This window comes from Atractosteus spatula, chromosome 3 (assembly GCF_055471065.1).
Source record: "Atractosteus spatula isolate fAtrSpa1 chromosome 3, fAtrSpa1.hap1, whole genome shotgun sequence".
NCBI lineage: Eukaryota > Metazoa > Chordata > Actinopteri > Semionotiformes > Lepisosteidae > Atractosteus > Atractosteus spatula.
The window spans coordinates 1,395,106-1,511,837 of record NC_142708.1 but is presented as its reverse complement, the minus strand read 5'-3'; the positions used below and the strand labels follow the sequence as shown (position 1 = coordinate 1,511,837).

Below are 116,732 nucleotides of genomic sequence, written 5' to 3'. Positions count from 1 at the left end.
TCGGCCGATGCGGGCATATCTGCCAGGCCTCCTCCCCCGCCAGCCCTGCTTGACCGAGCGATTCCCTGATTCCCCGTCTCGGCCGGCGCTCCAGCGGCTGATCTCTCAGTTAAGGACCGTACCGCTGATTTGAAACGACGAGCCCGTCTGATCCCGTTTATTGATTTGATCGCCTCGGACCGGTTGCTCTTCGTGTGCGGCTCGCTCAGAGGCCTGCCCGTTCAGAGGGCCGGCCTGCCGGCAGGCGGCTGCTTTCTTTCCGCCAGTCCTGCGACAGAACTTGGCAGCAAGCTGTCCTCCCCCGTCAGAGCAATGAAGGTTGTGGGGGTTTTTTTTTCCAACCTAAAAAGCATTTTGCGCAGAATGTCTAGTTTTTGTTGCTTTTAAAAACGTGCCGCCGTCTTGTTTTATAATCAAACCGCCCCTGATTTATGGCGACCTGTTGCTCGACAGGAGGCGATCTGTGCGCGATGGAGAGCCGCCGCTGCCGCAATAACATCACATTAGTGGAAATGTGCGGTTGATCATTTCCTCCTGCCGTGTCGCTCGCTGCTGTCCTATCCGAGCTGCCCCGCTGTAGGCGTAGTGGCAGATTTTCCGTTGCGCTGTCAGGCTCCTTCAGGTGAGCGGGTTGTGTAATAGTCTTGCATCAGCGAGGGCCGTTTTCGTCCTTTCACGGCAGAAATGTCGTAACTTCACCTTTTGGAAAAAAAGACCCGACAACATGCAGACAGAAATAACGTGGCCAAAGACGGTCTCGTCGTCATTTCCTCATGGCCGGTGACACAGGGGTGTTTATATTTCACAACCGCGCCTTCCTTCGCGAGAGAGGCGACGGTGTGACGGCGCCCTGCCAGCCCTGGTTTTTCCGCGGAGAGCCGACTGCTGCTTCTCCAGCAGACAGGTATTTGACACGTGGGAAGCGGAACGTGAGATTTACAGCGTGCGTAACTCAGAAGGCCTGAAGACCCGGGGGCCCCGGCAGCCCTCCTGGATCAGGAGTAATAATCTCCGAGGCTCGCCGGCGCATTTCCTCTCCGCGTGTGCGAGGAAGGAGTCTGCTCGGAGATATTCTCCTTCTCATTATATACACAACATGTACACGAGGTTTTTCCTCCAGGCACATCATGCCTTTTACGACTAGAGGGGACCAGCGCTGCATGTTTGATCAATAAACATGTTGGGCCGTGAAATACAGTTCATATACAGGCCACATACAGTCCGTATGCAGTCTGCATACTATCCACATGACCTGTGATGACATGGTCAGCATCTTTGGTGTCAAACAGATGTATTAAAATACCTGAATACAGTCATCAAGGTCACCAGGAGCCCTACTGCACCCCAGGAGTCTCATTCCCACGGGTGTGTGGGCACGTCTAGCCTCCTTTCAGCCCTTGAAGGGTGCGGGTTTGGACTGGATCAGTGAACAGTGACCCCCTGTACAGCTGCACGTGGATCACCCTGCTTGGAGTCGGAGCTGTCCTCAGACAGGCTGCGGACGCTGGGAGTCGCTGAGAGACGCAGGGGAAGTGCTGTAGAAAAGGATTTATTTTAATAACGTGAAGCTTGAGCAGAACACAAACTGTTCAGCCGATGAGGCTGTGAGCTGCAGCTGCGCTGACAGAAATGAAAGAGTCAGAGTGACGAGACTCATGAGCAGCACAGCTGTGCAGCATCACTGCGCCCTCGGTGCCAAATCAGGTTCGTGTGAACAGCGGGAATATTTTTATTTTCTTCTAAAGTTTGATAGTTAAAAACACAAACTAAAGGTGGTTTTGTGCCCCTGTCTTCTGTGCGAGGAGAAGAGCTGGAGGTGTCAGCGTGTTTCCTGGCAGGGGGTGAGGACTGACGCACGACTGTGATCAGCAGCAGGTCTCGCAGCCCACGGGTACAGACCCCAAGAGAGCAGCCACAGAGCGACAGTGTTTCAGCAGCACAGACACCTGAGATTCAGCCCAGCGCTCTCCTGTAAGTCTGCACCACACCATAGCCCAGAGGAGCAGGTCAGACCACGAGAGCAGACGAGGGCGCCGTTCAGAACAGCTGGACTGTTGGATAGTTAGTAAATAATCTCAGTGTCTCATCTGGCTGTTCCCTGAAAGAACCCAGGGTCTCGGCTTCAACAACATGGCTGGACAGTTTGTTCCATACTCCCACCACCCTTTGTGGAAGGAAATACCTCCTGTCCTCAGTTTTCAATCAACTCCCACATAGTTTCCAGTGGGGGTCCTCTGGCTCATGACACACACAATCAAAACTAGAGTTGTGAAAACAGTTCAGCTTCTGAAAGCTCAGGCAGGGAAGACAGAGAAAGAGCTGTAGCAGCAAAAAAAAAAACATCATTCAATGAGTAACGATATCTGTGCAGTTACTAGCACCACCTACTGGTCCATCTATACCACTTACAGTAGTAACCTGGTTTCCCTTAGAAGGACAGTTCCTCTTTCCTTTCCTGCCTGTTTGAAGCAGGTGTTCATGTTATAGACTTGCCCCAGGCCCTCCTGCTGCAGTGCGGTTGTGCAAGTGTCGGTTCTTGGGGATCTGCCTGAGCACGTGTGGCAAGTGGCTCTGACCAGGAGCTGGCAGCTGTACCCCCAGTGCACCGCTGTACCCCCAGTGCACTGCTTGGCTGGGGCCTCTGGCTATGAATCAGCCTTTCTGGTTTCCCCTGACTTGTGAACATCTGCCAGGTGGCGTGAAGGTCTGAGTCACCCGTTCCCGAGCTGACTCGCGCTCACGCCCAGGCCTCTCTTTTTCAGTCAGAGAAACCTGCGCGCCTGGACCACCCGGGCTTTCCTGCCAGCTGGGGACTCCCGGCCCCCCGACAGAGCAGCTCGGAGGCCGACAGAGGCGAGCCCCGCCCCGTTCCTGCACGGGGGAGATCAGGCAGCAGCCGTCTGCACTCTACGGCCTTGCTGGAGTCGCACTGCTCCGGCACAGGGGGGATCCGGCCCACAGCCGCTCACTTGGGAATCTTCTCCGCAGCTTCACCGAGCACTTCAACCCCCCATCTACAACCCCCCTCGCCTCCTGCTCCAGTGCTGCTCTTTTCGCTCCGGCTGACTGGCTGAGTGCTGACGGCATTTCTTCAGGTTCCACTGTTCTCCAGCAGCTTCTTCACGAAATGAATCATTACAGGAAATGGTTTAAGATTGAATTTCTTTTAATGAATGTGTTGTTACTTAAATGCTACAGATACCTTCTAAAATGTTTTTGTCTTTGAATTGGTTTAATAATGTGATAGCTAAAGATCAGTTAAACATTGGTCTGTTTACCTTTAGGCTGTGAGGTAGGATGGTGTCTCTCGTTGCTGCCTTACAGATCTTAGGTCTTGGGTTCTGTTATGGACTGGGAGCACTGTCTGTGTGGAGTCTGTAGGTTATGTCTGTCCTTGCTCCGGTTTTCTTCCACCTCCAAGAGGTACTCCAGTGGGATGAAGTGGTGTCTCTGAATCGTCCCTGTCTGCTTGTGTGTGCGTCCTGTCCAGGTTATATCCAGGTTCCTGCTAATGGATAGATGCATAATATATCCACAATTTGCACTGAAGCTGCAACTGTGGGAGTCTGCCTGATACAGACTAAGAGATGATGATTTGAAACTGCTGAAGAGTTTCATTAGTAAGGTAGAGGTGGGTGTCTTCCAGTTCATTCTTTCCTGTAGAGAGGAGAGTGAATGAATGGTTGGAGAGGATTGTTTCTGGCACATCAGAGAGCAGAAGTGGTCAGTTTTAATAGTTATATTCTCTCCCTCCTTGCTGAAATTAGAGAACAAGAGCTGCTGTCTTCCACCTGCTACTGAAGACACCCGGAGCGGCGGCTGTGGTCCCACGACTCGGGAGAAGGCAGGGCCGCTGCACGTGATAGCCCTCGTCACGCCACCGCTGCCGCGGGACTGGCCTGCCAGGAGGTAAGGAAGAGACTGCTTGAGCTGAGCCCCGTCCCTGGAGGAGGCCCTCAGGGGTTGTAGTCAGGCAGTAGATGCTGATCAGGTTCAGAAGAAGATCCGCTTAGACGGTGAAACCAAGGGGAATGCCTCAATCGGACTCTGCTGTGATCGTGTGAAGCTCACAGACGCCGACCTAAGGTCAATAAAAAGCAATCACTTCCAGAGCTGACATTCACATTTTAACATCCTCCTGTTAGGTTCTTATCCTTTCCTCACCCGTCGCCAGAGCCTCTCCGCTGCACGTGCTCTCCAGACGTGCTGCTCTTGTAGGGCAGGCCGCTCGTTCCAGATGTGCGAGCTCCCAGCCGGAGAGCCCGCAGCTGATGTACAGTGGTTCAACACCGGGTGTGATCAAGGTCGCTGTAGAGGTGAGGCTGAACATTGGGTATATAATTCTGATAGGTCTTATGTTATTATATTGAATGTTATTACAGATTATATTGTGAATTTGATGAAATGAGATATTATGCTGTGAAAACAACACATCTGAAAGAGAACATTTTTAATTAAATTTAATTAAATCTTAATGTAAGTTCTTAGATGTTTCTCCATTTTTATGGCAGATACTATTTAGTTATTATTCAATAAATTAACCTCATCTAAAGGCAATTTTAATCAGACAGATATCATGGCATTTGTTTGGCACAAAATTCCACAAACACATCAGTGAAGTGACATTTTATAACAGATAAAATGTAGTTGTTTTTTTTTAATAAATTAAAGTTTCTAAATGTCTCATTTTAAATCAGTCCCCAGGCTGTTTGTGAAAGACTAAGATAACAACAGTTCCGTCATTTCAGTTTAAGAAAAGCAGGCAGATCATTATGAAAAAGACTGAGCAGAACTCTAAACCCTGCTTTCCTTTGTAAAGGAAATGACACCTGTGACACAGTAGACTTTACACGCCTGTGGCACAAGTCTTTAAAAGGAATCATGGCCTCAGTATCTGAGTTACCGACAGTGGCAGTAAGACACTGCTCATCTCAGCCCCACTGCTGGAAACTGTCCAGACCTGAGCCTTCAGAGTCACAGCAAAGCTCTAGGACTTCGTACATTCAATCAAAAATAGTTCTCAGACGTGGGAAACTATTACTTTTGGTATTTTATTTAACTTTTATTTTTGGACACCTCAGCAAAAAAGAATAAATCAATAGTAAAATCATTAATTGAATCAAGTGCAACTATATATATATATCAGCAGGGTAGAAAAGTCAGCTGAGAGATTTGACTAATATTGTCTGGACTCAGAAATGAACCTCACTGGCAAGGTCTGACCTGCGTGCACGACACAGCAAGGAGGACTCACTGTGGAGCTGAGCTGCCTAGAAATGTGTTACCATTTGACTAATTCCATAATTATTGACATATAATATATTCTATATATTATTAATATATTCCACTCCAATTATTATTATTATTATTATTATTATTATTTTAATCATCATACAGGTAGTCATTTAAAAATCACATTTATGGCACAGTAATTTAATTAGTCACATGTAATATTTCGACATTCTTATTTCCATACTGTAATTGTAAGCTAAGCTTTTTAATTATAAGTCGTTTCTTGAATGCGTGGATCAGTGGCTCAAAACACCAAGTCCTCTCAGAATTGATTTGAGCTGATTTTCAAAAACAATTATAATGAGTTTATTAACACTGGTGCTCAAAATCTGCTGTTTATTGATCAGCTAGTTAGTGTTAATCTTCACATAAGTCTTTGACTTGGAATTTGGATTTTTTTATCTGGAACTCGTTTAAAATGTTTTGTTAATATTCCTGCAGCTACTACAAGTCATCACAATGTTTTATATAAACGGAAAATAGTGGTCCATATTATTACACTTTTTTCCTACATAATTCTTGACTGGAGATTTCTAAAAACACGACGATGAAGCTTGATGGTCACGACGGCGGCGTGTCCGGATGCTGAAGGTGCTGGCGATATGCCAGGGGGTCTTATTTATAACACGACGCGACACAAACGGCTCCGACAGTCCTGGAGGTTCATTTTGGTGAAACTGCGGCGAGTGTCTGTTTCACAGCGGCGATGTCGCTGTGTTTAATTTAATAATGTATTTAATAGTTTAATCATTATTATTAAATAATTAATTATTTTATAGTTTAATTCTGCTATCATGGAATTCAATTTTTTTAAACCGTCTGTTTTTAAACGATAACAAACTTAATTGAAAAAAAAAACAACCTTTAATTTTAGAAGATGAAATGTTTAAGAAAAATCTACCACAGTATCTGTGTGATTCCAAACCGTCTGCCGGTTCTGACTCGTGCAGTAGCTCTTGTAACTCGAACGGGAGAACGGGGGTCTTACAGCTCTGCCATGCCAGCGCTCTGCTCGGGGCTGGAAGACGTGTTGAAGTCTCTTCTCTAACAGCCCTCCCGGTTCTCTGCACCCGGAGCGCACAGACGAGCACAGCGCAGGCGAGAAGCCCTTCCATGCGCCTCTCAGTGCTCAGTGCAACAGCAGGCAAGCCGTCTGTCGGCTACAGAGCGGCTCTCCAGCCTGGTACAGCCCCGCACCGGGCCACACTGCCCCAGACACCAGCTCCAAGCTGGAACATACTGATACTGATACAAAATCACACCCGAAGAAGGCTCCACTGCCGAAACTGCCTTTCTTCTCTTTTCAGCCTGGAATAAACCTTTACTTGTTCCTTTGCATACCGATACTGTGTGGGGCTAGTATATGGCTAATAAGGTGATCTTATAGATCTTATCTTAGTGGAATGGGTGCAAATAGACTGTTACGCGATGGGTTTATAAACAGTGCTAAGTGTACAAAACGATGTGCTGTATGAATGCAGGTGCTATAGACAGCTTTACATCTGTCGGAAAGGTTACTGTACACTACATGTTAAACATGGTTAAACCCTGACAGTGTAAGAACTGTGGACCCAACTCTTCTGAATAAAGTTAAGATAAGATATTTATCTCAGGAGAGGAACCGCAGTGTTGCTGACAGAACAAGACCCGAGGCCACGCTGCTGCACCCGGACTGAAGGGCCGCTCGGAGCCGGGCTGGTGACTGGCGAGCGCACAGCTTAGCGGCAGGGCTCCTAACGCCGCGACCGGCACCCGGAATGGAACCCCAGTGGTCAAAACAGGGTTTAAAATGGTCATTTGTGGTGGCAGAACGAACTTAGAAATAATAGAAATAAATTCATTGAAAACGAAAGAGCGTGTTTTTTTTCTCCTCTATATTTCCGTTTGTTTCTCATGTGTTGTATGAACGTTGCCTCTTTAAAGCGATGTGCGGTGCAAAGCAGGTCAGGGACTGAGCTCAGGGGCTCAGGCCGGACACACCCAGAGCTGCCGGGCGAAATGACTTGGCCATCTAGACTCTTTCCAGCACACCGAGGCCGACTGTCTGCACTGCGGCTCGGGGAGAGAAGTCTCTAATGAGCCACACTCCACACTCCGGATCCGCGGGAGGTCTTGTTTTCGTGCGTGTGCGGGGGGGGTCTTTTCTGAGAAGCGCGCAGGGGGCGACGGCTCCATGTCTGCCCTACATACGGCTCACCGCAGTGGAGCCGAGAGGCGCAGGTGCGCCGTACAGCTCGCAGGTAGAGACTCCCACCGCACAGCGCGCCGGGGGGCTCACAGCTCCCTCCCCGGCGCTGCCCCCGGAGCCGACCGCCGGCCAGGGCGAGGCGCCGGGCCCCCCTCCCCCAGCGCAGCTGACCCGCCTGTGCGGGCTCACTGAGGGCTTGAGTCCTGCTGCTGACCCTCTCCTGCCCGCCCGTGCGGTAGGGCTGCGGGCGCCCTGCGGTCTCTTTGAGACAGCGCCGCGCTGCGAGGGAGGGAGGCGGGGAGGGGAGAGCCGATAGGAAGGCTGGGTCGGGGGCGCAGATGAAGAGATAGCAGCTCTCACAGGAAGATGCGGCACCCCCCCCCCCGGCTGCGCCTTTAATTTGTTTTGAGAAGAGAGAAACAAAAGGCGCCGATTCCGAGAAGGCTCGCAGTGAACCTGATGAATTCAGACTACAGCCGAGCCCAGCATCGCCCCCCTTACCGCAGGGCTGCTGGCGCTGTTTCTCGAGTAGAGTCTTGTCCCGTTAAGTTGAGAAAAAGATCCCTGTATTTTATACGACTAATAGAACATACTGTTCTGAATGCCAGTGAGTTATTGGCTTGTAGGAGAGAATTCTTCAGACATTGCCAGCGCCGGAGCAGTGGGACAGGGCGCACTAGTTGGGAATGAACACCGGAAGTCCACAGTCAAAGTGTTTCCGTTAATAAAATGGATGCGTTAATACAGCAGGCTTTTCAAGGTGCACGATCACATACTTGGGGTCCTTTCAGAAACTGGTAATGGGGTGTTGTCACAGCCCTGATGATCATCCTGGGTCGCTGCTCACCGCTGCACACAGCTCACAAGAAGATGAAACTAGAGGTGTGGAAACGCTTGAAGCCGCCTCCACTAAGCAAACAGAAATAAATGAGACAAGCAGGTTCCCATCCATACTGCAGAGAGAAGGGGCTCTGCTCTGATTGCCCCACTGCAGAGCTCTGCCACGCCGGGCGCTGGCCCCAGGGACGAGGCGCAGTCGCAGGCCGTCGCCCCTCGTCACTCGTCACTCGTGTCACCTGCCTGCGCGCCAGGCGGCTCTCTCTCTCTGGAGACACCCCTGTCCCACTCAGAGTGTCCACGGGACAGGCAGTGAGGTGAGTCGGACTGTGGGATCGGCGGGACCAGCGAGAGGTGGTTCCCTCAGTGGATTACCACCGATCCCAACACATGAGCTGGCACTGCAACAGAGCGCAGAGCGCAGAGAGCAGAGCACAGAGAGCAGAGCGCAGCCACTGCTGGAAGGAAGACCAGGCGCTGGCTTGTAGAGCAGAGTGCACTGAACTCTGAACTGGGGCGATTGGCCACACGAGAGAACAATATCCCTGTCTTTCTGACACAGGGCTGGAAACTGTCAAAGATTCAGCTAAATAATCCTATTGCAGAGAAACACATGCAAGTCCACTGCTCCAGAAAGAAAGAAAGAAACTCTCAAGTTCATGAGGGAACGGATTCTTCCACCATGTTTTTATATTCGGGTTTTCTGTCGTTTCATGCTGTGAGCAATAAATACACTTCCCACAGAAACAGACTGTCAGACCAGAGCCGATGTTTAATTCTGTCAAGAAGCCAGGAGAAAGCTTCAGACATCGTACAGCACCACGGTACCAAGCTGCAGAATGTGCTGATTCAGAATCGCAATGCTCTGGCACAAAGATAAGTCTGCTGAAGTCTGTTGTACACCAGAGTGATGACTTTTAAAAGCACAAGCTTTTGTGAGTCTGGTATTAATGATCAGATTGGAACCCTAATTGTTTTTGGGACTCCTGGGACTGACAGAAGGGGAGTTCCTGTTCCTGTTATTGTCATGAAACACGAAAACCCCCTCAGGTCTGCCAGCTGAATCCGAGACCTAATCTTGAAGAGCGAAAAGGTCATATATCTGAGATCTGAGAACCAGCAGCTCTTGACAGCACAGAAGTACAGAGCCAGAACTGCTGACAGAGTGCAGCAGATCCACAGTGGGTCAGAACCCACACCACTCTGCTCCTGAGAGCACACAGAACTGCAGCAGATCCACAGTGGGTCAGAACCCACCCCACTCGGGATCCTGACAGCACACAGAGTGCAGCAGATACACAGTGGGTCAGAACCCACCCCACTCTGCTCCTGAGAGCACACTGAACTGCAGCAGATTCACAGTGGGTCAGAACCCACCCCACTCAGCTCCTGACAGCACACAGAACTGCAGCAGATCCACAGTGGGTCAGAACCCACCCCACTCAGGATCCTGACAGCACACAGAACTGCAGCAGATCCACAGTGGGTCAGAACCCACCCCACTCAGCTCCTGACAGCACACAGAGTGCTGCAGATCCACAGTGGGTCAGAACCCATTGGCCCAGGATTCTACAGAAGTGATGGTCTTTTTCACAGCAGGAGCCCATATTATTAGTGCAGCTCGCACTCGCCCAGCAGTGCTGATTACAGATAGCAGAGAGCTGATCCTTACCCTCTCCTCAGCTGTCCATTCTGAACTTTGCTTTGCTGTTTCTCTACATTTCACTTTCCACTTACTTTGTCCAGGTTTCACTTGAATTCCTCTGTGACTGCGGGGGGACGGCACTGGGCAGGACGGCCCCTCCTGCTGTCCTCAGTGACACTGCCAAGCTCTGTTTCAATTGCTGATGGTAAAAAATACTCCTTTTCTTGATCAGCACTTCCTGTAAACCACCAGCTTTCTAGGGGTGACGAACCCACAGGAACGGGGGGCACGTTCTGAGAAGAGACACGATCAGCAACGCTGGGGGCTCTGTCTCAAGTGACAGACAGACAGAGACTTGCCTGATGATCAGAGCATAAGACCTACCAGTAACAATAATAAAACAACAATAATAATAGTAATCTCAAATACGAATAAAAATCTCAAAATACTTTCAAAATTAAAATTTTATTGATGCCATAACAATTATAACATGATGTGAAAATCTGTAATTTTTCAATTCTCTCACAAATGAAGAAAACTATATTCTCGCAGCACATAAAAATTCAAAATAAGAAATAATTGAATGTAATGACAATACCGTGGACACAGTAAATCTGGATACACTTTTACCTTATTTACATTTGTACAATAAAGCTGATGACACAGTCAGCACAGTGGCCATACGTTTGAAAAACAGAAGGTTGTGTTTTGCAGAGCAGTAATTGCAAAGCTAGCGCCTCAGACAGTGGGACTGCAGCCATCAAGGAGCCTGTGAGTGTTCAGTCTTGTGTTCAGTTTGTGTTCTGTATTCATGTTCTATGTTGTATTCAGTTTGCGTTGTGTTCTGTATTGTGTTCAGTTTGTGTTGTGTGTTCAGTGTTGTGTTCAGTTTGGGTTGTGTGCTGTCTTCAGGCTCTATTCACACAGTGATTGAAACAGATTCTTATCTACACAGACAGTGCAGCTCTCTTTACAGAATAATTCAGGGATTGACTCTGGTTTGACTCTGGTTTGACTCTGGCTTCTGGTTTGCGTGTAAATGCCTGGACAAACTGCTCAAGCCTGTGCTGCACAGCAGAAAACATCCTGGTGAGCCGAACGCCTTGGACAGTCTGCTCTAGAGAAGACCTCGTGACAGAGGAGACCTGAAGAAGAAAAGATGCACAAGAGACAATCATCATGTGAAAAGACCACCTCACTGTCAACGTCTAGCTATCCTTCTCTCTGACTATCCAGGTGAACAGCGTCAGAATTAGTTCTTAGGTCCATCAATGAATTGTGAGCCCGTGCTCCGAGGACACTGTGGGAGACTGCAGGACACCGCAGGACACTGCGGAACACTGCGGGACACTGCTGGACATGGCAGGCAGACATGCCCATCTCTCTAACTCAGGAGAGAGCCCCACTTGCCTTCTGCGCGCCTCATGCTGCAGCAGTCTCAGTTCATCTCAGCTCCCGTGTCCTGATGGAAGACACAGTGAAAGGCTCAGCAGTCAGGACTGGTCGCCGTATTTGCAAAACAGCACCAAAATCTGTCAAGTGCGGACATCCCAAAAGCAACACCAATAGTCTGTCTTTAAGTGCACATATACTATATTTTCAGGTACAGAACTTTGAAATTCCAGAACAGTGCCATTTTAGACACAAATCAGCACAGCTTTTCCTAAAGAAACCACATCCCGTCAGAGGGACTGGCTTTTGATGGACAGAATCAAGCAACATTTCCATCACAGGAGTGAAAATTAAAGCTACGAATCACCTAACGCACAGGGGATCTGCTGGAATGTCATAGCAACATCGATCACTCCTTAAAAATGCCAGTTTCAAGTTCAAAAGATCTCAAGACACAGCAAAACTGCCTAAGAGGATGCATGAACTGTCACAGGTTGGTGGTACAGTATATCTTCACCAGATATAAACAAGTTCTCATTGACAACAATCACCTGGAGATCTGTTGGCACAGTGGTGTATTTTGCTGTGAGTGAAGGTTATTGTGCAGGAGGGCAAGAGCTGTGTCCCACCCAGGACTGGAACCCTGAACCCCCCCCTCCTGCTTTCAGAGCCCTGACCACTCCTCCATGCTGCTGCCACAGCATTGTCAAACCTGTGCCACTGCCCTCACATACAACACCTGTGTTTCGCACAGTCAGCCCATGCAGGTCCTGGTGCAGGGAAGACGAGCTCCAGTCACTGAGTTCTGCTGGCGCTGGGCTTGGCAGGTGTGAATTTAGGGCACGATCACAGGTTGCAGGTAGACTGATCTGCATTTACTGTATATCTGGTGCAGCATCTTTGCAAGAAACTCAAGTCCTCCTGTAACTGTAACTGTCTTACGCCTTCAGGCAGAGGGTGAACAGTCTCCTGAGCATGTCTGAAAGGGCACTGCATGTGGACAGATGGGCTCAGAGCCACACAGCCTTGTCGAGGACAGAGGGACCAGAGTCTGTAGGGAGTCCACTTGCAGTTCTTGAGGATGGCCATTACCTGGTCAGTGGTCAGTGTGGTCCATATCAACACTGTGCAAGTCGGAGTGGTCAGGAGTCATGTAAATGGACCTCTTCCATTAGGACACCTGGCCAGGCTGCACAACAGCAGATCCCCTGACATCCACTCAGTGCAACAACCCACACGCAGCTCGACACATAATTGCCACTTGAAATTCATCTGGTCGAGCATAATTATTGCCATTGCTCTCACCCAAAGGAACACGTTACCTCTTCGTGAATCTGTGACGACACTTCTTGGGCAGTCCTGCAACAGAGGAGCGGTCACTGTAGCACGCAGCGGCGGTAGGTGAAGCTCTCGGTGCACACGGCGCTGCTGCACTCTTTCAGCACGCACACATGGAGAGGAAGTGGCAAACACACACGTGTGCACAACACACCGCGGCGTGAGCCGTACAAGGCAGGAGGTACAATATCGATCCCTCACAAGCTTTCAATACAATTGAGCATCCTTCTGTGCTCAGAGCTTCTTACACTGAAATGACCCGAACGGCGGTTTAAATACACACGAAACAGCGACATGAGCGAGCATTCCTAAGCAACAACCAAAAAATATATAAAATACCTGAATTTACTTGTTTTAAAAACTTGTATTCCACATCGAAGTGACCTGCTAATATCTAACAGTCACGTTTCAAGAGTAAAACACACGGCTGGAACCGGAACCAGACTATTACCAGAACTTTCGAGTCCAATTGAAAGCCCCTGCAGGTGCATTTCGCCTGGGGCTCGGGGTGATTTCGCTCCGAAGGACGTCAGGGGACAGGGCAGCGCCGGCACTGACACCAGGAACAGCGCTGTCCCGCTGAAGACCGGCTCTGGTTCCGACAGCCCGCTCGGTCTGAGCTGCCGCTGTACTTTATTTCGGATCGACACCGTTGAGTTTTACAAGGAGTTGAATTAGGAGACGCGATGATACGTCTTCGGAAATCGTCTAGTTATTAATTTATCATAAGCACACTCCTTCGAAGGTAACCCGTTTGATGGTGCCCAGTATTGATTTAGAACGATCCACTAGTCGCATTTTAATAATGAAACCGGGCCGCTCCCGGATCCGCAGCGTCTCGAGCGGTGGGTGCGGGCCTCGCGGACGGACACGCGCAAGTGGGAGACCGGCGCGCGCGGTACTCACGGCTGAAGTAGTAGAGCGTGCAGACCCACGCCACGGCCAGCGCCGAGAGCCCTCCGGCCAGGGGCCACAGCACCAGGGGCCCGCAGCCCCAGCCTGCGGAGAGACGGGCGGTCAGAGTGCGCTACCCGGCTTCATGACGACAACATCAACAATAATGATCCCTTACTAGTATCGACACGGAGCAGCAAGTATCACAAATACTCACCATTTACAACCATGTACTAAAAACTACTATGATCCATAGATAATATTTAATGACAGTATTAGTAAATATATCTATTAATATGAGCACATATTTACTTGGTTTTGAATAATGACATTACTTAATAATAATAATATTGCTTTATTAGCCCAATACAATTTCTTGCATTAGGAATTTGTCTTTTCACATACCCCAGCTTGCTCTCCATGAGACACAGAGACAGGGAGAGAAGCTGGGGGTCAGACATTGTACAGCACCCCTGGAGCAGTTGGGGTTAAGGGCCTTGCTCAGGGGCCCAACAGAGTAGGATTCCTCTGCAGGCCACAGGATTTGAACCAGCAACCTTCCAGCCACAGGCGCAGAGCCACCGCTCTGCCCACTTGACTAGTGTTTGAGCTAGTTTGGTTCTGCTGAACACAGAACACAGGAACACCAGGAGCAGGAACATCGGAATGAAGCTGGAAAACGGATATTGCAGCCCGTCTGGTGGAAGGGCACCAACATGGAAAGTAATGCTAGTCCAGTATTAGCAAGCAGCGCCTAGGAGTCCAGTCCAGAGACAGAAACAGCTCAGGAGCCGGAGCGCAGAGCAGGAGCAAGCACAGGTCCATCAGCTTGGAACAGAAGGGTAGAAAGAAACACAGAACTTTTTGACTTTAGACAATATAATTGAACATTAAAGCCTTTTCCTGGTGTGAACGTGGTGATCAATTTACATGAATATACTAAAAAAAATTCTGATTTTCAGAAATTCTAGTGAAATCCGCAATGACCTTTTCCATTCAGTGAAGTGACTTAAAAATATAGCTTTCAAAATGAAGAAAAACTTTCTAAAGTTACGGAAACCTACAGGATGAAATTCTCGGTACGGAGGCATTTTACCATGTCCCCGTGACATGCAAATTCTTAATTATTATGAATTAAATATTAATATAATATATAATATTATATATCTGAGAAATGTCTGGTGCATTTCCTGAGGTCTTTGTGGCTGCAGGCAATGTGGATCAGGTACTGAGCGCTAGCTGTCCAAACTCAGTAACGATTACTGACCAGACTCTCCTTTATTCTCAAGGGTTTCTCACGTCTCAGACTGGAGGTGGGAATTAAAAAGTCATCTCTATCTTAACGAGCCCTGGTGATTCATGGCCGTTACACAGTTAGCTGAAGTATTTTCCTCCAGTAGCTGTTATTAACTGGGCTGTTTTCTGCTTCAGAGCCTGTAACTGTGGTGCTGAGTGTGGGCACCCTGTGCCTTCCTTCCAGAGAGGAGCAGCGGGCGTCTCGGGGCAGGAAGGGAGAGAGGAGACAGGAGACGGGAGAGATGAAAACCCCGCCAGCGGAGGGCGGCTGTGTACCGGGCTGAGGCTTGGGTCTCCTCCTGCTGGGGCAGCGGAAAGGCGTGGGCTTCCGGGGGGTCGTGGTGGGGGGCGGGAGTGTGGGCGGCTTCTCTGGAAAACACAGAGAGGGAGCAGGAGCCAGTTAGGACACAATCAGACACCCGGACACCATCTCGCCACACACCTGCAGCAGCAGCAACTTCCCAGCCAGTCCTCGGAGCTGACAGTGTCTCAGCAGTGTCCGCAGTCTCCCAGCCAGTCCTCGGAGCTGACAGTGTCTCAGCAGTGTTAGAGTCTCCCCGCCAGTCCTCGGAGCTGACAGTGTCTCAGCAGTGTTAGAGTCTCCCAGCCAGTCCTCGGAGCTGACAGTGTCTCAGCAGTGTCCGCAATCTCCCAGCCAGTCATAGGAGCTGACAGTGTCTCAGCAGTGTTAGAGTCTCCCAGGCAGTCCTTGGAGCTGACAGTGTCTCAGCAGTGTCCGCAGTCTCCCAGCCAGTCCTCAGAGCTGACAGTGTCTCAGCAGTGTTAGAGTCTCCCCGCCAGTCCTCGGAGCTGACAGTGTCTCAGCAGTGTTAGAGTCTCCCAGCCAGTCCTTCGAGTTGACAGTGTCTCGGCAGTGTCCCAGCCAGTCCTCGGAGAAGACAGGAGACCCCTGTACTGACTGGACTGGGGCTCTCTGAGACCAGGACTGGACACCCCTGAATTGACTGGACTGGGGGTCTCTGAGACCAGGACTGGACACCCCTGCCTTACTCTCTCTCTTCCTTTGCATGGTCCCTGCAGGCCTGGGAGTGCTGTGGGTGGGTTGCAGATTAAACGGATATTTCAGACTGCAGAGGCAGGTGAATCAAAGCACCAAGATGCTAGAACAAGATCTGAGAAAGCGCTTTCATGACCCTACTGCTTGCTAAAACCTTGTAGATAAGGGCCTGTCTGAGTTTCTGATTCCAGCTCTTCTCTGCGGAAGTCTTCAGCTCAAGAGACCACAACAGACCTCCGCAGTTTCCTCTTATTGAAAAGAGACAAAAAACACTGTAGGCTGCTTTCAAACAAGCCCTGTTTACCATTTCATCCCCACCAACGGGCCAAAACTCTCCACCAGCCCAGGGGAGACCACCCACTGTCAGCTCTTCCAGCGGTTCAAATGGTACATTGGAGAAGAGTAGTGAAAACATACACATACGTACTTCTACATACATATGTATCTGATTCATCAAAAGTCAAATATTCTAATTATACCTGGAAAACAACATAGTTGAGATACATTTTAATAGTGTATTTAAATAATAGTGTTCCCAGGTCTGTTTACAGAACCCACTAAAACAGACCTTTGATTGAAAAATTACATCCTCATTTTCCAGTGAAATGTCACTCTTTCTCTACACACAGCTGATTAAAATCTTCTTTTTCTTAGACTGAATGCTCATTCTAAGTGTGCTGACTGACATCTTTCTGCACCTTCTAATTCATCTGCCACGAATTAAACTCTCAAACACAGTTCAGTCGATTCAAACAGTGAGACTGAGAAATTCTCTGTGCAGGCCGATGTAGTGCTAGTGCTGGTGGTTTCAGGCCTCTGACCCTGAGTGTTGGGCTGAGCTGAGTCTCTCCTGTCTGCCGGGGAAGGGGAGTGAGACAGATCAGTGAGCAGTGGTGAGGGTCTGTGTGGGCTCTGTACAGTCCTCTGTGAGCTGGAGAAGATGGCGGAGAGCAGCAGTACTGCGCCCGGAGCCCCTGCGAGTTCGGCGCTCGACTCTGGGCTGCAGGAGAAGGATGACGTCCCCTCCAGCTGGGCACTCCGCGAGACAGCAGAGTATGGAGCTCTACGAGGCCACACTGCGAATTCCTGCTCACAGCAATCACAGGGTCACAGCAACCCAGAGCTCATGCCAGAGGCACTGGGAACAAGGCCTCACTCTCACACGGACAGCTTAGAGACACCAGTTAACCCAGGAGCTCCTGGAGAAACCCTCCCACAGCCACCCTCACCACCACCCCGCTCTCCAGCCCCTCGGCAAATTTAAACAAAACCTTCAAATCTACTGCAAAAATGCAGAAAATGAGAGGTTCGGAAGCTGATGGCTTTAACCACACATTTGCAGTTATGCTGCCCACAATCCTCCTACCTACACGTGGTACAGTGTTTGCGTTTGTCTGCAATGAGCTGCACTGTAGACACAGGCCCGTATTAAAAAAGATCACCTCCCTGTCAAAGATCACTAACTCTGCACCCGAGTTTGGATTTCTGTAGGCTAGAAGGCAGAACCATCCCTTTCCTCCTGACAAACTCCTCTTCAGCCTGGGAGCTGTAGTAATCTGTAGCCAGTGGGTCAGAAATTAAACTCAACTGAGCCACTGTCAACAAGCTCAGAGACTGGCATGTTGACCAAAACATTAGAAAGAAACATTGTTATTTTTAATGCACACCGTGTGGTGTTTGCCTCCTCTTTCACCGGAGCAATATTTTCTGGGCGCCTGCCAGAGACAATCCTGCAAATACGGGTTAATCCGCGCTGAAAAGCACGTCGAGCTGTTTCAGGCGCGCTCTCTGCAGGGGGCTCAGCACATGAACTGTTTGAGTTTCTTCCCAGCCTTCCCAGCGCGAAAGAACTTGACACAGCTCCGCGCTCGGGCGTCTCACCACGTGCACCGGCGTTTCTGTCTGCACTGCGGGATTATTTCACGGCTCATTTTCAGCAATAAACGGGTTTCGCAGTGGACGCAGTCGGGTGCCTGTCCGCTAATCCCGCGCTTCGCGAAGGGGCTCAGAATTGAGGGGGGCGTGCCTACAGGAGCCTGCTGTGACGCCCCCCCGCGGCCGGACCGGGCCGCCTCGGTACCGTACCCACCTCCCGGCCGGAGCTCGGCGCCGTCGCTCAGCGTGAGCTCGGTTCTGTTGAGGACGCCGCAGTAGTAAATCCCGGCGTCCTTCCCCTGCACACGGAGGATCTTCAGGATGAAGATGGTCTTGATACTGTCCCTCTTGCTGCCTTTAAACCGCTCCTGCTCACTGGGGGCCATTTCGTAGATGTATTTATCCGTCACGCTGTAGTGAAACAGGAACTGGAATCCCGCTTCTGTCTGCCGGTACCAGAACACGCCCGAGGGACTTTTCTCCCCCCACTCACAGGTTATAGACGCGGTGGCGTCCAGGTCCACATAGTAAATGTCAGACGCCTTGATCATCTTGCCTGCCGCTGTGGAGAGAAAGACAAGGAACAGTATGAGCTGTGGAGGTACAAGGCGACAGTGCATTACTTCTTTACACAAAGGGTTGTTGGAGTGTGGAACTATCTACCCAGCCACAGTGGTTACTTTCACGAAACAGCTGGATGAGATCCTAGGATCAATTAACTACTTTGAGAGCGCAGCCCTGTTGGAACTACATTCCCCAGAATCCTGTGGGGGGGGGCAACAACCCGCTGCTCTCAGTCACATGACCATTAGGCCGGAAGACAATCAGTCAGGTGACTGTGTGACGAGCAGGAAGCAGAGGAGGTCTGGCTCAGTCAGGGATGTCTGTTGTCTGTGAAAAGGGCAGAATCTTGCCGTGTGCTGTCCACAAAAGGGACAACTGACAAGGGATTGAAGGAACTAGTGAGTTTTGAGAGTTTTGTGAGTTTTGTGTGTGAATTACTTAAAGAAAAACTGAACTGTCCTGGTCTAAACGAGACAAGCGACAACCTTAACCTCATCTTCAGGTCTATCCGTTCATCCATTCTGTAATCCACCACTCAGTACAGGATCACAGAGGGAGCCAAGGCCTAACCCAGCAAGTAACGGGATGCCCGTCCATCACAGGGCACACACAAACACAGACTCACACGCACTCACACCAGGGTGAAATATCCTAGGAGCCAAGTAACACGCCAGCTTGTGTTTGGACTGTGGGAGGAACCCGGAGCTCCTGGAAGAAACCCACACACACACGGGAAGAACATACAAACTCCACACAGACAGCACCCCAGGAATAGAACTCCGTGCCCAGAGCAGCAAAGAACCAATGCTGACCACTGCCCAACCATGTTCACCCAACAGTCTTATACCTTCGAAGCTGGCTTATAACACTCACAAGCTACAAACTGTCATTTTGAACAGGTGAGGTGTTTCAAGGTGTTATAATATAACAAGAGAATTATTTCAATAAACCTCAAGACAGGATGTGAACATGAATTTGCCTGGTATTGTCTAGCAGCTCAGTATCCATTATTAGAAAGTTGTTTAGCCTGGAGATGGTTGTAGCAGAGCTGGAGCTTATAAAACTGTTCAAGCCCGGACAGGACATCGGTCACAAATCACACTAATTAAGTGTGTGCAGACTCCTAATTACAAATGAATGTGAAAAGTCACTGGGTTCCACACTTAAAATATAAAACCCTGGAGAGAAGGTTCGGTGCCTGCTGCTGCCTGGAGAATAGAAGATATTCCCTTTCTCCTCATCTCCGGTCACCCACAGACAGACACGCTGCACGGGATCAAGCTGGGGGTACGCTTCAGTATTCACCTAAAAAGTGCTGTGAAGATATATTCGCATCGTTCACATTGCCCAGTGAAAATGTAAGGGTACTGACACCACTGCTCAGCTAGGTGTTAGAGCACTGATCACATCCCTCAGCAATATGAAAGGCACTGATCACGCTGCCCAGAGATACGCAAGAGCAGTGATCAGACTGGCATTAAGATCCGTATAGCTGCATAAGATGGAGAAGTTGATCCTCCTAACAAACAGAAGCAACAGGAAACACTGGAGGCCCAAACACAAAAGGCATCGATTCACAAAACAAAACACCCGCGTGTTGTAACACATGGGCCACTACACGAGTTACAGATACATCCCAGAAAGATCACACAGGACACATAGAGGCGGCACGCGGGGTTTGGAAGGAAAACAGGCAGGACAGAGAGTTTCCCAGTCCGAAAAGAGCGATTCCAGTCACGGACGATGATAAAAAACTCACAAGGGCTCAGAGGGAAGAGGCTAAGATCGTCTCACCTCACAGACTATTTTTTCCCAACTCGGCACATTTTAGACATAAAACAGAATTTCACCCCCCTGTCGCTCGCCTGCAGCCAGCAGGGAGATTCTGAAGTGTGATTCTGCGGACGGGTCGGAGAAAATACAGCTCCAGCAGCTGAGCAGAGACTCGTCTCCTCTCGTCCGTAAACGCTCTGTGTCCCTGTGACACCTGCTGCCCTGAAAATCATTCCAGAGCTCTGTGAAAGACTGGCCGAGAACATCAGAGCATCCTGCCCATCAGGCCTGTAGTTTGTAGCTAATTGATCCCAGGATCTCACCCAGCCGTTTCTCGAAATAAACCAGGGTATCAGCTTCAGCAGCGTGGTTGGGCAGCCTGTTCCACACTCCCACAACTCTTTGTGTAAGGGATTGACTCCTGTTCTCAGTTTTAAATTCGTTCCCATGGCCTCAGCCGAAGCCTGGACTGGAGGGCTGGGAAGAGGACAGCGCAGAGTTCTTGGGGCTACTGCGGACGTCCTTCTGTCTTGAAACCTGCTCATCAGGCCTGAGTGGTAGCTCGTAGCTGATTGATCTGAGGCTCTCCCCCAGCAGGTTCTCGACGGAAACCAGGGTATCGGCTGGGCAGCCCGTTCACACTCCTGCCTCCTGCTCTCAGTTCCCCCTGCTGTTTGCCCCTGTGCTGTTTGCCCCTGTGCCAGCTCATGATTAACTGGGCTGCCTGTCAGAGCCCTGAGGGCCTGAACACCCGGATCAGGCAGGACTGAGAGGAGTGTGTTCAGAGGAGAAGCTTCTGGGCTCACCCACACACGAGAGGTCGCGAATAATAGGAGCAGATTCGTTTTGTGTAAAGATGCTTTTAAAAGCACAACAAATGACCACTTGAAATGATGGTCCTATCAAAAAGTAGGAAACAAAAAATATAACTCAGACACTATATATTATTTTGTCTTGATTTATTCAGAGAAGTCTTTCCTTTAGATCTTGGTTCCTTGACAATGAAATATACATATAATGAGGTAACTGTATGTAAAAATATTATACATTATCAGGACGTTATTACACCTATAGATGCACTCATTCGTCATCTAATAGGTCAGTAGATCTTTTTAGAAATCCTCCTCCTGAGCAAAAGATTAATATTAATATTAATAATTGTATTAAGAATAATATTAATAATCTTTATTATTGTTATTGTTATTAATATTATACTTATTATAATCAGTGGTGGCTTTAGTATAGTTTGAAGATTGGAACGAATCAGAAAGCCGTGTCGCACTATATCAAACTGAAAGATGCTCACTACAGAGAGGACGCTGTATGATATTACAGGATAATGTCCGTCATCCCGCCTGTGGCTCTCCGATAAGCGGGCGGTCACATCTGGCCAGCTAGACCATCTGTCACATCTGTCCAGCGCTGGGCAGTGATCTGCAGTTCTTTTTGAATCCTAATTATTTATTTTAAATAACAGTCATGGTATTACAGTTACCGTTTCAATTATTTATTTCAGTTCACGAGTTGTTTCAGTTATAATATTGTTTCTATTATTTATTTGAAACATTAATATTAAATATTACTGTTATTGTCATCACCATTTAGTAGATATTTTAAATAACGTAGACGGAATGATTCAACTTGATTATTAACACACTGATGTTATTATTTAGAGACTTTTGTTGACATCGTGAATTTTACTGTGACATTTCTTTACAGGTAATTTCAGACTTCTACGAGTACTTACGTATTGCGAGAAACGCCTTTTAAATAAATATTTATAGATACCTAATTTTAATATACAGTACTCTATATTAATAACATCCAGTGACACATGCACTTTTGAACACATAATCTAGTTTAAAGTTCACCGACTCTAGCAATCAGGAAACGGCAGCCTGGAGTTCAGATTTTCTTTATTAATCCCGTCAGAATCGAGCGACGCCAGTAACGCTTGCATGTAAACATGACAAACAAGCAACAGCATAGCTAACGATCCCAGCAGATACCGAGACAGCAGAACGTCACATGAAGACGACACGAGGTTCGGGGTGTCTCAGTGGCGCTGCCGCGCCTGTCTTACTGTGTGTAAGCAGTGTGTAAGTAGCGAGTAAGAAGTGAGGACTGGGTGGACCTGCCTACAGTCTCTGTGCGCGCCCACGAACATGGGGGGCGGCACGTGGGGTCAGCCCAGAGCTTGCGACAGCAGCAGGAACGGGTTTATCTTCAAGCGAACTGTCCGGTTCGGGTCTGTCCGGTCCAGGTACTGCCTGCCACGGAACGGCACCGAAAACCGACAGTTAGTCGATGGCAAGAATGATGTCGCCTGCTCACATTCGCCCCGATTCCGAGCAGACAAACCTACCGGATGCCTGGGTTGATGACCGCCCCGTCAGTCAGCGGGGACGAGAACACCTGCGCACAACTCTTTCCTTTTTAACAGAAAATAGTTTCTATGAAGTTAAAGTTGTTATCGATGTTATCACTGAAATTGTTTTTTTTACAATCTAAACTTTTGCTTATTGGCTGCCTTGGGAAACTCGCGAACGGGCAGCGCTGAGCAGACTCGCCCGGTTTCAGGGGACACACTTCAAGAGAGAAGGGGGGGCCACAGGAGCCCCAAGAACTCTGCGCTGTCCTCTTCCCAGCCCTCCAGTCCAGGCTTCGGCTGAGGCCATGGGAACAAATTTAAAACTGAGAACAGGAGTCACTCCCTTACACAAAGAGTTGTGGGAGTGTGGAACAGGCTGCCCAACCACGCTGCTGAAGCTGATACCCTGGTTTATTTCGAGAAACGGCTGGGTGAGATCCTGGGATCAATTAGCTACAAACTACAGGCCTGATGGGCAGGACGCTCTGATGTTCTCGGCCAGTCTTTCACAGAGCTCTGGAATGATTTTCAGGGCAGCAGGTGTCACAGGGACACAGAGCGTTTACGGACGAGAGGAGATGAGTCTCTGCTCAGCTGCTGGAGCTGTATTTTCTCCGACCCGTCCGCAGAATCACACTTCAGAATCTCCCTGCTGGCTGCAGGCGAGCGACAGGGGGGTGAAATTCTGTTTTATGTCTAAAATGTGCAGAGTTGGGAAAAAATAGTCTGTGAGGTGAGACGATCTTAGCCTCTTCCCTCTGAGCCCTTGTGAGTTTTTTATCATCGTCCGTGACTGGAATCGCTCTTTTCGGACTGGGAGTCTGACTGCAGGCGGATGGCAGGGCTCAGCAGCTCAGGTATATATATCACACAGCCCTGGAGGTCACCTTCCTCAAGCTCAGAGCAGGTGAGAGAAGGAAACTAGAGCTTTAAAGAACCTCAAAAACACAGTTTGTACTTTAACTGTAACTGTGTCCTAACACTTGTGAGTCCGGAACAGGGCAGAAAATAAGTGTTTTTTTTCACACAGACTATGACTTTTATATCTCTCAGTTCATATGGGCCCACAGTGGGTCCCAGTCCATGATTGATAATGATTGATGATAATTAAGCTATGAAAGCCCAGGTTTGAGATACTAACTACTACGAGCAGGCTACAGGGCCCACTGCCCTCCCTGAGGCCGAGTAGCGCTCGGATTGGCCTCTGGTCGGAGAGGAGTCGATACACACGAGTGCAGGACTGGGCTTCAACAGTATTAGATTCATTGCTTTAATTTGCTGTGACAGTACCTTCTTAAAGTAAATAATACACGGCAAAATGTATATTTAAACTTTACAAACATACCATTTTTAAATACGTCACGACTGTGACAAGGATTACATTTCAGAAAGAGATTTTCTTCATCCTCCTTTTTACTTCTTCAGACTGAAACTCATCTATTAAACTGAAGTCATTAGAAGGGACTGAAAACGACGAGATTGCATTCGATGTGTGTTTCTTAAAGTTAAAAATGTGTTGTTTTTCTTGTACTTTCCGGGTTCGACACTTAAATGCAATGTTTCTTTATAGCAATCAGGCTTTGATGATCACTGACATTAAGCGGTAATGATTATGAAAAGTTTCAAAAACGACAGCAGCATTAGCACTAACGAGCTTGGCTTTTTTAAATGTAATATTCGTAATATGTACGTTTACAGTACGTTATACAGTACATCATTAAACAGTACGAACGCCTGAATTGTTGAATTAGTTCCACAACAGCCTCTGAAACTTTCCGAAACGTCTGACAGTCTCAGGCCTTCGGCTGTTGTCTGTCGCTCCTCCGCAGCTTTCCGACCGGAGAGCAAACAGTGTTCGCAACTGACTGCACAGCAAAACAACACCGAACAAATGTACCTGAATTATTACATTTCTAAAAAGTTTTTTTTTCCCCAGCCTAAATTAATAATATCCTCATGGTTCGTATTTTAGACTCAGGAGTGAATGCTGTGGTCACTCCCGAAACACGCCGGTCCAGACCCGAGACTCAGTGACACCTAGAGACGAGCGGACAGCAGTGTCCCCCTACCTGCTGTCCAAAAGCACGCGAGACACAGGACGCCCAGGTACTCCATCTCGTCTCCGCCTGTGCGCGCTGCGCTCGGCTCGGCTGGGGGCTCTCGGCTCGGCTCGGCGCGGTGCAAATACCGGCGCTGCGCTCGGCTCGCCTCTATACCCCCGTGTGACATCACGGGCAGCCAATCAGAAGCCAGAGCCGGGCCGCTCTGCTCGCCCAGCGCAGCTCGGGGCGTCTCCCCCTTGGCACGACAGTGTGATCGAGCCCACAAGCGCCCAGAGGAGTTAGGGAAAAGAGGGAAACGCTTATCGAAACCTCTGCGTTGCCCCTTTGGGTAAGTGGGTGATTTCCTTTTTAGCTAATTGTTCAAGGGACCAGGGACCTCCGTCTGATTTTACATTGTGATCATCCTTCTCCTGTCATCCTAATCCGAGCTCTCTCCATTCCCGATGGGTAAACATTACCTGATTGTTTTCTCTGTGCAACAGAATCAGCATAGGCGGAATGAGGACTAAGCGAGAAGTGGTTTTTGTCAGCAGCGGCGCCGAGTTGCGTGAAGCAGTGAGCGTCGCTCCGGTTCTGTGTTGCGCAAGTTTGCACTGTGTTGCTCTGACAGCCCGTGTGCCCCCCCCTCAGCCCCCAGGCGCGCAGGTGAGCTCCACAGCTGGGCTGCCAGACCTGCAGGTCCCACAGCAGCTGCAGGGAGTGTCGCCCGAGGCAGTGTGGCAGCAGCAGCACGCTGTCTGTAGAACATCCCCGCTCCTGAGGCCCGCAGGCAACACACGCACATCGCTCTACAAACCACCGGCACGCATCTAAAACAGACTTAGCGATGTTCATTGTAATGCAGCACAGAGACCTGAGCCGTGATGTTGTGCATTGTCCTCATACTTAACAGTTGTGTTATTTATAATTACAACACTAATTACAGAGCAGCTCTTGCAGTATGCCCCTGAAATGAGATTGAAGGAATTAATTTTCTCAGTATGAGGCACTACAATAGAACTCGCTTCTTTATGTCCTATTACTAGGACTTGGAATAACGTTATTTGATACTATTTTAGACTTATAGGTACAGTAGCAACGCACAAGTCGCGAAACCTCAGAGCTAAATTCCACAAATTTGAAAAAGTGGCGCTGTAGAAAATCTTTCGAAAGCCCGACTATTTGAAAACAAAACACAGAGAATCTGCAGCTGTTACTGAACTAACAGAAACGTAAAAAAGCCAGCTCTTGAGATATTACTGGTCTTTTACACATTTTCGTGAATTGGATTATAAAGTTGCTGTGCGCCATTCTTTAAGAAAGTTAAATCCGTTATTTATGTGACAGACACTAAAACGACCACACCATGCTACAGAACAAAAGAGAAAAACTATGATGTAAAAAATTACATAAAATGACCTAAGTTAGGACTATAAATGACCGTTATTTACGGACACCAATCAACTGCATATCGGTATAAAAATAAACAAGTAGACTGGAAAACCATACAACCGATTTTTTTTTGTGAAGAATAACGACTAACATTCACGCCGAAATAACACCATGAGCCCAACTTTAAAATGTTTTATTTTTCTTCAGAGCCCGCCGTTTCGTTTCTGAGCTGCGATGCAGCTGTAACAAAGGTTTTCATTTAAACACTGGAACCCAATCGCAATATTAGCCTGCCTCACCGTGGGACGGAATATTTAATATACAAAAATAAAACTGATTTAAAACACAAAGTTCTCTTTCCCTTTCCTAAATAAGAAATATTTTAATCAGCCACAACCAAATGATCAAATGGTGCTCGTTTGGGTCAGGATGGTCTAATGTAGGAGATGAGGCAGATCGTTTGGGTCGGGATGTTACTGTAGGAGGTGAAGGAGCTCGTTCCGGTCCGGACGGGTTCTACATGTTTAGCTCTGGCTGTTGATCTGACCGAGTCCGTCAGTTCTGTCAGCGAACGAGGCGAGCTACAGTCTCAGGGGTTTCATGTGCAGGTACAGTATACAGTTATATTAATATAGGAAAAAAATGAGGTTAATCGTTTAGTTGGTGACAGACACTGCCAGAGAGAGAGACTGGCAGAGAACGGGACCAGTTCCAAAGTAAGACTGCAGCCTGCCTGTCCCGTGGCTATACAGTAGTTCCCTGGCGGTATCAGTCCGCTCATGGACTGTCTCCTGTGCGGCGCTGTTCTTTGGAAATTCAGTGAAGTACAGAAGGCTAGAAGCTGGAGGACATGTCCGCTCGGAAATGATATTTCTAATTCCCACAGCGCGCTGCCAAGCGCCCCTGAACTTCACGGAGACAAGACTTTGTCCTTTAATGCAACAATAATCTGAATCTGTGGACCAGGAGCCGCGTCTTTCAAATGTCTCAAGGACGCAAGATTTTATAGGCTTTAAGCAAGACTTTATCGGCCCCTTTGAAGATGAATCCAGCCGCTGTGCTGCAGATCACACGAAGGAAACCAGCGAGCCGCCAGTCTGCTGGTACAGTGTTGACAGACAGTCACTCAGCGCAAGGAAACGCCACACGGGTCTTTGAAAACAGGAGACCTTTGAGCTTCGTCGAGTTTTCACTCAACGTTTTACACGCTGGTGAATAGCTGGCTGCCTTTGTAGAATCACACTGAGACATGAAACAGCCAGATTCGCGGAGGACGGGGTATTCGGTGAGCCACCGTGTTCTCAAATGATTCTGCTCCTCTGAAACAAAATATTGGTCATCAGCGCTGCATTTACAAGAATTAAATAGCGAGGATCATACAAGTACTGACCTCTGTCTTAAAGGAATGAAGAAATCCCAAATGAACCATTGCCAGCGTTCTATTGTGAAGTTAAAAAAGAAAATAAACCACATTCCATTCCAAGCACCACACAGCAAAAACAATTTTAAAGACCAATGAAAGTCGCGATTCTGTAAAGAATGTTTTATGGAGCAATTTAATTTCAAATTAAAGAACAACAAATGTGAAATCCTCGCAAAAGAACGTTCCAATACCTGTGAAGATCACAGTTCTGGAAGCTTCTGAACAACAGTCGGATGTTAAAAACATCAGATCACGAATTTGCTCTCCGGCCGCTGCGTGTTTTTGTCACTGGTGTCTTTTTTACCGAAGAAAACCGTTTCTTTGCCGGGAGATAGGTTTCTCGGGCACGGCGTTTGTACTGGGATGCCACTGAATAAATAATATCGTCTTAACTACTTGAAGTTGAGGTTAGACAATGCCAGAGGGTTGTGGAATCGTTGTGCTGTCTATTTGATTTGGATTATCGATTGTTATATCGAGCTCAATGTATTCAGGATTTTACGAACCGTCTGTTGAGCACAGACACAAGCGAGCGGAGTCGCTCGGCCGTCCGGCTCCCCAGGTAGTGAGCAGCTGATGGATCCGAGAGTCTCATCCAGCTGTTGGCAGAAAGCAGCGCGACTGCGGCACGGCTGGGCAGCTTGTCCCCCACCCACACCCCCTCACGAACAGGCACAAGGGGTCAGGGCTTCTGTGCGGAGCCGACCTTGAACGGCAGTGGGGTTGGCGGTTCAGTCGTTGAAAGCTTTGCCGGACGTGTCGCACCGCACGCTGGCCCAGCTGCCCGGGAGCAGTGGAGACGGTGTCGAGCTCTTCCAGACAGACACCGGTGGAGCCGGGCCGCGATTGGACCTGGTGCACTCTGACGGGAGAGCATCGCCCTCTTCCAGGTGCAGATCTCTTTCACTCCACCGAACGCTTCACTCATTCCGCGTTCCCGGTCTACGGAAGCGCACTGCTGCCACGGAGGAAAAAAAACATCCTCGCCCTTATCTCGCAATTACGACAAAGCTACCACGTAATTACCAGCTACTGTTTGTTTGTCTGTTTGTATATTGTCTTGATGCACTGTCTGCACTTTGTGTCTTAACACTTGTTTTAACAATCGAGAGACTTTCTTTAAGTAAGAATTTTATTGTACCAGTACATGTACCGGTTACGTAAGGCAATAAAGTTCAAGTTCAAGTTCGAGATAGTAATTGTCGCGTACTTTGTGATCACGCGATAGCACAACTGTCATATAGTACCTCTATCGCCACGTGCGGACTAGTGGGACTGATTGCACCTGTAACCAACTGTTCATAACGGAACCATCACTGATTTCATCTCTAAATCCCACAAAACTGGTCCTCATGCTTATAATGATTATGTTCACATTTGCTAAAAATTACACGATTTTATTTTGACTAAACCCCACTGGAAAGCAAATCCGTACAAATTCTGCAGCGCTGGATACTGACACGATCATCACACCAACAGTGCCAGCGCCACGGAGGCTTCGAGATGCGTTCAGTGCACAACGTGGCACACTGGAGTGATCACTGCTGCCTCGTAATTACGAGCCAAGGGGGAGATGGTTTCCCTTGGTGGCAGCAATGCGCTTCCCTATCGGTCGCTGTGCTCCACAGCCCTGGGGAGTTTCTCAGTGCACCGGCAGTCCTGACACAATGGAGGGCAGAGCTGAGAAAGGAAGGGAACACAGGCTGATCTCCGCTCCGCACACAGCACTCTGGACCAGCTCTGCCCAAACTTCACCTTTGACCCTGGTCTCACCCCTCCCGTCTCCCAGCCGATCCATTCCCAGGGATTCTGGAGATTCCAGGGACTCCAGTCTGCACCCAGGACTCCAGACAGTGGAGTGAGTTCCTGAGTGGAGCGGGTTCCGGAGTGGAGTGGTTCCTGGGTGGAGTGGATTGGTTTCTGAGTGGAATGGAGTGGGTTCCTGAGTGGAGTGGATTGTGTTCCTCAGTGGAGTGGAGTGGTTTCTAAGCTGAGAAAGGTCACTAACCTTCAACAAACAAACCTGAGAATGATGGAGGAACCCTTTTCCTGTGGCTGAAGAAGACAGCAGTATGTCATGGCTGATTAGAAACAGCCTGTCTGTACAGCCCTCAGCAAACCCTTTTCTGCAGGAGAGACAGGTTGTGGATAGTGGCACCTGGGAAAATCTTAACGCTTTTCCACTTCCACAGCGCAGACAGTCTCGGTTAATGGAGTATATACAGTAAATGCTTGTGGTTGTGCACCTTGTCACATCACCGCAGATCAGCTGCTAGGGGGTGTGGTCAGTTTGAGGTTTGAGGATTCTCACCCAATCACAGAGACCAGGATCGCATTGGCCACGCCTTCTGACCTAATTTCCTCCTCCTGTTTTCCAACAGTGTTCTTCCTCTGGGTGGGGAGAGGGGGGTCACTGCCAGTCAGCCAGACTGGGTGCAGCTCAGGCTGGGGGATTTCCTGGTGCTGGGACAGTGTCCTTCAGTCTCGGATGCAGGCGCTAGCAGTGGGAACAGACCTGTGCCAGGAGCAGTGACCGTGCAGTAGCAGTGTCAGGCAGAGATGAACGCACCCCCCTGGTCTAATCAAATCAAACATCCAGAGAAGTAACCGACCATGTTAGTTTGCACCTCCCATCCACAATACTAGTGCCCTGCATTTCAGGTCCATTATTGTGTTCTGCTTTGTTCTGTACAGGAAGACGCAGGACAGTATTGAAGTTCTGCCTTGGTACTGGTTCCAGACTTTAACATGAAGACTCTTCCTCTCTCCTGAGACCACACTCCTCCTCTCGCAGTCCAGTGATCCTCTCTCCCGAGACCACACTCTTCCTCTCTCAGTCCAGTGATCCTCTCTCCCGAGACCACACTCTTCCTCTCTCAGTCCAGTGATCCTCTCTCCCGAGACCACACTCTTCCTCTCTCAGTCCAGTGATCCTCTCTCCTGAGACCACACTCTTCCTCTCTGAGCACAGTGTGATCCTCTCCAGTGTATTATGTCATCATGGGTACACAGCGAACAAGGTTTGAATAACTGACCAGACTTAGCTACCTGCAGCCCTTCCAGGATAACCAAACACCACAGATGAAAATTATGTCACACCTGCAGTCTCTTCTATTCTAGGTAAGCTTTTCTAGTCACGGTGTGTGCACTCACACGCACGGAGTGATTACAGCCAGCACTGCAGATTCCCACTGGTGTACTGACACGTGTGTACAGTGATGGTCCATCTGCTTCAGGAGCATAGAGGTGACAGAAACCTCAATAGGAACAGTAGGAGCACACCCCAACACCCAACTCACGATCACTGCGATACCCCAACACCCAACTCACAATCACTGCGATACCCCAACACTGGACTCATTATTACTGCGATACTCCAGCACCGGACACACAATCACTGCGATACCCCAACACCCAGCTCACAATCACTGTGATACCCCAACACCCAACTCACGATTACTGTGATACCCCAACACCCAACTCACAATCACTGCGATACCCCAACACCCAGCTCACAATCACTGCGATACCCCAACACCCAGCTCACAATCACTGTGATACCCCAACACCCAACTCACGATTACTGTGATACCCCAACACCCAACTCACAATCACTGCGATACCCCAACACCCAGCTCACAATCACTGCGATACCCCAACACCCAACTCACAATCACTGCGATACCCCAACACCCAACTCACGATTACTGTGATACCCCAACACCCAACTCACAATCACTGCGATACCCCAACACTGGACTCATTATTACTGCGATACTCCAGCACCGGACACACAATCACTGCGATACCCCAACACCCAGCTCACAATCACTGCGATACCCCAACACCCAACTCACAATTACTGTGATACCCCAACACCCAACTCACAATCACTGCGATACCCCAACACCCAACTCATGATTACTGTGATACCCCAACACACAATTCACAATCACTGTGATACCCCAACACCCAACTCACGATTACTGTGATACCCCAACACACAATTCACAATCACTGTGATACCCCAACACCCAACTCACGATTACTGTGATACCCCAACACACAATTCACAATCACTGTGATACCCCAACACCTAACTCACAATCACTGCGATACCCCAACACCCAACTCTGCTTTTGCTCGATATTTTTCTACCAGCTAACTTTTTTTCCAAGCTAGTTTAGCTTTAACTTTTAGCGTGTGTGAAGTCAAATCCACTTAGTCTCCTCAAATATTTCTGAGTAATTCAGTTCTGAAAAATCCTGCCAACTGAATTAATAAAAGCTGAAGCAGCAAGAAGGGTAACAAGTCAATATTGTAGCGAATTAACACTATTCAAGAACAGTGAATAATGATACAGACATCATCCTAATAAACTTTACTTTATATCGCCTCTAAAAGTGGCTTCTCATCAGATTCCACCTGGATGCCCAATATTCTTACATGCCACAATATGTATTTGCATAAAACTCTATTAATTTTTTAATATTTTAACTTGAACTAAATTACATTTCCACACAGATGTAAATAAAGCCTCAAATCCAGAGACTGCGTCAGCCTGGGCGATTGACTTATGCAGCTCGACAGCGCCTCCCAGTGGAGAGTTCTAGCAGGAGCTGGAATAGTACACAGGGCGGGAGTCACCTGAGAGAGGAGCAGAGGACACAGTCAGGAGTCGGGACGGGAGACACAGGCGCAGCGAAAACCAGCACCTTCACCACATGAAATTCCAAAACACATCTGGGGCAAAGAAACTGGAACAACAAGTGTAGAGCTGCAGAGGAACAAGCACAGGTCTGTTTCCTGCTGGAAAGAGAAGAAAAGAAACAACGTTTTGGCTGTGGAGCCTTCTTTGGGTGTGGGGGAGAGAGGAAAACTGGCAGCTGATACAGCACAGGAGAGGAGGCGGGAGCAGGAGAGAGGCAGAGTTCACACTTTAAATAAATCAAAGCCAGAAGAATTGGCCATCCGAAATAGAACAATCTGGCAAACATGCTATGAAAATCTGTACCAAATGCTCCCAAATACAAATCAATCAGACTTAAACATAATTTATGAAAAACTCGAAAATTTTGGAATTGGGTATTAAAGACAACCAAAACCCCTTAGAACACACTCAGGGGTGTGAAGTCAAAACCTGCAAATGAATAGAGAGGATTAGAAGGAAACAAGTCTGTCGTTGAGAGAAGGGGGGAGGCGTGATCCTAATTTCAGGATCATTTTGGTTTCGGATCTCTTTCTGCAGTAGGAGTTCCAACCAGCAGGCTGAGAGGCCTGTCGCAGCAATTCGTACCTTGGGAGCAGAAGAAGCTGAGGCGCTCTGCACAGCTCTGGGGTCCCCAGGTGAGGTCCTGCACAGACACAGCTGCGCAGGGGCTGGAGCCCAGGCGCAGCGGGGGCACCCCATTAGCCCAGTGCTGGTAGGTGAGGGGGTCCCCGTTCATCCAGAACCAGGTGTCCTCCAGCAGGTACTGCCGCAGGCCCACCCAGATGCGGGCGGACGCGCTGCCGGACGCCTGTGGCCCCAGGGCCGCCTGCTCCTCCACGGTGCAGACGCTGTCCAGGTCCGTGTGGACAGTCCTGCAGTAGAGCAGGGCCTCCTCCCAGCTCTTCGGCTGGTTAATGAAGTGCAGCGTTCGTCCTTCTGCAAGAGGCAGGACAGAACAGGGGCACTGCAGTCCTGCCTTTTCATTCCCACCCCCATCCACCCTGCCAGCTACCGTAGGGGGCGCTGTTCCCCAGTGTCCCAGCGTGGTGACTGGGGATGGTGTGCTGCAGGGGGCGCAGTCCTTCAGATCATACCTGATGTCCAGACTGCTCGCACATTAAAGGCCCTGTGACACCGTTGGTGAGAGTCAGGCTGTTACCTGTGGGCAGTGGGCTCTGGGCTGTGGGCTGGGGGTTGTGGACAGTGGGCAGTATTCTGTGGGCAGTGGACAGCAGTCTGTGGGCAGTGGGCAGTGGGCAGTGGGTGTAGGTTGTGGACAGTGGGTGTGGGTTGTAAGTTGTGGGTGTGGGTTGTGAGCAGTAGGCAGTGGACAATGGTCTGTGGGCATTTGGCAGTGGACAGTAGACAGTGGGCTGTGCTGTGGGCAGTATTCTGGGCTGTGGGCAGTAGTCTGGGCTGTGGGCAGTGGACAGTGGGCTGTGGGCAGTGGGCTGTGCTGTGGGCAGTAGTCTGGGCTGTGGGCAGTGGGCAGTGGGCAGTTGACAGTGGGCTGTGCTGTGGGCAGTGGACAGTGGGCTGTGCTGTGGGCAGTAGTCTGGGCTGTGGGCAGTGGACAGTAGTATGTAGGCTGTGGTAACACAGGTACCAGAGTGTCTAAGCATGATGCGCACAACTACAGCACATCACATTTTCACCACTGTCCAAAATGTGTTGTTAAGGTTTTGAAATACTTATACTCTGATGGACCTGTCTTTGAGTCTGTAGTATTTTAGAATCTGAAAAATCATCTGTTTCATTTTTTTTCACAAAACCATGATTCAAACATTTTGTATAACAGAAGGTACAGAGCATGTTTAATGCCAAACTGCGTCAGTGGGATTTCAGGAGCGCTGAGTCCTGTCCTCTCTCTGGAGTGTCCTCGGTGCACAGTGTCCAGTGTCTAGCATGCTGGCTTCAGCACCATGAAGATCAATGTGCTCACCAGCAGACATCACAGCTGTTAGTCCTGAGAATGAAATAGAATGGGATTAACTTTTCAAGTTCTTTGGAAAGTGACTGCACGAATTGTGAGGGGCACTGACGTGGATCAGGGAGGAGACTGTATCCGAAGAGCCGGCTGGGGAGTACTGCTGTCACGGGGAGGGCAGAGCATGTTGCTGTGTTCCTGCCTGCCCTGACCCAGCACAGTGTCCTGCAAACACAGAATCTACCTGCAAGCGCCAAGAGGGCCAGGCAGCTCTTCCCCATGGCACCGAGCAGTGGAGAGAAGGATAATCAATAATCAATCAGATTGTCTTTCATTCGTACAGCCCCTCTCCCAGGATCCCCAGGCCCTGCACACAGTCACCCACTCATCCAGTGCCAAAGTGCAGCCTACAGCCAGCAGGAGCCCGAAGTACACCAGTGAGCGCGATGGGGAAGAAGCAGGGACTCGGGTCAGTGTCCTCACTGTGTCCTCAGTGCCCGAGCAAAGACAGAAGAGAGGGCAGCAGCTGGAGCAGACCGGAGGGCACCAGCGACTGACGGGAGAGCAGGCTGGGTGTGCTGGGCGTGCTGGGCAAGAGGCAGGCTGGCTGAGCTCACCGACAGAGTCAGGTGCAGAGCTGGCAGGGTGCTTCCTGTTTGAGGCATGAGAGAGAAAGGCTGTGGTCTCCCGTGTGGTCTTTCGAGCACGAAAAGTTCCATGGGGGGATGTCAGGATAGTCCTCATGTTCACAGGGATTGGGACAGACATTTTCATCCAGAACAGTCTGACATGATGCGTTGATCGTATAGGACCAATCAGGACTAGAGAATTTAAGATCTGGCACCAACAATCCCTGTGTCTGCTTTACTCATGCAGCCCCTGTGCATACAATTAGTGTGTGACACAAACCACACATTTCCCTTTTTAACACACATGTGTGACACAAACCACACGCATCTGAGGTTGTAACACACAAGTGTGACACAAGCCACAAGCATCTGAAGTTGTAACACACAAGTATGACACAAGCCACAAGCGTCTGAGGTTGTAACACACAAGTGTGACACAAGCCACAAGCATCTGAGGTTGTAACACACAAGTGTGACACAAGCCACAAGCGTCTGAGGTTGTAACACACAAGTGTGACACAAACCACGTAGGTGTGACACAAACCACACGCATCTGAGGTTGTAACACACAAGTGTGACACAAGCCACAAGCATCTGATGTTGTAACGCACAGGTGTGACACAAACCACAAGCGTCTGATGGTGTAACACACAGGTGTGACACAAACCACACGCATCTGAGGTTGTAACACAGGTGTGTCACAAACCACAAGCGTCTGATGTTGTGACACAAGCCACAAGTGTCTGATGTTGTAACACACAGGTGTGACACAAGCCACAAGCGTCTGAGGTTGTAACACAGGTGTGACACAAACCACAAGCGTCTGATGTTGAAACACACAGGTGTGATACAAACCACACAGGTGTGACACAAGCCACAAGCGTCTGAGGTTGTAACACAGGTGTGACACAAACCACAAGCATCTGATGTTGTAACACACAGGTGTGACACAAACCACACACATCTGAGGTTGTAATAGGTGTGACACAAACCACAAACCACACAGGTGTGACACAAGCCACAAGCGTCTGATGTTTTAACACACAGGTGTGACACAAGCCACAAGCGTCTGAGGTTGTAACACACAGGTGCGACACAAACCACAAGCATCTGAGGTTGTAACACAGGTGTGACACAAATCACAAGCATTTGATGTTATAGCACACAGGTGTGACACAAGCCACAAGCGTCTGAGGTTGTAACACACAGGTGTGACACAAGCCACAAGCGTCTGAGGTTGTAACACACAGGTGCGACACAAACCACAAGCATCTGAGGTTGTAACACAGGTGTGACACAAATCACAAGCATTTGATGTTATAGCACACAGGTGTGACACAAGCCACAAGCGTCTGAGGTTGTAACACGCAGGTGTGACACAAACCACAAGCATCTGATGTTGAAACACACAGGTGTGATACAAACCACACAGGTGTGATACAAACCACATGCATCTGAGGTTGTGACACAAGCCACAAACCACACAGGTGTGACACAAACCACAAGCGTCTGGTTTGTAACACACAGGTGCAAGGCAGCCAGTGTCTGCTGTAAAACTCACTGTGAACAGAACTCTTCTTGCCTGCAAGGTCAGTGCGTATGGCTGAGCAGTGGAGCAGTCCGACACAGACCCTCACCGCGGTGCCTGTCCTAGCTTCAGAAGCAGTGCACAGCGTTCTGAAGTTTCTTATGCACTTTCCTGGATGTTATATAGGACAACCTTCACTCTGAAGAACAGAACGACTCATTTGCAATTCAGAAAATAAGCCAGATTGGCTTTCACAATGTCAATTGTCTTTGGCTGGACATGCAAATTTCTTCCAGACAAAAAAAAAAGCACCAGGGAACAATAGGAAATACTGTTTCAGAACCGCACGATGAGGGCATGGGTGACGGAACAAACACACTGGAACTTGTGTGTTTGCTCAGAGCGGATCTCGAAGGTAATTGGTCCAGGACGCCCACATGCAGACACAGAGACAGGATGGGCTCAGCAGTACCTGCTGCTACCCTGACCTGTTCTCGAGCACGAACTCCTCCCAGAGCTAGCAGCCTGTTCGGCCCGTGGCAATGCCCAGGAAACACTGCCTCCTCCTTTCTCTCAGCTCTCTGTGCTGGGCAGGAAATCACAGGCACCTCTAGCCCAGCTTCCGTGACACAGAACTCACCCGCGAGCCGGAGACACCCTTGTGATCAGAGGCCCACACAAGGCCCGAGCACTGAGCGCCAACACATCCGTTTCCAGTGGACAAGGTGATCTATTTAAGAGCGTAATTTGCCCCCCGTTCTGTGAAAGAAGTCAGTTAAGTTTAATGACACAGATTAAACGGGAGAGCGTGTTGATGTGGTAATGGGTCTGTTTTTGTTATGTTTGGGTTTTATTTGGAACAGAAGCTATCCAGATTCCCGCAGTGCACGCTGGGTACCCGGTGCCCATGAATGTGGCAGGGCGCCGGCGTGTAACCCTCATGTCCAAGTCCGCTCTCTCGCTGCTGTGCTCCATGGGCTGGCAGTGCCTCCTCACACACGTGCTGACCTTCTGCGGACAGGCTGGCGGTCCCTTGCTTTGCTTTCTCATTTGCAAAATCTTTGAAATCTACACAGAGGTTTAGTAACAGCTTTCCTATATCGTTCCCTAAAACGTTTTGCCATATGAGGTGTACGCTGACTTTCTCAGGTTTCCCTTAACAGATCAATTTAATCTGACGTGGGTGTAATTTTTGTGTAACTTTGCCCAAGGGACTGCGCTCATTTCACGCCAGTTAAATGCCAGATGTAAGGTAGTACAAGGTATCAGCCAAATTCTGTTAGCTGAAAAAGGTGTCTGGGCTTAGAAATGGAAAAATGCAATGCATATTACTTCCCATTTAGGTACCGCCCCTGATCTGATAAGTTTAATCTTATCTGATAACTTATCAGATCAGGGGCGGTGCGGTGGCTCTGTGGCTCAGGAACTGCGCCTGTGGCTGGAAGGTTGAGGCAGAGGAATCCTACTCCGTTGGGCCCCTGAGCAAGGCCCTTAACCCCAGCTGCTCCAGGGGCGCTGTACAATGTCTGACCCTGTGCTCTGACCCCAAGCTTCTCTCCCTGTCTGTGTGTCTCATGGAGAGCAAGCTGGGGTATGCGAAAAGACAAATTCCTGCTGGGACACTCCGGGAGCTACAAAGTTACAGATCCTAAGACTTTAACCAACAAGAAGAAGCTGTTCTGTCCCTCTAACTCATTATTAACTCAGTATTAGTAGCTGAAGTATCCCATCCAGTTGTTTAAACAACTCTCGGAGTAGAAAACTCCCATCAGTGACTTGATACTACCATATAAAATATACTTTTTTCCTCTATAGGTATAGTGCTGCATACATCAGATGAGACGTTTATAAATAAAGTCATGGACAGGATCCTAAATCGTTTCTGAAAATGTCTCCATTCAGCTGTCATATACAACAGTGAAACTGAATCATTCAAAATGGGTCGGTATTTTATTAAGTCTCTATAACGTATATAAAGATATGCAAATCCAGAAAAACAACCAAAATCAATATCATCTTACCCACAATTGTTGTTGTTAATTTAAATTAAAGATCCAAACAACAACTATAACACAGTTGTTACATTTTTTTTCACTCCACTGTATCAGAGCTGTGGTCACTCTGTGACTGACCACACGTATACAGGTCAGGTCTACCCTGATGCCCACAGGGGATTCCCAGGCCAGAGGCAGCTGTGGTCAGTCTGTGAGCTCCACACATGCACTGCTGTCTGGGTGGAGGCGATTATCAGAGCTTTGACAGCTGCTTCTTAAGTCTTAACCCTGTGCCTCCAGTTCACATACAGTGTATTCTAAAAACTAAAACTCATAAAAAAGAGAAAAAATACAGTTTGCATGAAAATATGTTTTCACATCAGACTAGCATGTTGAGAATTGAGCAGGTAACATGAAGAATTCAAACACGTTAAGGCGCTGTATATTATCCATACGGTCTAGACATATTTACAACGAAATTGAACAATAACTAATAACCCAAAATACAATCACAGCACAGCACAGGAAAGAAGGAGTCTTCTACTCCACAAACACCAAAAAATTAAATTATTCTCCATTACAGATATCCAGAAGTGAGGGTGGAGTTACGCCGACGAGTATATTATTACAAAAATACATTTCAAAATACGTAGTGTTCACAGTCATTCATACCCTGAACACACTGAACGTTGGCAAATTCAGGACATCCAGTCCCCTTGCAGTGATGGTTTGTAGCCGCCTGGTCGTTTCACAGGGCCAGGGGGAAGCTCCAGGAAGTCACCCTGATGGCCTCTGAGTATTGAAGGAGGCAGAACACACAAGCAGAACATTCAGTCCCACTTCCTAGACCTCAAGACTAGCAACAGCCGCACAATGTCCGCAGGACAGCGCAGTTTCCGCCATCAACACGCTGACAGCTAGTGGGATGGTTCCTATCCCCCCTGGAAGAGGACACCAGGATCACTCACACCAGGGGCAGCAGCTGGGAGTCTGGGAGAAACTGACCTCGTGTGTTTGGTGTCAGTGAGACCACTGAGACCCCTGGAAGAGCAAGGCAGTGGCTCCTCGGGGTCCCAGGAGCTGGTGGAGTGGCTGGATGAAGCACAGGCTGAGCTGCACGAGGGACACAGCAGGGCGAAGCTCCTCCTGTTGAGAAAGACTAGCTCCCTCCTGGAAGAACAGAGATGGACCAGCTCTGGTCCTGGTGTCCAAGCTCGAACCCAGGGCCGGAAAGATTCCAAAGTTTACTGGTGTATTTCAGCCAAACCCCTGCACCTTCTGTCAGAACACTCAAGCTTGGGCACCAGCGAACTTCACTCCAGGACAACAATGCGAAGCTCGGAGGCCATAGTGTTCACAGGGCTTTGAAACCGGTGTTGCTGACCGGCCACAGTCTACAGAGGAAAGAGGAGCACAATCTGGAGCACTGGAGAGGTGGCATGTGGAGAACCGGTTGGGTAGCTTAAGAACATAGTAAAAGCTAAGGTCTTCGCGGGGTCATCAAAGTTATGACCTTGATTTGTGTCCCCTTAGCCTTACTTTTTCTCACAACACCATGCTGGATTCTAGTTGAGTCTCGTCATGCTTCTTCCTGTGGACTGCAGCAGCGCTTGTTGATAGACAGCCCCCCATAGTCTCTGTAGTCACTTTGGATGAAAACAGCTGCTAAATTATTCCTCATTTCAGAGTGATAAAGAACAAGCAGACCTCTGACCAGCCCGGGCGCCTCTGTGCACCCCGTCAGGCTGTAGTGTACCGCAGTGGCATCGATCTGCGTGATTCTACAGACCGCTGCGGGTAGCCTGAGGCGGCCCTTCACATCAGCCCCAGGATGGACTCGTCCCAGAGCTTCTCCTCCTCCGTTCTGTTGTCCACCTCCTCCTTCTTCTTCCTCTTCTCCTTCCGGTGTTTCCATTTCTTCTGCCTGTGCTTCTCCTCCTTCGCCCCCTGGCTCGGCCTCTCCTCTCCCTCCTCCCGGCTCTTCTCCAGCCTCTGCCGATCTTGCTTCGCCGGCTCCTGTCTCTTCCTCCTCTTGTGCCTGGTCTCCTCCTCCTCCTCCCCCGGGTCCGAGCCCCCCCTCGCCCTCCTCTCCCTCTTCCTCCTCCTGCTGCTCTCTGCCCTGCTGGAGCTGCCGCTGGACTCCTCCTCGGACCCTGGGCTGGACAGCTCTTGGCTGCTCTCCCGGAGCTGAGCCCGTGCTCTGTGTGGGGGGTACCCCCGATCGCCCGCAAGGGCCGCGGGGAGGAGAGGATTCAGTCGCTCTTCAAACTGGGGGTCCCAGCTCTCAGGTGGGAACGCAGGGGCCCATGGAGGCCCCTCAGGACCCCTTGGCCCAAATTGGCTCTGTCCCAGGAGAGGAGGACGGCAGCGGGGACCCCAGGGTGGCCCACGGCGCTGTGACCCCGGGCCGGGCCGGAGCGGACGGTTCCTGGGAGCGCAGCCCCTGACACCGCCCCGCCGCAGGGGGGCGCCCCGGGTCGAGAGCCCCTGCGGGCCGGTGGGGCGCCAGCTCTCCGCGGGGGGGGGGGCGGGCTGGAGCAGAGCCCCTGCGCCCGGCGGGGGCCCGTCCCCAGCCGCCTGGCCCAGCCCCCGGGCCCTCTGCTCCTGGATGTAGTCCGCCAGCTCGTCCTGGAAGGACTCGTACACCTTCCTCCGCGTGCCCTGCACAGGCGTGGCCGTCCGCGTCTCCCTGCGGGAACAGGCAGGCCGTGAGGAAGACCCCCACTCTGCGCTCTCCAGCCATGCAGCCGGGAGAACGTCAACCTGTCTTTTATTTCATTTCTCACAGCGCATGCAGGACACCAAGTTTTGGAAGTCTTTTGATTGACACAGCTGTCCTAAAAAAGCTTTGTTGTGAAAGCTTTGTTGAAAAGCTTTCACAAAGCCGTTGTGTTCAGACTAACTAGCTCCGCTGAGCACGGTAAATGCAGACGACGCAGCAGCCCTGTTTATTTTAAGTAGTGTTGCCCACTCTCCTTTTCATTGTACTCACTCGTTTACCGTCCCTCACGTTAATGCAAGGAAAGCACAAGACAAACGTGGGCTCAGACAGGCCTTACAGCAGCTACAGTATGTCGTTTCTCCTTTTGTGGAATGCAGGTGGGTGGGCAAAGCAAGCAAGTAGATTTCTGAGGCGCCCCCTGGAGCTGGGGCGGAGCGACTCACTGATTCTGGTGCTTGTTTCCCCGCATGTGGGCCTGGTACATCTCCACCGAGCTGAGAGTCACGCTGCAGACAGGGCAGACGAAGGTACCCCCTCCCGCTGAGTGAGAGAAACAGGACGTTCAGGCACAGAAAACATGCAAGCAGAAAATGTAGAACTGTGTGTGTGTGCACTGCTGCTTGAACTATGTTCACTGCATTTTACATGATCATGTAGCTGGCTAGTTTGATCCACAGAGGCTTGGCTCGGCTCGGCTCCTCCCCAGCTTCTCAGAGGACACCCTGAGGCTCTCTCAGACCCTCATCATTCAGGGGTGCGCACCTGAACAGGAGGCTATAATTTAAAATATTTCTGTCACATTTTTCACTTAGATCTCCTATCTGACCGAAACACATGAACACTGAATGACACAGTTTGCTTTCCACCTGCAAAAAGCTAATGCAATCATTTCTCTTAGAAAAAGAGGTTTCAAAACTGTACCAGATAGAGGAATCGGACTGATAAAATACCCTGAAAATAAATTCCAAGGTCTATCCGCATTAAGCTAGCGCGTGGTCTCTGAAAGACCCCTAGTTTGAAAGACATATGTGAGAAGCAGTGTGCTAACGTCAATGTCAGTGTGGGCACTGGAGCCCAGATTTAAAGGGACGTGGGGCTCAGTGTGGCACACTGGGGCATATTGAGGCATACTGGGGCTCAGTGGGGCGCAGTGGGGCTCAGTGGGGATCAGAGGGGATCAGAGGGGAGCAGTGGGGTGCAGTGGGGTGCAGTGGGGTGCAGTGGGGATCAGAGGGTAGCAGTGGGGCTCAGTGGGGCTCAGTGATGAACAGTGGGGCTCAGTGGGGCTCAGTGGGGCTCAGTGATGAACAGTGGGGCTCAGTGGGGTGCAGTGGTGAGCAGTGGGGCTCAGTGGGGTGCAGTGGTGAGCAGTGGGGCTCAGTGGGGCTCAGTGATGAACAGTGGGGCTCAGTGGGGCTCAGTGGGGCTCAGTGATGAACAGTGGGGCTCAGTGGGGTGCAGTGGTGAGCAGTGGGGCTCAGTGGGGTGCAGTGGTGAGCAGTGGGGCGCAGCGCGAGAGCCTGTCCAGAAGTTCGTACTGCTGCAGGCAGCGGCGGCGCTGGCCTCCTCCCCCAGCTCCTGCAGCACTCTGCTCCGCGCCTCGCTGCGCTGGTGCTTCCTGCCGCTGTAGTGCTGCTGGGCCATCAGCGGGTTGTTGAAGGAGGCGGCGCACAGGCGGCAGTGCTTGTTGGCGTCGCTCAGATCCACACCCGGACCCTGGCTCTGCTCCTCCGGCGGGCTGGGCGGCGCCACAGGCTCCGGGACAGCAGGGGCGCTGGGGGCAGGCGGGGGGGCAGCCTCATCTGAAATCACAAGTTCGGCAGCTGAGCAGAGCGGGCTGGGACAGGGAGACGGGGAGGTCCAGGCGGAGCGGGCTGGGACAGGGAGACGGGGGTCTCTGAGCAGAGCGGGCTGGGACAGGGAGACGGGGGTCTCTGAGCAGAGCGGGCTGGGACAGGGAGACGGGAGGTCCAGGCGGAGCGGGCTGGGACAGGGAGACGGGGAGGTCCAGGCGGAACGGGCTGGGACAGGGAGACGGGGGTCTCTGAGCAGAGCGGGCTGGGACAGGGAGACGGGGGTCTCTGAGCAGAGCGGGTTGGGACAGGGAGACGGGAGGTCCAGGCGGAGCGGGCTGGGACAGGGAGACGGGGGTCTCTGAGCAGGGCGGGCTGGGACATGGAGACGGGGGTCTTTGAGCAGGGCGGGCTGGGACAGGGGGACGGGAGGTCCAGGCGGAGCGGGCTGGGACAGGGAGACGGGAGGTCCAGGCGGAGCAGACTGGGACAGGGAGACGGGGAGGTCCAGGCGGAGCGGGCTGGGACAGGGAGACTGGGGTTCTGAGGAGAGCGGGCTGGGACAGGGAGACGGGAGGTCCAGGCGGAGCAGACTGGGACAGGGAGACGGGGAGGTCCAGGCGGAGCGGGCTGGGACAGGGAGACTGGGGTTCTGAGGAGAGCGGGCTGGGACAGGGAGACGGGAGGTCCAGGCGGAGCGGGCTGGGACAGGGAGACTGGGGTTCTGAGGAGAGCGGGCTGGGACAGGGAGACGGGAGGTCCAGGCGGAGCGGGCTGGGACAGGGAGACGGGAGGTCCAGGCGGAGCGGGCTGGGACAGGGAGACGGGGAGGTCCAGGCGGAGCGGGCTGGGACAGGGAGACTGGGGTTCTGAGGAGAGCGGGCTGGGACAGGGAGACGGGAGGTCCAGGCGGAGCGGGCTGGGACAGGGAGACGGGGAGGTCCAGGCGGAGCGGGCTGGGACAGGGAGACTGGGGTTCTGAGGAGAGCGGGCTGGGACAGGGAGACGGGAGGTCCAGGCGGAGCGGGCTGGGACAGGGAGACGGGAGGTCCAGGCGGAGCGGGCTGGGACAGGGAGACTGGGGTCTCTGAGCAGAGCGGGCTGGGACAGGGAGACGGGAGGTCCAGGCGGAGCGGGCTGGGACAGGGAGACGGGGAGGTCCAGGCGAAACGGGCTGGGACAGGGAGACGGGGGTCTCTGAGCAGAGCGGGTTGGGACAGGGAGACGGGAGGTCCAGGCGGAGCGGGCTGGGACAGGGAGACGGGAGGTCCAGGCGGAGCGGGCTGGGACAGGGAGACGGGGAGGTCCAGGCGGAGCGGGCTGGGACAGGGAGACTGGGGTTCTGAGGAGAGCGGGCTGGGACAGGGAGACGGGAGGTCCAGGCGGAGCGGGCTGGGACAGGGAGACTGGGGTTCTGAGGAGAGCGGGCTGGGACAGGGAGACGGGAGGTCCAGGCGGAGCGGGCTGGGACAGGGAGACTGGGGTTCTGAGGAGAGCGGGCTGGGACAGGGAGACGGGAGGTCCAGGCGGAGCGGGCTGGGACAGGGAGACGGGAGGTCCAGGCGGAGCGGGCTGGGACAGGGAGACGGGGAGGTCCAGGCGGAGCGGGCTGGGACAGGGAGACTGGGGTTCTGAGGAGAGCGGGCTGGGACAGGGAGACGGGAGGTCCAGGCGGAGCGGGCTGGGACAGGGAGACGGGGAGGTCCAGGCGGAGCGGGCTGGGACAGGGAGACTGGGGTTCTGAGGAGAGCGGGCTGGGACAGGGAGACGGGAGGTCCAGGCGGAGCGGGCTGGGACAGGGAGACGGGAGGTCCAGGCGGAGCGGGCTGGGACAGGGAGACTGGGGTCTCTGAGCAGAGCGGGCTGGGACAGGGAGACGGGAGGTCCAGGCGGAGCGGGCTGGGACAGGGAGACGGGGAGGTCCAGGCGAAACGGGCTGGGACAGGGAGACGGGGGTCTCTGAGCAGAGCGGGTTGGGACAGGGAGACGGGAGGTCCAGGCGGAGCGGGCTGGGACAGGGAGACGGGAGGTCCAGGCGGAGCGGGCTGGGACAGGGAGACGGGGAGGTCCAGGCGGAGCGGGCTGGGACAGGGAGACTGGGGTTCTGAGGAGAGCGGGCTGGGACAGGGAGACGGGAGGTCCAGGCGGAGCGGGCTGGGACAGGGAGACTGGGGTCTCTGAGCAGAGCGGGCTGGGACAGGGAGACGGGAGGTCCAGGCGGAGCGGGCTGGGACAGGGAGACGGGGAGGTCCAGGCGGAACGGGCTGGGACAGGGAGACGGGGGTCTCTGAGCAGAGCGGGCTGGGACAGGGAGACGGGGGTCTCTGAGCAGAGCGGGTTGGGACAGGGAGACGGGAGGTCCAGGCGGAGCGGGCTGGGACAGGGAGACGGGAGGTCCAGGCGGAGCGGGCTGGGACAGGGAGACTGGGGTTCTGAGGAGAGCGGGCTGGGACAGGGAGACGGGGAGGTCCAGGCGGAGCGGGCTGGGACAGGGAGACGGGAGGTCCAGGCGGAGCGGGCTGGGACAGGGAGATGGGAGGTTCAGGCGGCAGTACCTGTCTGCTCCTGCAGGAAGGAGCCAGTGACGGGCGGCAGGCCGAGCTTCTTCAGCTTCTTGGTGTGGACTTTGCCGACGTAGTGCGACTGGGCCACCACTGGCGAGCTGAACACCATGTTGCACAGCTGACAGAACCGGCTCCTGTCCACCGTGCCATCGTACTGTGAACACACAGGCAGCCGCAGTCAGAGTCTCAGCCCACAGCTGCCAGGCACAGCTGCCATTCCTGGGGCAGAGACTATACTGAGCTATAAAACACTACTTAGCAAAAGCTCACCTGCAGACCAGGTGAGCTCAAAGCTCTCTTGCTCCGCAGAGCAGTGCAATTGTGGTTCTGTGCATCTCTGACTTTCTTCCTTCTGCAGCGCGAGTGTCTGTACCTGGAAGTTGCTCTCCCTGCTCCTCTTCACACCTGCCTCCTCCTGGGGCTTCCTTGCCTGCAGGTACAGCCGGACCTTCTGGGTGTGTTTCTTTCCCTGTGGTGCGACACAGTCCCACAGTCACACCCACTCAGGACCACTTATCACCCACAACTGGAGTCAGGCAGGGCAGAGTGACAGTGTTCAGCAGGCCTGTAGGGCTTAGTGTGAGTCAGGCAGGGAAGAGTGACAGTGTTCAGCATGCCTGTAGGGCTCAGGGTGAGTCAGGCAGGGCAGAGTGACAGTGTTCAGCAGGCCTGCAGGGCTCAGGGTGAGTCAGGCAGGGCAGAGCGTTCAGTCTTGCCGAGTGCAGTGCGTGGCACAGAAGTGACCTACCTCATAGTGTGAGATGCGCTGAGATTCGTACTGCAGAACTGCCCCACACACCTTACAAAACGTGTCTGTGCAGAGCTCACTCAAATCGACTGAAGAAGCACCGGCTGCAGAAAGAAGCAAAAATACATTTGAAATTTATTAAAGCATTTTGTAAGCATCCAGTTAATATATACTGTGCATCAAAACACACACAGGACTGTATTTATGCAAGAGTATGCTTGATTAAAAATAAATGCACACTGTAACTGTAACTGATTTAATGTTTTTGGCATCACTGCATTTTGATTAACTGCCAGCTGATGTTGTGATTTAACCTGTTGAAAGTCAAACTGAAAATCAAGAAGGCGAAACACATCATGTGAAAGAACCAATATGCTGCATCTGTAAAGACATGAAAACAACTCCTCTGTGCTGCCAGTTGGTCAGCACCCTGCAGGCTGGGCTGAGTCAGGACTGGCCAGAGCGGTGGCTCTGTGGCTCAGGATCTGTGCCTGTGGCTGGAAGGTTGCCGGTTTGTATCCCAAGGCCGGCAGAGGAATCCTACTCTGTTGGGCCCCTGAGCAAGGCCCTTAACCCCAACTGCTCCAGGGGCACCATATAAATAAAAAACAAATTCCTCATACAAGAAATTGTATCTTACCATCTACCCCTACCACCTAGGAAAAGATACCACAGTGTACGGGCCAGCTCCACCAGACTCTGTAACAGCTTCTTCCCGCAGGCTGTCAGGCTCCTCAACACCCTGGAATCTACTTGCACCCACCCCAATTCCAGAAACAGGGTTTAAATCCCCCCAGTGTGTTGTGTATATTGTATTATGTATTGCCTTGTTATTTGTACTATCTGCACTTTGCACTGTGTGTATCCTGTCTAAAATGTCTATGTCAGTGTCCTGTCTGTCCTGCATGTATTTGCACCGTGGACGAGGAGGAACGATATTTCGTTCCACTGTCTACTTGTAATGACAAATATCAACTTGAACTTCAACTTGTATATGGCCAATAAAGTGATCTCTGATCTCTAATCATGTTCCATTCACACACTGGCCGTCAGTGACAGGCCAGGACCCAGGACACCAGATCGCCTCATCACACAGGTCGATGTGCAGGACTGGCCAGGAGTCTCTCATCACTACGGAGAGCCGCTTGTAGCGATTGTCCGGGCTGCACTAGGGAAGCAGGACAGAGGCCATCAGGACAGCCTGCAGGAGTCACAGACGTGCAGCTCGGATCGTTCCCACACACATGGATGACCAACCCTGCTGACCACACTGGTTAACCTGTGGGATGAATCTACCTTGCTCGAATTGTTTCATTACGAAAGTGATTTGTTCTTCTCCCAGAAGCTGAGGAAAAGCGATCGCACTGGAGGCATTTATTTTAGTTTTCCCCTTGAGCCCGCATGTTCTGCGAGTTCCTCACACCTGGTCCTGAAGTTCCCTGCCACTTCTGGTATTCTTTCCAGATCAGCTCTTGATCATAACTGAACCCTTCACTGAGCGATTTCTTTCTGACAACATCAGGAGAGAGAGCCGTCAGCAGAGAGAGCCGTCAGGACCCACAGAGAGCACATCCAACGGGTTTCCACATCCCCAAGGACACTTACAAGGAGGGTGTGCCACGGTGGCATTCCTGCTGCTTGTGTGAACCAGCAATCGACCTGCAGCAAAATCACCAAGGAGCTGCAGATAGCTGGACCCCTAGGTGCAGGTCTTCACTCCGGGCACAGTGTGCAAACCGATGTCCCAGCATGCTGACAGAGGAGGCTGTGCTAACAAACGACTGTCCCACAGCAGGGCCTGAAGACAGCTGGACAGGAAGGGCAGGGCAGAGAGAAGGGACATCCCCAGGCCAGAAGAGCAGAGGAGCCAGCAGGGGAGAGCCGTGAACAGAACCCCCAGCCCTCTGGTCCTTCCAGAACAGCCCTGTGTGACACACCGGGATGCCCTGAACCTTGTATTTGATAAAGAAATATCAAAAACGCCTGTCAAAATACTTTTGAGGGTCTGTATTCAGATAGGAGCAGCACTTTTGGAAATGTAATATACCTTAACTGGATTAAAAAATAAAGGGATTCTACATTTCTCCCCAGTTGCTTAATCAGACAGCTTTCTCATCACAGAGATGCTCACTGTCGAATGAGACTGGAATTCCTTTCACTCCTGCTGTTCTGAAAGTGCACAGGTGAGCCCTCACCTCTGCAACCCTTCTGCTACCCAGAGCCCCGCTGTCGAATCTCTCGCTTCCCTGTCGGGTGTCAGGACTCATGCAAAACTTGCTGCTTTCAATAGCAAAGGCAGATTTCCAATTTTAATTTCCCTCATTGAAATCAGGAACACACAAGGTCAGAAATCTCACCACAAACCTCTGCTCAGCTGAAAACTACTCAATGAAGGAACGTAAACATATTCCTCCCTCTACCTATTTATTTACCCATCGATTTATGTATCACACACTGCTGTTGTGATTTCATGTGATCTTATGTGACTCTTATGTTTTGGTTGTGCGTTTTGTACTTCTGTGAGAGAAGCCAAAGACGCATTTCCACAGCAGTGGACAATAAAGTATCTATCTGCACACTTAGACAAAGACCACAAAATGTCAAAGTGCTGAAAAGAGCATGTTTGCAGGTATGAGTGAGTCTGATGGCAGTGAACTTTTCACTGTAATAAAAAAGGCAAAAGTTTGCTCTTGATCTGCAGGTGCAGGCAAATATCCACAAGGACACATTTCCATAGATTACAGTGCACACAGCACGACTGAGGCTGCAGAAAACAGGAGACGCGCAGTTCAGAGTGTGCCAGACATGGCAAGAAACTGCCTGATACAAAAGACAAAGTAAGTCTTGTGATGAAACCTCTGGTAGGCAGAGCTGGGTCTCAGCGCAGCTCTTGCTGCACACACTGTCACTCTGCCCTCTGAGGTCCACAGGATTTGCACACATTCAAACTGACCAGAGACCTTGCAAATTAAAGCAATAAGCTGTATGTAAAGCAATGCAAGGAAAGGAAAGGTACCGTATTAATATCAAACACACAACGCCTCACAGGAAAACCTATGCAAGCAACATAAACTATTTATTCTTAATGCACCGTTTCATTTAAACAGAACCTAAAACAAAATGGAAAATACTGGCCATGCACATCACAAACATCATAAACTAACGCCCAGTATTAACCTGAATAACCGAAGAACATCTACACCAAAATAAAATCTCAAGAAGAGTCACCATGGATTTAGAAAGGACAGGACCTGCTCAACCAACGTGTTTAGATAGATAAGCAAAAAAATGAATCTTTTTTATGAGGAACTTTATCAGAAAACTTCTGAATGTCTAAATATACTGTGTCATGCACTTTGTTTGTCCATTGCTGCTAATGTTGGTTCAAAGGACAAACTCTGTACAAACAACTTTGGACAAACATTAGCAGCAATGGACACACAAAGTGTATGGCACGGTCTATTTAGATATTCAGAAGGCTTCTGATAAAGTTCCTCATAAAAAGACTCATGTTCAAACTACAGCCAGTAGGCATTTGGGGAAATGTGTGTGCTTGCATTGAAAACTAGTTAACAGAAAGCAGGGGGTAGAAAGGAGGGCAGGATCTCGCTGATAATTAGGGTGATAGAATGAGTCAAGCATCCCACTACATCCCACTGGGGAGCAATAAAGTATTCTGAAACGAACAGAACTGAATCGAAGTGCCACAGGACCTCTACTCTTCCTAATTTATATCAATGACCTACAGTCCAGGACAGTGAAAAATTTGTATAGTTTTCAGATGGTATTGAATTAAGAGGATCGGTGAGCCCCACTGAAGCCGCAAATGTAAAGAATCCAACACTGGGCAAACAGCTGGAAGAGTAAGCATACTGTAGACAGGTGCATTGTAGACAGAAATTTGCATGTGGGTTGCAGAAACGCAAATTATCAACACAAAATGGGAAACACTGATCTAGAAGAGGATACTTATGAAAAAGATCTGGGTGTTTATGTTGACACATCGCTTACCCTGCTTCGCCAAGATGAAAGGGTGAAGCAAAAAAATGCCAGGATATTCAAACTCAAGGATGTTAAAGCAAGAGACGTTCTGCCAAGACTGTATAACCCTGTATAACCCAGTAAGGCCTCATTTAGAATATCATGTACAATTGCAGTCATCATGTTATGATTCCAAAAATACACAAACACCATCACATGTCCTACTTGTGCCCATTACTGCTGCTGCTCATTGAAGACCTCTAACAGATAGGAAAGGCTAGACCTACCTTTTCTAAATTCCTAAATCCATGGTGACTATTTCCAAGGATATTATTTCAAGAAAGGTGATCATCTAGTTTAGCTCTCATGCGTGCTCACATTACCTTGCATGTAGCATGTCAGACTTACTAATTGGTCTGTAATTACTTGGCTGTTTTCTCAGGCTTGGTATGGGTGAGCACTGCATGAGCAATTCTCTAGTCCCCATCTCAAGAAATGGCAGGAGTGTGTTAATGGCTTCTGAATAACATCTCTCATTTCTTTGAGTCCAGCTGCTGAGACAGCATCAGGCCCTGGGGATTTATTCATCCTGAGTGCCTGTTGTACTGGAAACTCTTCTGTGCTGATTGTGTTTAATACTCTACCCTTCCTCTGCATGACTCCTGCAGTTCACTTCCTCCTTAGTGACACCTGAGTGAAATACGCAGGGAGAACAGCAGCCATTTCTCCTGCACTGTCTACAGTGGGGCCTTTTCTCCTGGATACATTTACTCCACCCTTGATGGTGATTTTGGTGCAAAACTTATTATTTACTTTTTTATAAAAACTTTACTTTTTATAGCCTCCACAGCATAATTTCTTTCAGTATCTCCCTGATCTTTCTGAGATCCATTTAACCTGTGCTTGCAGTACATTGTACGTCTTGTCTTTGACTGCTCTGTGCTTTCTTTTCCCTTGTATCTCCTTAATCAATTTGTTGCAACATTCAGGATACTGGTTTTTAGCTTCCGTTTTTGTGCTAATTGTTTTCTGTACGTCAGGCAGACCCTGTTTACAATGTTCCTGTCCATTGCTTACTGATGTCATTTCTGTCCTGTTCTTCTTGTCTTAAAACTGTCTCATTCAGCCTGTAGACATTCAAATAAACACTTCAAAGCACGACACATTATGATATTATCACTGCAGTTTCTGCTGCTCATATTCCCATCAGTCTTTGCAACACTGTGTTGGGAAACAAAAACTACTTTTGCACATAAATTCTTAATTTCTTTATACAGTACTAAATTATAACCAACATCTGCATTTGGTGGTCTATAGCATACTCCTACCACTTTACCCAGTACACACCCACACACACTCAACCTCAGCACACTCAGCCTTGCACCCTTGACATTAGTATGAACCCCCAACACACACAAACATCTCAACACACGCAGGCAGAGGCAAGATCACGCATAAAGGCCGAAAAACACCATCCGGACATGAAAGATTTCTCAGTAGAGGCACCGAGTAAGCTGCTAACAGCCTAACCCTGCAGCCTGAGGTCGTCTTTTCAGCAAAGTAACAAACAGCGCCATCTGCTGTTACCGTCTGAGAATTGATTCCCAGCAACTGGGAGACCCACGGACGGCTCTGACTGAGCAGTCACTGTGGAGACAACAATGCCTGCATCTCCCCCTGAAGGCCCACGGCAGTCAGAACGATGCTCCAGGTCACATGGGAGATTACACGAAATTCTGAAGAGTTTAAGACCAAACTGCTCTGATATTTGAACGTCCAAAAACTTAACAGCAAGAATCAACAATCACAAATGTTTCTTCTAAAGGTGATGTGTGGCATTGAGCACAAACAGAAAAATACAGTGCACAGTGGGCAATTTATGGATCAAAATATACATGGTTGGGATTTTGAATACTTCAGATTCCATGAAAACGTCTGGCTTTGGGACTCGGTCAGCCCACAAGGCTGTCCTTCAAAGACACGGAAACTGAACGTGTTTTGTTTTTCAAGTGTGACCGTGTCGAACAGAGACTCTCTGCCTCTTCTGACTTTTCAGAAGTCCCTGGCAAACACAAACCGAAAGATAAGCCCAGGAAACTGCAGCACGAGCGCTGGACGAGCTCGGCACACAACAGCCTGCAGCGGTGCGGAGCTCCCCTTTCATTTCTAGGACCCCCCAGGTAACAACCCCCGGATTAAGGGGTACAGCATGGCGACAGGGAGGAAAAGGCACCGAGACCAGTCAAGCAGCAAGAGAGGCACAACTAATTACATCGCAATCCACAAGGTGGCGTCAATGAGCCAAAATGCTATGCCACACCTGAAATAACTTGTCAACTGTGGAGCCTCTTCAGCAGTGTCACACAGCTGTTGTTTTTTTCTCCTATTTTCTTAGTACTGCTGTTCAAAAGTCTTAAACATCTCAATCAGGTGTTAGGCCATGTGTGTGTTCTGAACATCAGCAACTGCCTCAAAGCCACCACTACCTTTGCAAAACTTTATAATTAATGCTGCTTAGTTTGGTGAACAACCTTTAATTCACACTGATCAGTCTTCAGAAACCTGATCTCAGCTTGAAGAGAGAAGACTATATTCAAAATCCTCAAAGGCACTATAAAAGTCTATTCAGTGGAATGAACACTGAAACATGAACCAGAATGCCCAAGAAGACAATATGTAGAAGTGCTTTTAAAAACTGAGAACAGGAGGCATTTCTTTATACAGAGTTGTGGAAGCATGGAACAAGCTGCCCAGCCATGTTGTTGACGCCGATACCCTTGCTTCTTGCACAAATCAGCTGGATGAGATAATGGGATTAATTATTAACTACCAGATGGGCCAGATGGGCCAAACTTTAACCTCATTTCTATCCTTTCTCATGTCCCTATGTTCTAGTTTCTAATCTGTCACAATTACCAGTCAGATCTAAATGGCTCCATGTCAGCTGGTCCTCATTAACATCACGTCAGATGTTAGATGCAGAGCGCCTCCACACAGGGTAACTGCTGAAATGTGCCAACAGTGTAAACAAAACTGCTTGACACGAGACTCTGCCTCAGGCCCTGTCACCTCTCGTCCATGGGGAGAGCATCCAAACTGAACCGAGCCCAGGCCCCAGCGCTGTGCCGTCCTGCTGCACGAAAGTGGACGTGTCACGGAAAAATAAAGGGTGACAAACAGCAGGCGTCTGACAAGAAGCGAGGGAACTGAGGACACTTTAGCACAAGTAAGAACTGCGGGGCCAAACGACAGACGGGCTCAATGAGCAGAACGGCCCTGTCTTACTTTGTCATGTTCTGGAGAATGAGGAAGTGCAACCTAACGAGGTATTAGATTTCAGTGTTCATCGAAACTACCGCCAGTCAGGTAAAAAACAAAACACAGAACCGCGTGATCCGAGGATGGATGCGATGCAGTATCAGTGGAAACTGTCGTAACTCCTACACCTACAGTCTGGGAGCTACATTAACTTAGTTAGAAATACTACCTGTGTCTCCGCATGTTAAACATCGAAAACTCAGGAGGTAAAAATGGCATGCTGGGGCCCTCTGCTCTCCTCTCCCTGGCCTTCCTAGACATGGATGTGGACCTGTCCTGTGTGGCTCCGTGCCTGGAGACCCCGAGGGGAATCGGGAGGGGCCACTGGTGGGTGGGGTGAAGAACATTTACTATTATTGTATTTGATTCACTATGTTTGGAAAATTCAAATGCAAAACTAACTCAGCTAAATCAGATGCACATGGGGACGAGCTACAGCTCATTCGGCGTCTCAAGGTCTGTTCGAAAAAGAAACACAGGGGCGTCCAGTCCTGGTCCAGGAGGGGGCGCTGCGCCTGCGGTGTGTGTGTATGTCAGGAGTCAGAGTGGCTCTATCACACTGGTCCAGGACGGGGCGCTGCGCTGCGCCTGCAGGGTTCCAAGGGCTGATTAAAGCCACAGCACCTACAGAGCTCGGAGAAGCTGTGGTCCTGGCCCAGTTAAACCAGTAAGCAGCTGGTTTATGTCACCGAGAGCAGAGTGGGAATGACACCTTCCAGGAGCAGGCCTGGGCACCCCTGGGTGGAGCAGCATGCACACTCCCCCTGGACAGGCCGAACCCCCAGACCTCCTGGCCCAGCGGGGTCTCTCGAAGCGCTCGGGGACGAGCCGAAGAGAACCCATGGGAAGCCCACACACTGCCCCTCACCGCTCACAGCCTCCACACACCCCTCGTGACCAACAAGACTGCGGAGGAAACCTCTTCCCCCGGGCGGGCAGGCTACACACCCAGCCGGGGCTCCGGGCTCGGGCCGAAAAAGGTCCGGAGGGCCGGACGGCCTGGAACCCAGGACCCAAACTCCAGAAATCCAGAACCCACCGCCGCCCTGCCCCCTTAGGCTCAAAGTGTGCTGCTGGCATCGCCGGTCCAGTTCGGACAGTCACTCGGAGAACACCGAGCCAAGGCAAACGCGTGATCGCACACCAGCTACTTCCTTCTGCCTGCGGACGGGGGCTCGGTTCCGACCCACGAGCAGGAGCGCCGGGAACCCTCATTCGGAACCGTGATCACTGCGCGGGGTCTGCCGAGCAGGTTCCCCGGAGGTTCGACGGGCATTTCTTCACGGAGCTCAGGGGGAGACCCGGGGCACCCCAGTGAAGCTCTGGGATTTAGGCAGGCACCCCAAAAACCGCCTCATGAACACCTCGTGCGAGGACTTCAAAACATCAACACCGGGCTGCCGGCACCTTCCTGGAGTCAGGAGAACAGACGAACTAGCGAAAACTTGTCTTTTCTTCCCCCTCCCGCAAAGTTCAAACTTTTGTCGCACCGCGCCGGTCAGTGTGCCCCCGGCAGAGCCGGATCCAGCCGAGTCCGGAACCGAACCGGACCACAGCCCAGCGCCGCCCCCACCAGTTACCGACCCGCTGGGTCACCTGACCCCGTCCTGAGGGGATACTGTCGAGGGCGCGTACGACTGGCTTCGGTGAAGTTTTTAACGTCGTTATTTCGACCTGGTACCGCCTGCAGGGGAGGACAGGAAGGCCGTGGGCACTTCTCACCCACAGACACTGAACCAACCCCCCCCCGGACCGCAGCCCCGCGTCCAGATTGTGTGGGTTTGCGCGACAGACAACAGAAGCAGCAGCAGCAGCAACAACAAACATTTCTTTCCATTTTAAAGGAAAAATGAAGAGAAATCGGACCCACTCAATCTACGCAGGGCTCGGAGAGAAACGGGACCGGCTGGCCTCTGCAGTGTCTGTGGAGAAACCGCGGCGCCCGAGGGAGAAGACTCCACACTCCCCTGCGAGTCTCTCCACCCACTCCCACGGGCGGCCTGGTCCGCGGCCGTGGGGCCGCCACTGATCAAAGCTTTATTTCCTCCACTTTCACGTTCTCTCTGAACTCACCTCGGCTCTGGGCAATATTGGTGTTTTGTGTGTTTTTATGGGCCTCGGCTCCCGCTACGGAGCTCGAGTGAGAGTGACTCTGCTGCGCCAGCGCCTCCGCCAGCTGCGGGATGAAGGTGATCCCCGGCTCCATCTTTACTGCTCTGTCCTGCAGGGACACGACCGCCTGGCTGGCTGCCGCCGAGCACGGTGCCCCCTGCTGGCTGGAGGGTGCAGCGCACCCTGATTCAGCTCAGCTCAGTTCAATTCAACAAGCTTTATTGGCATTGAGCACTGAATTATAGTGTTGCCAAAGCACATACAATTAACACAACGTCTAAAGACATTTACAATACAGACACATCACAGTACATTTCTGTACAAACGTGTGGAGCATTATTGAGAGACAGACTCAGTGTTCTTCAGGCTGGGACGGGAGATCACACACTGTATTATATTATTGAGAGACAGACTCACTGTCTGTTCCTCAGGCTGGGACAGGAGATAACACACTGTATTATTATTATTGAGAGACAGGCTCACTGTCTGTTCCTCAGGCTGGGACAGGAGATAACACACTGTATTATTATTGAGAGACAGGCTCACTCTCTGTTCCTCAGGCTGGGACAGGAGATCACACACTGTTTTATTATTATTGAGAGACAGGCTCACTGTTCCTCAGGCTGTGACATGTAATCACATACTGGGCTGCCAGTGCAACTGAGTTCCCTCCTCCCTCTCCCAGTAGGATTGGGACCTGTTGTGATTCTGGCATGTGTGGGAATTCTGGGATTATCTGTGTAAATTTGAGGAAAAATGTGTCTCTAATCCCAGAGTATCTGTCCCAGTGCAGTAGGAAGTGCACCTCTGTCTCTATTTCTCCCTGCTGGCAGTGGGAGCACAGCCTGTCCTCTCTGGGCAGCCAGGTCTGCCTGTGTCGCCCTGTTTCTATGGCCAGGCTGTGGTCACTGAGCCTGTACTTCATCAGGGTCTGTTTCTTTTTGCTGTTACTTGACCTTGGTCAAATACCCTTATTCCTCACAGCCACACAATAAAACATTGTGGAATCTGCTTTGGGTGCAGCAAGAGAGCGCTCATGAAGCACGCATGCTGTACAACACAGACAGAATCGAACCCGGGACGCAGGAGCTCTGAGGCAGCAGCTCTAGCAGCCACAACACTGTGAAATAGGTACTGGCTCTCTGATGGGGAGAAGGTTTCCCCCCTTAATTTACCAACACTACAGCTGATCACCTGGGCTTTTTGTCTGGACACTAGTTTTCATTACTGGGCCCTGGTCAGCCCCCGCTGAGTGTGGACACTTCGCTATCCCAGCTGGACAAGCGCAGTGCTGTCCACGAGCCGATCGTGACAAAGTCTCCCTGCAGGTTCCCTGTCCGTCCTCAGCCCGCTGACAGAAACCATGAGTTCCTGAGCCACAGACCCTCTTGACAGCATACAGACCCCAAGACATCAGAGAGCCACCTTTCTGAGCTCTTTCAGACCCTGCTCCGCAGAAAGGCTATCTAACTAATCTCTGGCTGCTCCCTGCATCTCCTATGGCATTGCTAATCCCTTGTGATTATCATGCATCTCCTGTCTTAACTGTTAACTGTTTTCTTTTGTTTTCATTTTTTTACTTTGCCTGTAAAGCACTTTGAGAAGCTTCTTTTAAAGGCACTATATACAATAAAATGTATTGCTATTATTATTTCAAACAGACACCCCAAATTATACAAACTCAGACTCTCACACACCAGAGACAAACAGCAGACAGGATCTAAGTAGTAAAATAAATCTTTTTATTGAAAGAGGGACGATGTGTTACAGGTACTGTCTGGTCAGAAAGAAGGACAATTTGTTACACTGTCTGGCCAGCGAGAGGGACAGTGTATTATAGATACTGTCTGGTCAGCAAAAAGTTAGTGTGTGTTAGTGTGGCTGTGGTCAGCGAGAGGGACGATGTGTTAGTGTGGCTGTGCTCAGCGAGAGGGACGATGTGTTACTGTGGCTGTGGTCAGCGAGAGGGACGATGTGTTAGTGTGGCTGTGCTCAGCGAGAGGGACGATGTGTTACTGTGGCTGTGCTCAGCGAGAGGGACGATGTGTTAGTGTGGCTGTGCTCAGCGAGAGGGACGATGTGTTAGTGTGACTGGTCAGCGAGAGGGACGATGTGTTAGTGTGGCTGTGCTCAGCGAGAGGGACGATGTGTTAGTGTGGCTGGTCAGCGAGAGGGACGATGTGTTAGTGTGGCTGTGGTCAGCGAGAGGGACGATGTGTTAGTGTGGCTGTGCTCAGTGAGAGGGACGATGTGTTAGTGTGGCTGTGCTCAGTGAGAGGGACGATGTGTTAGTGTGACTGGTCAGCGAGAGGGACGATGTGTTAGTGTGGCTGTGCTCAGCGAGAGGGACGATGGGCAGGAGAGAGAGTGGGTGAAGTTGGGCTTCAGAGGTATCAGAAGAGAGAGCTGGGAAACACAGTGACAAGAGAAGGAGGAGAACATGGGACAGAAGATGACGGAGGGAGAGATGGGAGGGAGAAGATGGCGCCTGCTGAAGCACAAGCATGAGAGAGCGTTGAGGACAGAGTGATATCAGAGGTGGGGGAGTGCAGGGGCAGAGAGGGGCGGGTGGGGGTGCACAGATGTTGTCTCCATCTCTGAGGGGGGAGGAGGTCTGTGTGGTGAGAGGGGAGAAGTCACTTCTTCCTCTGGAACTCTCTGGCCAGCGCTTCCACCTGCCAAACATCAGTCAAGCACACAATGAAATTGCGGAGTTACATTGTCTCAGAGCAATTTACAGTCCCTCTAGTGGAGCTGTGCAGGAGTGTGTGTGTGTCAGGGGTCAGTGTGGCTCTATCACACTGGAGCCCAGTGTGTGTGTGTCAGGGGTCAGTGTGGCTCTATCACACTGGAGCCCAGTGTGTGTGTGTCAGGGGTCAGTGTGGCTCTATCACACTGGAGCCCAGTGTGTCTGTGTCAGGGGTCAGTGTGGCTCTATCACACTGGAGCCCAGTGTGTCTGTGTCAGGGGTCAGTGAGGCACTATCACACTGGAGCCCAGTGTGTGTGTGTCAGGGGTCGGCCTGGTTCTCTCCAGGTGAGTGTCAGATGAAAGCCAGGCTTTCTCACCAGCAGGTTCCTCAGTAGGTTCTTCCTCAGGGGTCTCTGGTAGCTGCACAGCCCTCCCTCACACAGCTGGAAGCCCTCTGAGATCTGAGGGAGGCAGAGGCAGTGAGGACAGGAGAGGCAGAGACAGGGGCTGCAGTGCACAGCTGCTCTGCACCCTGCACTCTCCTCATCGCACTCCTGCAGATGCACATGGAACAGAAGGATCTACTTCCACCTCTTTGAATTGTTGAATTTATCAGCAGTTTGTCTTGGTTTTTATTGTCTGTCTTGAACTTTAGAGACACACCTCCTCAGAATGTCTCAGGAATAAGAGCTTAACTGGAGACTGTGTCCCACCTCCTGAGACAGGCATCTGCTCAGCGGCTGGTGACAGGAGAATCCTGCTCTGGAAAGTTTCAGCATCGCCTGTAGTCAGCTTAGAAACATGATTTATACTAGAAGCACATTGTCTGTTCTAGATCATTAGACGTGCTGTTAAATAAAACAAAACTACCATGGCTGAATTAGCAAGCCATCATTCCACAAACTGGAAGTGCATTTAAAACTCAGAAGAGTAGAGTGCTTTGTACAAAAGGTTGTGGGAGTATGGAACAAGCTGCCCAATTGATGGCAACAGTGGGGCTTCATATTGTTGAAGACATCTTTAAAGAATACAGCTAGGTCAGATTCCTCAGATAAAGTAACTGCCCCATCTCTGTCCTGTCAGTCCCACTGTGTCTCACTCTCCCCTGTCTCTCTGGCATCTGTGTCTCACTCTCCCCTGTCTCTGTGCCCCGTCACTCCCTCTGAGTCTCACCTCTGTGCTCTGCAGGCTGTCCAGCTCCCTCTTGCCCCCGGGGTACCAGCCGTGTGACCAGTGCTGGGCGCCCGAGAGCTGTGCCCCGAGGACCAGCAGCACGCCCAGCAGCAGCAGCATGTCTGTCACTGGGGAGGAGAGCAGAGGAGAGAGAGCAGGGGAGCGAGAGGGAGGCAGGAAGACAGGGGGAGCTCAGGTTAGTCTCTGCTCTCTTTAGGAACAGGAAAGAGCAAAATCCAGCCGCTCTGTGTCTTGTCACCCCTCTCCGGTGGATCCCAGGTGACCTGCCGATGCCGAAGCCTCACTGTCCTCAAAACTGGGCGTTCAGCCTTTGGCAACACCATGAGCGTCCCCGAGCTCCGTCTGATCCCTTCTGATTTCCTCTCTCCTTCCTCCCTCTGTCAGAACTGCTTACGGAACCTCCGGTCCTTCCCGTGCCGAGGCCCGGAGCGGGCTCTGCTGTGCCCTCTGTGAGCATTCCTTTATACCGCTCACCAGCGGCTGAGCAGCTGTAGCTAATTCCACCTGAGTTTACTTCAAGTAGCGGCTGTCCCACCACACCTGCCACAGGGCAGCCTGAGCACCCCCCTCCCCTCAGAGGTGTTGTCGTCCCTTTCTGGTTCCTGAGTCCAACTTCATATGATCAGATTGTCACGTTTCCTTTCCTCCAGCTGAAAACACTCAACTGACTGCATCAGAGTTCAGGGACTGTGTCAGAGTTCAGGGACAGTGTCAGAGTGCTGGGACAGTGTTAAATCACAAGATGAAACCCCCAGATGTTAAACTGGGAGACTAAAAGAAAGATACATTGACTCCAGATGTTACACAGAGAGATTGTGAACAAGATGCCCTGACTCCATATGTTACACAGAGAGATTGTGAACAAGATGCCCCAACTCCAGATGTTACACAGAGAGATTGTGAACAAGATGCCCCAACTCCAGATGTTACTCATAAAGATTGTGAACAAGATGCCCTGACTCCAGATGTTACACAGAGAGATTGTGAACAAGATGCCCTGACTCCAGATGTTACTCAGAGATTGTGAACAAGATGCCCTGACTCCAGATGTTACTCAGAGAGATTGTGAACAAGATGCCCCAACTCCAGATGTTACACTGGGAGACATCAAGCAAGATGCCCTGACTGAACTAAAGGAAAAACCCAAATTCTCACAGATCAGGATGATAAAAATTATAGAACTTTCCAGTAGGAATTTTCACAGTGACACTGGGACAAAGGGACAGGCTGCTGTCCCAGAAAAAGAGAACGCTTGTCCCACTCACACTTTGAGCTCAGGCAGTGCGGGTCTGCAGCATGTTTCTGATGGGCTTCATCTCTGACCCCGCCAGGCTGCTGTTACAAGTGCTATACCAGTACTGTCGGCCACTGAAGTGTCATCATCATCATCGTTTCTCACTATCCAGAGCCCAAGTACAGGAACACCACAGACAACATGTGATCTGCTGGATGGTGAGGATGAGAGTAGGTTTTAAAGTTGAAGAATGAGGAGATGAGACTGCCCCAGGGTAAAAGCCTCTCTTTCCTACCTGGAGAAGCGGGGGGGCGAGTGGAGGGTCGTGGGCTGGAGGATGGCGGCTGTCCCCTGTGCCTCGTCACGCTGGTCTCTGGTAGCGCTGTCTGTGTGTCCGTCTGTCTGTCTCGATGTTCCTCAGTCCAGGAGTCTCTCCGCCCGTCAGGGTCCCGGTAGCTCTGCTGGCTCTGTCTGTGTCTCAGTGACTGCCAGCCTCCCCTTCCCTGCCTATTTATCGCGCCCACCCCACCCCCCATCTGGCCGCAGCCTCTGTTGGGAATTCAGTGCGACTGAAGACCAATCAATCCTCATTTCCATGTCCAAATACCTGCAGCTCTGACTCGCCTGTCCCCAGAGACACAGCTCCTTCTGGGTACCTGCACTCACACCACACACAGCCCTGACCTCTACAGGTCCACTCAAGCACACTCTCACACACAGGCCCTGCTGAGCCACTCTCACACAGGCTATTACAGGCTTGTGAAAGACTACACACAGCAGATACACAGAGCAGACACAGAGCAGACAAACAGCAGACACACAGAGCAGAGACACAGAGCAGACACACAGCACAGACACACAGCACAGACACAAAGAGCAGACACAAAGAGCAGACACAAAGAGCAGACACACAGAGACGACACACAGCACAGACACACAGAGCAGACACACAGAGCAGACACACAGCACAGACACACAGAGCAGACACACAGAGCAGAGACAGCACAGACACAGAGCAGACACACAGCACAGACACACAGAGAAGACACGCAGCACAGAGATACAGAAGAGACACACAGAGCAGACACAGCACAGACACACAGAGCAGACACACAGCACAGACACACACAGCAGACAAACAGAGCAGACATAGCACAGACACAGAGCAGACACACAGCACAGACACACAGAGCAGACACACAGGCACAGAGACACAGAGCAGACACACAGCACAGACACACAGCAGACACACAGAGCAGACACACAGCACAGAGACACAGAGCAGACATGCAGTGCCACATGTTGCACAACTGCCCAAATCAATCCCCCCGTCTACTGTCTCTTAGCTTCCAAACCCCTCACTTGTCCTGCTCTTGTGACAAACAATCACATCCTGAACCAGACTGAATATAGAGAGAAGGGACTTGTGAGTCTGTCACTTTTCTACTGCACCCCTCCACCAGCAAACACTAAAAACAATCTTCTTCAGAAATGCCTTCATATTGTATAACTTGTTCAAGAAGGAGCTGCATCAGCAGGCGTAGTCTGCAAAGGAACAAGTAAAGGTTTATTCCATGCTGAAAAGAGAAGAGAGAAAACACAACGTTTCGGCTGTGGAGCCTTCTTTGGGTGAAGACACACCCTGTGTTCCTTCATATTGTTGATGCTGATTCCCAGGTTTCTTTCAAGAATCAGCTGGATGAGATCCTGGGATCAATTAGCTGCTTCACTACTGCAGTAAGTGGGCTAGTGGGCTGGATAGTCCTAATGTCCTCCTCTCATCTGTATCTGTAAGAGCCGGCAGGCTCACACAAGCTGACAGCAGGGAGAGTGAGGATGGCAGTGGGGCAGCGATTTCCCACTGTGCGGTGACCATAAACAGGACATCGTTTACTTAATGCAGCAGCAATTCAGCATCACAAAATCTGTGCCTGGCCTTTGTCGTTTTTCTGTTCCTGACAGACGTTTGTTTATCTCCTCGAAGAGTGGGCTGCTGTCACAGCGTCGGGGCCTGGCCGGCAGCTTCAGGCAGGTGTGGCGGCTCGTGCTGAGCCCCAGCGATGCCCGCGTCACGCAGTCTGAGCTGGGCACTGCCGGGGCTGTCCGTGTGGGCGTGCCTGCTCTGTCTGCACAGTACTCCCATTCCAAGCCCAGCACACAGGCTGACACTGACCAGGGCCCTGGCCGTTCAAAATCAATAAACATGAACCCTCCTCGCCCAGAGTTTTATCTGTAACGCTGTCACTACTACAGGGCCCTTCCAATTTTGTGAAATGTGTTTTATTTTCCCCGTTGTATCGTAGAAACAGTTGAGTCCGAGCACTGGCCAGGGAAGCACTGCAGCCACTTGTGGCAGAGAGAAATGAATTTAAAACTGAGAACTGGGGCCATTTCTTAATGCAAAGGGAGCGGGAGAGTGGAACAAGCTGCCTGGCCATGTTGTGGTCATGATTGTGACCTCTCTTGTGGATTAACGAAGCGAGGTGCCCAGCTCCATTCCTCACAGAACGGGCCATTTAGAGTATCCAGGGAACCAACCAGCTTGTCTCTGGGAGGTTGGAGAGAAAGTCTGTGGAAAATTCACAGAAACCCCAGGGAACATGCAGACTCCCCACAGAATGATGACGTGAACTTCGGCCAGAGCAGTAGCGTCACTACCCACTATGTGACTGTGCCACCCAATTGCCCAATAGGGTCCAGATTCAGGTCCCACCTGACAGCCTCACTGGGTGAGAGGGCTGGGAGGCAGACAGCTACTGGGAGGCAGACAGCTGGAGAAGCTGGGACTGCTGTTTTCCTGTTCTTGTTCTTGCATCATTTCAGAGGCACGATGCCGATATTAAGGGAGTCTTGCACTTGCAGCCCTGCGTCACACTGGCTCCTCCTGTGACCAGTAGCTCTCATCTGCCTCTGCTGAAGACAGGAAGCTCTCCACCACATGAATACAAATTGCTGAACAAGCCTCAGCAAACATGCAATGGAGATGTACCGCTGTCTTTCATTAGAGCCTGACAGCGCTAACAGAGCTCAGCAGGCCCCAGGGGCTGGAGGCTAATGCCAATGTTAAAATGTTGATTGCATTTCCTGGAGTGTTTAACAGCGTATGAGCTGCGGACTGAGCCCTGTCTCTGTGCAAATCTCTCTGTGACAACCCAGTGACCCACAGAGATGAATCACTGCCTCTGGCCTTAACCCTTTCCTTTCCATCCACCTGCAGAAACTCTGATCCTTAGCTCTCTCTGGGCTCTACCCACTGCCCCACACTGCCTCCCTCTCTCTGGGCTCTACCCACTGGCCCACACTGCCTCCCTCTCTCTGGGTTCTAACCACTGGCCCACACTGCCTCCCTCTCTCTGGGCTCTACCCACTGGCGCACACTGCCTCCCTCTCTCTGGGCTCTAACCACTGGCCCACACTGCCTCCCTCTCTCTGGGCTCTAACCACTGGCCCACACTGCCTCCCTCTCTCTGGTCTCTACCCACTGGCCCACACTGCCTCCCTCTCTCTGGGCTCTACCCACTGGCCCACACTGCCTCCCTCTCTCTGGGCTCTACCCACTGGCCCACACTGCCTCCCTCTCTCTGGGCTCTACCCACTGGCCCACACTGCCTCCCTCTCTCTGGGCTCTACCCACTGGCCCACACTGCCTCCCTCTCTCTCTCAGCCCTGCCAGCCACTCTTAACTCACAACCACTAGACCTGCTTGGCTCTTTCAGTAAAAATATCTGTCTGTTAGCTTCAAATATAAGACTATACCTGGTTTCTGAAAAATTTTTAAATTAAAAACTAGATTACAGGCAGGAGGTTCTAAAATCGAGACGAAGATGGAACGATCTCTTTTACCTGTGTAACCACGTCTCCTGGGAGAGACTCTGTGCTAATTATAATGACTAACTGAGCGCAGAGGAACACAGGGGCTCTAATTTACCACAGATCAATATTTGCTGCTGTAATTGAAATCAGAGGCTGTTGCTCTCTTCTGAGCCCTTGGGCCTGTGGGGTCAGAGGTCACAATCAATAAACAGAAGCCAAGAAAGAAGAATAAGTGCACACAGGCTCACAGTCCTGGCACGCCGGCCACAGAGGGGTGGAGCACGGCAGTCAATAGGCCGTTTGCCCCTGCAATGCTGAGTAATGAAAGGACACCGTGAGTCATCTTCAGACACACTGGCACGGCACTATCTCGATATCCAGGCAGCTCTCTGAGGACACCTTGAGGTGCCTGAGATACTTCCACGAACAGGGGGATGAGTCTTGAACAATCTTCTATGAAAAAGAGGTCCACAGCAATCTGATTCAGTCCTCAAATCAGTGCAGCCCACCCAAGAGCTACAGAGAACACAAGCCTGAGCTTGCTGGCACATGATCAATGGTGAGATGGATGAAGCCACTTTTCAATGACCAGTGACAATACTGCACTGACAGTCTGACAGTGCTGAGCTCACAAACTGACTCAATACTGCACTGACAGTCTGACACACTGCTGAGCTCACAAACTGACTCAATACTGCACTGACAGTCTGACACACTGCTGAGCTCACAAACTGACTCAATACTGCACTGACAGTCTGACACACTGCTGAGCTCACAAACTGACTCAATACTGCACTGACAGTCTGACACACTGCTGAGCTGATAGTCTGACACACTTCTGGACTGACTGTCTGACACACTGCTGAGCTGATAGTCTGACACACTTCAGGACTGACTGTCTGACACACTGCTGAGCTGATAGTCTGACACACTTCTGGACTGACAGTCTGACACACTGCTGAGCTGATAGTCTGACACATTTCTGGAGTGACAGTCTGACACACTGCTGAGCTGATAGTCTGACACACTTCTGGACTGACAGTCTGACACACTGCTGAGCTGATAGTCTGACACACTTCTGGACTGACAGTCTGACACACTGCTGAGCTGATAGTCTGACACACTTCTGGACTGACTGTCTGACACACTGCTGAGCTGATAGTCTGACACACTTCTGGACTGACTGTCTGACACACTGCTGAGCTGATAGTCTGACACACTTCTGGACTGACTGTCTGACACACTGCTGAGCTGATAGTCTGACACACTTCTGGACTGACAGTCTGACACACTGCTGAGCTGATAGTCTGACACATTTCTGGACTGACAGTCTGACACACTGCTGAGCTGATAGTCTGACACACTTCTGGACTGACTGTCTGACACACTGCTGAGCTGATAGTCTGACACACTTCTGGACTGACTGTCTGACACACTGCTGAGCTGATAGTCTGACACACTTCTGGACTGACAGTCTGACACACTGCTGAGCTGATAGTCTGACACACTTCTGGACTGACTGTCTGACACACTGCTGAGCTGATAGTCTGACACACTTCTGGACTGACAGTCTGACACACTGCTGAGCTGATAGTCTGACACATTTCTGGACTGACAGTCTGACACACTGCTGAGCTGATAGTCTGACACACTTCTGGACTGACTGTCTGACACACTGCTGAGCTGATAGTCTGACACATTTCTGGACTGACAGTCTGACACACTGCTGAGCTGATAGTCTGACACACTTCTGGACTGACAGTCTGACACACTGCTGAGCTGATAGTCTGACACATTTCTGGACTGACAGTCTGACACACTGCTGAGCTGATAGTCTGACACATTTCTGGACTGACAGTCTGACACACTGCTGAGCTGATAGTCTGACACACTTCTGGACTGACAGTCTGACACACTGCTGAGCTGATAGTCTGACACACTTCTGGACTGACTGTCTGACACACTCAGCAGTGTGACAGTGTTGATCTGATAGTCCAGGGTTGTTGGCTTGTGCTGTGAGCGGGTGACTCTGATCTGTGGGGCTGGCTGGTGTCAGTGTGGCTCAGAACAGTTACCTTCAGGACCAGCTGGCTGAAGGATTGTTTTCTCTGTTTAGCTCCAAGCTGAGGAGGGCTTCGTAGCGGAGGAAAGAAATGTCTTCTGATCTCGGGTTGAAATAAACATAGACACAGTAGATTCCACTTCTGTCTTGTGGTTCATGTTCCACTGGTTATTCATCAAGAGGTCTGCTGGCTTGACTTTGTCAGTGCCTTTAAGGATTTTAGCTACACTTCCTACATCGTACTTCACAGTGGGTATGGGCCTAATTTTGCCATGCTCAAACTTATTTGTTGTTTTTCTCTGCACATGTGGAATGTTTTTACATAAATCTGCCATATTACCCTGCAACTCCCAGCTGGCACCCCACAAACCCAGCAGGTGTGAGCCTGGTCAGTACCTGGAGGGGAGACTCCTGGGAAAGCTAGGGCTGCTGCTGGAAGAGGTGTTAGAGGGGCCCGTAGGGGGCGCTCACCCTGAGGTCTGTGTGGGTCCTAATGCCCCACTATTATATAATTATTATAATAATAATAATTTCTGCCAGATGAACTAACTGATTGGCAGTCCGAGGTCTGTGAGCTGGTAGTTGTTCCATGCCATTGTTCAGTGTGAAGCTGTACCTGTTTCTCTGTACGTCTGTTGTTGTGTCTCTCACTCTGTTTCCATCTATAACCATGTTATTAAAATAAAACCACTCTTGTCTAATGGTTTGAAAACTGAGACTATGTCTCCCTCTTGTGGAATTAAATAAAAACTACAGTACTAAAAGTTTCAACTGAAAAATGCATAAACCACATCATAAATTAATATAGTGCATGTTTTGGTTCCTTTAGGCCAGTGTGGAAATTCTTTTTGCTTTCTCATCTGTGTGTGCCGCTTCCTGCTCTTGCAACAAGACTGGGCCTCGCAGACCTTCAAGACTATAGAACAGCAACACCCTGGATCGAGAATCAAAATAATAATAATAATAATAATTACTTATACTTATATAGCGCTTTTCTGGACACTCCACTCAAAGCACTTTACAGGTAATGGGGATCCCCTCCACCACCACCAATGTGCAGCCCCACCTGGATGATGTGACGGCAGCCATAGTGCACCAGTCTGCTCCCCACACATCAGCTATCAGTGGGGAGGAGAGCAGAGTAATGAAGCCAGTTCATAGATGGGGATTATTAGGAGGCCATGATTGGTAAGGGCCAATGGGAAATTTGGCCAGGACGCCGGGGTTACACCCCTACTTTTCTCGAGAAACGCCCTGGGATTTTTAATGACCACAGAGAGTCAGGACCTCGATTTTACATCTCATCCGAAGGACGGCGCCTGTTTACAGTATAGTGTCCCCGTGACTGTGACTGAAGAAAGTTTAAAAGCAAGATGAGCCATTCAGCCCATCTGGCCATTAGGTAATTAGAAGTTAATTGATCTCAGTGTCCCATCCAAGCCAGGGTATTGACTTTCAACAGCATGGCTGGGTACTGTAGCTTGTTCCACACTCCCACCACCCTTTGTGTACAGTAGTGCCTCCTGTTCTTGGTTTTACATGCACTATTCTGTAGTTTCCACTCGTGTCCCCTGGTTCATGTTTCACTGCCTGTTCTGAAAAAGTGTGCTGGGTGTCTCTGAGGATTCTGAATGCTTGTATCAGGTTCCATCCTAGTCTTGTTCGTTCAAGACTAAAGAGACCCAGCACCTTCAGCCTGTCAGCCCTGATGTCCTAGAATGCATCTGTTTTTCTCTGGATGGATCCCAGGGCAGTAATGTATTTTTTATATTTTATATTTTAAATAATTATTAATAGTGTGCTATGTGATTTATTTATTTAAATTCCAGCTTAACTTTGGATTGTAACATATTAACATTCTATTTATATATGATATGTTTTTACAGTCTAATGGCAATGATCAGACTTAATGGACCTGATGTCCATCCCTTAGCAATCACAGAGAGAGCTTCAGAGACAGTAATGGAGCTGTCAGGCTGCAGTCAGGCAAACTGCACAGAGCAGGGTAGTAACATCAGGAGGCAGAGCTGATGGTTTTCAGCATTATTGTGGGTGTGAAGTAGACCATGCTACTGACACTGTATCTCCCTCTCTGAGCCGCAGGAATGAAATGCTCCTGATTGGTAAGGGTATACGTTCGGGCATGTAAACATTTACCTTAACAAATTTCATCCTTCCGTTTTCTACCAGCTTCATCAAATTCAGGGTCGTGGGGCAGCTGGACCCTGTCCTGGCAAACAGCAAGTGCAAGGCAGGAAACTCCCTGGATGGGACACCAGTCCACAGGCGCACACAGACACAGACACTCTCACCAGTGCCAGTTTTCCCAGAAGCTAATTAGTGTGTTCCAGAGTTGCCCTCGTTGAAGTGTGATGTGTGAAAAACTAACCTGCAGGAGGACAAACTGTGGGTGTGTCTGGTGGGAGTCACTCCCACAGTGAGAGTGTCCCATACAGTGTTACGTCTACTGTGGGTGTGTCAAATATAGTGTCATTCCACTGTGGGCGTGTCCGATGCAGTAACACTCCCACTCCCATTGTGGGCGTATCTGGTACAGTGTAATTTGAAGTATACAGTGCCATTTCCACTGTGACCTTGTGGACATGTCCGATACAGTGTCATTCCGCTGATGGAGTGTCCCATACAGTGTTAGTCCCATGGTGAGCACGTCAAATATAGAGTCATTCCAGTGTGACCATGCCTGGTACAGGGCCACTCTCATTGTGGGCGTGTCCCATACAGTATTACTCCCGTTATGGGCGTATCCAGCAACAAATCACACCCATTGTGGGCGTATCACAAACAATACCACACCCACACCCCCATGTGGGCGTGTCCTGTGTGTGGTCACTCCCGTTGTGGGTGTGTCTGGTGTCACTCCCACCTGTGTCTGCTTAGCATACAAGCAGCACCTCCCAAGAGCTGATGAGGCAGAAACAAGCAATCAAATTGTTGATAAGTGAGTAGTTGCAGGAAACTACCTCTGAAATGTGAGATATTTAGAACAAATACCGAAGGCAGAAAAATCAACCCGTCTTAACAAGCAGTCAGATCAATTAAGGACGGGAATTAGCACTGCTTAATTGCCAGAAGAAACAGGGGTCCTGCAGGCCAGTTCAGGAACTACTAATCTGGAGAACACAGCTCAGGCACATCACTCAACAACAGTGCAAGAAAAGGTTTATTTGCTACATATTTACACTTCCCCCACACCGCTGTTTGTTACATAATGCAAATTTATATATATAAGCAATAAAAATTACAAGGTACTCCTTGCAAATGTCAGCATACAGGAAATATTTCCATTTTCATTGCTTCTTTTTTACATAAGAAAAGAGCCCCCCAGCCCCTCCCCGCCCTCCCCAGGTCCTGCGCTCTTCAGCAGGTGGGCTCAGGCCCGTCCTCTCCTCACTCCAGGGGCCGGGGGCCAGGGGGGGCTGGGGCTGGGGCCTGAGTCTGTGCGTGGCTGTGTGTCCGGGCAGGCCTCAGTACTGCGGGGTCTGGCCTGCCCCCTGAGCCTGGCGGTGGGCCAAGTGCATGAGCCGCAGGAGCAGATCGCCGGCCGCACCGCCCACCAGGGCCCGGTTCTGGTCCGCAGGGGCGCGCCTCTTACTGCTGTCCTCCAGGCAGCTGGGGTCCAGCGAGCAGCTCTCTGTGGAGACACACAGGCCCCTCACAACACTGGGAGTCACTCAGACTGACTGTCACTCCAGCAGCTCTCATGGGAGACACACAGGCCCCTCACAACACTGGGAGTCACTCAGACTGACTGTCACTCCAGCAGCTCTCTGTGGAGACACACAGGCCCCTCACAACACTGGGAGTCACTCAGACTGACTGTCACTCCAGCAGCTCTCTGTGGAGACACACAGGCCCCTCACAACACTGGGAGTCACTCAGACTGACTGTCACTCCAGCAGCTCTCTGTGGAGACACACAGACCCCTCACAACACTGGGAGTCACTCAGACTGACTGTCACTCCAGCAGCTCTCTGTGGAGACACACAGACCCCTCACAACACTGGGAGTCACTCAGACTGACTGTCACTCCAGCAGCTCTCTGTGGAGACACACAGGCCCCTCACAACACTGGGAGTCACTCAGACTGACTGTCACTCCAGCAGCTCTCATGGGAGACACACAGGCCCCTCACAACACTGGGAGTCACTCAGACTGACTGTCACTCCAGCAGCTCTCTGTGGAGACACACAGACCCCTCACAACACTGGGAGTCACTCAGACTGACTGTCACTCCAGCAGCTCTCTGTGGAGACACACAGACCCCTCACAACACTGGGAGTCACTCAGACTGACTGTCACTCCAGCAGCTCTCTGTGGAGACACACAGACCCCTCACAACACTGGGGGTCACTCAGACTGACTCTCTCACTCCAGCAGCTCTCTGTGGAGACACACAGGCCCCTCACAACACTGGGAGTCACTCAGACTGACTGTCACTCAACAGGAGCAGCCCCTCAGCCCCTCTCTCTTGTTCACTTGCTAGTGTCTCCCAGGCTCTTCCTGAAGAATGCAGACTGCCATCTCAGTCTCCCTCAGCCTCGCCTGCCACACTCGCACATTCTCACGGCCCTTTGTTGTCGGCCGGGAGACGAACAAATTCACTCCTATGAACCCCATTGAGGCCGAGACTCTGGCCAGGTGATCAACAAGTGGAGAATAGTCAGCGAGGGCTCAGGAGCTGCTGTGGCCCCCAGGAACACTGAGTGGCACACCACTACATAGACATTATCATGTCTTTGGACTCTGGGGGGAAACCAGAGCATTAGAAGGAAACACAGGGAGAACATGCAGACTCCACACAGACAGCACCCCAGGAACTGAACCCAGGGCCCCAGCGCTGCGAGGCAGCAATGCTGACCACTGTACCACTGTACCGCCCTAACATTATATTCAATTCTAATTCATTCTAAGCCCTTCTGCGTGTTATCTTCTGAGTGTGATGTCATGCAGTGTCTGACCTTCATCACAGCAGACCCCTGGAGCAGCACAGCGCCCCCCCTCAGCGCCACAGGCTCTGCCCCCGGCCTCGCAGGGAGATGGCAGGTAATTCTCCTCCAGGCAGCGCGCTGTCTCAGGGGTGCCCACATAGCAGCCCAGCTCCTCCCCACAGCAGATACTGGGGCCAACACAGCGCCCCCTGTCTCCGGGGCCACACGCCATACACTGAGGAGAGAGAGAGAGAGACAGGGTCTGAAGAGAGACAGACAGAGGGGCTACAGACACACTGAGGAGAGAGAGAGAGAGACAGGGTCTGAAGAGAGACAGACAGAGGGGCTACAGACACACTGAGGAGAGAGAGAGAGAGACAGGGTCTGAAGAGAGACAGACAGAGGGGCTACAGACACACTGAGGAGAGAGAGAGACAGGGTCTGAAGAGAGACAGACAGAGGGGCTACAGACACACTGAGGAGAGAGAGAGACAGGGTCTGAAGAGAGACAGACAGAGGGGCTACAGACACACTGAGGAGAGAGAGAGACAGGGTCTGAAGAGAGACAGACAGAGGGGCTACAGACACACTGAGGAGAGAGAGAGAGAGACAGGGTCTGAAGAGAGACAGACAGAGGGGCTACAGACACACTGAGGAGAGAGAGAGACAGGGTCTGAAGAGAGACAGACAGAGGGGCTACAGACACACTGAGGAGAGAGAGAGAGAGACAGGGTCTGAAGAGAGACAGACAGAGGGGCTACAGGCACACTGAGGAGAGAGAGAGAGAGACAGGGTCTGAAGAGAGACAGACAGAGGGCCTACAGACACACTGAGGAGAGAGAGACAGGGTCTGAAGAGAGACAGACAGAGGGGCTACAGACACACTGAGGAGAGAGAGAGAGAGACAGGGTCTGAAGAGAGACAGACAGAGGGGCTACAGACACACTGAGGAGAGAGAGAGAGAGACTCTGTAATCCAATGAAAGTGTAATCCAACCCATTGCCCTATATGGCAGTGAAGTGTGGGGTCCCCTCACAGACCAGGATTACACCCAATGGGACAAACACCCCACAGAAACTCTGCACATGGAGATCTGTAGAAACATCCTCCGTGTGCAGAGAAGAACTCCTAACAACGGGTGCAGGGCCGAATTAGGCCAGTACCCACTATTGATAAACATACAGAAAAGAATATTCAAGTATTGGCTACACCTAAAAAACAGTGACCAAAATTCCTACCACCACAAAGCCCTGCTGAGCCAAGAGCTGAGCCCAAAACAGAGCCCCCTGAGCCAGCTGGTACTGAGGCTCACCGACCTGAGCCACACCGACACTAACCAGCCTCAGGACAGCACTGCTAGAGCACCACAACCCAGACTCAACCACATCACAGCACAGATCAAACAGCAATATCTCACACACTGGGACACACACACACAGACACAACATAAACTGGAATGTTACAGAACCTTAAACAGACAATACACACTAGCTGAATATTTGACCAAAATAAAAAATAACAAACAGAAACAGACCCTGACGAAGTACAGGCTCAGTGACCACAACCTGGCCATAGAAACTGGGCGACACAGGCAGACCTGGCTGCCCAGAGAGGACAGGCTGTGCTCCCACTGCCAGCGGGGAGAAATAGAGACAGAGGTGCACTTCCTACTGCACTGTGACAGATACTCTGGGATTAGAGAAACATTCTTCCCTAAATTCAGAAATCTAATCCCAGAGTTCCCACACCTGCCAGAATCACAACGGGTCCCAATCCTACTGGGAGAGGGAGGAGGGAACTCAGTTGAACTGGCAGCCCAGTATGTGATCTCCTGTCACAGCCTGAGGAACAGTGAGTCTGTCTCCCAATAATGCTCCAGCCGCCTACAGAATATGTCAATATTGTATAATATGTCTTTGTTGTAAATGTCTGTAATATGTCTGTAGATTTTATTTTACTTCTATTTTTGTTTTGTTTCATGTAAATATCATTACTTTCATTTGCTTTGGCAACACTGATTGTACCCATCGGTCATGCTAATAAAGCACCTTGAATTGAATTGAATTGAATTGAGAGACAGGGTCTGAAGAGAGACAGACAGAGGGGCTACAGACACACTGAGGAGAGAGAGAGAGAGAGACAGGGTCTGAAGAGAGACAGACAGAGGGGCTACAGACACACTGAGGAGAGAGAGAGAGACAGGGTCTGAAGAGAGACAGACAGAGGGGCTACAGACACACTGAGGAGAGAGAGAGAGAGACAGGGTCTGAAGAGAGACAGACAGAGGGGCTACAGACACACTGAGGAGAGAGAGAGACAGGGTCTGAAGAGAGACAGACAGAGGGGCTACAGACACACTGAGGAGAGAGAGAGAGAGACAGGGTCTGAAGAGAGACAGACAGAGGGGCTACAGACACACTGAGGAGAGAGAGAGAGAGACTCTCTCTCTTCTGATCACATTTACACCCTACACACACTGATAGACAAACACGTCCACCAAAAACACAAAGGAAAAATTTTTGCCTGCTTTGTCGATTTCAAAAAAGCATTTGACTCGATTTGGCATGAGAGATTGTTTTATAAACTACTCCAAAGCGGCATAGGGGGCAAAGTGTACGACAAAATTAAATCAATGTATTCAGAGAGCAAATGTGCAGTGAAAATTGGAAACAAAAGGACTAAATTCTTCACCCAAGGCCGCGGGGTGAGACAGGGCTGCAGCCTGAGCCCAACACTGTTCAATATCTATATCAACGAATTAGCAGGAATGTTGGAGCAGTCTGCAGCTCCTGGTCTCACACTACACGACACAGAAATCAAGTTCCTGCTCTACGCAGATGACCTGGTCCTGCTGTCGCCCACAGAACAGGGGCTGCAGCAGAACCTGGCACTGCTGGAGCAGTACTGTCAGACCTGGGCACTGACAGTCAATCTGGACAAGACCAGAGTTATGGTTTTCCAGAAGAAAGCCAGACCTCAGGGAAACAGGTACAAATTCACACTGAACAACAACACATTGGAGCACACATCCAGCTACACATATCTCGGTCTCACCATCAGCTCTTCCGGGAGTTTTGACCTGGCAGTGAAGGCACTGAGGGAGAAGGCACTCAGGGCTTTCTACACAATAAGAAGGAGGCTCTTCAACATCAACCCACCAACAAGAATCTGGCTCCAAATACTTGAAAGTGTAATCCAACCCATTGCCCTATACGGCAGTGAAGTGTGGGGTCCCCTCACAGACCAGGATTACACCCAATGGGACAAACACCCCACAGAAACTCTGCACATGGAGATCTGTAGAAACATCCTCCGTGTGCAGAGAAGAACTCCTAACAACGGGTGCAGGGCCGAATTAGGCCAGTACCCACTATTGATAAACATACAGAAAAGAATATTCAAGTATTGGCTACACCTAAAAAACAGTGACCAAAATTCCTACCACCACAAAGCCCTGCTGAGCCAAGAGCTGAGCCCAAAACAGAGCCCCCTGAGCCAGCTGGTCCTGAGGCTCACCGACCTGAGCCACACCGACACTAACCAGCCTCAGGACAGCACTGCTAGAGCACCACAACCCAGACTCAACCACATCACAGCACAGATCAAACAGCAATATCTCACACACTGGGACACACACACACAGACACAACATAAACTGGAATGTTACAGAACCTTAAACAGACAATACACACTAGCTGAATATTTGACCAAAATAAAAAATAACAAACAGAAACAGACCCTGACGAAGTACAGGCTCAGTGACCACAACCTGGCCATAGAAACTGGGCGACACAGGCAGACCTGGCTGTCCAGAGAGGACAGGCTGTGCTCCCACTGCCAGCGGGGAGAAATAGAGACAGAGGTGCACTTCCTACTGCACTGTGACAGATACTCTGGGATTAGAGAAACATTCTTCCCTAAATTCAGAAATCTAATCCCAGAGTTCCCACACCTGCCAGAATCACAACGGGTCCCAATCCTACTGGGAGAGGGAGGAGGGAACTCAGTTGAACTGGCAGCCCAGTATGTGATCTCCTGTCACAGCCTGAGGAACAGTGAGTCTGTCTCCCAATAATGCTCCAGCCGCCTACAGAATATGTCAATATTGTATAATATGTCTTTGTTGTAAATGTCTGTAATATGTCTGTAGATTTTATTTTACTTCTATTTTTGTTTTGTTTCATGTAAATATAATTACTTTCATTTGCTTTGGCAACACTGATTGTACCCATCGGTCATGCTAATAAAGCACCTTGAATTGAATTGAATTGAATTGAGAGACAGGGTCTGAAGAGAGACAGACAGAGGGGCTACAGACACACTGAGGAGAGAGAGAGAGAGACAGGGTCTGAAGAGAGACAGACAGAGGGGCTACAGACACACTGAGGAGAGAGAGAGAGAGACAGGGTCTGAAGAGAGACAGACAGAGGGGCTACAGACACACTGAGGAGAGAGAGAGAGAGAGACAGGGTCTGAAGAGAGACAGACAGAGGGGCTACAGACACACTGAGGAGAGAGAGAGAGAGACAGGGTCTGAAGAGAGACAGACAGAGGGGCTACAGACACACTGAGGAGAGAGAGAGAGAGAGAGAGAGAGACAGGGTCTGAAGAGAGACAGACAGAGGGGCTACAGACACACTGAGGAGAGAGAGAGAGACAGGGTCTGAAGAGAGACAGACAGAGGGGCTACAGACACACTGAGGAGAGAGAGAGACAGGGTCTGAAGAGAGACAGACAGAGGGGCTACAGACACACTGAGGAGAGAGAGAGAGACAGGGTCTGAAGAGAGACAGACAGAGGGGCTACAGACACACTGAGGAGAGAGAGAGAGAGACAGGGTCTGAAGAGAGACAGACAGAGGGGCTACAGACACACTGAGGAGAGAGAGAGAGAGACAGGGTCTGAAGAGAGACAGACAGAGGGGCTACAGACACACTGAGGAGAGAGAGAGAGAGACAGGGATAAACTCGATCCCAGCAACTACCGGGGCATCTGTGTGAACAGTAACCTGGGGAAGGTATTCTGCAGTATCCTGAATACACGAATACTGGCCTTCCTTACCGAACACAATGTCCTGAGTAAAAGTCAGATTGGCTTCTTGCCAGATCACCGCACATCTGATCACATTTACACCCTGCACACACTGATAGACAAACACGTCCACCAAAAACACAAAGGAAAAATTTTTGCCTGCTTTGTCGATTTCAAAAAAGCATTTGACTCGATTTGGCATGAGAGATTGTTTTATAAACTACTCCAAAGCGGCATAGGGGGCAAAGTGTACGACATAATTAAATCAATGTATTCAGAGAGCAAATGTGCAGTGAAAATTGGAAACAAAAGGACTAAATTCTTCACCCAAGGCCGCGGGGTGAGACAGGGCTGCAGCCTGAGCCCAACACTGTTCAATATCTATATCAACGAATTAGCAGGAATGTTGGAGCAGTCTGCAGCTCCTGGTCTCACACTACACGACACAGAAATCAAGTTCCTGCTCTACGCAGATGACCTGGTCCTGCTGTCGCCCACAGAACAGGGGCTGCAGCAGAACCTGGCACTGCTGGAGCAGCACTGTCAGACCTGGGCACTGACAGTCAATCTGGACAAGACCAGAGTTATGGTTTTCCAGAAGAAAGCCAGACCTCAGGGAAACAGGTACAAATTCACACTGAACAACAACACATTGGAGCACACATCCAGCTACACATATCTCGGTCTCACCATCAGCTCTTCCGGGAGTTTTGACCTGGCAGTGAAGGCACTGAGGGAGAAGGCACTCAGGGCTTTCTACGCAATAAGAAAGAGGCTCTTCAACATCAACCCACCAACAAGAATCTGGCTCCAAATATTTGAAAGTGTAATCCAACCCATTGCCCTATACGGCAGTGAAGTGTGGGGTCCCCTCACAGACCAGGATTACACCCAATGGGACAAACACCCCACAGAAACTCTGCACATGGAGATCTGTAGAAACATCCTCCGTGTGCAGAGAAGAACTCCTAACAACGGGTGCAGGGCCGAATTAGGCCAGTACCCACTATTGATAAACATACAGAAAAGAATATTCAAGTATTGGCTACACCTAAAAAACAGTGACCAAAATTCCTACCACCACAAAGCCCTGCTGAGCCAAGAGCTGAGCCCAAAACAGAGCCCCCTGAGCCAGCTGGTCCTGAGGCTCACCGACCTGAGCCACACCGACACTAACCAGCCTCAGGACAGCACTGCTAGAGCACCACAACCCAGACTCAACCACATCACAGCACAGATCAAACAGCAATATCTCACACACTGGGACACACACACACAGACACAACATAAACTGGAATGTTACAGAACCTTAAACAGACAATACACACTAGCTGAATATTTGACCAAAATAAAAAATAACAAACAGAAACAGACCCTGACGAAGTACAGGCTCAGTGACCACAACCTGGCCATAGAAACTGGGCGACACAGGCAGACCTGGCTGTCCAGAGAGGACAGGCTGTGCTCCCACTGCCAGCGGGGAGAAATAGAGACAGAGGTGCACTTCCTACTGCACTGTGACAGATACTCTGGGATTAGAGAAACATTCTTCCCTAAATTCAGAAATCTAATCCCAGAGTTCCCACACCTGCCAGAATCACAACGGGTCCCAATCCTACTGGGAGAGGGAGGAGGGAACTCAGTTGAACTGGCAGCCCAGTATGTGATCTCCTGTCACAGCCTGAGGAACAGTGAGTCTGTCTCCCAATAATGCTCCAGCCGCCTACAGAATATGTCAATATTGTATAATATGTCTTTGTTGTAAATGTCTGTAATATGTCTGTAGATTTTATTTTACTTCTATTTTTGTTTTGTTTCATGTAAATATCATTACTTTCATTTGCTTTGGCAACACTGATTGTACCCATCGGTCATGCTAATAAAGCACCTTGAATTGAATTGAATTGAATTGACAGGGTCTGAAGAGAGACAGACAGAGGGGCTACAGACACACTGAGGAGAGAGAGAGAGACAGGGTCTGAAGAGAGACAGACAGAGGGGCTACAGACACACTGAGGAGAGAGAGAGAGACAGGGTCTGAAGAGAGACAGACAGAGGGGCTACAGACACACTGAGGAGAGAGAGAGAGACAGGGTCTGAAGAGAGACAGACAGAGGGGCTACAGACACACTGAGGAGAGAGAGAGAGAGACAGGGTCTGAAGAGAGACAGACAGAGGGGCTACAGACACACTGAGGAGAGAGAGAGAGAGACAGGGTCTGAAGAGAGACAGACAGAGGGACTACAGACACACTGAGGAGAGAGAGAGACAGGGTCTGAAGAGAGACAGACAGAGGGGCTACAGACACACTGAGGAGAGAGAGAGAGACAGGGTCTGAAGAGAGACAGACAGAGGGGCTACAGACACACTGAGGAGAGAGAGAGACAGGGTCTGAAGAGAGACAGACAGAGGGGCTACAGACACACTGAGGAGAGAGAGAGACAGGGTCTGAAGAGAGACAGACAGAGGGGCTACAGACACACTGAGGAGAGAGAGAGAGACAGGGTCTGAAGAGAGACAGAGAGAGGGGCTACAGACACACTGTGGAGAGAGAGAGAGAGAGAGACAGGGTCTGAAGAGAGACAGACAGAGGGGCTACAGACACACTGAGGAGAGAGAGAGACAGGGTCTGAAGAGAGACAGAGAGAGGGGCTACAGACACACTGAGGAGAGAGAGAGACAGGGTCTGAAGAGAGCAGTGTGACAGGCGAAGGAACGGTCAAAGACAGAAGCACGAAAGGAAAGAGACATACTTCTGTCGGAGTTAAAAAGTTCGGGTGTCGCCAAAGCTAATTTTGAGTGCTTTAAATAGTGAAATCCAGGCACGCCGCCTCAGTCTTGCATGAACTGCTCAATGTGAGAACCGAAATAGCGGCCCACCGTTTTCAATCAACCCCGCCGATTCAGAAGACTTCTAATTTCTCCGAGCAGTCTTCAGGAGGGCGGCGACAAGCACTCTCACAACTCGGCATAGAGCGACGCCACGATGTGAGTCTTCTGACCGGCTCTGCTGCTCACGGTACAGCGGGAAAGGTATGGAAGCCCGTTTCCGACAGGGAGTAAGAAAAAACGCGCTATGGTATCTCAGAATTGCGACTTAGTAACTCAGAATTCCGACTTTATATCTCGTAATTGCGACTTCGAAATAGCCCATATTTCATTGTCTGTCCTTTTGTTATTGTAACGGATTCGGGTTCTAGGGCTTGTGCCCTCGCCTCTCCTACCCTACTTCGTGCCTCGCTGCATTGGCTCGGACCCGGGTCTTGCCAGCTGAGCTAAAGATCACTTTCTGTAGCCCCGGCGGCCAGCATCCCTGTTATGCGCAGAGGAGGGCGGTGCCGTCACCACACTGCAACCAGATCGTACAACCTGTATGTCAGCCGTTCCGTTATACTATATTCATGAATCGTACAGGATCATAGGATCTATAGGCCTGAGGACTGGTCTTGTACAGTGCCCTGATAAAAATTAAATTAATTACACTAATTTTTATAGAATCCCATTTCCGCCAGTGAGGCTTCCGTAGTACCCGGATGGAATAGTGGACGGTGGGCTTTTTAAAAAAAGTTTTTGTTTAAACACCAGAATACAAAAACGGAGACAGAATATGAAATAAGTTACAGAAATAGACACTTCACATCCAGAGGAATTCACAATTATAAAATCTGAAACTTATACTTTTTACATATTTCCATTGTATGTCCTTTTTTACTTAAAAAAGAAGGTCTTTACCTCAGCTGGCAAGACCCGGGTCCGAGCCAATGCAGCGAGGCACGAAGTAGGGTGGGAGCGGCGAGGGCACAAGCCCTAGAACCCGAATCCGTTACAATAACAAGAGGACAGACAATGAAATGTGGGCTATTTCAAAGTCGCAAATGTGAGATATAAAGTCACAATTACGAGATATAAAGTCATAATTCTGAGTTTTAAGTCGCAATTCTGAGTTACTAAGTCGCAATTCTGAGATACCATAGCGCGTTTTTTTTTACTCCCTGGCGGAAACGGGCTTCCATAGGGACTCGGGCTGTCCGAATAAACCTGCATATGACAGCTTCTCCGGAGCACAGTCCAGGCTTGGAGCCTGGAGCTCAGGAAGCCTCTTTAATGGCGCAGCGGAGAGCAAGGTTCAGCTCCCGCCGGGCGACAGGGCGCTACATCGCTGCCGGCGACGCTGTGTCCCTCAGAAACCCGGGGCGTCGCGGGCACTCTGGCTGTCGTCTCGTTTCGTTTCACAGTCTGCCGGCGCTGCAGCCGGGTGTAGCGCCATCCGAAAGCTCTTTACAGAAGGGAAAACAGACTAGAAGTGAAGGTTTTTGGAAAACCGAGTGTCGGGAGGAGCGGCGCGGTGGTGCGGCAGCGGACTGTGCTGTCTCACAGCGCCGGGTGCTGGGCTCGACTCTAGCTGCCTTCTGTGTGGAGTCTGCATGCTCTCTCTGTGTTTGAGTGGCGCTCCAGCTTCCTCCCACTTTCCAGAGACGCGGAGAGTGAGGAGGTCGGTTTCCGAAGTGTCCCCACGCTGTCCCGCGATGAAGTTCTCTGATGCCCGAAGAGGGTCCATGTGTCTGAGACACTTTCCAAGAACGAGCGACTTTCTGATAATGGATGGACGGGTTTTGTAAAGTTATGATCCAAATACAGTACAGGCATCGCACCGCTGAGAGGTCAAAGTGCATAGTACAGGTGTCGGAGAACCGCAATCAAGTTACTCTTAAAGGCAACTTCTTTCTAAATAATTGGGGACACACCTGTAAATTACTGATCCTTCAGGCAGGGGGCTTGCTCAGTTAAGGGGACTCTGAGCTGACGAGCGCGCTCATCTCGCTCCCGAATGATCACCAGATCACTACACCCGACACAACACCGGCTTTAATCGATGGCAGTGAAGTCGTGAAATCGCTGACTGCAGCGCTCCCCGGGCTCGACACAAGGGATGGTGTTCAAGTGTAGATGCGGCGACTCTCGACCGGTACCGCCTCATCCCCGGACTCTCGCCGGGCCCAGTCCGGCCTTTCGTCTTGCACTGCGCCGCTTTCTAACGTGAAATAAACTCTCCCAACTCCATTCGGCTGAAATAAACCACTCGCGTTACAGATGCGCGGTGAGGACGGTCCCTGAAGCGCCTTTCCAAGAGACAGAACACAGAGAGCTCACACACACGGCTGGCTCCGGGACACTCACACACGGGAGCTCCGAGACGAGCTCAACGAAAAACCTGGTTTTAAAGTTTTAGCCCAAGGAACCGGAGCCCCGGGTTCCGGTTGGAAAGCATCTGCGGTTCTAGACAGACGCGGTGCGGAAGGAGGAGCCGTCAGACGCTCAGCGAGGAGAGATCTGGCAGAGGCGTGAATGTACGTTGACCGAGGCACCCGCCGGCGCGCTTACCTGTCTGAGGCCGGTGTCGGGGTACGAGCGCTTGCCCCCTCGGGGGCAGTTCTGGATGTAGCAGGCGGAGGACAGGGCCAGCAGCCCCAGCAGGCACAGCGGCAGCGCGGATTCGGGCATGGCGGACGGGAGGCTTCGCGTTGTGCTCAGAGCCGCTCTCCACTCCTTGCTGCTCGTCCCGTCGAGCTCCCCTATTTATACGGGCGGAGATTTATTCTTCTCCCAGCGTCACCTCTCTTTTTTTCCATCTTCGTCTTTTTTTTTAAAAAAAAACTTTGCTCTGCCCCCCCCCCCCCCCGACGGCTCACCTTCGTGTCCCTAATATAGGTGAGTCATGGCTCAGTCACGTACCGTCTAATGCCCCGGTAAGAACAATTACTGGGGACGGTTGTGTTGTGTTTATTAATCACAGACAATAACAGCAGCCCGCACAAAGCGGCTCATTCAGGGCCTGAAGGACACGCGAGAAAGAGCTTCACCTGAGCCAGCGGAGCGAAGATGCAGTCGCGCACAATGGAGAGCCCTTTCTGTCTCTTCACCTCAGAACAATAGAGAGGACATCAGTCGCTGAATGCAGAGAGGACAAGATGTGGAGAGGCTGACAAAACGTTTTCTTTCGCTCGTGTCAAGCCCCGTAAATTCAGGCCGTAGGTTAGTCTTCAAGGTCCATCTTCCCAACAAGGGAAGCAGCACCTTCTGTTAAATGTCCCCGGCCTACAGGTAGAACTGTTGGCACATCTCAGAGCGCTGTGAGCACGGTAACACCTGTGAACACCGCAGAAGAGACCCAATAAGAAACATTTTCAAAGAGTCGCTCCATTTTCCCCCTTTATCCAAGTTTTTAATGTTGACTTTAAAAGAGACATGCATGTGCTCTACGTCTCTCCAGTTCTGGAGAGTAAATGGAGGTAGTACCAGCAGCCATGTCACCCTGCAGCTCCCAGCTGGCAGCTCACTGGTGCTCAGAAGCGTGAGCTTGACCAGTACCTGGATGGGAGACTCCTGGGAAAAACTAAGGCTGTTGTTGGTGTTAGTGGGACCAGTAGGGAGTGCTCACCCTGAGGACTGTATGGGTCCTAATGCCCCAGTATAGTGACTGGGACACTAGACTGTAACAAGGCGTCGTCCTTCTGATGAGACCTGAAACCGAGGTCCTGACTCTCTGTGGTCATTAACAATCCAGGGAGCTTCTCGCAGAGAGCAGGACCCATGGGCTGCAGAAGACTCAGGGCAGACAGGAGGGCTGGACTGCAGCTGCCCAGGACACTCCCCTCGTTCCCACTGCTCCGGTGCTCCCATCCAGGTACTGGTCAAGCTCACGCTGCTGAGCACCAGAGCACATCATGTCAGACATAGGTACCATGGAGAGGAGGCACAGGCGCTGTGGAGCGGGGAGACACAGGTACCATGGAGAGGAGACACAGGCGCTGTGGAGCGGGGAGACACGGGTACCATGGAGAGGAGATACAGGTACCATGGAGAGGAGGCACAAGCGCCACTAAATCCAAATCCAAATCTTCTGCATTCTGGATCAAGGGCACAATATAAAAAATAATCCATAATCAATATTTTCCATCTTTCAAATTAAAAGAGAAATTGCCTAAGTTACTTAAGCACTCTGCCTCAGCCTATTACTCTCTCATTTCCTGACCTGCTCCGGGGCGGAACTCTGGCAGGCCTGAGTGCATACTGATCAGAGAGAGACTGGGGGCTGGGAGATGAGTGAGGACATGAAGAGAAGAGAGACAGTGACAGAGGTGAGAGGCAGCGTGGGCCAGTGGGTAGAGCCCAGAGAGAGGGAGGCAGTGTGGGCCAGTGGGTAGAGCCCAGACAGAGGGAGGCAGTGTGGGCCAGTGGGTAGAGCCCAGAGAGAGAGGGAGGCAGTGTGGGCCAGTGGGTAGAGCCCAGAGAGAGGGAGGCAGTGTGGGCCAGTGGGTAGATCCCAGAGAGAGGGAGGCAGTGTGGGCCAGTGGTTAGAGCCCAGAGTATTGAATAGCAGTGACCCCTGTTGAGGAACCTGTGCCCTCAGCGGTCAATAACGCCCCCCAGATTCCAGTGATTGTGACAGTATGAAAGGGTGACCTTGGACCTCTCCTGCACAGTCACACGTGTGGATCGGATGCTGTAGATCTCCCCCGCCTCTCACAAGCTAGGTAAGAGAGCAAAGTACAAAGATAAGAGTGGTGTGAAACAAAAACCAGTGTAAACGCTGTCTTTTCTGCTTCTGAGTGTCAGCCAATCGCACGTGTCCGCTGGACGCCTGAGCCCGGGAGGGGCGAGATTGTGCTCGGAGGACTTGCATCCGGAATGCCGAATCCTGACAACGGGCATGACTCCGAACATGGTCTGCAGCCTCTTTCCTTTATTTACGCCCAGGAGGACTAATTGGGTTGAATATGTATGAATGGCATCTAACCCCCTGATGGAAATGCACAGCAGTGGAGAAACGACTCCGGTGGCATCGGCAGAATTTATGAAGATGAAAAAAAATGTCAAAGAAAAATAAACATTTCCTTGCTGTAAACAGCATAAATCAGAGCCAGGACCCCTCTGGCACATGGCAGGCACCCTGCAGGCACTGGTCCCAGTCACAGAAGTCAGGAGTCCTGGGCGCAACATCTAGCACAATACAGAGTAGGCACAAACACCCCATCTGGCAGCTTAGCTGCGTCTAACAGATGCAATAAAAATGCACCTGAAGAAGCTCCACAGCTGAAACTTTTCTTTTCCTTTCAGCATGGATTAAACCTTTACCTGTTTCTTTGCAGCCTGCGCATGCTGATGCAGCTCCCCACTCTTGTAAAAAAACAATGACAACCGTATGTTTGAAGAGACAGATACACCAACAGGACCAAAAGCAAACCAGCTCAAGTTGCCACTGCATGTCAGAGTGCACTCGTGTGACCGGCAGGAGTTGTGCGCAGACCTACCGCAGTGCATCGCTGGCCGCGCGCGCTGCGGACTGGACATGAGCAGTGGTCAGGGGCGTGAGGTCAGTCCAGCGCACTCAGATCCCAGTGAGGTGAGCAGCACCGCTGGACTCTGGACTCAGAACAGAGGCTGGTCTCCAGACGGACACTGCCACTGTGTGCAGTCAGGCTGTGGGTGCCCTTCTGGGCTCTGGGGTCAATGACTGGAGAGCAACCGGATGGCTCCCCAGGCCCAGCTCACATCGCCCCCCTTCCCTGACGAACAGCGTTCTGGACATAATGAAATTCTTCGTTTCTGTACCACTCTGGACTTGTCATTAAAGTCCAGCCTTTACCTGCTCACTCAAAGTCACACATTCCCACATTCATCTTCCTGCACTGGCGCCAGAGCTTCCAAAATCTGCCACCAGACCCAGGACGTCTCCAGCTGGCATCCTGGGTATCAAAACTCTGTGGGCCATCAGGCAGATGCCGCAACATTCATGCTTTAAGAAGGCCCGGCACTGAAAATGTACCAGACTCATTTGATCATTAAATTTTTAGAATAAATGTAATAGGTTTTGCATTTTTACTCCATATCTCAACAAGCGTGCCTTCTGAAAACAGTCATTTTCTGCACTCTTTTAGTCTCTCATTCTCTTTTTATTCCATAAATAACAGATGATGAAAACAATTTGAAATTATCTGAGGCTGAGATACTCCTGCAGGATGAGGTAGCATATTGTGTGCAAACTCTTTCATACAAGCTGATATCTTCATGAGGAGACAGCGCCCCTGCAGACTGTGAGCACTTACCTGGCCTGACACTCGCAGTCCCTGTCTCTCTCCGCCAGCCTGGAGAGTCCAGAGGGGACCCACACAGGTCTCAGGGGGCTTGCCTGGCTAAGGGGGTGTCATGGTGGCTGTCTGTGTGACAGTGCGGAGTGGGACCCCCCTGAGCCTCACTATCGAGGACAATCAGGCGACCCACGTGGACGAACGAGCGCCAGGTGGGATTATCCACCATCCCGGGATGGACTGTAGACACACGTGCTACACGTGAGGAGGACCCTGGGAATGACCGCTGAGCAGCAGATGCTTTTCGCCAGCGTCTGACGGTCAATGAGGCATAGCAAGAGAGCAGCTGGGTGAAGACCCAGAGCCCCATCTTTATCCACCACAGGGACCCCCCGTTGCATCAGGAAGCACAGGATACACCCACAGCACACAGCGAGATCCCACCAGCAAGAATCGCCACAGTGACCTTCAGCAGCTGGACTGCAGGTTCCACACATCAGTACAGGAGCACCCAGCCTCTTGTGACCAGTACGTCAGAGGCACTGCAAGCTTCAAGCGGGGCATCACCTAATAATATCCCCAGGCCAACAAGAGACAGACACTTCACACACATTATTATGGGGCGACCTGTCAAACCTACTGTACAGTGTCAGAAACAGGGAAACCAGCTGACTGAGCTGCCACAGGGCTTTACTGATGACCAGGGAACCACCAGCTGGCCTTCTGCAATCAGATGTGACCTTTGTTTGGAGGGGCAGTCTGATATGGCTGTGTGCTGCATTCCCACAACCCCTTCAGAACACAGAGGCCAGGGGCTGTGAGCTCCATAGGTGAGACTCCTCAGGACTTCATAGCAAAAAAGCATCTCATCCAAGCCAATCTGGCTCTTCAGAAAACAACTACCTTGCATAATTGCCTTAATAACTACCACCTGTCAAAACAAGCCTGATAGTAGCAGCCAGTTTGGGTTAAGAAAGGGCTGAAGGGAGAGGAGGGAGTTAATTTCATTCTTGATGTATGTACCCCCACTGACTCTGACCCCACTGTATAGACCGCTGACCTTGTGTTGCTATGATCCTTAATGCCAGATTAGCGTTTCCCTCTGCTAATTACTCTGATGAGCACCTAATAGATGTTTGTGATGCAGACAGTTTCCAGATGCACCCAATAAACATTATGAGATGCTAATGAGGGAACGTGGCATAAATGCTCATTTAAACTGCAATTTGAATTTTAAATTGTTTTCTTTTCTAATGTGTTTAAAATGGCAACACCCCTGAGGTTAAGAAGAACACGGAGAAGAACACGGAGAGCTCTGGTTCCTTCTGAGCCGGTTCTGTACAGGTCTATAGGCAGCCCCCCACAAACAGACACCGCTGACGTATACTTCTGCCTGCAGCATCTGTGTCGGGCCCTGCGTGGTACACACAGCCAACATGCCAGATACTGTGCGGTACGTGCTTGTTCTTGTCTGTGGTGAAGCTTCTGTATGCTCTCCTGAATGGCTGCACAGCTCTGAACACTGCACCACTGTTTGTGCTCAGATAGCACCACAAATGAGAAGCCGGGAGATGGGACTGTCAGTACTTTTCATCCGCTCTTGAACAGCATTGGCCAATACCGCCTTCTGCCCACCTCACCCCCTGGGCATCACAGATGACCACCAGAGGGAAACAGACAACACTGCCCCCTGCCCACTTCACCCCCTGGGCATTACAGATGACCACCAGAGGGGAACAGACTTGAGAAGGGAGGTCAGGTAGCTGTCACCAGAGTCACAGAGCCTTCGACTGGATGACAACTAAAGATACTGAAAACAAGCAAAAATAGTTTAAATAAATCCTATAATTCAGATCATTCAGAAGAGTAAATATGGCCAAAACATGACAGAACTGTGACAGACCCGACTGCACAGAACCACCCTCTCCAACTTCACAGCAGAGCACTGCAAAGCAACAGGAAGATGTTGCAAAAAGGAGAATCAAATGATTAATAAAGCTTTTATGTACAACTGAACAATCAACACAATGCTAAGAGTAAAGGGGAACTTCGGCACAACTGCAGCGCAATGACTCACACCGGATCTCTCTGTCCTCTGAGACAGAACAAGCCTGAGAACTGAAGGGCAATGAAACCACGGCAATTTAATCTGCCACAGAGTCGAGACATTACCATCACCAGACAGCAGCCGTGAAGCCTCTCCCCCTGAAATAAGTTAAACTCACCCACCAGAGATAAAGGAATAAGTAATATTGCAGAACAGATTTAATTCTGAGGCACTTACAGGCTTGTAACCTTTCAGGAGGCAGAGACTTTTCCAGGTGAGGTAAGTCAGGTGAGGGTCCAGGTGAGGTACAGGAAGTCAGGGGAAGGTCAGGTGAGGTACAGGAAGTCAGGTGAGGGTCCAGGTGAGGTACAGGAAGTCAGGTGAGGGTCCAGGTGAGGTACAGGAAGTCAGGGGAAGGTCAGGTGAGGTACAGGAAGTCAGGTGAGGGTCCAGGTGAGGTACAGGAAGTCAGGGGAAGGTCAGGTGAGGTACAGGAAGTCAGGTGAGGGTCCAGGTGAGGTACAGGAAGTCAGGGGAAGGTCAGGTGAGGTACAGGAAGTCAGGGGAAGGTCAGGTGAGGTAAGTCAGGTGAGGGTCCAGGTGAGGTACAGGAAGTCAGGTGAGGGTCCAGGTGAGGTAAGTCAGGTGAGGGTCCAGGTGAGGTACAGGAAGTCAGGTGAGGGTCCAGGTGAGGTACAGGAAGTCAGGGGAAGGTCAGGTGAGGTTAGCTGGATTTAAACAGACTTGGCTCGACTGAGGGGAGAAACATGAAGAACAGCTCTTCTGTGATTCAGGTCCCTCTCCTCTATTTATGTTTTTGGCAGAGTGGTAGGAGGAGGCCAGATGGAGATCCTTGCCTCAACCACATTTCCCAGAAGGCTGTGGGGAATAATCTCCTGCCCTTCACCATCAGACCCGTTAGAGGAAGATCGCTGGTCAGGTGACAATTTAAAAACCAGGAAGCAGAGGCGTGCGGAGTTCTGCACCTGCTGCCGGAGCGCAGATCCACGTGAGAGTCAGAGCGAGATCTGGGAAAACGTGAAGAGCCTTCACGATGGAGTCAGGGTGTGGAGGGACATCAGTTTGCTCGTTCAGGATGTTTACACCGGGTTCTGCTGTCTCCCTGCCCAGAAGTGAAGGGTCACACTCACACTGGCGCTGTGCGGAACTGGGCAGTGCCCACTGGCGGTCTATTGACATCTTTTAAGAAAATTATTTTATTGGAGTCTTTGGTGAACAGACTTCTAACAACAGATAAAGCAGTCTCCTCATTTACAGTACAAAAATATACACCACTCTGACGCAACTTTCAAGTAGGCTCAGGAGGTTCTGGACAAACTGACCAGAGGTTCCCGAAGAGAAAGCTCATGGGATCCTCCGGAAGTGGCTGGAAGGATTCTGGGATTGAGCAGAAGCTGGTGTGACAGATGCAGAGGGGCTGAAGGGCTTTCCCGTGGCCCCTCCTGTGTGCCTGAGAGAGAGGAGGGGAATTCCACCACAGTGGGCGTGGGTGCTTGGGCCCCAGGTGGCCCCTGATGACGTCCCGCCCTCTGATCAGTAGTGCACACGAGTGATGTCCCTCCTGGGGGCCGGGGCTCCGCAGCGAGGGCAGCGCAGGACCGGGGGCGAGGGTGTCTGTGCCAGGCAGGCGCGGCAGAGCAGGTGTGCGCAGGGCAGCTGGAAGGCAGCAGGGGAGCCGCAGTACGCAGACAGACTGCAGGAGCACGAGCAGCAGCTCCCAGAGGCAGCGCTCTGACCTGCAGGGAGAAACAGGTCACTGCACGGCTCTCTACTCCCTCGCTACTCTCTCTACTCACTCACTACTCAGTCTATTCTCTACTCCCTCGCTACTCTCTCACTACTGTCTCTCTACTCCCTTGCTACTCTCTCTACTCCCTCGCTACTCTCTCTCTACTCCATTGTTATGTGCTCGCTACTCAATCTCTGCTCTCTCACTAATCGTCGCTTCTCATTCTTCACTACTCCCTCACTACTCTCTCTCTACTCCCTCGCTACTCTCCCTCCACTTCTTCACCACTCTCTGTACTCCCTCACTACTCTATATTTTTCGCCACTCGCTCTCTACTCAAATTTCAAGAGCTTCATTGACATGAGCGATGAACTACATTGCCACATGAACTATTGCCAAAGTAATAACAATTAGTAAAAACATTATCAGGCATTTATAATAAAAAATATTACTAGAGAGGCTCCCTGTCTGTTCCTCAGGCTGTTACAGGAGATCACACACTGAGCTGCAGCTCGGTTGAATTTCGATATCAGAAGGTGAGGGAATTCTAGAATTAGATTTGTTATTTTGGGGAAGAATGTTTCTCTAATCCCAGAGTATCTGTCACAGTGCAGTGGGAAGTGCACCTCTGTCTCTATTTCTCCCCGCTGGCAGTGGGAGCACAGCCTGTCCTCTCTGGGCAGCCAGGTCTGCCTGTGTCGCCCAGTTTCTATGGCCAGGCTGTGGTCACTTTGTCAGGGTCTGTTTCTCTTTGCTGTGTGATACTGTGTTAGTCTGATAGTATGTTTTATCTGTTTAGGGTCCTGTAGCATTCCCGTGTGTTGTGTTTGTGAGTGTTCCAGTGGGTAAGGTAGTGTTGTCTGGCTTGTGCTGAGGTGTGGTTGACTCTGATCTGTGGTGTTTTAGCACTGCTGTCCAGAGGCTGGCTGGTGCTGGTCCTCTCTTACTACTCTCCACTCTCTCTGTATCAGCAGAGTGCTCACTCACGCCATTCCCACTGTGAGTGGGGGCTGTACCTCATTCTGCAAGTGTCACTTCTGGAGCAGCTTGATTATGACACACTGGGGTCCTGACTGCTGATACAGACAATGAACTGTACTCCCTCAAAACCCTGCAGACCCGAATCTGTTCTCTGCCAGTGCGCAGTGGGGTCCCCATGCACAGGGGGGTCACGTGCACGTTTATCTCTGCACGTCCGCTTGGGATAGAAGGAAGTCTCCTGTAAGCACAGGGAAGAGCAGGGCAGGGTTGAATACAGACTGGAGTCCCGAACCAATCCCAAACCCAAATCCTCGCAGGTTAGCCACTTCTCTCCTCCCCACTGATGGCTGGTGTGTGGGGAGCGGACTGGTTCACTATGGCTGCCGTCACATCATCCAGGTGGGGCTGCACATTGGTGGTGGTGGAGGGGATCCCCATTACCTGTAAAGCGCTTTGAGTGGAGTGTCCAGAAAAGCGCTATATAAGTGTAAGCAATTATTATTATTATTATTATTATTATTATTAGCCCTTGGAAGCGGGATTCAGTCCAGTAACAGAAGTCGCAGATTATAAAGTTACATTAAAACACTGACTAAAACCTCCAGCCTCACAAAGGACCTCTCCTGCACATACAAAATGCAACAAACAACTTCTCCTTATTTTCTTCCACCTTGAAGTCGGAACAAAATGTCTTTCACAATACTCTATCAGTTTTTCCATTACTGCCTCACAGCGCACCCCCTCCAGCAGAGCTCTGCCCCCGAGCGCTGACCTTGAGCTGCACGGAGAACTCTTTCTCTCTGTTCCGCCAGCGGCTTTGTTGCTGATGAAAAGAGGGGCCGAGCTCCAAACAAGCGCTTGATGATGTGTTTGTGCAGGTCAGCACTCGGCTGTGCGCCAGCTGGCCCGGCTCTCATTGTGCCAAAGGCCACAGCCTTGGACTCCCTGCGCCTGGGGCTGAGCACGAGCACGAGCACGACAGGTCAGCAGTCCCTGGACACTCTCAGACAGGAAGGACGCCCCTACCAGGCCCATGAGGAACAGAAGATAATACCCCGGCTTCTCTCCAGAAAAATCCCAAATTATCTCTTGAGATCAGTTAACTGCTAACTACCAAACGGGTGGGCCAGTCCTCATCTGTTACCGTTCCTGTGTTCTGAGCTGCTTTTGAAAGATGTTAATATCAGTGAAAGATCATCTAAATTACCTACAGGACTGGCTAGTCATTTTAAAACACATTACAGAAGGTTAAATGTGTAGTTCTACGCAAAATAATCAAGACAGAGCATGTGACCCCACAGTGGGAGGCGGGGCAGGTGTGAAAATGACATGCAGGTGAGCCAATCAGCATTGGTCTCTGCAGGCAATTGTGATTGCTCTAGGAAAGCCGCTTCCCCTCACATTCATACCTCGGGAACAACCTTTCCACAGGCTTCTGCCCAAGAGCACTTCTGGATACTCGACTCTCAGCTACTACACCACACCCCACTGAACTCAGGACAGCACCCCGTCTGGAGAGCTCAGGGAGTGACCTGCCTTGCTACTGCCCAAAACGCCTGGCTGGGCCCACTCCTACCTGGGAGAGCCCCTGGGGCCTCTCGCTCTGTCCCGCCAGCTCCTCTCTGCCCAGTGAATGATGGGAAGCCTCTGAGGGCAGAGGTCAAGGCCCTGTCCAGACTCTCGGACAGCTGCTGCTCATGGGAGACGGGGCCTGCAGAGGCAAGAGACACACACACACACTTCTGTGAGCACAGACGTCCGGAAAAGGGCGCTTCTCTGATACACCATCCCAGCAACAGTGTCACAGCCCAGAAAAAAAAGGAGCAGTCTGGAGCCAGAGATGCTGGCACACGACACCAGCACAGCTCCAAGCCCAAATCAAAGCAGGCAGAGCTGCAGGGCTGGGCTCAGCACTCATGGAGAGGACTGAAATTTAGGGCTGAGGGTTGTGAGCACTGGACCTGCGTGACAGGGGCACTCATGCTCAGACGGCAGGTCTCTGACAGCTTTTCAGGGGACTGAGAAAGCACTAGAAAATCACAGGGCTCACGAAACAGCAGAGCTGCTGGGTGAACAGGGCACAGAGGTCAAAGCTGGAGCTGTAGAACAGTACTGGAGCTTTAATTCAAATCAAAGACATTTCAACGTCAATGTCAATAACCACTGCTACCCAACCCGGCAGAACAGCTGTCATGCTCAGCAGTGCACAGATCCCACACACACCCGACACACCTGAGCTGGCTCCCAGGGAGGCAGTGGAGGCTGCCTCAGTCCTCTGTCTCTTGGCTGGAGGCTCTGCTTGTGAGGCACAGCCAGCCTCTGCTCTGGTACATCCAGGGGCCTTCCTGCCCCGGTGACACTCTGTGCCCTCTCGGGCTCCAGAGTGACACGCCGCACTCTCTCGGGCTCCAGGGTGACACTCTGTGCCCTCTCGGGCTCCAGAGTGACACGCCGCACTCTCTCGGGCTCCAGGGTGACACCCTGTGCCCTCTCGGGCTCCAGGAGAAGCCTGTTCAGAGGCGAGGTTCTGCCCCGGGGGCATGGAGTCGGGCGTGTGCCCCTGCGGGCGCGAGCTCTGCCCGGCGGTCCCGGGGCTGATCCTGGAGGGCCGGGCGCTGTCCCGCAGCACCGCCCTGCCCAGCACCGGCGCGCCGGCGTCCCCCTGCAGCAGGAAGCGGTCGATGCGCGCCTTGAGGGCGGCGTGGGGCTGTGGCTGGGAGTGGCGGGAGAAGGGCACCCCCGTGAAGGGGTCGTTGGGGGGGCGGCCCCAGCCGGCCTCCCTCTTCTGGTACTCCTCCAGCGTGCCAGCGTCCACCACGGCGCCGCTGGGCAGCAGCACGGGCAGCAGCATCAGCTCCTGGGTCAGGGGGTCCAGGAAGTCCTCAGGCACGCTGGGGGGCTCAGCGGGGGGGCAGGGGGGCGGCGGGGCAGGAGGGGGGGCAGGGCAGGGCGGGGGTCGGCTCTGGCTCTCCCGGTGGGCGCGGAGCACCCTCTCGACGTCCCTGGGGGCACAGCAGCTCGCCGGCTGGGCCCAGACCGCCAGCGCCCGCAGCCCGAGCGCCCCGCCGCCGCCCGCGTGGCGCAGCGTAACCCGCAGCCGCGAGGCCGGGCCGCCGGCCCACAGCTCCTGCGGCTGCGCGGGCGCCGGGGCGGCGGGGGGGCGCTGCGCGCGGGAGCCCCGCCGCTCGAAGGAGGCGGCGGTGTGGCCCCTCAGCTCACAGCGCCCCACCTGCCGGAAGCCCGCGGTGCCGTGGGAGGCCAGCAGCTCCAGCCCGCGGGAGACCTGCCCGTCGTCCATGCCCCCCGCCCACAGCTCCACGTCCACGCGGCAGATCTCCAGCGCCAGCGGGAAGCACAGCGTGACGTGGACTGGCGGCCGGATGAAGTACTCCGTCCTGAAGCCCCGCCCGCGCGCCGAGGGCTCCGCCGACAGCAGGTTGGAGACGTCATAGCCGTCCGCACACACCTGGAGCAGCAGAGAGTGGACAAGCAGAGAAGGGACACGGAGTGGACAGCAGAGAGTGGGCAGGGAGTGGACACAGAGTGGACAGGCAGAGAGCAGACCAGCAGGAATCAGACAGGGAGGGGACAGCAGAGATTGGACACAGAGAGAGCAGACAGGCAGGAATCGGACAGGGAGGGGACAGCAGAGAAGGGACAGGGAGTGGACACAGAGTGGACAGGCAGAGAGCAGACAAGCAGGAATCGGACAGGGAGTGGACACAGAGTGGACAGGCAGAGAGCAGACAGGCAGGAATCAGACAGGGAGGGGACAGCAGAGAGTGGACAGAGAAAGCAGACAGGCAGGAATCGGACAGGGAGGGGACAGCAGAGAGTGAACAAGCAGAGAAGGGACACAGAGGGGACAGCAGAGAGTGGACACAGAGTGGACAGGCAGAGAGTGGACAGAAAGAGCAAGCAGGCAGAGAGTGGACAGACAGAGAGCAGACAGGCAGGAATCGGACAGGGAGGGGACAGCAGAAAGTCGACAAGCAGAGAGTGGACACAGAAGGAAGACAAGAAAGGAGAGGGGAAGTGAAAACAGCATCATCACAATGGTGGCATCCTCCACACATCCACCTTGTACCTGCTTCATCCCGTACAGGGTCACAGGGCAGCTGGCGCAAGGCAGGGCACACCCTGGACTGCACACGCAGACACAGACACACTCACACCAGGGGCAATTGTCCTAGAAGCCAATTAACCTGCCAGTCACAAACCAGAGCAGCTGGAGGAAAGAAACATGAACATGGGTAGAACATGCAAACACCACACAGAGAACCTCAGGTCTGTACATTCAGGGCCCCAGCACCGTGAAGCAGCAGTGCTAACCACTGCAGCCACCCGAATCCACACATGCCACAGTAAAGGAGCATGTTCAAGTTTCTCTGGTCACCCAGCTGTAGTTCATCTCTGTTACTGTAGCCTGGTTTTCCAATTCCTTTCTTGCTACAAAGCGCTGAAAACCTAGAGTATCTGGTGGACAGTGTGCGAGCAGAGAGCCGTACCTGGTCACAGTGGACAGTGTGCGAGCAGAGAGCCGTACCTGGTCGCAGTGGACAGTGTGCGAGCAGAGAGCCGTACCTGGTCGCAGTGGACAGTGTGCGAGCAGAGAGCCGTACCTGGTCGCAGTGGACAGTGTGCGAGCAGAGAGCCGTACCTGGTCGCAGTGGACTGTGTGCGAGCAGAGAGCCGTACCTGGTCGCAGTGGACAGTGTGCGAGCAGAGAGCCGTACCTGGTCGCAGTGGACTGTGTGCGAGCAGAGAGCCGTACCTGGTCGCAGTGGACAGTGTGCGAGCAGAGAGCCGTACCTGGTTACAGTGGATAGTGGTCTTGAAGTGAGGTAGGCAGAAGTTGATCACCATAACCTCCCCGTCTCTAGAAACCTGCATAAGAGAGGAGTCCATCTTAATAAATCCACCTAGATCATTCACAGTTGTGTGCTGTGGATCAGTTGTGGGGAGACAGAAATTCACGAGAACCCCGGTTTCTGAGCTGCACATCTGCAGAACCAAGCCTGCACTAACTCCCTGCTCAGCCTCAGGGTACAGCCCCTTCACCCGTGACTCAAGACTACAGATGTATTGACCCTTCATTTTCTGGAGGTGTCAGGAAATGGGTTTTCCCAGATGAAAAGGCAAACAAACATGCTATGGCACCGTGAGCACACGGCCTTGCCCCTCGGAGTCGGGCTTCGTGCTGTGAAACAGAAGCACCAAAACGAAAAGGAACTTTCACACCTCCAGCCTCCAGTCTCAGGTGAAGGGCAGAGTGAGAGGTTAATTACACAACACACAGACACACTGGATTGACACGGCATCCTCAGCCTCGACCCTCCAGAGCTACAGGCCTTTCCGGCTTCATTCTACAAACTAGTGCACCAGAGCATTGGCTCGAACAGGCACCTTAATAGGGCCAATGGATCTGTACTGTCTGGAAGACTCTCCTGGAAAAGGAGAGCAGTCACACTAGAACAGGAGTCAGTCCAAGCGGTACTGCACTATCAATCCAGAGGTGTGAAGCAGAGCGATGCTCATCTCCACTGACTGCCTGCACCTCAAGGCTCAGTCTGCATGAGATCCACGCTGGCCCCCTCACTGCTCCGCCCTGCTGGGCTCAGGCCTTGGCCCTGAGGGCTGCCGAGAGCAGCTCCAACAGGAAGAACATGTGCACACCCTGCAGGCAACAGAAGGCATCACAGCAGGCATCAATCCATCAGCACGCTCTGCACTCGAGACCACAACGCGTTCTGATCGCAGACAACGGCACAAGACATTCCAAAAGGTACTCGATTGAAGCAGAGGACAGGGCAGCTAGATGCTGGAGCAGTATTAGGAAATTCAGTAATCCTACAAGATCCGTTGCAAGTACACTGCCTGCCTGGGACACAGATGGGAACTGGCCAGGAATTAAATCAGGTATTAAAGTCCAGACCCGCTGGCTGGGGGAAAAAATCCTTCTGGAAAAATTTGCTTTCAGAAGTGAAAATACCAATTTCAGTGAAAACTCATTCCTGTGTGTAGAGCAATAAATGCAGCCAGTGTTCTTATGCTTTAGGGTATAATGTAGAGACCAGTAGCATCAAATTGAAAATTATTTATCTGGGCTTTAATGGCATTTTCACCTGCACAAATCTGTCTTCATTCTAGACACTCTGCAGTGGCTCAGAGCTCTGGCCCACACTGCCACCTCCAGGACACACGAGGTACTGACAGAGGACAGAGGCAGAGACCAACGCAAGCACACAAAGAAACCCTCTAGCCCTGAGCGCTCAGTCCGACACAACCCCGCCCCTCCCCAGGGCACAGAAATGAAAACGAACCACAGCAGCGGGTTTCTCTGATTTATTGATGTGTCAACAGCAGCATCACCGTCTGAGCAGACAGACCCGAGGCAGGGAGGAGCCCAGCTGCCCGTGAGCAGCGGTCAGTCCCGAGGAGCCCCCTGTGGGCGAGGGGCAGGAGGGAAAGTCCAGCTGCAGACTCCACAGCGTCCGGCAGGCAGGGGGACGCGCGAGACGGAGCAGTGCTACGCAGACACCAAGCACACCAGCACTCCAAGGGGCAGACAGGCCGTCGCCGAGATCTCCTTCCAAACGACGCACCACCCCAGAACCACCTCCCGCGCAGCGGCCAGAGCCCGGCAGTGTCCAGCCCTGCTCAGTCCGGAGCCCGGCAGTGTCCAGGCCTGCTCAGTCCGGAGCCCGGCCCTGCTCAGTCCGGAGCCTGGCCGTGTCCAGGCCTGCTCAGTCCGGAGCCCGGCCCTGCTCAGTCCGGAGCCTGGCCGTGTCCAGGCCTGCTCAGTCCAGAGCGCCGAACACCTTGCAGTGCAGATAGGCCAGCTTCTCGGTGCGCGAGCGGCGCAGCAGGGGGAGCCACTCCCAGGGCGGAAGCTCCACCGCGCGGTACCCGGCCAGCGCCAGCTGCCGCCTCTTCATGGCGTGCAGGCCCAGCAGGAGCCGCGACCTGTAGCAGTAGTGGTTGCGGCTGGACACCTGCACCGCCAGCTTGCACGGCGCCCCCGGGGGGGCTGGCTGGGCAGGGGGGGGCAGGGGCGCGCCTGTCGGGGCCCCCAGCAGCCCGTCGGTGAGGACCGCCCCGCTGGGGAGCCAGCTGCGGTCCGGGGCCTGGCGCTCCTGCGCCCCTGTGGGACTCGTGCCAAACAGCTGGGCCAGCAGCCCGTCTGTGATGGGGACCCCCGCCGAGTCCTCCTCCCAGCCCCGGGGCAGGGGGCGCCTCCTGTTGGCCGGGCTGGGGTCCTGCGGCAGGGGCGGCGTGCCCAGGGGAGCGGGCCGACCGGCAGAGTCCAGGTGCACCTCCAGGTCGACGGAGCGCGTGTGTGGCAGGATCATGCGCTTCCTGACGAAGTGCGCCCCCTGCAGCAGCTCCCCGATGAGCGCCTCAGCCTCCAGCAGCTCGGGCCTCTGCAGCAGGTTTTGCTGGGCGAAGTCCCACAGCCGCCGGACCGCCTCCTGGCGCAGGTCCGCGGGCAGCCGGGGCCCGTCCCAGTCCGGCAGCTCCAGGCCCACGGTGCCGTCCAGCGTGAGAAGGTCGTTGTGCAGCTCCAGGTGCGGCACCTCGGCCGCCCGCCGCACGAGCCGCGGGCTCAGCGCCAGGCCCAGCAGGTCGCGGGGGAACCGGCCCACGAAGGCCAGGGCCAGCAGGCTCGTGAGCAGGTGCTCGGGGTAGCGCTCGAACTCCAGCGCCCGAGCGCGCAGCTGCTGCGTCAGGCTGCACAGGAAGGCCGGTGCGTTGCTGGGCTGGTAGCCCAGGGAGCAGAAGGCCCAGAGGAGCTTGGCAGCGTCCTTGCTGCGGCAGTGCGGGGCCAGCGCCGGCACCTCCGCCGCCACGGCCTCCAGCACCCGCTCGTCCACGAAGCGCAGAGAGGAGCAGGCCAGCGCCACGTGCATGAGCGCGGGGGCCCCCAGCGCGGGCGCCCTGCGCGGCACCTCGGCCGCCAGCGCAGACAGCAGCCCCTTGTGGTACAGGTGGCTGAAGCGCAGCAGCTTGAGCACGCTCACCAGCGCGGCGTTGCTCATGTCCGGCAGCAGCTCCAGCGCCCGGTCCGCCAGCCGGCACACCGCCCCCTGCGACAGCGCGCTCTGTGACTTGAAGAGCCCCAGGCTCACGGCGCCCACCTCCTCGGGGCCCAGCTGCTCCACGCAGTGCAGCAGTGCCCCCTCCAGGCGGGGCAGCAGGTCCGCGGGCGCGCGCCGGCCCTCCCCGATCAGGTAGAGCAGCTGCACCAGCTCGTGTGGGCCGAGCTCCGCCAGGCACTGCCCCACGCGGCTGCACACCTGCTCCAGGAACTGCGGCACCGAGCGGCCCAGGCAGCGCCACAGGTCGGCGGCCAGCAGCAGGTCGGCGCGGCGCAGCTGGCAGGCGCGACGGCAGCACTCGGCCTCATACAGCGCCAGCATGCTGTGGCCGGGCGGCAGGCCGAGCCGCACGAAGGCCCGCAGCACGTCCAGCAGCTGGGCGTCGCTGAAGCGCGGCAGGCTCTCGGCAGCCAGGCGGCACAGCATGGAGAAGCGCGGGTCCCCACGCACGGGCGCCTGCAGCACCGGGGGCAGCCGGCCCAGCTCCGCCAGCAGCGCGGCGACGCCGTCCGGCTGCAGGCCGCCCTTCAGCACCGCCACGCGGTGCAGCAGCAGGAAGGCACGCTGCTCCGCCAGCGGGGGCGGACGCTCGGCCAGGTCGTGGCACAGCTGCTGGTACTCCGGCCGCGTGCTCTGGAAGGCACGGGGGTCCTCCAGACTGTCGTAGTCCGGCTCCGGCGCCTGCGGGGGGGCGCTCTGCTGTGGCCCGAGGCCGGCCTGTGCCTGGCTGAAGGCCAGGTCCAGCAGGGTGTTCTGGGAGCTGGACAGGCGGCGCGAGCAGCTGACGCTGTAGGGGTTCCCCCCCTGCCAGGTGCCCTGGGGGTCCGGCTCCTCCGCCGGCTCCCCTGCGGCAGGGGAGGGCACTCTGCCAGGCGAGGGCAGGTGGTAGGCGGAGGGGCAGTAGGGCACCCTGTACTCCAGCCAAGCTGAGGGTCTGCCCACCGGCTCTCCCTCCTCCTCATCTTCCTCCTCTCGCTCTCTGGGAGCACTCCTTCTCCTCCGGTGGCCAGGGCCCGTGTCCCCGTCTTCACGCGTCCACAACACCACGGGCAGGCGAGGGCGGCGCTGGACAGCCAGCCTCCGGCACAGCACATACCACGTCATCCAACCGCTGCACTGCAAGACACACACACGCCACCGTGAGGCGCCACACTCCCCCAGCACAACACGGCAACACACACACACACCACCGTGAGGCACCACACTCCCCCAGCACAGCACTGCAACACACACACAGGCCACCGTGAGACGCCAGACTGCCCCAGCACAACACTGCACACACACACACACACACACACACACACACACACACACACACACACAGGCCGCCGTGAGGCGCAAAGCTCGGCCACACACCCGTCCACAGCAGCTGAGATTGCCGAGCTCTGACAGGGGGACACCAGGACACCCCAAGTCCCCACGAGAACAGAGGAGCCTCAGCGGGGCATTCGGACTCCTGCGCATTCAGGAAACTAAATTAAAATACAAACTGCTCTACTATTATAAATAAAAGAAAAAATGTTACATTTTTCAACTTGAAGAATCCTGAAATGCTTCACATAGAGAATGAACCAACTTCATCTGTCTGAAGAGCAGCCCCACCTGGGAGACACACAGGGATCATCCTGCACCAGCAGCCCCACCTGGGAGACACACAGGGATCATCCTGCACCAGCAGCCCCACCTGGGAGACACACAGGGATCATTCTGCACCAGCAGCCCCACCTGGGAGACACACAGCGGCCATTCTGCACCAGCAGCCCCACCTGGGAGACACACAGGGATCATTCTGCACCAGCAGCCCCACCTGGGAGACACACAGAGGCCATTCTGCACCAGCAGCCCCACCTGGGAGACACACGGAGGCCATTCTGCACCAGCAGCCCCACCTGGGAGACACACAGAGGCCATTCTGCACCAGCAGCCCCACCTGGGAGACACACAGGGATCATTCTGCACCAGCAGCCCCACCTGGGAGACACACAGGGATCATTCTGCACCAGCAGCCCCACCTGGGAGACACACAGAGGCCATTCTGCACCAGCAGCCTCAGAACACAGTTTGTGGGGAGGAGAGAGAAACTGCTGCACCAGGTATATTAATGGGTAGGTCAAGGGAGACCAGACTGTACAAAACCTGAGTGGAGTTCAGCCCGGGCACCATGAATAACACTCCCTATTGAACTGGACTGGAAATTCCACCTACCTACTGGTCCACCAACACCATTACAGTAACAGCCAAGTTTTCCTTGAAGGTCTTTTATCCCAGTACTAACCAGGCCCAGCCTGCCCCAGCTTCTAGGATCAGGTTATAAGGCAGTAAATGTAAAAAAAAATACACGCAAGAAAGGTTCTAAAAGCCCACTGATGAGTCCGAATACAATCGCTGCAAGAAAACAGTCCCTGCCTTTCAGTACAAGTGTGCTGACTGAATCCAATCCACTGTGCTCCTCAAGAAAATGACATTACAAACAAGGGGATCTCGCTCGTAGAGTAGCTGGCTACAGACCGATCCAGGGATCTCCTCCAGCTGTTTCTTGAAAGTAGCCAGGCTGGGTAGCTTGCGATAAGTATGGCCGCATTATTAAGATGTTAAACTCATGGGAACTATGGTGCTGTGGGTCTGTATAGCTGTTATCAGCAGGTGTTCCAGACTGGAGAGACTTTTGGTTCTATGTCCAACCCGAATAGTCAATTAAACTACTAGCCTCGCTATTTTCTTAGAAATACACGAGATTGCGCTCGATGTCTTCTACAGGTAACGGGGCGAGAAGAAGGGAAGGACGTATTTAATGAGACCAGCTCTGTGACAGACAGGGCGACACGGGCTCCACACCGTGATTTGCGCCCTGCTGTTTCGCCGGTCACCGCCTCTCCCTCCTCACGCTGCCCAGGGCGCCGCAAACCACTGCTTCAGGAGCTCATGACCTGACCGCCCCGCCCCGCACCTGCGATTTCAGAAAGCCTCACAGCCTTGTGTAAGTTTGTTGGGTTAATTCTGGCTCCTGCATGCTTTGAAGGAGCGGCTAGCGCAGAGATGCCGACCTTCCCAAAGTCACAGCGGTCTCCCTGTCCGACCCCGGCGCTCATGCCACAGCGTGTGATCCCTAAACTAAACTCTGCCACCCTCTCTGTTGACTCCTTCGCCCGTGGGCGGTCCACGGCTTCCAGCAGCGGACCTGGCGACGACTCGCTGCTGCTCTGCCTGGGGCAGCGGAAAAAGTCAAACAGCAGATGTCGCACCCGAGCTGGGCTGACCGGCTCTTCCCCCGAGCAGTAAACACGCACCTCCCAGAGCCCCCAGTACCGCAGCCCCCCCAAGGTAACCCACCTGCTCTCCGGACACGCTGCAACTGGGCCAAGTCCCGTAGTCCCCTCCAGATCCAGGATCCGCAAGTTCGCCGAAGCCTCACCGGCCGCCGCACAAAGGTCACGAACTCGATGACGTACGGGACCCCCGGAGGGACAAACAGAACGCGAGGACTGGCTGTAACGCGTTTTTCAAAACAAAGGAAAGCATGCGCAGTTAGTATCACACTGCCGACACTAGATGTCTCCGGAATTCACGCCAGACAAGCGGAATAATATTTCACATCTTTCCTGACTTCTGTCGCTAGAAGGAAATCTGTCCCTGCTTTTATAAAGCCATTATGACATTAGTGTTTGGATTTTTTACTGGTTACCTCAATATGCTCCACGTGTATGAGAAATGCAAGTGATTAGTCTTATCTGTATTTTTTCAATTTTTAATAGGTCTGTGTAACCACATAAATTAACAATAATAATAATAATTCCTTACATATAGTGCTTTTATAGTGATTTTCTGGACACTCCACTCCGGGCCAATCCATCACAGTATGGACACACACACACACACACACACACCCACCAGGGCCCATCCATCACAGGACACACAGACACACACACACACACACACACACACACACACACACACACACACACACTCACACCAGGGCCTGTCCATCACAGGACACACACACTCACACCAGGGCCAGTTTTCACTGAAACTAGTTAAGCTACCAATGCGTCTCTGGACTGTGGGAGGAAACCCACACAAACCTGGAGAGATCATACTGTACAATCTCAGTCCCAACTCCCAGCTGAGGTCTGGAGTTAAACTCAGGGCCTCAGGCAGCAATTCTAACCACTGCCTTAATATTGATTAAAACATTCAATATTTTGGGTTTGCGGAACATGGGGAACTGCAATGCTATTTTTATACTTCAGGGTTAGAAAGAATCAGCACTGATGTGTGCATTTCAAACTGCAATAACAGTAAAATGTGTAAACCTCAAGTTTACATCACAAAACAGAGGACATTTCCAGGTATGCGCAGCGCCATGTTCTGTGGTTCAGAACGTCCGGTGTCGTCTGTGGCCCCATCACACTGTAAACAAGCAGGTGAATACAGCTCTTTTAGTCCAATAGATATATTGCTCTCAACTTGCAGACGGTTGTACTTGTTAACTCTGCCTGCAGATCACGTTGGAACATTTCTGCGGTGAAATATCTGCTGCACAACCTGTACTTTTTCGGTCGTACATCACAGTACATGAGTCATCACAGTGACTAGTGAGCATGAAGGGCTGCATCTTGTTGCAATTCGTGGGAACTCAAAATTGAGTTTGCAACAACATGGTGACTTACAGTATTTTCAAAAAGTTCATGATTTTGTGCTTAATTCAAAGTTTGTAAAATGTTTCTATAACATCAATTAATTAATTTTGTTACTGAGATTTAATAACCGGTCTGAGAACTAGGGTCTGCAGTTCCTCTTTAATGTGCCAGTTTGGAGATGGGAGAAATATCTGGGGCAATTTCCTTGGAGGAAGGCTGTGCCAGTGACAGGGGTCACTTGATTAATCCTGCCAGGGTAAGACTACAGTGCTGCTTGGGAAGTATTGTCCTTGACATCTTCTGCAATACTTAGATGGAAATAACTGAGTTCAGACAAACCGTCATTATTCCAGTCTGCACACTGAGAGCTGCACAGTCGGAGATCCTCAGCCCAGATCCGGAGCCGGGCCCTGGTGGGAGAAGCTGCTGTAGAACCAGCAAGAAGTGAGCGAGACCGAAGTGCAGGCTTTGGCCTACAATGGGGTCTCTGTTATTGCACTGGCTCGCTGCTTTTGAGTGAGCTTTTGTGAATGCAGGATTGGAAGTGTTTGACATCTCCTATGGGTTTCAGTTCTGGTTCTGAGTTAGAGGTGCTCAGGTCCAGAGCAGGAGTCCAGCAGGAGGGACAGCTGCACTCTGCCCGCAAGACTGCAGCGCACTGCGCAGTCCTCACGCTCAGGATGTGACACTGCTCAGGATGGTCACACGCTGAAGGAACCCAGGCATTACAGGGGCTGTGGGAGTGTGGAACAAGCTGCCATGCTGCTGATTGCTTCAAGACACCGCTGGCTGGGATCCTCTGATCGCCTGGGTACTAACGACCAAGTGACCTACAGTAGCTGAGCCACGCGGTCTACTGTCAGTTGTGACCATTGTGAAGCTCTAACAAGGAAGAGTGCTGATCTCTCATTCTGCATCTCCATCTCCAGGCTGTTTAACGGCAGACCGAAGCCCAGGATGGGGGATTGCTCCTGCTTGATTCCAGTAGCTGAGGCATGTGGACGACCTCCCCAGTCAGGAAAGCCTGCAGACTGACAACACACACACACACACAAACTGCACCACAGGCTCCGCACAGGCGGGAGGTAACTGGGGCCCATGGAAAGGAGTTAAAGCACATTAATCACAAGGCTGGCACTGAAGCTTGGATTTATGAGCATGTCTGCAGTAGCTTTGTATTTACTAATGTGTCGAGAGGAACAGGTCTTCAGTTATAAGATCTTCTCCACTACTGCCCTTCATTCTGGGTTTGTCTTCCGCACATAATAACCATGGTGTCACCTCTGCTCCTGTCTGGTGCTGGTGGAGTGGTGGCTCTGTGGCTCAGGATCTGCGCCTGTGGCTGGAAGGTTGCTGGTTCAAATCCCATGGCTGGCAGAGGAATCCTACTCTGATGATCTACCCCAGCTGCTCCAGGGGTGTTGTACAATGACTGATCCTGCGTTCTGACCCCCAGCTTCTCTCCTTGTCTGTGTGTCTCATGGAGAGCAAGCTGGGGTCTGTGAAAAGACAAATTCCTCATACGAGAAATTGAATACTGTGGGGTTAACGTCCTGGAGCTACAAGCACATCTGTCCTGGACCTTTACCTGTGGTCAGCAGTGCGTGCCCTTTGACCCAGTAACCATGGAGAGATTGAGAGATTATTCTAGAAAGAGTAGCATGCTCAGATGTATTTTTTCATGTATTTATTGGTTTATTGTTGCTAGAGTATGCTTTCAATCAAGCAATTACAGTTCTTAACGTAAATAAAAAGAATTGTAAAAAAACATTGAAGCATTTTGTTTTCTTCAGACATTACAATAACAACAATAATAAAAAGGAAACACATGAACAGAGTTTGGATATGTTCATTTCTTCTGTACCATGTAGTAGACCCAAAGTAAAGATATATATTTATATATTTTAAAAAATAAAAGCTGAAGTGTCTGTTTAATAAATTCACAATAATCCTCTTAAATTATTCACACGCAATATCTTGGAATACCATTATAGATATATGTACACATCGATAACAATGATATTTACATCCAAGTACACTTTTCTCTCAGGTTCTACTAGAAGTACATAGCAGCAAGTCTAAAGAGGAGAAAGACACTGGTGGAGTGCAGCTTCAGCTCCTCCCACTCAGCAGACCCTACGGAGAGACCTATAGCCTCTGTGGAGCTCTGTGGACCCTATAGAGACCTATAGCCTCTGTGGAGCTCTGTGGACCCTATAGAGCCCTGTGGACCCTATAGAGACCTATAGCCTCGGTGGAGCTTTGTGGACCCTATAGAGACCTATAGACTCTGTTGAGCCCTGTGGACCCTATACAGACCTATGGACATTGTGGATTGCTGTGGAACCCTGTGGTTCTCCTTGGACCCCTGCTGTAGCCTGTAGTGCCCTGTGTATCCCTTGGGCCCTGTGTGGCCTCTATCGATCTGTGCACTATACAGATCCCTGTGTAGCCTATATCTCCCTGTGGATCCTATAAACACCTATGGACTCTGTGGAGCTCTGTGGACACTATAGCGTCCTGCGAACCACACTGAGCCCTGTGGGTTCCTGACCAGCCCCGAGGAGCCCTGTGGGGCTCTGTGCAGTCCTGGGCCCTGTGAAGCAATACTGCCTCTCTGGTGCACCTCTCTGTCTCTCTCCTGCTTTCTCCACCTCTGTCAGTCCCCTCCTCTTCCTCCTTCCCGACTCGGTGCTGTTCCACTCTCCCCCCCAGCCCTCTGCCCACCCCTCCTTCTCGGGGGAAAAGCCACTCCACCCCGGACACCTGCCCCGGGTCCAGGAAGGGCTCAAACCATCAGGATTCCCACATTCCCAGATTCACGGACATTTTCAGGAGCCCAAGATTTCCTAAGGTGACATCATGTTCAGGTTACTCAAAACCCCGCCATATTAGTATGAGCAGTTTAATTAAGCACAATTGTCCAGTAGCAGGCATATATGTCAGGCCCTGCGTAATGCACAAGGTTAAGGTAGGCTGAAGTTGTTTCTCTTCCATTTTGGGCTTGGTGTTAGGGTTAGGGTCATTTTAATGGGGCGGGCTCTTCGGGACGGTGACTGCTGGGACTTCTCGCCCCCTGTGTTAAAATCTGCTCGTCTGTCTGTCTGCTGTCTGCTGCCCCACCAAGCACACAGGCACACAGCTGCTCAGGCCAGAGGGGTCGACCACTGGGCCTCTGCTGCTGTGGCTTTCAGAGCGGGAAGTTGTCCTGCATCTTGATTCTGACATCGATTATCTTCCAGTTTGTCTTGATGGCATGAGTTCGACTCCTTCTGCTGTGCCCTCCGCTCACGTGCTGCGTGGGGTGGCGAGTTTCTGGGGGGTCAGGGGCTGAGAGACAGGGACCCCATCTCTGCTGTCTTGGGGCTCAGGGGTCGTTCCCTCTCCTGTCCGCCACAGCTGTCCACAGGTCTCCAGGCTCACAGCTTTTTTAATTCATCTTTAAGCCCCTAATTGCTTTCTTTCACTCAATGAATTATTTCACTGTATTGAACCAGCTTACCCTTCTTGTCCAATTGAATCCATATACAATCTTCTCATTCCCCATTTCTTAGAATTTCACCAGAAGATCCAGTTTTTGCTTAAACCTTTTCTGATTGTTCGAAACAGAGAATTTCAAGGTGGTTTTCAAGTAAAATGCTCTATCTGAAAGGAGCGCAGCCTCATCGCAGCTCCTGCGGCTTGGCTCCCATGGTCACCAACAGTCCAGGTCCGCGCAGGTGAGCCCTCGGCTGGTCAGCCAGCTGCTCCAAACAAGCTGGGGTGACCAGCTCTCCGTCTTCTCCAGCAGCGCGCTGCTGGCACTGAAGTCCACACTTATCAGAGAGGAGCCAAATCCCACAGCACAGGCGTCTCTTTGCTCTCCTCGGTCCAGGTCCTGTCTGCTCCTGGGGGCTGGCGCTAGCAGGTGTGCACTGACACGGACCTACCAGCAGAGGGGGCTGGTGCAGCATGCTGCCCCTCTCAGTCCAGGCACTGTGTGCCTCTGTGGTCTTGCACCCTGGCAGCTGAAGCAAACAATGTTCATGTAAAGGGTGGCTCAGGGACTTTTACTTTACTTTCTTTAATGGCAGCTACTTGGAAAGAGGTTTTTCTTCTTGTGCCAGCGGCGAGGGGGTCTGTGTGTGTAACGAGCTTGGGGTGGACGAGGTGGGCAGGGGAGGGAGTCCAGGGCGAACTGCAGCAGGACACAACACAGCTGAGCTCCTCAGAGCACGACGTGAGTCTACTCTCATATCACCCCAGGATTATTATTTCTTTGATATTTGTCTTCAAAGCCACTGAAGCCAGAGCCCTGGCCACCTCCCCACACTGCTGACCTCATGCAATTCATTTTCAGCTGACTTATCAAGTTGGATCATTTCAACGTGGTCATGTGTTCTGTTCCAGATCATTTTAATGAGATGTGCTCTGGAACACAGTCATTCTGCGTTCTGTAATACAGGGATACAGAACACCTCCATCTGGAAATTATCTACTGGAATACCTCTCTATTCTCCTGCAAAATATCTGCATGTTCAAATATTTCTCAGGTTCGCACAAGAATATCTCAGCTCTGCATACTGCGATGATCTGTACTGAATATCTGTTTTCCCTTCTGGAACACTTCAGTGTCCTACTCTGTAATAATCTAAACTCTCCAGACTCAAATAGTTTCCTGCCCTGCAACTGCAGTCAGTATTTTCTACTGGAACACCTCACTGTTAATGCTGGAATATCTGAGAGGCATCCCTGAGGAAATACCTGTGTTCCATAGTACGAGAACATCTCAGTGATGATCTGGGGATCGGCGCCAGGCCTCAGTGCTCCTGGACTGACCCGCTGCCTGCAGTGGATCGACGCCAGGCCTCAGTGCTCCTGGAGTGAACTGCTGCCTGCAGTGGATCGGCGCCAGGCCTCAGTGCTCCTGGACTGACCCGCTGCCTGCAGTGGATCGGCGCCAGGCCTCAGTGCTCCTGGACTGACCCGCTGCCTGCAGTGGATCGGCGCCAGGCCTCAGTGCTCCTGGAGTGGCCCGCTGCCTGCAGTGGATCGGCGCCAGGCCTCGGTGCTCCTGGACTGACCCGCTGCCTGCAGTGGATCGGCGCCAGGCCTCGGTGCTCCTGGAGTGACCCGCTGCCTGCAGTGGATCGGCGCCAGGCCTCGGTGCTCCTGGAGTGACCCGCTGCCTGCAGTGGATCGGCGCCAGGCCTCGGTGCTCCTGGACTGACCCGCTGCCTGCAGTGGATCGGCGCCAGGCCTCGGTGCTCCTGGAGTGACCCGCTGCCTGCAGTGGATCAGCACCAGGGTTCAGTGCTGCAGCTCAGGTTAATTTCAAAACTGTAGCCCTAATTATCCTTAGATGAGAGATTTAGAAGGAGGAATACAAACAGCTCCCCCAAAACTGATCTGCCTCGAGCGGGACAGGGAGCTCTCTCCCAGGCCGGTAGACCGCAGGAGTGAGGCTGGACAGCTGCAGCTCCCATGTCAGTGTGTCAGGCTCCCAGTTTGCACGCCGTCAGCAGCAGCTCCAGTCAGCCTGTCAGTCCAGGTGCCAGCAGTGGGCTCAGCGTGAGTAAATGGATGAGCTCCAGTGTGCCAGCAGAGCGTCGGTGCCAGTTCCTCTGTCCCCGGATGGGCGCAGTCCGCGCGGCCCAGCCTCTCTGCGCTCCCCGCAGCCCGGCGGCTGCCTCGCCAGCGGTGCCCTGTCCCGGGACAGGCCGGCTAGATCTCCGTCGACTCGATCCGCTCGAGACGGGACGGCCCGCCCCAGGGCGGGGTGAGCTGGGGCGGGGGGGGCTTCTTGTCCTCGGGGGGGGGCGGGGGGGGCAGCGGGAGGCTGGTGGGCGGGGAGGGGAGGCTGATCTTGGAGCTGAGCTGGCCCACCTGCTGCTCCAGGGCCTGGTTCTTCTGGTACATCTCCACGTAGTTGAGCTGCAGCTGGGCCTGGTACTTGAGCACGCGCTCCTTCTCGCCCTGCCAGGTGTGCCGCTCCTTGGCGAAGCTGAGCGCCTGCCTCTCCCTCTGCTGCCTCTCCAGCCTCAGCTCGCCCTGCAGCCTCTCCAGCTGCCGCCGCAGCCCCCCCGCCTCGGCCTGCCGCTGCGCCTTCGCCTCGTCGCTCTGCAGGCTCAGCAGGGCGTCCGCCTGGGGGGGCGGCGGCCCGTCCGGGGGGCTCGGAGAGGAGGGCACAGCCGCCCGCCCGGCGCCCCCCAGCTCCCCCAGCGCTTGCTTCAGTCCCAGCACCTCTGCTTCGAACACGCCCAGCTTGTCCCGCAGCAGAGAGACCTGTGGGGGCGAGGGAGCGCGGGGTCAGTGCGGAACAGCGCGCTGTCCCGTTCCCCACACGGGGCAAACAGACTGCAGAGTCAGCTTTGATTGAGATGGAAGAGATGGGAGGAGTAAAGCTGCTGGCAGAAAAGAGCTCTCAGCGCTGGACCGAACCTGCAGGAATCCAGGAGCTTGGAGTCCGTTTGGGTCGGACCGCACAGAAAACATTTGAGGGACACAGCATGAGGGGCAGGAGACAGAACACCTGGGTCAGCTGAGTCGATGGTGTCAAAGTTGTAGAATGGCATTAGGACCGTGTGTGTGAAGAAGGTGGTGCTCATGGAGGATTTTAGTTTTCCTCACACGGATTGGGAAGACCCTTCTAGAGTCTGTCTTGACCTCTCTCGTCTATTCAAACAGGCAACTCAGGGTGAGGAACACAGAGGCAAGAGAACCTCTAGGGAACTGTGATCAGGATATGATATTGCTTTCGAGTGCACTTTGCACTGCACAGCTGGAGACCAGCACTTCCAGGAGCGCAGACTGCACAGGAGTGAGACAGAGCTCAGGAGACGCAGGCAAGGACAGGAGGGGGATGGATGTCATTGAAGACATATAATGTCATCTGACTGAAAGAATAGCTAATATACTGCCCATCCTTATAAAGAGAAACTAATCTGAACTAACTGATGATAAGCCAATAAGTCTTATTTATACCACATGTAAAGTTATGGTAACCATAAAAGATCATTTGCATAAGAATAGGATCCTGGGAGATCGTGTGGATTTAAAAAATATAGATTTTGTTTACATCATTTGTTAAAAAAATCTTTGAACAAGCTACATTGTGCAAATGTGTATCTTAGTACACTGAGTAAAAAAGATCCCAATCAAGGGCATAATTAGTGGAGTACCACAGGGGGCTGTACTGGGACCAATGCTCTTCTTAATTATACCAGTGATGTAATTAGTGGAGTACCACAGGGGGCTGTACTGGGACCACCTCTATACTGTATGTTTTTATCATTTGGAATCGCCAGCGGTGTCCGTACGTCTCGACTCACAGGGATGACCCCTGTCCCGCAAGACGAATGAGAACAGGCACAGGCTCCTCCACCATGTCATCGCTCTCTCATCCCGCTGCCGGCTCCTGGGAGATCACAAGGGTCCCTATTTCACAGAGAAAGCCCGCATGCTTGTTTTGAACAAGCATCCCTGCCAGTGACATCGTACCCTGTGAGTACACAGCCCCCACGGAGGAGGTCAAAGTGCTCTCTACTTGATGGATGGGGGCGTCTCGGCGCAGGGTGCTGCTGCAGCAGAAGCCAGCGTGACCGGAGACTCACACAGAGGTGGAACAGGGAGCGCCGCCTGTGTCCCACTGTGTTACTCCGACCCGTTCAGCTCACCTCGGCCAGCGTCCTCTGCAGCTCCCCCTCGCAGCGCTCCAGCGCCAGGCTCTTGCTGCTGTAGGAGTCCTTGAGCCCCAGCACCGCCTCCTCTCGCTCCCGCAGCTGCCCGCTCAGCTCCTTGAGCTGCCCCCGCAGCGCCACCATCTCGCCCGCGCGCTGCGCCACCTCCGCCTGCGACTCCCGCAGCTGCTGCTTCAGCAGGGAGATCTCCCCCACCTTCTGGCACACCTGGGGCGGGGAGGGGAGACAGGTGAGCCCCCAGACCTCCGCCTGGGCAAACGCCACGCCCTGCTGCAGAGAGGTGAGCCCCCAGCAGAACGCGGGCAAGGCCACACACAGAGATCACACCAGCCCCCCTCCCCCGGTCTCTTCCACCACAGCGCCTCCTGCTGGTGGCTGCCGTGTGAAAGAATCAGTCTACAGAGCCCACAGAGCTCCACAGCTCCAATCGGTCCACAGAGCTCTGTCCAACAGAGCCTGTTGAGCCACGGTCAGCTGATACAGAATGGGGCAGATGAAAACTAACTGGGACCGTGTGTCAAAACCAGAGCAGTGGTGTTCTGGGGGACAGTGGAGGCCCAGACCCACACGATGCAGTTCACCCCGAGCACAGACTGCCTCCAGGCACAGACTGCGCCAGGGAGCTTGAACTCGGCCACAAGCTGGCTGAAAGAAAGGACACACAGGGGATTCCATGCCATTGTGGGACTTCACCTAAAATCTCCTAAAAGTTATCGTTTAAATGTAAGCATTGTCATCTAAGGTATCATCCTGTATACAGGTGAAAGGTCTGACTCCAATAAATGGGACAGTTGCCCAGCAAAACCAGTTCATTCAGAATTCTGCAAATACTTTGAGCTGCCTAGCTTTTCACAGCACAGCACCACTGGGCCAGTATCATCACCTGAATTGGGCCGCAGCTCACCGAAGAGCAGAGAGCAGCAGTGTCAAACAGCAGGGATTCCTCACTCCTGCTGCCACACAGCGCCCCGACGCCACTAATACTCCCCTCACCTCCCACTTGGTCTGTCCTGATCTCCCCCCCTCATCTCCCACTTGGTCTGTCCTGATCTCCCCCCCTCACCTCCCACTTGGTCTCCTCCAGGCGAGGCAGGATGTCGGCCTGCTCCTTCTTGTAGTCCAGGCACTTCCTCTCCAGCTCCTCCCTCTGGGCCAGCAGGGCCGCCAGCTCCTCCTGCAGCCTGCGCTTGTCCTGCTGCAGCCGGCTGATCTGCAGCTGCAGGGTCTGCTGGGTGCGCTGCGCCTTGCGGGACACCTGCTGCAGCTTGTTGGCGTAGTTCTGCCGCAGCTCCTCCATCTCGCGCTCCCACACGCGCTGCTTCTCCTCGAACACCTGCACGATGGCGGCCTCGCTCTGGTCCAGGTTGCGGCGCATGTGCAGCACCTGCAGAGCAGCAGGGGCCGTGATGACAGGAAGCAGGAGGGCGCCGGAGCCCTACCCTGCCCCGCACCTGTCCTTCCAGTCATGCCCTGACGTCATGCTCCCAGTTACTATGTTCAACTGGAGCTGGAGCTCAGCTGTAGCTGTAGCTCTTGCCCAATAAGAGCCTACTTCCTAATCCCCTTTGTCCAATAAGAGCCTCCTTCCTGATCCACCCTGTCCAATAAGAGCCCTCCCTCAATCCCCTCTGTCCAATAAGAGCCTCCTTCCTGATCCACTCTGTCCAATAAGAGCCCTCCCTCAATCCCCTCTGTCCAATAAGAGCCTCCTTCTTGATCCACTCTGCCCAATAAGAGCCTCCTTCCTGATCCACTCTGTCCAATACGAGCCCTCCTCCTGATCCATTCTGTCCAATAAGAGCCCTCCCTCAATCCCCTCTGTCCAATAAGAGCCTCCTTCCTGATCCACTCTGTCCAATAAGAGCCCTCCCTCAATCCCCTCTGTCCAATAAGAGCCTCCTTCCTGATCCACTCTGTCCAATAAGAGCCCTCCTCCTGATCCTCTCTTTCCTATAAGAGCCCTCCCTCAATCCCCTCTGTCCACCCTCCCTCCCCGAGTCTCTCACCTCCTGCTCCTTCTCCCAGAGGCGGTCCTCCAGGTCCTGGATGATGTCATCGGAGGAGGGGGAGGGGCGCAGGGGCGGGGCGTCGCTCAGGTGGCTGAGCCGCTGGCAGGAGGAGGAGCTCTTGCCGGAGGAGGAGCGGCCGCTGTCGGAGGCGCTCAGCCCGTTCTGGCAGCCTGGCTTGTCGTAGCCGCCGGCGGTGCCCAGCCGGTTGATGTGGCTGGTGGAGGCGCTGAGCGGCCCCAGGGGGTGGGGGGGGCCGTAGCCGCTGCCCGAGCCCGTGTAGGTCGGCAGGCTGGTCAGGGAGTTCCTGCCGGAGTCCGACAGCCCCCCGCCAGCACCCCCCCGGCCGCCGCCAGGCCTGTCCCGGGCGCCCCCGCCCCCGCTGCCCGCCCCCGGGCTGTCCTGCTGCCCCGCCGCCGCGCCCGCGCCAGCGCCACGGCCGCCGCCGCTCTGCGGGGGGCACACCAGGTTCTGCATGGAGTGGAAGCTCTTGGGCACCACGGGCTTGAAGGCGGAGGGCCGGACGAGGCCGTCGCTGCTCTGGGGAGGGAGAGACGCAGCCGTGAGCCGCGAGCCGCGCGCCTGGCGCCGCCATGCGCGCCCGCTCGGACAGGCCGCGGCACGTACCTGCTCCAGCTTGCCCGACACCGGCAGGAGCTTGGGGGGGTTGTGGTTGTCCAGCGGGGCGGCGCCGGGGGGCTCTCGGTACTGGGGCGGCGGCAGGCTGCCCGTGCCCTTCTCGCCGACAGCCGCCACGTTGTTGCCGCACAGGTCCAGGCTGGCGCCGCGCTGCCCGCTCAGGTACAGGGCGTTGGAGACGGGGGCGCGCTCGGCGCTGAAGGCCCGGTCCTCGGTGGTGCAGCGGCGCGGGCCGGGCCGGGCGGCGCCGGGCTGCGTGCGGGTGCCCACGCTCTTCATGGCGAACTCCTGCTCCCCTGCCACCCCGCTGCCCACGCTGCCCATGCTGCCCTGCCGGCTGGGGGAGGTCGCGGGGTCACTCAGCGCCGGCAGAGTGTCCAACTTCGCCATGGCAACACGCGGGGGTGGAGGGCCAGCCGGCAGGCGGACACACTGCAGAGGGAGGACACACGAGCGTCTCTGTCAGGCCCTGCACCTCTGTCGCAAACACACCAGGGCTCTGTCTCAACACCGAGAATTCATACTGCGCCCCTCGCAGGCCTCCCAGTGCACTGCCCACACAGGGGTCTGCGTGTCCGCCAGACACACTGGCTAAAGCACACGCAGCAGCTGTCAGTTATAGAGTCACTAGGAGGAAACTAACCCTCCTAAACTGGAGCCCAGGAGAGAGACGGAGTTTGGGAGCACAAGGAAGCCCTGGTGCAGAGAGATGAAGCGCAGAGCCTGCTGGGAAGTGATCGCTGCACAGGGGTCCAGACAAAAGTGACACACACACAGAAAAGTAAAGCAATGTCTGAAAATATCAAGATAAAGCAAATTCTCAGGAAAGTGTCTCATGTACACACTATCCAACACTGCCTCCCTCTCTCTGGGCTCTACCCACTGGCCCACACTGCCTCCCTCTCTCTCTGGGCTCTACCCACTGGCCCACACTGCCTCCCTCTCTCTGGGCTCTAACCACTGGCCCACACTGCCTCCCTCTCTCTGGGCTCTACCCACTGGCCCACACTGCCTCCCTCTCTCTGGGCTCTACCCACTGGCCCACACTGCCTCCCTCTCTCTGGACTCTACCCACTGGCCCACACTGCCTCCCTCTCTCTCTGGGCTCTACCCACTGGCCCACACTGCCTCCCTCTCTCTGGGCTCTACCCACTGGCCCACACTGCCTCCCTCTCTCTGGGCTCTACCCACTGGCCCACACTGCCTCCCTCTCTCTCGGCTCTACCCACTGGCCCACACTGCCTCCCTCTCTCTGGGCTCTACCCACTGGCCCACACTGCCTCCCTCTCTCTCAGCTCTTTTGCTGGATTTCCACCTTTACATACAGTAAAATGCTCTCTAAGCAAATAAGGTTACACAGGTTGTGCTTTTGTTAGTACAGACAACAAGAGCAACCACAGAAAACCACATTGCTATTTCCTAGTGAAAAAGGCTACGTGCTTCCTGGACTCAGGGACCAGCCCAGCCTGTGCCAGTCAGAGCCCCGTGGTAAATCGGTGCCCACTCTGGTGAACCCATAGCTCTGACTGGGGACAGCAGGACACAGGGATCCACTCACAGCGCCTCACTTGGGTCAGGGGGCACAACAGCCTCCACACTTATTGCGCATTAAAGATCCCAGCCCAGATTAAACTGGATCAACGCGCTGAGCTCCTCCTCCTGCACCAGTTGATCCAGCCTGACCCTCAGTCTCCCCACTCTGTCGCCCGCAGTGCTCAAACCGCACCGTGGGAACCCGTAGCTGCCCCCACGAACCCAGGAACCGAGCCGAAGACACCGCCTCTCGATGGCCCAGGAATCTGAAACGCTCCGGCCTTTTCATTGACTGTGGCCGCGGACTGGCGGCTGGAGCCAGTTAAAGAAAGTGAAAGTGCAAAGGACAAAGACCGGTATCGGAACCCGAAGCCCAGCGAGACAGGTGTTTACTGTACCTGAGCGCAGAGGCGGAGCGGAGCTGCTCTCACCTTCCACACCTGCGACTCCAGCGCACAGAGAACAGCCTGTCGGGACCACAGCCGCGCGCCTTTCCGGGAAATCTGGAGACGACTTGCAAACAAAGGTATCTCTGACAACAGGCAGTCCCTCCCTGTTTCTGTGCAGCCCTCCTGCCCTCCTCTGTGCCCTCACTTCCCCTCCTCCGCTACCCTCTGCTACTCTGCTGCCTCGTCTCGCGTTCCCCCGCTGCCTCCAGCGCACAGCGCCAGGGCAGACACTGCTGTGCTCTGATTGGGCGCGTCCCTCTGTTGTTCAGTGCACCTGGCCCACACCGTTAACCCTTCGCTGCTCTGTGCGCCCAGCACACACACTGAGCCATGTGGGCAGCAATGCACAGCCTGTAACCAGCTCTGTAAGCCTCTCTGTGTCGTTCACAGCTAGAAAGGGAGGGTGCAGGGCCTGGCAGCTGGCCCCCAGCTGGCTAGAATAAAATTCTGAAGGCGACTGTAAGAGCACCCCTGCCCAAACATCACCCCAACAAAACACAGCAGAACCATCCATGTTCCCTTTGGTACAAAAACCTGCCTCCCGCATGAATGTCTGTGTCAGGCCCTGCACGCTGTACAAGGCTTGTCGTGGGATAAGAAGATTCCGCAGCCTGCTCTGTTTTGTGCTTGGTGTTGTGTCTGACCTTGTTTACTGTATGTCTGTGCAGGACATGTGCCTGACCCTGCAGGGCTCAGCGGTGCAAGGAGCTGGTCAGACGCCTTGTGGCCTGCAGTCACGCAGCACGGAGAGGAGCTGGCAGGAGAAACAGGACCCTGCACACTCACTCCTAACTGTCCGGCGGCTCCAGGCTGGACAGCGAGCAGCACACCCCTTGTGCACTTCTGACCTCCCCAGGAGTACCTGTAACTGCAGAGGAACCCCAATATCTGTGCAGCCCCAACAGTCAAGCTGCAGTGAAGAAGAAAGGTTTGAAGGTGGGAGGTTCTGCACGCAAGACCTGCAAGCATCTCGGGTCTCCTCATCACAGGAAAGGAGCCGGGCTCGAGAGGAGAGGCAACCGATCACACCAGGGGCGGACACCTCTCGAAAGCTGTAGAACCAGAGGCTCTTGGAGTCATTACTGCCATGAGCACCAGTGTATTCCACCACCTCTGACCCCTGCGTGACCTTTCACTAGCCTGTCCTGAGAAGACTGAGGTTTGCCCATAAGCTCTTAGGGGTTCTGGTGTCTCAGGGATCAGGTTAGCAATGAAATAGAACAAGCAGAGGAGAGCCTGGTGGGATTTCGTGGCTCTGGGCTTTGTAATGCTTACATGATCTTAGCTGCTCATCTAACGCTACCCCTGGCTCAACGCTGAGCCCAAACCCGAGCCCAGCCTCAGCCTTCACTCTGAAACTCACCAAGACCCCAAACAGGTGCACTGAAGAGCTTCTGACAGCTGTGTGCTCCTTACAGAGCAGAAACAGCGACTCTCCCCCTGGCACTTGGACCCAGCATGGCTGATCATTGACCAGGAGAA

The 116,732-nt window shown here is 52.3% G+C and overlaps 8 protein-coding genes and 1 long non-coding RNA gene across 12 annotated transcripts in view; 1 reads left to right on the top strand and 8 right to left on the bottom strand.

Moving 5' to 3' along the window:
* The first annotated feature begins 3,767 nt into the window (after window positions 1-3,767).
* Window positions 3,768-7,144, top strand: LOC148837252 (uncharacterized). Its single transcript, XR_016090836.1, has 3 exons — window positions 3,768-3,909; window positions 4,146-4,316; window positions 6,906-7,144. It is a non-coding gene; the product is annotated as an uncharacterized LOC148837252 (long non-coding RNA).
* A 3,266-nt stretch (window positions 7,145-10,410) lies between these two features.
* cd8b (cd8 beta) lies at window positions 10,411-24,668 on the bottom strand. Of its 2 annotated transcripts, XM_088911658.1 has the most exons (7): window positions 24,553-24,668; window positions 17,990-18,337; window positions 15,159-15,251; window positions 13,599-13,691; window positions 12,677-12,713; window positions 11,373-11,424; window positions 10,411-11,107 (listed from the first exon to the last, which is right to left on the bottom strand). In XM_088911658.1, the coding sequence occupies exons 1-6, from the start codon at window positions 24,596-24,598 to the stop codon at window positions 11,406-11,408; spliced, it is 636 nt and encodes a 211-aa protein (XP_088767784.1). In that variant the 5' UTR covers window positions 24,599-24,668; the 3' UTR covers window positions 10,411-11,107; window positions 11,373-11,405. The 2 variants fall into 2 exon arrangements, with proteins under 2 accessions (XP_088767784.1, XP_088767785.1); XM_088911659.1 differs by lacking the exon at window positions 10,411-11,107 and having other exon boundaries at window positions 11,397-11,424; window positions 12,660-12,713.
* Window positions 24,669-31,949: 7,281 nt separating this feature from the next.
* Window positions 31,950-34,259, bottom strand: LOC148837250 (lithostathine-1-beta-like). Its single transcript, XM_088910177.1, has 3 exons — window positions 34,223-34,259; window positions 32,637-32,987; window positions 31,950-31,987 (listed from the first exon to the last, which is right to left on the bottom strand). Exons 1-3 carry the CDS (start codon window positions 34,257-34,259, stop codon window positions 31,950-31,952), a joined length of 426 nt encoding a protein of 141 aa, XP_088766303.1.
* A 3,824-nt stretch (window positions 34,260-38,083) lies between these two features.
* Window positions 38,084-55,461, bottom strand: zmat1 (zinc finger matrin-type 1). The gene is made up of 7 exons (XM_088911706.1): window positions 55,329-55,461; window positions 45,957-46,060; window positions 45,582-45,677; window positions 45,200-45,362; window positions 42,390-42,653; window positions 41,295-41,391; window positions 38,084-40,818 (listed from the first exon to the last, which is right to left on the bottom strand). The coding sequence occupies exons 1-7, from the start codon at window positions 55,459-55,461 to the stop codon at window positions 39,945-39,947; spliced, it is 1,731 nt and encodes a 576-aa protein (XP_088767832.1). The 3' UTR covers window positions 38,084-39,944.
* A 2,890-nt stretch (window positions 55,462-58,351) lies between these two features.
* Window positions 58,352-59,354, bottom strand: LOC148837248 (progonadoliberin-2-like). The gene is made up of 2 exons (XM_088910963.1): window positions 59,232-59,354; window positions 58,352-58,519 (listed from the first exon to the last, which is right to left on the bottom strand). Exons 1-2 carry the CDS (start codon window positions 59,349-59,351, stop codon window positions 58,352-58,354), a joined length of 288 nt encoding a protein of 95 aa, XP_088767089.1. The 5' UTR covers window positions 59,352-59,354.
* Window positions 59,355-69,846: 10,492 nt separating this feature from the next.
* LOC148837247 (vasotocin-neurophysin VT 2-like) lies at window positions 69,847-81,843 on the bottom strand. The gene is made up of 3 exons (XM_088910842.1): window positions 81,724-81,843; window positions 71,341-71,545; window positions 69,847-70,013 (listed from the first exon to the last, which is right to left on the bottom strand). Exons 1-3 carry the CDS (start codon window positions 81,841-81,843, stop codon window positions 69,847-69,849), a joined length of 492 nt encoding a protein of 163 aa, XP_088766968.1.
* A 6,831-nt stretch (window positions 81,844-88,674) lies between these two features.
* Window positions 88,675-101,725, bottom strand: ubox5 (U-box domain containing 5). The gene is made up of 5 exons (XM_088911364.1): window positions 101,638-101,725; window positions 95,021-95,095; window positions 92,441-93,674; window positions 91,785-91,919; window positions 88,675-89,234 (listed from the first exon to the last, which is right to left on the bottom strand). Exons 2-5 carry the CDS (start codon window positions 95,072-95,074, stop codon window positions 89,032-89,034), a joined length of 1,626 nt encoding a protein of 541 aa, XP_088767490.1. The 5' UTR covers window positions 95,075-95,095; window positions 101,638-101,725; the 3' UTR covers window positions 88,675-89,031.
* On the bottom strand, window positions 96,539-101,763 carry fastkd5 (FASTK mitochondrial RNA regulator 5). Of its 3 annotated transcripts, XM_088911363.1 has the most exons (3): window positions 100,033-100,076; window positions 99,910-99,991; window positions 96,539-99,423 (listed from the first exon to the last, which is right to left on the bottom strand). In XM_088911363.1, the coding sequence occupies exon 3, from the start codon at window positions 99,409-99,411 to the stop codon at window positions 97,009-97,011; it is 2,403 nt and encodes an 800-aa protein (XP_088767489.1). In that variant the 5' UTR covers window positions 99,412-99,423; window positions 99,910-99,991; window positions 100,033-100,076; the 3' UTR covers window positions 96,539-97,008. The 3 variants fall into 3 exon arrangements, with proteins under 3 accessions (XP_088767489.1, XP_088767487.1, XP_088767488.1); XM_088911361.1 differs by lacking the exons at window positions 99,910-99,991; window positions 100,033-100,076 and adding an exon at window positions 101,638-101,763; XM_088911362.1 differs by lacking the exons at window positions 99,910-99,991; window positions 100,033-100,076 and adding an exon at window positions 101,638-101,761 and having other exon boundaries at window positions 96,539-99,418.
* A 6,884-nt stretch (window positions 101,764-108,647) lies between these two features.
* Window positions 108,648-116,732, bottom strand: part of LOC148837244 (leucine zipper putative tumor suppressor 3-like) — a 12,820-nt gene continuing 4,735 nt past the window's right edge. Inside the window, exons 2-6 of the mRNA XM_088911969.1 lie at window positions 113,257-113,700; window positions 112,630-113,169; window positions 111,687-112,007; window positions 110,600-110,830; window positions 108,648-109,208 (exon numbers count right to left, since the gene is read on the bottom strand). Coding sequence (XP_088768095.1) covers window positions 108,648-109,208; window positions 110,600-110,830; window positions 111,687-112,007; window positions 112,630-113,169; window positions 113,257-113,658 — 2,055 coding nt within the window. The 5' untranslated portion in view covers window positions 113,659-113,700. The remainder of the gene's footprint in view (window positions 109,209-110,599; window positions 110,831-111,686; window positions 112,008-112,629; window positions 113,170-113,256; window positions 113,701-116,732) is intronic.

Excerpts from the sequence above, each read along its gene's own strand:
- ubox5 (XM_088911364.1), bottom strand. The coding sequence starts at position 95,074 with ATGGTGATCAACTTCTGCCTACCTCACTTCAAGACCACTATCCACTGT. Across the intron at positions 93,675-95,020 it reads CCACTATCCACTGTAACCAG|GTGTGTGCGGACGGCTATGA; the intron begins GTACGGCTCTCT and ends CTGCTGCTCCAG. Across the intron at positions 91,920-92,440 it reads CTCCCTGGGAGCCAGCTCAG|GCCCCGTCTCCCATGAGCAG; the intron begins GTGTGTCGGGTG and ends TTGCCTCTGCAG.
- fastkd5 (XM_088911361.1), bottom strand. The coding sequence starts at position 99,411 with ATGACGTGGTATGTGCTGTGCCGGAGGCTGGCTGTCCAGCGCCGCCCT.
- cd8b (XM_088911658.1), bottom strand. The coding sequence starts at position 24,598 with ATGGAGTACCTGGGCGTCCTGTGTCTCGCGTGCTTTTGGACAGCAG. Across the intron at positions 13,692-15,158 it reads GAGACCCAAGCCTCAGCCCG|GCTGGGGCTGCGGGCCCCTG; the intron begins GTACACAGCCGC and ends GTCTCTCCGCAG. Across the intron at positions 12,714-13,598 it reads CACGCTCTACTACTTCAGCC|GACTGCCCAAGAAGTGTCGT; the intron begins GTGAGTACCGCG and ends CCTCTGTTGCAG.
- zmat1 (XM_088911706.1), bottom strand. The coding sequence starts at position 55,461 with ATGGAGCCGGGGATCACCTTCATCCCGCAGCTGGCGGAGGCGCTGGCG. Across the intron at positions 45,678-45,956 it reads AGCGCATCTCACACTATGAG|GGAAAGAAACACACCCAGAA; the intron begins GTAGGTCACTTC and ends GTCGCACCACAG. Across the intron at positions 41,392-42,389 it reads CGCCGCCGCTGCCTGCAGCA|CGGGAGGGGGTACCTTCGTC; the intron begins GTACGAACTTCT and ends TCTCTCACTCAG.
- LOC148837247 (XM_088910842.1), bottom strand. The coding sequence starts at position 81,843 with ATGCCCGAATCCGCGCTGCCGCTGTGCCTGCTGGGGCTGCTGGCCCTG. Across the intron at positions 71,546-81,723 it reads CCGACACCGGCCTCAGACAG|TGTATGGCGTGTGGCCCCGG; the intron begins GTAAGCGCGCCG and ends CTCTCTCCTCAG. Across the intron at positions 70,014-71,340 it reads AGGGGTCTGCTGTGATGAAG|AGAGCTGCTCGCTGGACCCC; the intron begins GTCAGACACTGC and ends GTGTCTCCACAG.
- LOC148837250 (XM_088910177.1), bottom strand. The coding sequence starts at position 34,259 with ATGGGGAAGAGCTGCCTGGCCCTCTTGGCGCTTGCAG. Across the intron at positions 32,988-34,222 it reads GGCCCTCTTGGCGCTTGCAG|AAGGACGAACGCTGCACTTC; the intron begins GTAGATTCTGTG and ends TGCCTCTTGCAG. Across the intron at positions 31,988-32,636 it reads CAGCTTCTTCTGCTCCCAAG|GTGACTCCCGCCCTGTGTAC; the intron begins GTACGAATTGCT and ends CTCCTCTCTCAG.
- LOC148837248 (XM_088910963.1), bottom strand. The coding sequence starts at position 59,351 with ATGCTGCTGCTGCTGGGCGTGCTGCTGGTCCTCGGGGCACAGCTCTCG. Across the intron at positions 58,520-59,231 it reads ACAGCCTGCAGAGCACAGAG|ATCTCAGAGGGCTTCCAGCT; the intron begins GTGAGACTCAGA and ends TGCCTCCCTCAG.